This window comes from Pan paniscus, chromosome 19 (genome assembly GCF_029289425.2).
Source record: "Pan paniscus chromosome 19, NHGRI_mPanPan1-v2.0_pri, whole genome shotgun sequence".
In the NCBI taxonomy this organism is placed as follows: domain Eukaryota; kingdom Metazoa; phylum Chordata; class Mammalia; order Primates; family Hominidae; genus Pan; species Pan paniscus.
In genome coordinates this window covers 66,995,725-67,138,446 of record NC_073268.2, presented here as the reverse complement: position 1 = coordinate 67,138,446, position 142,722 = coordinate 66,995,725, and the positions used below count along the sequence as shown (strand labels likewise).

Here is a 142,722-nt window from a genome sequence, read left to right as displayed (position 1 = left end):
AGGTGGCCCCAAGCTCATGCCCAGCCCAGGCCCTGGGCCCTCCTAGGCCGGCCTCCTGTTCTACCTGGGCTTGTTAGGACCTGTCCCCAGGTGGGCCGGGCTGGGCCAGGAGAGGGGCGCCAGCCTCCCAGCTGTCCAGGTTAGGGGGTGCAGGGCTCAGAAGGGATGGGGGTGGAGCAGGCACCGTGGAACCTGCGAGGCTCCCAGGCCCCAGGGCCCCTGTCAGTGTCTACTGTCCCTCTATATTCGGCCACAGCGTTATTGCCATGTCCTCTCAGGGGACAGGCAGCCAGCCCGACCCATGATGTCTCCTCCAAGGGCCTGGACTATTTTGGAACCAGCCTTGGGGGTGCTGGGGGAGGCCGAGGTGGGGTTTAAGGGAACATTTCCTCGCGGCTCCCGGTCAGGGATGAGCAGAGGGTGTGTGGCGTGGGGAACTGGCCCCTAGGCCCTTCTCAGAATTCCCAGTACAGTTACGTGAATGTTCCTTCTGCTCAGGTTTCCTGGGGATGCCTAGGCTGGGGCCTCAGGGGCTGAGTCTGGGCAAGAACCCAGCCCCTCCTCCCCCTGGGAGAAGCTTCCAGCTGTTTAGATTCATCCCTCAATTAAAAAACATCGCCCCCCTGTGCCAGGTTTCACCCAGAGCCACGTACAAGCTAGCCCAGTGGGTCTCAGCCTTTCGGATTTCTCACATCACTAACATTTCAAAAAAATAAAAAAATTTAGGATCTGACGTCGTCACCAGTTTTGTTTTTGAGACAGAGCCTCGCTGTGTCACCCAGGCTGGAGTGCAGTGGTGCCATCTCAGCTCACTGCAACCCCCGCCTCCTAGGTTTAAGCGACTCCTGTGCCTCAGCTTCTCGAGTAGCTGGAATTACAGGCGTCCGCCACCACACCCAGCTAATTTCTGTATTTTTAGTAGAGATGGGGTTTCACCATGTTGGCCAGGCTGGTCTCAGACTACTGGCCTTAAGCGATCTGTCCACCTCGGCCTCCCAAAGTGCTGGGATTTCAGGCATGAGCCACCACACCAGCTAGTCACCAGTTTTTTTATTTTGCTGAGTTTGAGGTCATTAAAAGGAAATGTCAAAGGAAAGGTCCTTTTGCGCTCACACACACAGACACACACACACACACAGACAGAGACATACACACACACACAGACACACACACGATTGAAAATACAAAGCTCAGATAAAAGGACAGTCTTTTGGATTGAGTAAACCTAGCTTTAGTAAAACCTCACTATATTGTCCTTATTTTTCTCATTTTGCTGCTGGCAGATGAGAACATGGCGATGGCTGGCACTGGGCACCGGTTGAGGGACTTGTGCTCCAGGAACTGTTGGTCCTGCCACTCCTCCGCCTGGGCCCAGTGCCAAGGGCAGCCAGCTCTGCTCCGGGGAACCCCTCCCCAGCACGTATCTCCCAATCTCTCATGCACCGGTCACTGCCACTTTTGCTTCTATCTTCCTGTCCTCCATGCCCCTCCCCCAATATTTGCAGGAGGGGGAAGGTGGGGAGCAGGCTTCACACAGCTCCCAGACTAAAGATGGCACCGCTAGCCGATCGCTGCAGCCCAGAGTCCACCCATGGGGAAGTCACACGTCGCCCGCTCCTTGGAGGGGGTCTCTGCTGTGGAAGGTGCTGGTCTGGGCAGGGTCAAGAATTCCAGAGTGGCCACCGCTTCCTGGCCATGGGATCTGAGATGAGTCCCAGAACCTCCTTCCTTGAGCTTCAGCTTCTTGTTCTATAAAATGGGCATATTAACTCCTCATCACAGGGCTGGTGCAAGGATGGTGTGAGTGACAATGTTTGTGAAAGTCCTTGCTGAGCTATAAAGCTTAGGTAGGGGTAGTTATTATTACGATGGGAAACTAGTAAATGGCTGAAGAAAGAGCAGCCCAAAAGCTGACCTCAGCCTCTGGGTACGAAGACAGTGCTCACACCCACCCCCAGGTCTGTGATCTGGGGCCCCTCCAGCCCCACAGAGGAGCAACGCCAGCCTGACCCCGTGAGTCAGCAATGCCAGGGCTGGACCATGGCGTTCTGGAAGTCGGAACTAGGCCTAGTCTGTGTTGGAGACAGGGTCTGCTGTGTTTTTGGAGAGAGGGTCTGCTTCTGTTGACTTGTAGTGGCCCCACTATGTGGTTATTGCAGCCGACAGCCCCCCGAATTGTAGAGAAGTGTGCGAAGGGCCTCCCCAAGACGGAGCCCCTTTTGGATGGATGGAGGTTTGAGGATTCAAGGTGTTCGCGGAGGATCGGATTTTAAGGGCTGTCCCCGCCCCCGCTGTGTCACTGTGGGGCAGTGTGGGAAACGCGCCCACCCATGTTCCTAGTCCAGTTCACCATTCACTCTAGCTGTGTGGCTGCCTCTCCCAGCCTCAGTTTCCTCATCTGTCAAATAGGGACAAGAGGCCTTACCTTCCAGGGCTGTTGTTAGCTTATTGGGACCCCATGCAACAGTCCCTGGAGGGTTTTCAGTCCAAGGGAGCCCCCTGCAGACCCTCCAGGAGGTCCTCCCCACAAAGGGAATCCAGGGGTCCTGAGGAAGCATGAGCCTGGGCTGCCTCCCCACCCAGAGTGGATCCCCCACCCAGCCGGCCTCCAGCGCCCTGCCCCCTCTCCCCAGCTGCTCAGCAGTCTGGTCATGAAGTCATTGCCACCTTCCCCAGCCCGCACCCCCACCACCCCTGCCCCCATGCTGACATCCCATTTGGCAAAGAGGTTGGAAAAGCCGCTGACTCTTCCAGACCCTGAGTTCATTGACTGGTCAGGGCGCATCGGCCACAGGCTGACCATGTGGCCAGAGGGGGGTTTGCAGAGTGAGGGAGGGGCCCCTCCAGGCCTTCCTCCCCTGCCTCAAGCCTCCCCCTGACCACTAAGACACTCCTCCAATATCCGCCCACACCCCAACTATACATACCTGACCTACACACATGTGGCCCACCCCCTACACACTTGCTGCAGACACTCCTTACACCCCTCGTAAACACATGCCAAGCACACACTCCCCTGGGCAGCCACCTACCTACTGAGGCACACCCAGCACACCAGACTCCCACACATATGTGTATGTGCCACTCCCTCATACACTGGTGTGAGCTGTTGGGCACCACCAGCTACCCACGGCCACAGCTACTCTTGGTCCACCATGGCCCAGCCTCTTGGGCTACATCAGGCAGATGCACCCAGCCTGAGCCAGGCTCTGGTGGGAGGGTCTCTGGCCTGGGCGGGGGTCTCTAGATCAGAGGCACAGGTGGCCAGACTGGAAATGCCTCATCTCAGCCAACCCCTTCACTGCTCATTTGTGGAAACTGAGGCCCAGAGAAGGTAAGGAGTGGTCAGGGGCTGGTCACATCACACAGGCAAACTCCTCCCAAGCACCTCCAAGTGCCTGAGAGCGTGGCAGAAAGGCGGGCAGCCCAGGCTCCCTCCGCCCTCAATGCGCTCCTCAAACGTCCTGACTCAGTGGGTCCTCTTCCATGAGTTCTTCCAGGATGACGCCCAAGACTGGGTGAGCTTTTCACCCTCTGCCCTGGGTGCAAGGTCATTTGAAGCTAGGCAGGGGGCACACCCACTGTTGGGCCTCAGCCTTCACAGGCTCAGGATGTTAGTGTCTCACATAGCCTTGGCCTTGCTCAGCAAACACCCAGCGCAGGCTGCAGTCCCACAATGCACTACAAGCCTGGCCCTCCCACTCCCTGCCTCAGTCTCCCTCCCTAGGACTCACCCATCAGGGCCCTCAGCAACTGCCTAGACTGTGGCTCCATCATGGGACCCCAGGCTCCAGGGAAGGACTCTCTTTCCCTTGGACTGTCAGCTCCACAGGATAAGGATTTTTGCCTGGAAAGGTGCCTGGCACCTAGTAGGTGCCTTAAAAAAAAGCTGTTGAGGCTGGGCACGGTGGCTCATGCCTGTAATCCTAGCACTTTGGGAGGCCAAGGTGGATGGATCACAAGGTCAGGAGTTCGAGACCAGCCTGGCCAATATAGTGAAACCCCATCTCTACTAAAAATACAAAAATTAGCCAGGCGTGGTGGCGGGCACCTGTAGTCCCAGCTACTCGGGAGGCTGAGGCAGGAGAATTGCTTGAACCCAGGAGGCGGAGGTTGCAGTGAGCTGAGATCACACCACTGCACTCCAGTCTGGGCGACAGAGCAAGACTCCGACTCAAAAAAAAAAAAAAAAAAAGTTTTGAATGGTCCAGGCGTGCAGTGGCTAATGCCTGTAATCCCAACATTTTGGGAGGCCAAGGCAGGAGGATCGCTTGAGGCCAGAAGTTCGAGACCAGCTTGGGCAACATAGCAAGACCTCTACAAAAATGTTTACAATTAGCTGGGCATGGTGGCACATACCTGCAGTCCTAGCTACTCAGGCTGAGGCAGGAGGCTCACTTGAGCCTGGGAGTTTGAGGCTGCAGTGAGCTTTGATCCCACCGCTGCACTCCAGCCTGGGTTGACAGAGCAAGACCCTGTCTCAAAAATAAATACATAAAATAAAAATGTGTTGAATGAATGGGCCAATCTTGCGACCCCAGCCTCCTTTCATGAGGCTTCTCCAGACCAGAATCAAGAGTTCTGGGAGCCGTTGGGAAAAACCATCAGGCAGGAGCCGGGGTCTGCCGTGGATGGCTGTGGGACCCTGCCGCAGCCACCTTCCCCTATGGCCTTCAGCTGCCATTGAGCAACCACGGCCTGGCTGTTGGAGGATGCGGTTTGCAGCCTGTGATTCTGGGACCACCTGTGCAGGTGCTGCCCCAACCAGGGCTGGCTGGCCCCCACTGGCTTGGGAGAGGGCACCCCTTTGGGCAGACACGGGCTGGGGAGCCCTATATTGTAAATAAGGCGGTCACTCAGAATAGACCAGGACATTGGCAACTCGGGAAGCCATCAAACACGAGTAGCTCCTGCTCCCCCCTTCCCCCCCACCCGCACTCCACCGCCCGCCACTCACACGTGGCGGGGCCGCCGCCGGAGCGCAGGGAGGCTCCGGGTCAACATCCTGCTTCCTGCAGGGCCTCCCGCGGGGCGGGCGGGGGAGGGCGCACAGAGGGGTGTTTGTTCGCAGCGGGCGGCGGGGAGGAGATAGATGCTAATCGCTGCGGATCGCCCGCCCCAGCTTAAGGTCAGGAGGTAACGCGACCCGCGGTTATAAATAACCGCTCAGGGCGGCGGCCGAGGGCAGCGCGCTGGACCCGCGCCCCTCGCCAGCCGCCGGGCAGGCTTGATTACTGCCCTCCCCGGCCCGACCGCGGGCACCTGAACGCCGACAGCAGAGCACGGCGACCTCTGGGGCTAGCGCGCAAGGTCAGACCAGGTCCAGGGCTTCCCTGCCCTCTGCGGGGACCCTGGAGCACCGACAGCCCCACCTCCCCACCTCCAGCCCCACTCCCATCTCCCACCAGGGGCAAGAAGGTGGAGGGAGGCCAGCGGACACAACCCGAGGACCCAGGCGGCCTGCGCCTCCGCGCCAAGCCTGGGGGTGGCCGATGGCAAGGGAGGCCCGGAGTAACCCAGCCAGTGAGGGCCAGGCTGCAGCTAACACTGGTCCTGCTTCTGGGGCCGACACAGGCCTGGTCTGTGATGGTGGGACTTACCAGAGCTTAGTGGAAAGAAAATCCCCAGTCTCAGGCTGGGGAGGGACTCTGGTAGCACCCATGAGGGGACACGTGGTTGTGCCCCAGGGAGGCCAGCCACCTGCTCTCCACCTGTCCTTGGATAGAAAAGGGAGGTGGATTTAACCTGCTCCAGGAGACATGACTTTTATTTTTAAGACTTTTTAAAATTGAAGTTAAGCACACACACAGAACACTGCACAAATCAAAGTGTACAACTGAAAGAATTTGCACATGCTTTGCATACCTGTGCAACCAGCACCCAAATTAAAAAACAGCACCTCACTGGCACCCAGAAGCCCCTCGAGACCCCTTCCACCTACTGTTCCCGAGTCCAGCCTCTCTCCTGACTCAGCCCGCAGGCGCTCTGGCCTGCTTCTGAACTGTGTGTAGACGGAGCCATACAGTGGGTGCCGTTTTGCGTCTGGTTTCTTTTGCTGCATATTATGTTTGTGAGGTTTGTCAGTACTCTCACAGGCAGTCAGGGGCTGTTCGTCCCCATTGCTGGTGGCTTGCCATTGTGTGACTCTGTTAAAATGTATTCACCCATGTTACTGCTAATGGACATTTGGGGAGGTTCCAGTTCCTGGCTATGGTGAATAGTGCCACTATGAACATTCTAGTTCCTGTGTATTGTGAACATATGAATGCATTTCTGTTGGGTGAATACCTAGGGCAGGGATGACGGGGCCCGGTGTGTGTCTGCTCAGCTTTGGAAGATACAGGAATGTTACTTTTTAATCAACATTTCAGTAAGAATGATTTTTCAAGGTAAGTTTTTGTTTTCCATTCTATTTAAAAACAAAAAATGATAGTGGCTCATGCCTGTAATCCCAGCACTTTGGGAGGCCGAGGTGGGCAGATCACTTGAAGCCAGGAGTTCGAGACCAGCCTGGCCAACATGGTGAAACCCTCTCTCCACAAAAATACAAAAATTGGCCGGATATGGTGGGCACCTGTAATCCCAGCTACTTGGGAGGCCGAGGCACGAGAATCGCTTGAACCTGGGAGGTAGAGGTTGCAGTAAGCCAAGATCACGCCTTTGCTCTCCAGCCTGGGGGATAGAGCGAGGCTCTATATCAAAAAAAAAAAGAAAGAAAGAAAGAAAGAAAAATTAGCCAGGTGTGGTGATGCAATCTGTGGTCTCAGCTACTTTGAGGCTGAGGTGGGAGGATCACTTGAACCTGGGAGGTTGAGGTTGAAGTCAGCCATTGCACCACTGCACTCCTGCCTGGGTGACAAAGTTTGCCCCGTGTCTCAAAAAAAAAAAAAAAAAAAAAAAGATGGACATTATTTACAGCTACTGTTTAGAGTGACCCATTCAACCATTCAACAGATAAGAGCCTAAGAGCCTCTTCCCTGGCAGATCCTGGACAAGAGAGAGACCCAGTTTTCTAGAGCCTGGGTGACAAAGTTTGCCCTCTGTCTCAAAAAAAAAAAAAAAAAAAAAAAAGATGGACATTATTTACAGCTACTGTTTAGAGTGACCCATTCAACCATTCAACAGATAAGAGCCTAAGAGCCTCTTCCCTGGCAGATACTGGACAAGAGAGAGACCCAGTTCTTCTAGAGCCTGGGGACAAGTGGCGACAGCAGGGGCATCACTGAGGGAAGGACCAGGGAGTCTCAGCACACCCCGTGATCCTCATCAGCCACCCCTTACCCACCACAGCTGCTCCTCACCCACAAACATCCAAGCTGAGACCAGAGGACTTCCCACGCAAGTGGGACTCAGGGCAGAGGCTAAGGCCTCCGTCCAGGCAGGCTGCACACGGGAACTCGAAATGGGCAGTCTGGATGGCAGTAACACAATGAATCACAATCAAGTAAGAAGAGGGCTGAGAGAGGAGGAGCAGGTGCTGTGGGCACGAGGGGCTGGCGGCAGGTATGCGGCTGAGTCAGACAGGAGGCTCAGCAGGAGGAGCCCAGGAGGGAGCAGGAGCGTGGAGACAGGGCAGGGGCAGATGGCTCTGGACTCTGGACCTAATCCTGAGGGCCAATGAAGGGGGTTAAGCCTGGGAGTGAGCAGATCAGACGTGCTTTTTTAGCAAGATCATTCTGGATCTCTGTGGAAACTGCCTTGTGGTGATGAGAGCAAACCCTGAGACCACTGGGGTCCCTGAGCTGATAAGCACCAAGGCAGTGGGCCGGAGAGAGGAGAGATGTTTAAGAGGTGTCCTGGGTTGGGTGCGGTGGCTCACGCCTGTAATCCCAGCACTTTGGGAGGCCGAGGCAGGTGGAACATTTGAGGCCAGGAGTTCAAGACCAGCCTGGCCGATATGGCAAAACCTCATCTCTACTAAAATACAAAAATTAGCTGAGTGTGGTGGTGGGCACCTGTAATCCCAGCTACTTGGGAGTCTGAGGCATGAGAATCGCTTGAACCTGGGAGATGGAGGTTGCAGTGAGCCGAGATCATGCCATTGCACTCCAGCCTGGCAACAGACCAACACTCTATCTCAAAAATTAAAAAATAAAAATAAAAGAGGTGTCCCGGAAGGACCTGGGGCATAGCAGGCTCTGGGGAATGGGGGAAGAGGAGGCATCAGGAAGGTGTGAGGAATGGATTGGGGAAGACGTGGTAAAATTACAGATTTGGGAGAAAGGAGTCATTCGCTCGCAGAGGTTTTGGTGAATTTCCTTCCCATGTTCCCATGTTTCTTTTTTTTTTTTTTCTTTTTTAAGACAGAGTCTCACTCTGTCACTGAGGCTGGAGTGCAATGTCACGATCTCGGCTCACTGCAACCTCTGCCTCCCAGGTTCAAGTGATTCTCCTGCCTCGGCCTCCCGAGTAGCTGGGATTACAGGTGTACTTTACCACGCTTAGCTAATTTTTTGTATTTTAAGTACAGACAGGGTTTCACCATGTTGGCCAGGCTGGTCTTGAACTCCTGGCCTCAAGTGATCCGCCCACCTTGGCCTCCCAAAGTGCTAAGATTACAGGCGTGGGCCACTGCACCCGGTGTCCTTCCCATCTTTCGTGTGATAGGTTCCACTTTGGTCTCAGAACTTCTGAGAGCCAAATTGGTTGGGCCTGAGGAGGACAGCCAGGCCCAACCAATTTCCCTGAGCCAGCCCTAGGGAACTGTAGAAGGTGAGGCATGGCCATGCATTCATTCAAAGGTATCCATGGAGCCCACACCTGCTGGAGCTTGCTCCGGGTGCCGGGATGCGTTGGTGGACAAAACAAATGCCTGGTCCTCAGGGAGCTTCTACTCCAGTGGGGAAACGTTAATACTTATATAAGCCTGGCCAATATGGCAAAGCCCCGTCTCTACTAAAAATACAAAAATTAGCCGGGCGTGGTGGCACACACCTGTAGTCCCAGCTACTCAGGAGGCTGAGGCATGAGAATTGCTTGAACCTGGGAGGTGGAGGTTACAGTGAGCTAAGATCGCACCGCTGCGCTCTAGCCTGGGCAACAGAGGGAGACCTTATCTGAAAATATATGTGTGTGTGTGTGTGTGTGTGTGTGTGTATATATATATATGTATATATAAAGTGGTGTAAGTCTTAAGAAAAAGTAAGCTGGGGAAGGGAACAGTGGCAGTGGTGGGAGGGGTCTGTTTCAGACTGGGTGGGCAGGGCAGCCTCTCTGAAGAGTCTTCAGCGCTGACCTGAAAGAAGCAAAGGAGCAAGGCACCTGCTGGGCAGAGCAGGCCGGGCGGAGGGCACAGCAAGTGCAGAGGCCCTGTGGCAGCTGTGAGCCTGCTTGGGCTGCTGGAGGAGTGGCAAGGAGGCCACTGTTGGAGGACTGAAGGGAGGACTGCAGACCAGAGGGCAGACTCAGTGGCCCGAGAGGGGGCCTTTCACTCTAGGGAAGGGAGAGGGTTTCTGAAGCGATGGCCTCATCTGGGTTTTGTTTGAGAAGGGTCATTCTGGCTGCTCTGAGAACAGACTGTAGAGGACGGAAGTGGGAGGAGGCCCTTCCAGAGGCACAGGTCAGAGAGAGGGGTGGCCTCGACGAGGGTGGAGGTATCAGCGAGGGAAGAGGGGGAGCCCCCGGCATGGCTGGTGGACACAGCATGGGCTGGTGGACTAGATGTGGCATGTGAGAGACAGGTAGGTGGCAAGAAGGACCCCTGCTGTCAGCTGCCCCTTCACCAGGCTGTGGGACCAGGACACAGCCCAGGACACCAGCCTCTTTCTACCTCCCCTCACTTCTGGACTCTCCCCTCCTCCTCCCTCTCCTTCTCTTCTGTCCTGTCCCCTGCCTCTCCTCCCTCACCCCCTTCTCCCCCTCCTCCTCCTCTCCTGTCCATTCCTCCTGTTTCGGGAGTCCAGTGACCTGGTGCTGTCACTTCCCAAAGGTCAGAGAGGCTGCCCTCTGGATAGGGCCTTGTGCCTTTTTTCACTTAGCAGTTTTGATGACTGTGGCCAGGACCCAGAGGCTGGGAGCGGAAGAAAAAGTAGGTGTGGCCCCCAAGTTCTGGCCTGGGGAGCAGCTCAGATGGAGGGAAAGCCCAGTCCCCATCCTGGGGCCTCTCCACGCCCTGAGCCCTGGGTGCTTGTGGGGCACCCCCATGCAGAGCAAGGCGGGGGGTCCTTGGGAAGCTGACCAAGAGCCGCATGCAGCGTCTGCTCCACCTGCCGGGACTTGGGGCCAGGTTTTCTCAAAGCTGCCCCCCTCCCCACGTAGTTACAGGCTGGCTCCTTGGTCAAGATCCTGTGTTGGATTCAGCCTAAGCCCACAGGTGTAAATCCATTGCCTGGAGACACCTGTGTCGGGGAACAGGGCTGAGCTAGGAGCCTGTTCTCATGTTATCCCTCCAGCCCACCCTCTCCCCTGAACTCCAGACCTACACGGCCACAAACTCAGCGTCTCTGCTTGGATGGATGATGGGCATCTCAAACTTAATGTGTCCACCATGTGAGCTCCTCCAGTCTTCCCCCAGTGTGACTAATCCCAACTGCCTCCTTCCAGATGATCAGGCAAAACCTTAGCACCACCCCTCTCTCTCTCAACCAGCATCCAAGCTGTCAGAAAATGCTGTTGGCTCTGCCTTCAGAAACTGAGCCCCTCACCCAACCTCCATTGCTATCATCCAGTCTAAGCCAACATCCTCACTCATTAGATTCTTAAAATAGCATCGGCCCTTGCCCCTTCATGCTATCCCCAGCATGGTAGCCAAAGTGGTTTTATTAAAAAGTGAGTTGATAGTGTCACTTGTCTGCTTCCCCTGCAGTCTAAGGCAACGCCGAGGTCCTGTCGGGCGGCCCCTCTGTCATCTGCTCCTGCCCCACCTCTCCAACACCATCTCTTTCCATGGCCCATTTGCTCCAGCCTCACTGGCCTCTGTTCCTTGACTACGCAGTGCACATGTCGGCCTTGGGGCCTTTGCACCTGCTGCTCTGCTGGCTATTTTTTTGGTGGGAAGCAGGTGGCTTGGGCAGGCCTCTGGGGTACCCAGTATGTTGGAGGAGGGAAGGCTGTGGGGTGGCAGGGGAGGGAGCAAGGGATATCCCTTCTTCCTGAAGTCCCCTCCTTGAAGCTCCCCACAGTTTGTCCCTCACCTTCTTTACATCTTCATTCACGTGTTATCTTCTCAGAAGAGCCTTCACTAACCACCATGTTAAAAAGTAAAGATCAGGCTGGGCACAGTGGCTCACGCCTGTAATCCTGGCACTTTGGGAGACCGACCGAGGTGGGCGGATCACCTGAGGTCAGGAGTTCGAGACCAGCCTGGCCAACATGGCAAAACCGCATTTCTACTAAAAATACAAAAAAAAAACCCAAAAAATTAGCCAGGCATGTGGCGGGCGCCTATAATCCCAGCTACTCAGGAGGCTGAGGCAGGAGAATCGCTTGAACCCGGGAGGCCGAGGTTGCAGTGAGCTGAGATCGCACCGTTGGACTCCAGCCTGGGCAACAAGAGCAAAACTCTGTCTCAAAACAACAACAACAAAAAGATCACACCTAGTACCTTGGTTTCTAATACCATTCTTCAGTGAAAGGATCCGGGGCTCCTGGGAGAGATGGCTGATTCCAGGACTGGGACAGGAGCATCGTGTAGTGCCAGAGAGTAAGGAAGGGCTCAAAAAGAAAAGAACCACATTGGTGCTGGAGAGAGGGGTATCAAAGGGATGAGGGAGCCGACTGAAAGAGCTCCCAACAACCAAACGCTGCAACAATTGAGCAGTAAAATGAAGTAGTATTATAACCCGTGTAAAATAAATATCCATGAGTCCATTATAAATAAGTGCTTGGATTAATTAATAAATGGGGGAGAAGACACACACAAAAAAACCCACGCAGAAGAATTTCAAATAATTTATGTCGCTTTTTTTTTTTTTTTTTTTTTTTTGAGATGGGATCTCACTCTGTTGCCGGACTGGAGTGCAGTGGCACAATCTCAGCTCACTGCAACCTCCACCTCCTGGGTTCAAGCGATTCTCCTGCTTCAGTCTCCCAAGTAGCTGGGATTACAGGCGCCCACCACCACGCCCAGCTAATTTTTGTATTTTTGGTAGACACAAGGTTTCACCATGTTGGCCAGGAGGGTCTCCATCTCTTGACCTCAGGTGATCCGCTCGCCTCGACCTCCCAAAGTGCTGGGATTACAGGCATGAGCCACTGCACCAGGCCAATTTATGTCACTATTTCACCCTAAATGAGTTGGGGCTGAAAGCCTAAGTCCCAGGCCTTACGTGTGGCTGCACTTAGTGACTTCCTCCCAAAGAGTACAGTGTGGAACGGGAGAAGGGGGCTCATTCTGCGGTGCAGAAACCCAGCGGATACCCGTGATGAAGTTAGCATCTTTGTAACTCCAGTTGATAGGACCTCTGATAGGATACATGATGAAAACGGCACCTCGGCTTTGTGATCAGACGCGCAAAAACCCATAACCCCTGTCTAAACATGAGAACAACACGAAACAAATTCCAGTATAGCATTATCCTCCAAGACACCAAACCAGGACTTCTCAAAACTGTCAGGGTCATCAAAATATTTTCATCAAAATAAAAGTCCGAGACGTGGTCACAGCCAAGAGGAGCCTCAGGAGGCAAGACAATGACAATGACGTAGAATGTGAGATCCTGGATGGGATCCTGGAACAGAAAAAGGACATTAGGTAAACCCAGAAAATCTAAATAAACTATAGACTTTGGTAAATAATAGTGTATCAAGGCCTGGTGCAGTGGCTCATGTCTATAATCCCAGCACTCTGGGAGGCCAAGGCGAGAGGATTGCTTGAGCCCAGGAATTCTAGACCAGCCTGGGCAACTCCTATCTCTACAAAACCCTATCTCTACAAAAAATACAAAAATTAGCCAGGTGTGGTGGTGCATACCTGTGGTCCCAGCTACTCTGGAGGCTGAGGCAGGAGGATGGCTTGAGCCTAGAAGGTCGAGTCTGCAGCGAGCCGTTACCGCACCACCACATAGACAGAGCAAGACTCTGTCTCTAATAATAATAACAATAATAATAATGTATCAATATTGGTTCATTCATTGCAACAAATGTACCATACTAATGTAAATTGTCACTGATGAGAGAAACTGGGTGCAGGAGGAGGGAGGGTTTGGGGGTAACTATATTGTCTTCTTTTTTTTTTTTTTAACAGCTCTCCAAGAATTTATTTTATTTATTTATTTTTTTGTTGTGTCATCTTTTTTTTTTTTATTATACTTTAAGTTTTAGGGTACATGTGCACAATGTGCCGGTTAGTTACATATGTATACATGTGCCATGCTGGTGTGCTGCACCCATTAACTCGTCATTTAGCATTAGGTATTTCTCCTAATGCTATCCCTCCCCCCTCCCCCCACCCCACAACAGTCCCCAGAGTGTGATGTTCCCCTTCCTGTGTCCATGTGTTCTCATTGTTCAGTTCCCATCTGTGACATATTGTCTTCTTAATTTTTCTGTAAAACTGGAACTGAGCTTTAAAATTTGAATCTATTAAAAATTACAGCCCCCAACCCACAATTCCCAAACCCAAACCAGCCTTTTCCCATTGTACTTAACACCATTTATACTTAACACAATTTACACCATTTAACTTTTTTTTTTTTTGAGACAAGGTCTCACTCTGTCACCCAGGCTGGAGTGCAGTGGCTCGATCTCGGCTCACGGCAGCCTTTAACTCCCAGGATCGAGTAACTCTCTCACCTCAGCCCCCCAAGTAGCTGGGACTACAAGCATGAACCACCACACTTGGCTAATTTTTGTATTTTTAGCAGAAATGGCATTTCATTATGTTGCTCAAGCTGGTCTCCAACTCCTGGACTCAAGCAATCTCCCCAATCTCAAAGTGCTGGGATTACAGGTCTGAGCCACTGCGCCTGGCTAATTGACTATATATTGAACTCGTATATTTTGTTTATTGCCTGTTAACTCTCTAGAATATAAGCTGCTTAAAGGGTTTTGTCTCTTCACTACTATATGCCCAGCACCTAAAACAATCTGACCAATAGCAGGTACTCAGTAAATATTTGTTGAATGGTACATTTCTAAAGATAGTCACTGTTGGTTTTTCCAGTTTTTTCCCCCTGCTAAATATATTTATTACTGTTCTCAAATAAACACGATTATAATGTTTTGCTTATCTGCTCTTTTCACTTAATAGCACCTGATTATTTTTCCTTGTTATTGTTTTACCTCATTTTCTAGGCCATGCTGATGTTTGCGAGCCTAACAAATGGTTGTGATTCAAGAGGCGAAGGCTCTGGGCGCCTCTTGCTCCCTGCCGGCTCCACCACAGTGCCATGTGGACAGGGGATGGAGTCATGCCAAGGCCTGGCCAAGGCCACTCCCGCCCTCTGACATCAGACTGTGGGCACTAGATCCCGCTTGGTGGTGAACCGGGTGCGTCAGAACCCAGGGATTAAATAGCTTTCGAAATCCGTCAGCTTGTCCTTGACCAGCCAGAGGGCCAGGGCACGTGCCCAGACCTCCTGCCAGCTCAGGGATAGGGGAAAACACCATCCATGCACACATTCGAGGCAGCTGCAGAGAGCCGCCCACAGTGGGTCACAGCCCCGGCCCAAGACTGATGGTCCTGGCCCAAAGTGCTCTGGAGACCTGAGCTCCCGAGACGGGGGTTGGTTGGAGGCTGGGGGCTGTCAGAACCTCTCTCCAGGCACCCAGCTAGGGGCTGAGGAATCTGCTCTGCCAGCTGTTTTCCCGGTGGGAAGCAGGTGGCTTGCACAGGCCTTTGGGGGACCCCATATGTTGAGGTAGGAAATGCTGTGGTGTGGCGGGGGAGGGAGCAAGGGGTATCCTTCCTCTGCACCCAGGGGCCATCTGCTTTCAAATCCAGCCACTTGTCCTCCTTCCTGGTAGCAATATGGAGCCACCCAGACTCTGCTAGACATATGAGTGCTAAAGATAAAAATACTCAAAGGACATATGCCTTCTGTGAACTGCTTTACTCAACGTGCTTGGGAGTCCTTCAGCTTCCCTCTAAAACACAGTGTCACTCCCACCCCCACTGGCCCCACCTCCGCAAAGAGGCAGGGAAGCTGTTATGGCCTTAGACACGCTGTGCTTGTGAATGCGTAGTGTGTGGATGCAGGTGCGTGCTCTGAGCATGCGCCTGCACCTGTCTTCCGCATGCACACCCCAGTGCGTGTACGCGAGTGTTGATGTGTGGTGCGCTGAGTGCATGTCTGTGTGTGCTCCGGCTCATGTGTGTGGATATGTGTGCCTCCATCTGTGTTTCCATGTGTTTTGTATGGGTTTGCCTTGGCAGGTGGGTCTGTGTGGGCACACACCTGGGGGTGTGCATGGGTGTGTGCTTTGCTGTATGCGAGTGTGCCCATGAGGGGATATGTTCTTCCATGTGTGCTTGTGTGTGTTTCATGTGAGCACATGCTTGTATGTGAGCTTTTTGTATGTGTACCTCTGGGTATGTGCCTAGGTAGGTGCACATATGTGCATGAGCCCAGGTGTCAAACTCCGAGAAAAGAGATGAATGTTAGTCCCACACCTGCTCTGTTGACGGGCTTTCCCCACCCCCTACCCACCTGCATTCTACTGGCAGGACTGGTCTTTAAACAAATCTCTCACAGGTGAGGTGGCCTCCACTTTTCTCACACCTTCTTATATAGTCATGCACCTCATAACGTTTCAGTCAACTACAGACTGCAGCTAAAGCGGTGGGCCCATACGATTATTATTATTATTATTATTTTTGAAACAGAGTTTTGCTTGTGTCGCCCAGGCTGGAGTGCCCTGGCACAACCTCGGCTCACTGCAACCTCTGCCTCCTGGGTTCAAGCGATTCTCCTGCCTCAGCCTCCTGAGTAGCTGGGATTACAGGCACCCGCAACCATACCCAGCTAATTTTTTGTATTTTTAGTAGAGACAGGGTTTCACCATGTTATTCAGGCTGGTCTTGAACTCCTGACCTCAAGTGATCCACCTGCCTCAGCCTCCCAAAGTGCTGGGAGTATAGATAGGCATGAGCCACTGTGCCCAGCCCCACAAGATTATAATACTGTATTTTAACTCTACCTTTTCTATGTATAGATATGTTTAGATACACAAATACTTACTATTGTGCCACAACTGCCTACAGTATTCAGTACAGTAACAAGCTCTCTGAGTGTGTAGCCTGGGAGCAGTAGCCTGGGTGTGTGGTAGTCCATACTACCATCTGGGTTTGTGTAAGTGCACTCTATGATGTTCATACAATGACGAAATTGCCTGAGGACACATTTCTCAGGACATATCCCCCTTGTTGAGTGATGCAGGACAGTGCTTACTCATCCTCCTCTTTTTTTTTTTTTCCAAGATAGAGTCTTGCTGTGTCACCCAGGCTGGAGTGCAGTTGTGCAATCTTGGCTCACTGCAACCTCCGCCTCCCGGATTCAAGCGATTCTCCTGCCTCAGCCTCCTGAGTAGCTGGGATTACAGGCACCCACCACCACGTCCAGCTAATTTTTGTATTTTTAGTAGAGATGGGATTTCACCATATTGGCCATGCTGGTCTCGAACTTCTGACCTCGTGATCCACCCGCCTCAGCTTCCCAAAGTGCTGGGATTACAGGTGTGAGCCACTGCGCCAGGCCTCATCCTCCTCTTAAGTTTTCCCAAACTCTGTCTGCGATGGTCCTGCACCCTCAGTGCTTGTTTCCCACCTTCACTGGCTCAGTGTTTTTGGAGCCCTCTAGCCCTGTGAGATGCTCTGGAAGGAAAGGGCTCCTGAGTCTGTGGGTTTCTAGTAAAAGTTGCACTCATTACAACTTCATGGAGACTCATCATGTACCCAAGCATAGGAAAGGTCCTGAGAAGTCCTGAAGTAAAGAAACCTGCTTAAGTTAGTTCATCACAGGGGTTCCTGCAATTCTTGGCTATTAGAACCTGATTTGAAGGTGTAACGCCTTGTCAGAATCCGTGCTCCTCCGCGCGCACCCGGGGAAGTCTGTGGTGTGCTGTGGGAGATGGCTCCCTGTGTTCAAGCGGCCTCTTCTCTGCTTCTCCAGCAACTGTGCGGATATTTCCAAGTGTCTGGCTGATGAGGGCCACGCACATAGGCTGGGCCTATCTCAGGGATGGGGGGTACCTCGTGGCTTGAGAATCAATGCTGGCTCTCTGCATCTGGGGCCCACAGGGAGCCTGGCCTCGCCCAGAGAAGCCACGTCAAGGGGCACGTCTCCAGAATTGGCTAAGGTGAGGCCTCACACCCAGCCCCGCAGCCTCGGAGCCAGCCAGGGTCCATTGGCTCCTCCTCGCACTGGTCCCGGCCTGGCTGTCAGGGCAGAGGATGCCACCAGTCTCAAGACCCAGAGTGGCCGCAGGAACAAGGGAGACTCTGCCATTTGAGCCAATGCTCCAGGGACTAGAAGCCTGGGTTCTGACTCCAGGGCCCTTGCTCTGCCCTCAGCGTTTGCCCTCCCAGGCCCAGTACCCATGCCTCCCTCAGCCCTAAGACTTCCAGTGGCCTCCTGATGGTCAGAGGCCCTCAGAACACTGTGGTCAGGCATCCTGAAGCCCCAGCCTGGGGTCGGGGGTCGGGGGCAGAAGCCTTGCAGCCAGTCCCACTCCTGATCTGACCACTGCTTCCAGAGAATTACAGGGTCAGGAAGGCCCCTGCTATCCCGTCCCTCATACCATTAAAATCAGATACTTAAAATTATGCAAGAAATACATGAACAGCGTCTCTTCAGATGATTCAGACAATACAGAAGTGGGGTAAAAACACTGAAGTCTGTTTTGCTTCTCACCACCCCATGGATTTTTAAAAACTCAAGTTGAACCATATTCTGTATTTTTCTATTTTTCAATGACTTTATTTCTTAAAGAAATTTAACAATCTGATACATGTTAATACATCTTGAACTACCCTGTTTTTTTTTAAACTCATCTACACAATATTCCAGGGTGTTGATGTCTCCCTCATTTCTCTCTCTCTCTCTCTCTCTCTCTCTCTCTCGATCTTCCCTTTGCCACCCAGGCTGGAATGTAGTGGTGTGATCACAGCTCACTACAGCCTGGATTCAGCACACAGGAATCAGAGTCAGAATCAGAAAAAAAACAAGGAGGAAGCTGAGGTTCCAAGAGGTCACCCAGGAAGCTGCGACCAGAACGGTCCCCCGCCGTCTCTGGGCGCCCCAGGCCGGCCCTTGTTCGCTCGGCCCCTGCCTCCCGGCTCTGGGGCCTGTGCTCCCCGGGGCCATCCCGGGCCCTCCCGAGCTCCGGGCGGGTCCAGCCCCCACCTCCTGCGGCCCCCGCGGCTGCAGAGCTGCCCGCGCCTCGGAGGAACCAAAAAAAGCCGGCGCGTGGTGCACGCGCGAGCGGCGCTGGGCCCTGGCGCTGCCGTTTTTAGTGTGCCTGTAGCCCAGAATATAGACTTCATCACCCCCAGGAAACGCGGCCATAATATTTTTGGTTGCATAAGCAAACGAAATTAGAAACCTGGAACGCGTTCAAGACCTTTAGATGCGAGCGCTCGGCAGCGCGGGGGACCAGAGAGGAGACAGATGGGGATTAGGCGAGTTGAGCATCAGGACAATAATTTCCTCTTTTAATTTGGGTTTCATCGACAAGTAAAACAGCATTAGCCGCCCGGTTACGTAACCGGCGCCACAGCCGGCTCTGATAAGCGGCCGCAGCGAGCCAGGCGTGCCCTGCTGCCCCTGCACCTCCTGCCCGGACGGCGGAGGGAGGGCGGGCTGGGGCGGGCCTGCGGGCCTCACCAAGTCAGCCGCCGCGGGGCTGCTAAGCAGGGCTATTGTTAGCTCGGCTCGTCACAGCCGTTCTCAGAGAGCTCCAGTGACTTGGCTCAGGCCTCACAGCCCGCAATTTGCAGGCAGGAGGATTTGCACTCCTTGCTGGCTTGAAAGAACTTGCTTGAAAGAGGCTGTCTAGGACGCAGGAATGGAGTGTCCCCCAGCCCTGCAATTCCGTGGAGCGCTGAACACGGCCCTTTGCAAGATTGTATAAAATAACTAAAATTGGAAGTTACCAAAATATTTGACAATGTGGAGAATAGTCTCATAAACTTTGCAGCAACCATACCATCTCAAATTATAGAGCATCTTTTTTAAAAGGCTAGGAGCGGTGGCTCACGCCTGCAATCCCAGCACTTTGGGAGGCCAAGGCAGGCAGATCACCTGAGCTCAGGAGTTCGAGACCAGCCTGGCCAATATGGCGAAACCCGTCTCCACTAAAAAGACAAAAATCAGTCAGGCGTGGTGGCGAATGCCTGTAATCGCAGCTACTCTGGAGGCTGAGGCAGGAGAATCGCTTGAACCCGGAAGGCAGAGGTTGCAGTGAGCCGTGATTGTGCCACTTCACTCCAGCCTGGGGACAGAGTGAGACTCCATCTCAAAAAAAAAAAAAAAAAAAGAAAAGAAAAAGAAAAAGAAAAAAAAAAAGGCTGGGGGACGTGGTGGAAAGATGTCCTAGACATAGAATTACATGAAAAAGAGAAAGTTGCAGAAATATGAACAGTATGATTTTATTTGTAAAAACATAAAACGAACCACATATCCCCAGCAAAGCTTTCTCCTTCTGAGAAAGCTGCACGTTGCCGGACAGTAGGTGTATAAAAGGCTGCTGGGGCAATCACTGAACTATGGAGGCAGTCCCCTTCGGAGGGAGGCAGGGCGTAAAGGAAGGTCGTGGGGAATTTCACGTTTTACTCTGCATACTTCTGTAGTATTTGAGTTTCTCACACCACAGTGTACTGTGTGTGCTTGTGTCATTAAGATGCGAACTCCCAAAGACATGATGGCTGGGGGCAGCTTTGCAGCATGGAGCTGGCCTGGGCTTCCAGCTGCCTTTTCAGAAAGCAAGTAGGAATTATAGAGATGCCTAAAGTTAGAGCAGAAGGTGGGAGGTGGGGAGGATCTTAGAGAATATCTGGCCCAGCACTTCATTATCTGGGTAGGGAAACTGAAGCCTAGGACAGGAGAGGGACTTGTCTTAGCATCTCACACCAGCTGGCAGCAGGCACATGGAGGCAGAAGCTACAGGTTGCTAGCCTGTGTTCTTCTACCACCAGGCCACTCTGCCAACCCTCAAATGTGCTGGAGTCACGGTGGTGCAGGAGAAAGAGGCAGGAAGAAAAGAACTAAGTATTGGCCAGATGCAGTGGTTCACGTCTGTAATCGCAGCACTTTGGTAGGCCAAGGTGGGAGAATTGCTTGAGCCCAGGAGTTCCAGACCAGCCTAGGCAATATAATGAGAGCTCATCTTGAGCCCGGGAGGTGGAAGTTGCAGTGAGCCAAGAAGGCACCACTGCACTCCAGCCTGGGCAACAGAGTGAGACTCTGTCTTGAAAAAAAAAAAAAAAAAAAAAAGCAGAACTAGGTATTCATGGGGCAGGATAGGGATAGGTGGGAAGCAACTTGGCATCCATCTCTTCAACCATCCATGCAACAAACATGTGTTGAGGGTTCTGGTGGTTTTAAAGCATGTCTGCAAATTTTTTTAACACTCTTCCCATCGAAAGGCAGGGCTTCTGTCCCCTCTCCTCGAATCTGGGCTGACCTTAGCCACTCACTTGTAACACATAGAACGTAGTGGAAGCAATACTGCCTGACTTTCAAGGTTAGATTAGATAAGCCTATGCATCTTCCTTCTGGCTTTCTTGGGACGCTGGTTCCGGGGGAAGTCTGACTACCCTGAGATTGCCGTGCTCGAGAGGCCACATGTAACACCTCAGTGGAAAGCCTGGCCAACTCCCAGCCAATCGCCAGCATCCAGTGCAGCCATGGCAGAACCCAAGCCCATTTGCATGCACCCCCTTGAGACTTTGGATGATCCAGTCCATGGCAGAACCCAAATGAGAACTGCCTGGCTGAGACCTTTCCAAATTCTACACCCACAAAACCATGAGCAAAATTAAATAGTACTTTTAAGCCACTAAATTATGGGGTGATTTGTTACTGAGCAATAGTATCTGCAAAGGGAGTTACTCTGTGCCAGGCACTGTGCACAGAGGGGTAGAACAATGAATAAGCATGCAGAAGCCAGACACATAAGCAGATAATTATGAAATAATGTGGTAACTACAACGATGGAGTCAGGCATGGGTCAGACGGGAGCAGAGCTGAAGAGTCTGTAATCTAGGCTGGGTGCGGTCTGAAAAGTTTTCTTGGAGCAGGTGACATTGAACTGGCTTTGAATGGTGAGTAAGGGTTGGCCAAGTAAAGGGGTGAGCTGAGTAAAGAAAGACATTTCAGGCAGAAGGAGTAAGCCCTGGAGGTAAGACATAGAATGATACTGGTCAGGGGACTCTTTATGACATATGAGACAGAGAGCAGGAGATGAGGCTGAGCAGGTCGCAGGGCCCCCAGATTGTGAGAATCTTCAGAACAGGCCAACAGGTTGGACAGAAAGCAATTGGGAGGCTTGAAGGTGGGGGCACGAAATGGAGCCTCCTGGGAGCAGCATTGAGAGGATAGACAGGAGGGAGAGAGAAATGGGGATAGAGCAGTGAGGAGAGAGAATCGCAGGAAAAAGAGCTTGGAGATCCCCAGGCTAATGGAGCAGAAAAGTTTGGGAGGGACGATATCTGAGAAGAACATAGGAAATAAATAGTCAGGCCTGGGTGCCCATCTGGGGGTATTATGGGCAACTCTTGGGCTCCTCTTTTGGGTGACCAGGCTGGCAGTGGCACCATCAGCTTAGAGAGCCCTGGAGGAAAAGTGGGTATGAGAAAAGGAGGGTCTGGTTTGGCCTTTTACAACATCATGGCAGGCCCAGGTGGAGACATCAAGTAACCCATGGTATGTAGGAATCCATAGCTTTGGGGGAGCCTGGGGAGGAAGTATGGAAACAGTAGACACTCCTTAAAATGTGTTGAATGAATGAATGAGTGAGTGGATGGGTGGATGGATGTACACACTGACGTGGTTGTTGAATTCGTTAGGATAGATAAAGTGGGCCAGGGTTGTGGGACAGGCCCTGGGGCTGGCTCTACTGCTGAAATTGAGAGGTATTTGTAGGGGCCAAGTGTGATGACCAGGGTCTTAATGATTCATCGTCCAAGTTCCTGGAATGTGTCCCAACATGTAGGCCACAAGAAAGCACAAAGGAAAACACAGAAGTTCAGGGAATCAGATAGGTTCGGTTCCAAGAAACATTAATTTAGGGGCTACTGTGTGCCTGGCACTGAGCTTCACATATATTATTCAATTTAGTCCTTAGGCCACCCATTCATTGATCCAACAAATATTTTTTGAGCACTTACTATGTGCCAGGCACTGGACTAGATGCTGGGTATACACCGGTGGATAAAGCAAACACCATCCCTTCCCTCGAGGAGCTTAGGATCTAGTGGAGGTTATCATTCCCCTTTTACAAAAGCCCAGAGAGATTAAGTAACCTGCCCAAGGTCACACAGCTAGGGGAGATTATACGGTCTGACTCCATGTCCTGGATGCTTCAGGGCACCTGAGTGTGGCAGCTGGCAGAGGAAACTAGGGCAGGGGCAGAGGGTGACCTGATTGCAAGAGCTCAGGTCTGTAGGGAGTCTGAGAGCCATTCAGTGAACTTGGGCTGGGCCAGACCCCCATTTCAGGGAAGCTGGGCTCAATCATAGGAATTTAGGAGGGCAGTGGGATCCCTATTATCAAGACCCACATCTTGGGGCTGGGTGCGGTGGCTCACGCCTGTAATCCTAGCACTCTGGGAGGGCAAGGCTGGTGGATCACCTGAGGTCAGGAGTTCGAGACCAGCCTGGCCAACATGGTGAAACCCTGTCTCCACTAAAAATACAAAAATTAGCCAGGAATGGTGGTACACACCTGTAATCCCAGCTACTCGGGAGGCTGAGACAGGAGAATTGTATGAAACCAGGAGGTAGAGGTTGCAGTGAGATCGTGCCACTGTACTTCAGCATGGGCAACAGAGCCAGACTCTGTCTCAAAAAAAAAAAAAAAAAAAAAAGACACATCTTGGGGTTGGGGCTGAGATTTTGGGGCATAAACGAGGCCCCAGGCACAACTTGAGTGCCTCCTCTTAATGATGATGATTGTGACCCCTGAGCGTCTGCCACACACAGAGCTAAATGCTTTCCAGGCGCAGCTCATTTGATCCCCACAGCTACCCATTACTAGCCCATGCTACGTGTGAGATACTGAGACTCCAGAGGGGTTGGTAACCTGCCTGAGACCACACAGCCAGGAAGTGGCAGAGCCACAGGACTGGGCCACATCGACTCCAGAGTCCAGGGTTCAACCACTACCCACAGTGCCTCGCATCAGAGTTGGTATAAGAATTAGGCTTCACCTGCACACATGGGTGGGGGCGCAGAGTCCAGCTTTGAGGAGCTGGGGATGGCTGGGCCTGTGGTTAAACCGGATACGAGCCATGCCTCCTTCCCAGCCCACATCCTGGGGCCCAGCTGTCTCCCTCCCTAGGCTTCAGGGTCCCCCTCCTCCCAACTCTTAGTTATAAGACTTGGACTCTTTTCTCTCCAGCTCCTAGAATAGGAAGGACATGGGTGCTCAGCATGTCTTACCCTCAATCACTTTGCAGATGAGGAAACTGAGGCATAGAGAGATGGTGTTAGTTACCTAAAGTCACTCTGCAAATTAGCGACAGAGCTGGGGTGAGATTACAAGTCTCTTGGGTTTCAGTCTAACATCCCCCACCCCTTCTAGGCTAAGAGCAGGGCCTGAGGTCACCATCATCCTCAAAGCACGCACAGGGTCCTTTTCCCGTGTCTCCTGTCTTCCTTTGAAAGTACTGATCTGAGTTCCCGTTCCTAAAGCACCTGTCCATTCACACCCAACCACAAACAGGAAGACGGACAATCAATGGCGCCACGTAGCTCAAATCAGTGAGTCTCAGGCCAAGGAGGGTAACACACTAGGGGGTGATGGGGACTGTGGCAAGCTAGCAAGTGTGTGCCATCTGAGGGAGCACTGGCAACAGCCATGTGGTCCAGAAGCTTGGCCAGAGAAGCCAGAAATCTTACTAATCAGTTCACATGGTTTTCCCCACTAGCATTAGCAACCAGTTGACTTGGTATGAAAGATACAGGTGTGGAAGTACGGCTCGTATAGGACAGCTTCTCTCCATCCCTCAGAGACTCTCTGCCTGGCAGACCCTGATCTGGGAAGACTGAGGAGGTTGTCCCTGAAATCCAAGGAATCTCATAGGCTCAGGAAATGCTCATCACGTCTGCTGGCTTCTTTCGGTAAACCCAGTGGCCCTTAGACTGGGCAGCACACAAGAATCACCTGTGGAGCCATGGCATTCCTAACGCCAGGCTGCATCCAGGCCAGTGAAATCAGATCCTGGGGGTGTGAGCCAGGCACCAGTCTTTTTGAAAAAAAGCTCCTCAGGTGATCCGAAAGTGCACCAGTGGCATCAGCATCACTGGTAGCTTGTTAGAATTGCAAAATCTCAGACCCCACCTTAGACCTGCTGAATCAGAATCTCTGGGGGTGGGACCCAGCCAGCTGCAGTTTAACAAGCCCACCAGGTGATTCTGACTCAATACAATTTGAGGTGCACAATCTCAGACCGAGGCAGTGTGAGGTGAAGCTGGTGCCTACAGGAACATGGCACATCTGAAAATAACCAGCTTTACAAGAGATGGTCAATTTAAAGACACTTTTTGAAAAGAAAACCTTACTTTGATTAATTAATTACCAGGGGCCAGGGAACACTGCAAGTTGGGCTCTTCTCTCTTAATTCAGTTGGAAACGTCTCTCCCTCCGACTTCAGAATGGTGAAACATCCTCTCCTTTACAATCTGGAGACAGAAGCCCTCCTCACTCCTCCAATTCCACCGCACGAGGCTGGCACATAGCAGATGCTCATTAAGCATTAGTTTCTCTCCTTCCCAGTTCCCCTTGGAATTTCTAGAGCAGGGGCTTACACACATCCTCTTGCTGTTTTGATTTATATTAAAGTTAGTTCCAGTGCCCAAGTGCCTGGGGTGGCAGGTGGCCAGGTGGCCAGCTGGCCAGGGATTAGGAAATACTGAATTGTCTTTATTTTAAAACCTTGGCCAATGCCAGGGAATATAAAGGGAAGTGAATGAAGTGGGAAGCAAATCATATTGATGATTTTCTTACATCTCTACAAAATGATCTATCCTGTTTCCTTGATTATATGACACATAATTGATTTACAAAGACAGGGTTTTTTTTGGTGGAAAGAAAATGCATACATTTGCAGGCACATTGTGTGTATACATCAACTATGAGACACATTTGTACTCAGTGCAGTGGCTCATGCTGGTAATCCCAGCAATTTGGGAGGCCTGGGTTGGAGGATCGCTTGAATCCAGGAGTTAAGAGACCAGCTGGGCAACACAGTGAGACCCCCATCTCTCCCCAGCAAAAAAAGTTTTTTTAAATGCCAGACATGGTGGTGCGTGCCTGTAGTCCCAGCTACTTGGGAGGCTGAGTGGGAGGATCACTTCAACCCAGAAGGCTGAGGCTACAGTGAGCCATGATGGTGTCATTGCACTCCTGCCTGGGCAACAGAGTAAGACCCTATCTCAAAACAAACAAATGCACCTTTACAGTTTAGAAATTTGAAAACCGTGTATCTCAGAGGTGAGGAAAAGGATTTTCCTATGAACGATGATTGGAGGGTAGAATGTGAAAATACAATATAATGAGGTTCATGGGTTATGGATTATCTTTTGGTCTTTGAGGGTTCTTGTAATAGATATTAACATGAAGTTTACGTAATGATTAAAAAATACAGTTTACAAAGAGAAAGAAATTTCATTAGCCACAAGAGCCACAAAGTCTGCTGGGGGAGAATATCATAAGATACCTGTGGCCTTTAGGAGATCTGCTATAAAATGGTCCTAATTCTTAGGGCTTGAACTTAGTCCCTGTGCAACCTCGGGTAAGTCACTTGCTGAGCCTCAGTTTCTTCATTTGCAAAATGGAAATCATGATCATCTACCTGGCCTCGTTCCTGTTTGGTTAGAGAATCAAATGCAGGGATTATTGAAGGGAAGAACAGGTGGAAACCTTAATCTGCTTAGCCTGGGGAGAGGATGTTTCTGGGACTCCACCTGCCCCAGAATCCCAAACCCACAGCCTTGTAGCAGATGATCTCTGCAAACACAGGGCATAGCTGATGCCCTCTGCTTCCAGAGAGGCCTCTACCTTATTTTCTGGCAAAACCTCAATGCCCTGGACTGTTGCCAAAATCTCAGATCCACTGGTGCCTGAGGATGGATTCTGGGGAGCACAGCTGGTCAGTCAGCACAGGACACACAGATGCCTAGTGCGACCCGGACACAGCCAAAGGGCCTGAGCTTCCCACCACTGGGGTCTCTCTATTTGGAGGAAATCATTCCACAGAAAGGCCCTGATAAAAATGCAAAGGTGTTATTTTAGTAAGATCAATGCTAAAATTTAGAACAGAGATCGCAGCCCACAGATGGACTTCTTTTGGCCTTCACAGTTTTTAAATTTTTTATTCTTTTTAATGTTTGAGTTTCCCACAAAGCTATCATCCTTTTGGTTTCTGTGGCTGCAGCTTGGGCTCTGGTAGGACCGGACGTGGCACTTCCAACAGGGGCTGCCTGGGCCCCAGGGCACCGAGAGACCTTCGGGAGCCAGATATCAAGAGTGGTTCTGGCTGCCTCAGCCATGGACATCCTGCTGCAGCCTGTGTGGGGGAATTCAGGAGCAGAGAGTGCTTCCCACCCAGATCGTAAAGGAGAGGATATTTTACAACTCTGCAGTGTGGAGACGATTTCCAACCCCATAAGGGAGCACGGCCAGCTTGTGCATTTATCCACATGCCCAACAATGTTTACTGAGTGTTTCCTCCTCTGTGGCCTGTGGGCCAGTCATCACATTTAATTCCCCCAACAGCCTGTGCAAGAGGCATTATTGTTCCACATTGGGGTCCCTCTCCTTGAGACAACCAGCACCCCCATCTCTTCTCCTCTGCTTCCCAGCCTGGCTGAGCCAGGGAGGAGGTTATAAGGCCCATGGTGGATGTTACCCATTCATTGCCTTCTGGTCCTGTGGTTGTTATGGACTCTGGCTGGGGTCAGAGTCTCCAGGGGCCCCCTGGGCCCAGGCTCTCCACCCAGGCAGCCTCACCCAGCCTGCACAGGTGGGGCCAGGGAATTTATCGACTGATCTGGGTGTGCCCCTGTAGGGAGGAGAAGGCATGGACCAGCTGACCTCTGCCCCATCCTCCAGACCCAGAGGCTGTAGACAACGAGCTTTCCTTAAGAGGCTCTCAACAAATACTCAGGCTTGCCAGGGCTCCTCTGCTTATAAAAATTCCATCTTACAGCATAGAAAGTTTGGAAAGCACAGCAAATGTATATAAAAGTCACCTAAAAGGCCACCAGCTAGCGATGACCATTGTCAGCATTCAGGAGTATGCCTCCTCTTCATCCCAAAGTCAAACATGAACTATGACTAGCTTGTGACTAGGTTGTACTCTTCTACAATGGGGACACAGGGGTCACAGTTATTCCATTGTTTGTCTTTTATTAATTCTCCTCCATCCTTGGCTTGTTTGGGGACTTTTAAAAAAAAAACCGCTTCCTATTACATAGCACAGACTTCAGGAAATACTTGTTCAATGAAGGGACAGGCAGGGCCTGGTCATGATGGGACTGGAACCCTGGCTGGCTTTAGGTGTGCCCAGCACAAGCTGAACCCCAACACCATTCACCATCCAACCATTCCTGGCATCCCTGGCATGAGGTTAGCTCTCACCAGCTCTCAGTGGAGGTCACTAGTGTTTGTTGACCTTAGTAAGGGAGATTCACAGCTGGGCATGGTGCCTGTAACCCCAACACTTTGGGAGACCAAGGCAGGAGGATCACTCAAGCCTAAGGGTTGGAGACGAGCCTGGGAAACATAGGAAGACCCTCTCTCTACAAAAAAATTTACAAATTAGCTGGGCCTGGTGGTGGGCACTTGTGGTCCCAGCTGCTTGGGAGGCTGAGGTAGGAGGATCGCTTGAGCCCGGGAGGCTGAGGCTGCAGTGAGCTGTGATGGTGCCACAGCACTCCAGCCCAAGTGACTGAGCGGGACCCTGTCTCAAAAAAAATCAATCAATAAATAAATGAGAAATAAAGGAGATGCAGGTGGAGAGGGAGGGTCCCGGATCCTGGGGCTGTGGCATCAGGCAGAGTCTCAGCTTCAGAGTCAGCAGGCAAAATAGGGCCCCGGGGCTGAAGGGTAGGGTTCCTTCCCCTTGAGCCCTCAGAGAGGTTGTTAAGAAAGAGAGAGGCCGAGCGCAGTGGCTCACACCTGTAATCCCAGCACTTTGGGAGGCTGAGGCGGGCAGATCACCTGAGGTCAGGAATTTGAGACCAGCCTGGCCAACATGGTGAAACCCTGTCTGAACTAAAAATACAAAAACTATCTGAGTGTGGTTGTGCACACCTGCAACCCCAACTACTAGGGAGGCCGAGGCAGGAGAAGCACTTGAACCTGGGAGGCCGAGGTTGCAGTGAGCAGAGATTGTGCCACTGCACTCCAGGCTGGGCAACAGAGCAAGACTCCATCTCAAAAAAAAAGAAAAAGAAAGAAAGAGAGAGACAGTTCTTAAGGAATCAGGCTTCAGAGAAAGCAGAAGTGTGGAGGGTGGACACAGGAAGGCTGTCGGTTGTAAGAGGAGGCTCTGCAACATCGCCAGCAAACGTCACCGAATTTCTCTTCCTGGAAACTTCCAAGAAGGGGGCATCTCCGTGGACTGGGTCAGAGACCACCTATCCCTGGGCGAGGGGAGGAAGCAGAGGCTTCAGGAGCTCTTTCAGGGAGCACGGAGGCCAGGGCAGCCTGCAGGACAGAGGAGGGTGTGGCTGGAGGGCCGAGGTGGCTGGAGGACAGGAGAGACTTTGGCCAGGGCATTGGTTTTCCTTACTAGGCTGGGCAGGCTTTCTAAGCCTCTGCAGGCAGCCAGTTTGGGGAGGGGCCTGGGCTTGGAGATTCTCGCTTGGCTCAATCCCCTCTTAGATCCGGGAGCTCGTGGGAGGCTTCGGACAGAGCTGGCCCACTCTGCAAAGGTACTTTAGGATTCTTCCTGGAAAACCAGCAAGAGGAGGAAGTGAACACTGCCAGGCCACAGGCCCAGCTTGGATGGCGAGGAGGCTACAGCGTTAGAATCTGGACTCAGCCACATCTATGCCGAGTGACCGTGGGCAAGCAGAGATTTAACCTCTCTGAGTTTCAGCGTCTTCCTCTGGGAAATGAGGATTTTTTTAAAAAACCACACAAAAAATTTTCTTCTGTCCCCTTCTCCCACTCAAGGTTGCTGTGAGGATTATAATGCAAGAGAAAATAAGCAGAAGGGGGCTGGGTGCAGTGGCTCACGCCTGTAATCCCAGCACTTTGGGAGGCTGAAGCAGGCGGATCATTTAAGGTCAGGAGTTAGAGACCAGCCTGGCCAACATGGTGAAACCCTGTCTCTACTAAAAATACAAAAATTAGCCAGGCATGGTGGCACATACCTGTAGTCCCAGCTACTCGGGAGGCTGAGGCAGGAGAATTGCTTGAACCCGGGAGGCAGAGGTTGCAGTGAGCTGAGATCGCACTTCTGCACTCCAGCCTGGGGAACAGAGTGAGACTCTGTCTGAAAAAAAAAGAAAGAAAGAAAGAAAGAAAGAAAATAGGCAGAAGGGCCTGCCTGGCATAGCTAGGTGCTCAATAAATGTTATTCTTCCCTGAAGGTGTCCTCGGAATTGGTGGCATACCCAAATTGCCTTGGGGGTTTGTTTAAACTGCTGACTCCTCTCCACCCCGGCCCAGCAGGTCTGCCTTTTTCACAACACGCAGGCCCAGGTGATTCTTAGGCAGCAGGACCCCAAAATAGCACTAAAGACGCCAAAAGGCTGTTGCCAGATGGGGGTCCTAAGCAGGTGTGTGGGTAACCCCCTGCCCACCGACTCTCACGCCTTAGGCCACCAGCCTGCAGCCCCTCCCTCCCACAAGCACCGTGGGCCCTGTTGTGAGCTGCCAGTTGCAGTGTGGGTTTTTGTCTGCCTTCCCCACCCCATGCCAACCCGCCCAGCAGGCCCCACTGCCTTGGCAACGCATTGCAAAGTCCACACAAAGGGAAACTGCGCTGGGGAGGCTGGTCCTGCCCGACGCCCGGGGAAGGGTTTCCATGGCAATGCTGACATCACCAGGCTCTGGCGGCTGCAGAGTCAGGCCCTGAATGAAGGCGCCTGGCTGTTCACACCACAACGACATTGGAGGAGGGCGACCCAGGGCTCTGCACCGATGCCGGGGGGGCGGAGAGGGCCTGCCCCTGGGTTCGAAACCCAGCCCTACCCCTGACTGGCCAGGTGACTTTGAGCAAGACACAGGGTCTGTCTGAGTCTAAGTCTCTTCACCTATAAAAGAGAACTAATGATCTTTACCTTGCAGTGAGGAGGAAATGAAATCATGGCTACTGTGCAGGGATGGGTAAACTGTAAAGGCTGGGGAGCACCCTGAGCCCCGTGACTGCTGGGCCCCTGGGTGTGGGATCCAGAAGGAGAGGCTGGGATTCGGGGAGGAGAAGGCACAGTTATCCAACAACCTCCCCTGCGCCTCCTCTCACTGGGGAGGAGGAGAGGTATTTGGGGAGACGTGTTATTTGGGGAAGAGAGTCATGGGATGGGGAGACACTGGGGCTGGATGGTGGCTTGGATTTTCCGGTCTCACACCCTCAGCTCAAGGATGAGGATTCAGAGGCCCAGGAAGCAGCTGTGACACAAGCCCAAGCTCATATCCCTGCATTAGGATGGAGCCAGGGTGCAGGGGGTATGGGCAAGGGTCCCCTGTGCCCCAAGGGTGGGCCCTCTGGGTGGAGCCATCTCTGTTCTCAGTGGCAGTAACACTGACTCCTCTGCAGGAAATAAACAGTCAGAAGCACAAGGCAGGAGAGGGTGGGACCTTCTGAGATCAGTGAAGCTGTAGGTTGGAGTCCACCCACGGTGTGCTGGGCAGGAGGAGAGCCGGGCAGCGGGGAGCTCAGAAAGGCCTCGAAGGCTTCCTCTCTGCTGCTGTCCCTAGGAGGCTCTCTGAAGGCCCTGCCTTTTCCCAGCTTTGGCTAGGGGCCCCCACCCCACCCCACCCCACATGGTGAGGGTCTCCCTAGGCCTTAGCCACATGGCTTGGGGCAGTTCCAGGAGGAGGCCTCAGGTGTCCACAGAGCTTTCTGCCTAGCCAGCTCACCCCCACCACCAGCTTGTCCCCTCCCGTCTGTCCTCTGTCAGGATCTGGGACCTGCCGCAGGCTCTTTATCTCCAAGGGAATTGCTGGGGACTGTCCCCACTCGGTGTCCCAGCCAGGGTCTTACTGTGCCCTGGTGCCCCATTCTGCCAGACTTTGTCCAACTTCCACCCAGATGTCTGTGTCCCACCCTCCCTGGGCCCAAGTGACCCCTCTGGGCTCTTGGCTCCCTTTGCGGGAAGGTGGACCTCCCACCACAACAGCGGTCACTCGTCAGTCCAGAGGGAGGCTTCCATGAGGCTGAGACGGCCATTCTGACCTGAAGTGCCCCTCCCGCAGCAGGAAAGCTGCAGGCCGTCATTCTGTTTCCTCTCCCCGGGGAAGTCGCCCTCCTTCACCTCTGGGGCCAGGGAAGGGGACTGCTGCCTGGGAGGGGAGGGCAAGTGCTGTCCTCAAAGCTGCAGTCAGGTCACGGGGAAGAGAGGAAGCCATGGGGCTGCCATGTTAGGCAGTGAGGGCTTGCTGGCACTTGTGCGTGCCCGCCTGAGTCCCTGGCACCTATGCCCCTCTTGGCCACAGCCTCACTTGTGCTTACCCTGCTGAGGCCTCCGGCTCAGCTGGACTGCGACGTGCCATTGTTTGGCTTCGAACCGGTTCTGTAAGGGTGGCCCCAGTCCAGTGTCCTGGGGTGGCAGAGCCACCCATCGGGGTGCCCTGGAGAAGCCAGGCATCTGGAGCAGGAGGTCTGGAAGGCGGGGGGAGGAGGAATGTCCCTGCTGAGATAGAGGTCCAAGGACCCCCTTCAGGAGTCCACACTTTGTGCCCACACAAGGAGCACAAGGAGCCTCAGTGGCTTCTCGAAGCTGCCTGGCTCCATGAAAGGATGGTGGCTGGCCTTGGGGTCTGCGGGGATCAGCCACGTCCTTTCCCTTTGCCTCCAAGACAGAGGAATTGGGTTAAAGGTTGGAACCACCTGGGAGGACACTTCCCTACTCACCAGGTACTGGGCTTTCCGAGGCTGCATCCTCTGCCCCCTCCCCTCAGGGCTGTAGACCGCGGGTCCTAGGCCTAGCGTCCCTCCCTGAAAGTATTTGGGGACGAGCCCAGCTGGCTCGGCCACCTGCTCTGGCTGAATAATGGGCATGCTGGCCTAGGCCTTCAGACACCCTGGATGGGCGGTGGGGGACCCAATTCTTGACTCTGACTTGAGTGTGCTCAACCCAGCACTGATTTACATAACATGGTTTTGCATGAAAAACAAGCCAGCATGCAGTGTGGGGAGGGCCCCAGCTGTGGCCTGCTGTGGGCAGCTGTCCTTGGCCGGCCTCCCCTGTGGCCCTGGCTCCTGCCTTCCCCTGACCTCTGCAGATTCCTCAATAAAGAATCTCCCACCCCAGCACAGCATTGAGTGGCCTCGATGGGTGAGCACAGGGGCCAACCACGATGGCGAGGATGCCAGACTCCCTCCTGGGGAAATCCTGGGGTCTTCCATTCCTCTGAGGCTGAAATCACAGCACAGGGGCACAGGAAGCTGTGGCGGGGGGGACGGGGCGGGGTGGGGCGGAGCTGTTGAGCACCTACTGTGCACGAGGCCCTGCTCGAGCCTCTTTCATGCACATCGTGTCACTGCACCTTCACAAGACCTGCTGAGGAAGGTAGAGTCGTTTGGGGGTGCCAAGAAAGAAAGTGAGTCACTCTATGGGGCTTGGAGTGCCCTGGGTCTGTCTAATGGACACCTCACTTGCATTGCACGCCCTCTCTGCCTGGGAAGCATTGCCCACCCTGGGTGCCTGAGGGCTCACACACACTGTCTAGGAGTGGGTGAGCGAGGCTTCTTCCTCCCCGAGGTCTCCAAAAGCTGGAGAGAACTACCTCTGTCCACCCGGGATTGTGGGCTGCGGGTGGAGGTCTGCCAAACCAGGCCCAGAGGAAATAAAGAAAGGGCGGGTCGGAAGCCTCACTCTCGAAGCAGCTGTTAATTTCAAGAAAGGTCCTCCCAAATCCTTAGCCCCTGATCCATCTAACACTCAGCTCAGAAACATTATGTCCTGGGGTTCTTTCGCTGGAAACAGAGTCAGGCCTGGTATAAGCTTGGGAATCGCAGATAAGCCTGCATCTTGAGCTGGTGTCCAGAGGCCTGGTCTCCCTGGGCCTGACCAGCTGTGGAACTGGACAAGGCTCCTAATCTTGCTGACTCTGTTTCCTTGTCTGTAACTCTGTTTCCTTGTCTGTAACTAACACAGGGCAAGTAAAACCTGCTCTGCCTATTTTAGATGGTGGTTGTGGGAGCAGATGAGATCCTGTATGTCCAGCTCTAATCAGGCAGGCACTGAATAAAGGGAAGGGGTGATGTCTAAGGCCAGCAAGGACAGTCAACTCTCTTTGAAGAACCAGAGTTTCTTTCCATCCCCACCCCCAGCCTGCTCTGTCTCTTTGGCTCAGCCATATTGAGCCTAGTCTGAGTTAGGCCAGAAAGGCCAGTGACTCATAGTGACCTCACTCCTCTTTGTCTCAGTTGTTCCTCCTATAAAATGGGCACAGCTGCTCTTGGTTAAGAAATCTGCCAATGAAAGGCCCTCAATGGCTGTGTCACTCTGTTATTAACATCACCACTCCTCCTTGCTCTTACTCATCTGGCTAGGAAGACATGTGAAAGGGGAAGATTCTGGAATCTTATTAGAATAAAAATAAGGAAAATAAGTATTGCTTAGCCTGGGCAGCATAGCCAGACCCAGTCTCAAAAAAACAAAAAAACTAGCCAGGCGTGGCATGTGTCTGTAGTCCTAGTACTTCTAGTACTTGGGAGGCTGAGGCTGAGGCTGGAGGATCACCTGAGCCTGGGAGTTCAAGGTTATAGTGAGCCATAATCATGCCACTGTACTCCAGCCTGGGCAACAGGGTGAAACCTTGGGGGGGACAAAAAGGAAGAAAGAAAAGAAAAGAAAAAGAAAGAAAGAAAAAAGCCAGGCACAGTGGCTCATGCCTGTAATCCCAACACTTTGGGAGGCTGAGGCGGGTGGATCTCTTGAGGTCAGGAGTTTGAGACCAGCCTGGCCAACATGGTAAATCCCTGTTTCTACTAAAAATACAAAATTAGCTGGGTGTGGTGGTGGGCGCCTGTAATCCCAGCTACTCAAGAGGCTGAGGCAGGAGAATTGCTTGAACCTGGGAGGCAGAAGTTGTGGTGAGCCAGGATCGCGACACTGCACTCCAGCCTGGGTGACAGAGTGAGACTCTGTCTCAAAAGAGAGGAGAGGAGAGGAGAGGGGAGGGGAGGGGAGGGGAGGGAAGCATGGCTTGCAGTCCAATGCCCAGAGCTAGCTGGGCCTTACACGGCTTTTCCGGCCTAGCTGGTGGCCTGTGCCCTGTCACATTTCCACAAACAACTGAAGACAAGTTACCATTTAACCAGCCCATGGGACTTGGGGCCAAACTCTCTCCAAATGGCAAACCAGCAGGACCTGTTTGCTGGGGTGAAATAACCTCACTGGACTTGGTACATAGCTGCCCTCCCACAACCCTCCTCCTGCCATGCCCAGCCCAGAAGGGTGACCCTGGCAGGTCTCCTAAACTTTCTGAGCTTGGGGCCTCATCAGTGGATGTGGGGGAAACGGTGACTGGGAGGAACCAGCAATGGGGCCCAGGGGAGAACACACACATTCAGAGGGGTGAGCTGAGCCCCCCAAAACTCGACCAGAGGGGCCCAAGGCAATCCGCAGTGCATTGGAGAGTCAAGCTGCGATAGGAGAGGAAAGAGCAGTGAGTGATGGAGAGGAGGGGCCTCCCTCCACCCAGAGACCGCAGGCTGGGGGCATGGGAGCCAGAGAGGTGCAGATCCCTCCTCCTCCCTCGGCCCCTCACAGCCATCCCTGAGGCCAGGTTAACCATGAAAGGTCTCACCCGTCTCAGGCTCCTCTTGAACCAGGGTTGGGTCTCAATTCCCTGGGACCCCCACATACCTGATACCCCAAAGGTACAGTTGATACTTATTGAATAAATGCTCAGCTGCTGTCTGCTTCCTCAGAACTCCTGACCCTTGGTCAATTGAGCGCCTACATTCCTGAACTACCAGAGCAGGGAGATGGTCGGGCGGGGGGGGGAGGGGGGGGGGGTCTTAGGGATTACCAAGTGTGTTGTGGGGAGGGAAAGTTACATTTTACTTGACCGTTTAAAAATATTCTATGCCTGGCTGGATGCGGTGGCTCACTCCTCTAATCCCAGCACTTTGGGAGGCCGAGGTGGGCTGATCACAAGGTCAGGAGTTCGAGACCAGCCTGACCAACATGGTGAAACCTCATCTCTACTAAAAATATAAAAATCAGCCGGGCTTGGTGGCACGTGCCTGTAGTCCCAGCTACTTGGGTGGCCGAGGCAGAAGAATCACTCGAAGCTGGGAGGTGGAGGTTGCAGTGAGCCAAGATTGCGCCAGTGCACTCCAGCCTGGGAGACAGAGCGAGACTCCGTCTAAAATAAATAAATAAATAAATAAATAAATAAATAAATTCTATGCCTAAGGTGAGACCAGATTATATTTATTTGTCCTTCTTAAAGTTTCAAATTAAAGTTGTAAAATATTTCAAATATACAGAAAAGTACAGAGTAATATCTCAGCCACAAACCCACCACTAAATTTGGACACATGTTAATATTTCACTCTATTCTCTTTAGGTCTCTTTCAATCAAAAAATTAAATTTTGGCAATAGAACGGAAGTGACATCCCTAGCCCATCCTTCCTCCCTCATCAGAGGAGACCACTAACTTGAAACCAGCACATTTCCTATGCATGTTTTCATACTTTTACTATGTACACGGGCCCATAAGCAACCTACGGTGTCATTTGCAGGTTTAGAAAATTAGGTGTGAGGCCGGGACGGTGGCTCATGCCTGTAATCCCAGCACTTTGGGAGGCAGAGGCGGGTGGATCACCTGAGGTCAGGAGTTTGAGACCAGCCTGGCCAACATGGCAAAACCCTGTCTCTACTAAAACAAAAATTAGCCAGCATGATGGCAGGCGCCTGTAGTCCCAGCTATTCAGGAGGCTGAGGCAGGAGAATGGCTTGAACTGGGAGAGGGGCAGAGGTTGCAGTGAGCTGAGACTGCATTCCAGCCTGGGCGACACAGCGAGAGTCTGTCTCAAAAAAAAAAAAAAAGAAAGAAAAAGAAAAGAAAGAAAGAAAGAAAGAAAAAGAAAATTAGGTCTGAAAATGTGAGTTGCAGACTGATAGTGCCGGGTTTTCACCCTCTGTGCTCCAGGGCCTGGCCACTGAGTGATCTCCAGGCTGGGAGCTGGAGGCAGCAGCTCACAGTGCCTTGAGCAGCTCCACTCTCCTGTGATTTATACATGGGGGTTTCAGCATGAGATTGCCTTGGAAAAACAGGTTCCACAGTTTGAAAGTCACAAATCTAATGAAAATTCATCTGACAGAGAATGAGGCCAGTGCCCAGAGAGGGGAAGTAACTTGCTCCAGGTCACACAGCAGGCTGAGTGGCAGAGCCTTCTGATGCCCAGTCCAGGACTCTTGCCTTCCCCACTGTCCAATAAGGAAACATAAATGGGCACCCCGGCCCAAAGGATGATTTGCTCCTGGGTCAGGGAAAGGCAAAGGGGTCTGGACAGGGGCCTCTGAGGAGGCCTCTGACCTCCCCTGTGGGGAGTGGAGGGCACAAGGAAAGTGCCAGACCTGCACTCTCCAATATGGTAGCCATGGCCATGTGCCCATGGGCACACTGAGATGTGCCACAAGAGTAAACTACATACCAACCAGATCTTGAAAATTTAGTATGAAAAAAGAATATAAAAGATCTCTTTACTTTTTAAATGGTTTACGTGTTGAAATTATAATATTCTAGACATATTGGGTTAAGCAAAATATATTCAAAAAATTAATTTTACCTGTTTCCTTGTTTTAAATGTGGTTATTAGAAAATATTATATTCTGGCTGGGTGCAGTGGCTCATGCCTATAATCCCAGCACTTTGGGAGGCCGAGGCAGGTGGATCACCTGAGGTCAGGAGTTCGAGACCAGCCTGGCCAACATGGTGAAACTCCATCTCTACTAAAAATACAAAAATTAGCCAGGCATGGTGGTGCACGCCTGTAATCCCAGCTACTTGGGAGGCTGAGGCATGAGAATTGCTTGAACCCAGGAGGTAGAGGTTGCAGCAAGCAGTAAGCCGAGATCACGCCACTGCACTCCAGCCTGGGTGACAGAGCGAGACTCCATCTCAAAAAAAAAGAAAAAAGAAAATATTATATTCTATGTGTGGCTCGGGTTATATTTCTATTAGACCATGCTGCCCCAGATCTGATGCCCAGTGGCTGAGGCAAAGTAGCTAGACCACAGAGACAGGGACTAGAGGAGGACAGTACACAGGAGCCTTGAGCTGGAGGTGAGGGGTCTGTTTCCACAGGCCACATGTGGAGACTACATTTTGATCAGGAGCAGATAGAACAAATAAATGCCCTCCCCTTCCTACCTCCTAGGTCAGGGGCTTTTCTCTCTGGTCCTCCAAGATCCAAGCTTGCCCTTGTCTCTCTCCCAGAGAGCTAAGTGTGAATCAGAGCAGGCCCTCTCTGCTTGGTACTTGTACCTGCAGACCATCGGTCTGCACAGCCCTGGGGAAGGACAGTGCGGACACCCTTTCCCAGACAAGCTTTCCTTTTCTGCATGACAACAGGGGTTTCTGTTGCCCCCTTCCCTCCCCTTCCCTTCCGGTGGAGTTGAGCACTGCAGCTGGGCTCTTCCTGAGCCTCTACATCACTTGATCTCAGGGAAAGGGTCACCCTTGGGTTCAGTGTGGGTGCAGGGGCTCTCCCACAGTGCAGCAGACACATACTCCAGCTCCTGGGGATGACCGGGGGCCACGGAATGGCCCGAGCCTCAGGATACAATGATTCTGGTCTGGCATTGTGGGAGATGCCCAGCCAAATGCTGGGGAACCAACCCCTCCCCACCGAGCTTCTGCCTTCTCTTGTACCACTGACCCGGTCTGCGATTCCAGCCAATTATTCTGTCTTCTCCAGAGTTGGCAAAGTGTGACACTTCCCTATTAGAAATCTTCAGCGATTTCCCTGTGCAGCTGGGAGCTGTCCACAGGCAGCTTCTCCCTGTTAAGGTAGGGGTGAGGAGGAGGGGACAGGGGTCTGCACCACCTACCAGAAAATGAGAAAAACATCAGGTGCTTAAGTGCATATGACAGATAACAAACTTTTCTCCTCATGGAGGAAACAGAATCCAGGATATAACAACTTTAGAGTTTTCAATATATCGGGGCCAGGGGGAGGGGGAGGGAATAAAAACAGTATCTTCCGCTACCAGACATTAAAAAATTATATATGTCACAAAAGTAATACAAATGCACACAGTAAAATATTCGAATAAGACTTTTTTTTTTTGAGACAGAGTTTTGCTCTGTTGGCTAAGCTGGAGTGCAGTGGCATGATCTTGGCTCACTGCAACCTCCACCTTCTGGGTTCAAGTGATTCTCCTGGCTCAGCCTCCTGAGTAGCTGGGATTACAGGTGCTGCCACCATGACTGGCTAATTTTTGTATTTTTAGTAGAGACAGGGTTTCACCATTTTGGCCAGGCTGGTCTCGAACTCCTGGCCTCATGTGATGCACCTGTCTCGGCCTCCCAAAGTACAGGGATTACAGGCATGAGCCACAGCGCCCAGCCCAAGCCCAAGCCCAGCCCCCAAAGTCTTGAAAATATGGATACATAATTCATCTTTCATCACTGGCCTTAGCAAATCCAAAGGTGGAAGCTAATAGGAAGCTCTGAGCCCTTCCCTCCACCCTGGGTGCTTTGGGACTCCAGATAACTAAATTTCTAAAAAACAACTTACCCAGAAACGTGCCCTCTAATTTAGAAAAAGTTGCCAACAGAGGACTATGCTCCAGAAACCACAAACTATGAAGAATGAGCATAATACGTGTTGTGAGTTCACTGTTTTAATCAAATAAAACCTGCAACAAAGTTAATCTGACACATAGTTAATGAGATAATCATTGTTGCGCTTTGTGGGAATTAGACATTAATGGGAGGCAGTTTTTATAAATGATGGTAATTATATTGTTGCCTTTGCTCAGCCAAAATGTAAAAGTTTTTTCTTCTCGTTTTGTTACTTCCCTTGAATGTGCCATCCATGTACCATCTAGATGATGAAGTTTCCTGTGGGTTTCTGTGTCATTTCTTCACCATCGCAGCCCCACCCTGCCCCCACCCAGACCACAGGCAGACAACAAAATTTCTTGAGCACCTACCCTGTGTCACTATGCAAAGCACTTGGCTTGGAAGATCTCATTTAATCCTCACAAGAATCTCCAGAAATAGGTATTTTTAGCACATAGGTGACAAAAGAGAAAACTGAGGTTTAGGGTGGTCATGCTGCCCACGATGACAGACCCAGGCATGAGCCAACCCAGGCAGTCTGACTGCACCTCTGGAGCAGAACCACTGTGCTGGGCAGCCCCCTTGCCTTGACCCCAGCTGGCCTCTGTGCCCAGTCCCTGTGCTCCCCTCGCCCTCTGGGACGCCACGGGGCCAGGCAGTTGAGGGCAGCTAGGGTGTCAGACTTGCCCAGAGGGACGTGGGCTGCAGCAAGTGGAAAGAGAATCATAGCAGCACTGGCTTTGCAGCCACACAGACCAAAGTTCAAATCCCAGTAACTCACGCTCTGGCAGTGTGATCTTGAGTATCACGAACACCTCTGAGCCTCGGTGTCCTCATGGAATGGGGAGAAGAGTTGAGGTTCTCGTAGTGATCAGCGAGCTGATGTCTGTGCAGGCCTAGCACAGGGACTGGCACACAGGTGGGGGTGAGCCCCGAGACCCCAGACCCCTTCCCTGGAGGGCACAGGAGTGGTGGAAGGGACAGGAGGTTTTCCAGCCCCAGTATCCAGGAGCCTTGGCACAGGGACTCTGATCAGGGGAGGGAAAGCAGTGAGAGAGCATAGCTTCCCAGAGAGCTCTGAAGCGGTCGGGGGACCAAAGGGGAAAGAAAATCACAAGCTGTCTTTGGGACTACCTGTAGGGTGAGCCAGGTTTCATGAGCAAGGAAAACCTCCACTTCATTTCCAGTCTCTCCATAAAGCCTGATGTTCCTCCTTTTGTGTTCCTCTGGGTTATAACAGGGTTAAACCCTATATTCCAGCCCGCAGCACAGGAAGGGGTCAGCCAGCAGGAGGTAACCCCTGGTGGAAAGGGAACAGAGAAGCTGCAAACACTGTCCAAAACAAACTTCTGCCACCTTACCACGTTGCCCTGGGCCTGCCCTATTTGCCGTCACCAGCAGAGGACAAAGAAAGGTTATGTGCAAAGGTACTTTGTGTTCCTGCGGCAGGGGGCCAGCGGGGAACTCTCCTCACCTGGCTGTGCTAGGGATTCCAGGGCACGCTCTAAACCACAGAGGAGGGCGGCCTCTGAATGGGGCCACGACAAAACAGGCCTGGGTGAAGCTGCTATTCGTCTGCTATGAGACCTGGAGGGGACTCAGTCCTCCAGCCTTGGATCACAGGACTCCCCAAGGCTACAAGGGCCACAGGGGGTGTCAGAGTCCTGGGACCCTGACCAGCTTCCCAGCCAGCCTCCAGGAGCGCCGTCATCCCTGCTGCAGAGAGAACACAGAGATTAAGAGTTATAGGCTTGGCTGGGCCAGATGCTATGGCTCACACATGTAATCCCAGTACTTTGGGAGGCAGAAGCAGGCAGATCACCTGAGGTCAGGAGTTTGAGACCAGCCTGGCCAACATGGTGAAGCTCCATCTCTACTAAAATTATAAAAATTAGCCGGGCATGGTGGCACGTACCTGTAGTCCAGCTGCTTTGGAAGCTGAGGCAGGAGAATCGCTTGAACTCAGGAGGCGGAGGTTGAAGTGAACAGAGATCATGCCACTGCATTCCAGCCTGGGCAACACAGCAAGACTCCGTCTTTAAAACAAAAACAAAAACAAAAAAAAAAGAGTCACAGGCTTTAGAATCAGCCGCACTTGGGGTCAAGTTTCAACTCTGCCTCCTTCCGGCAGTGAGACCCAGGGCAAGCAATCAATTTCCTTTGAGCCTGAGTTTCCTCATCTGTGAAATGGGGCTAATCGTTGGGACTGTTTTGAAGACGCATGTCTTCTGACTCGTACACTGAGCACAGTGGCTGACTCAACTGTCAATGCCAGACATGCATAATGACAATATAAATGTAATGATAATTCCTTCCAGAAATACCTGTCGAGCACCTGTAACAGGCCAGGCACTGTGCAGGGTGCTCTTGAAGATATGAAGGTGAGTAAGACAAGTCCCACCCCGCCTGGAGGACATGCCCAAGAATGATTCTAACCAAACCTGAGAATGCTGAGTGATGGGAGGGAAGGCATGCAGAGGAGGTCAGCATAGGCATTCAGGGAAGCCTTCCTGGAGGAGGCAGCAATTGAGCTGGGCCTGGGCGGGTGGCTAGGACTGTGGATGTGGGGAGGAGAGGAAGGACATGCCTACATGAAGAAGGAAGTAGGGTGAAAGAGGTGTTTAAGTTTAGGGCACACAGAAGCTCCATGTGGCTGGAGTACAGTGCCCAGTGAGGACATGGGGGGTGGACAGCATGCCAGGTGGGACAGAGCATCACTGTCCCCCAAATACACCATCTCCCTCTGCCTTGCTGGGTGACCTTGAGCTGGATACTCTGTGTCTCTGAGTCTCATATTTCTCATTTGTGAAATTAAAGGTCTGGAGTGATCAGTGGTTCACCACCTTTCCCCCAAGAACTTTAGTTACTCCCTGTTTTTCTCCCCATTGTCTCGCATACATGCTGTGTCCTTGCATGAAGTCACTGAAGGTTTTGATCAAGGCTACGGATGATCAATCACAGGTGATGTGAAAAAGCCCCCTGGCTCCAGTTTGGTGATGGGTGGGAAGATGGGAGGCCCCCACCATGAGCCATGAGGGCCCTGGTGAGGACTGGGCTGAGGGAGGTGAAGGAGAAAACACCATTAGGAACTGGAGCTCTGGCCTAGAAGTCCTGACAGGGGCTGAGGGGAGTTAGGGGTCAGAAGGCAGAGCCTGGGTGATTGACGGTCAGATGTATAGGTTGGGGGTTCAGCCAGAGGGGCATCTCTCCCATCCCCAGAGGGAAAACAATGGGTTGGTTTAAACAAATTGAATTTGAGGCACCTCTAAGACATCATGGTAGACTGTCCAGTAGGGAATGGATCTTTTTTTCTTTTCTGAGACGGAGTCTCGCCCCAGGTTAGAGTGCAGTGGTGCAATCTCGGCTCACTGCAACCTCCGCCTCCCGGGTTCAAGTGATTCTCCTGCCTCAGCCTCCTGAGTAACTGGGACTACAGGCGCATGCCACCATGCCCAGCTAATTTTTTTGTATTTTGTTTTTGTTTTTTTAGTAGAGTTTTTTTTTTTTTTTTTTTTTTTTTTAGTAGAGACAGGGTTTCACCACGTTGGCCAGGATGGTCTTGATCTCTTGACCTCATGGTCCACCCGCCTCAGCCTCCCAAAGCGCAGGGATAACAGGCGTGAGCCACTGCACCCAGCCTTTTTTTTTTTTTTTTTTTTTTTTTTTTGAGACAGAGTCTCACTCTGTTGCCCAGGCTGGAGTGCAGTGGCGCAATCTTGGCTCACTGCAGCCTCTGCCTCCCAGGTTCCAGCGATTCTCCTGCCTCAGCCTCCCCAGTAGCTGGGATTACAGGTGCCTGCCACCATGCCTGGCTAATTTTTGTATTTTTAGTAGAGACGGGGTTTCACCATGTTGACCAGGCTGGTCTCAAACTCCTGGCCTCAGGTGATCCTCCTGCCTCAGCCTCCCAAAGTGCTGGGATTGCAGGTGTGAGCCACTGTGCCCCCCTGAACTCTTAACCAGTCTTTCTCATCCCTTGGAGAAATCCTAAAGTGCTCACAGAGGTGGTCCCTTCCCATTTCCACTGGCAGTAGCTCTGAATTCTGGTGTTCATTGTGGGCTGGGCGGGCAGAGGCAGAAGGGTTTGTGATGGGAGCAGGGTTTTCTGCCCTGGTCCTGCTGGCCCTTCTCTATTCTGTACTGGTCTTTGATGGGGGCCAGGCATTGGTAGGTGGGACTGATGATGGGCCTAATGATTGACTAGTGTATTCGCCAATGGAACACACGTGGGCCTCCTAACCCAGCAATACAAGGGGTCTGGAAGATCACCTGTTCCTGGCTCCCCACGCCCCACCCCAGATCAGAAAAGAGCAGGGAGAAAGAGACCTGTTGCTGTTTTTTATCTTTATAAAATTCTAAAAGAAAATAGAATATTTATCTGTGAGAAGGGTACACTGGCTTAACTAAAATGTCAAGTTTCATTGCTGGAATTATGAGGGACATGATAAATGTACATTTATTCAGTAATTACTAATTCAGGATTCTGTTTTGTATGAAACAAAACCAGGACATGCTGCTCAGAAGCTCTGATTAGTTTTGCTTCATACAAAATCAGCTCCTGGCCAGGCATGGTGGCTCATGCCTGTAATCCCAGCACTTTGGGAGGCCGAGGTAGGCAGATCACGAGGTCAGGAGTTTGAGACCAGCCTGGCCAACATGGGAAAACCCCATCTTTACTAAAAATACAAAAATTAGCCGGGCGTAGTGGCAGGTGCCTGTAATCCCAGCTACTTGGGAGGCTGGGGCAGGAGAATTGCTTGAACCTGGGAGGCAGAGGTGAGCCAAGATCGAGCCACTGCACTCCAGCCTGGGGGACAAGAGCGAGACTGTCTGGAAAAAAAAAAATCAGCTCCTGAATTAATAATTATTGGATGAGTGTTACTTGATAGCCCTACATTTTAAGAACAGAGAGACAGAGAGAGAGAAAGAGTTTGTGAGTGTGTGTGTGTGGCGGGGGAAGAGGTACAGAGCTGGGGTAATAAAAAGGTAAAATGCTCTCATTTTACCAATGAGAAAACAGAAGTGTAGGGGGTAAGTGACCAGCTCAAGGTCACACAATGAGGCAAGGTCACACAGCAGGGAGGGCCAGACCCCAGACCCCAAACCTGGGCCCTCCCTGGTGCTCTTTGCTGCTATGGTTTTTGGGGTGGAGTGTATGAGGGAAGCTGAAGAGTTAACAATGAATTCTGTACCTTCAGGCCATGGCCAACAGCTGCCTGGGAGATAAGGGGAGGCGACCCCTGGGAACAAACAGCCTGTGGATTGGAGAGATTGAGCAAGGCCGGAAAAACAGGTGCAGGTGGCAACAGGGAAGGGGGTGGGGCAGGAGACAGAGCCAGAGGGAGCAGAGGAGGTTCCAGGGCTCCTGGGACCCTGGAGGGTCCCTGTTGCCAGAAGGCACTGGCTGGGCCAGAGTCCAGGGTGAGCAGAATCAGGTCCCAGGCTCCACCCTCTGCAAGCTTCTCTATGACCCCACAGGGGGTTAACTGGGCCTTGAATTGCAGAACCAGAAGGGGCTGAAGGGAGCACCCAGGCCTCAGCTGGCTCTGGTCTGAGACTCAGGTCAGAGGCAGAGGCGATGGCCACACCTGGGAGGCTGGGTTGCCCTTGGACAAAGCAGCGGCCGCAGCTGTTTAGGTTCTGCCACCCTCTCCCCTCCTCTGTCCCCAAAGGCTATCCAGCCCCCGCAGCAGTCAGTCCTTGGGTTTCACAGGCCCTGCCCTGGAGAGCTTTTCTTCAGAACCAGCCCCATCAGAAATCCCTCCCCCAGAGAATCACTGGGAGCTTAGGCTGCTGCGGGGAAAAGGGCACTGGGCTGAGAGGTGAAAGTCCGAGGCTCAGACCCTGTCCTGTCACAGATGCCCTGACCCTCTCTAGGGGCTGTTAAAACCATCCCCATTCAGGGTAAAGGTCCCCGGTGACAGTCTGGGTTGGGGGAGCTGGGTGGGTGCCTGGGCGCTGCTCCCATCCCCCCACTCTGAGAGCTTGCTGTGTAGGCAGAGGCCCTGCCAGCCACTGGCTGCTGGGGCTGAGGCTGGGCTGGCTACGGGCTGGTCTCCTCCTCTTCCCCCAGCAGGGCTGTGGGGGCCTGCCCAGGCCCCCTGGTCCTGTGTTTGGGCAGCAAGCCAGCACCTGTGTGAGGGGTGGCCAGGCACCCTGCCCAGAGCTGAGGAGAAGCTGCCCCCTGGGGACTGGGCCCAGGCCTTCTTGTTCAGCCAGAAATTCCAGCCTTTTAAGGATCAAGAGCCAGAGAACGGCCTTTTCCAGGCTGCCAGCGAGCCGTTTTTCCAGCTTGGCAGTATCGCCAGCGCCTTGAGGGAGGCCTCTCTGTTTGCCCGCACCTCGTAGGCCAGGCTCTCGGGAAGGAATTATTTCTTAAGTCAACTTTGTTGAGGTCTAACTGACGCACAACAAAATGTGCCCATTTTAGGTGCACTGTTGTGTGTTTGCATACCTACCACAATAACCAAGGTAGAGAACATTTCTGTTACCCTGAAAGGTTCCCTGTGGCCCCTTCTGAGTCAGTCATGCCCCTTCCCTGGCCCCAGGCAAGCACCAATCTGCTTTCTGTCATGACAGATCAGATTTGCATGTTTCCTATATGTTACCATACAGTTTCTACTCTACTCTTACCTCTGACTTTTCCCCCTCAGCCTAATGATTTCAAGATTCGTTCATATTGTTGCGTCTATCATAGTTCTTTCCTTGTTATTGCAGAGTAATATATTCCATTATATGGATATGTTATAGTTTGTGTAGCCATTCACCTGTGTTTGGACATCTGGGTTGTTTCCAGTTGGCAGCTATTATGAATAAAGCAGTTATGAACATTTGTATATAAATCATCATGTGGATGCATGTGTTCATTTCTCTTGCATTAGTAACTAGAAGAGGGATTGCTGGGTCACGTGGTAAGTGTATGTTTCACTTTTAAAGAAACCACCCAACTGTTTCCTAAAGTGGTTGTACCATTTTACAATGTATGGGTAGGACAGGATTTTGAATGCAGCCCTTCCCTCCCTGTTCCATATCCTGGCCTTTTCTCTTCCCCAGGGACTGAGCAGGGTTTGTTTGTTTTTTTGGTGTTGTTGTTGTTGTTTGTTTTTTTCGTAAGTTTGTGTGGTGCTTTGGTTGTGGGGGTAGTTCTTTGCTTCACCAGAAAACATTCTCCTGCCCCCTCAAAGTCCCTGCTCATGGATGAGGTTAAAGTGGCTATGCCGAGTAGAGAAGGGCTTAAGGATCTATTTATATGTGAGTTTAAGCAGATACAGTGTTGGCTAAAATGCTATAATTATTTTCCTTTTGTTAGCTCTTCCCATCCTGTGAGAGTGTTTTTTTTTTGTTTTGTTTTTGTTTTTTTTTTTTTAGACGGAATCTCGCTCTGTGGCTTAGGCTGGAGTGCAGTGATGCGATCTCGGCTCACTGCAACCTCTGCCTCCCAGGTTCAAGCAATTCTCCTGTCTCAGCCTCCTGAGTGCCAGGTACATGCCACCACATCCGGTTAATTTTTGTATTTTTAGTAGAGACGGGGTTTCACCATATTGGTCAGGCTGGTCTCGAACTCCTCAGGTGATTGACACACCTCAGCCTCCCAAAGTGCTGGGGTTACAGACGTGAGCCACGCGCCTGGCCAAGGGTGTTTTTAAACAGAGCTACTGCCATGCTGGCAGCCTCATCCTATTCCCCAGCCTGCTGCTCCCCGACCCCCATCAAAACCATTTCTTCTAGAGGCCAAGGCAGCTGAGAGTTTCTTTTCCTGAGTCTTCACTTTTCATTAGCACAGGCTGATAACTGGGGTAGGCACTGGAGCTGGAGAACTTTGTATTTTTGCTGTCAGTGTCCTACCCCTGCTCTCACCTCCCTGTCTGACCCATTGTTCCACCTTGCCATCAGTCACCAGAGAGCTCTGGGCTTCCCTAACTCAAAGGATGCAGCTGCCCAGAAAGAAAGGATTAAGCTTTCTTTTTGTATTCAGACACATTGCTAATTGCCAAGAAAGTACAGGCAGAAGAAAGGATCTGCCCTTGGAGCAAGAGTTAAGGAAACCTAACAGCCTGGCACTGCACATCTGCTGAACTAGTCCTATTTCTACCCGTTTTAAAGTTTTTAGGGCTGGGCCAATAAATAACCTTTTTAGGATAAATTCAGATCTTCCCTGTAAGACTCTCGGGATATACTTTCTCTCACATTTCAAGATACCTAAGAAACCATTCTCCCCTGCTTGGGGAATACCACTACTCATGCCTGGAGCAGCTCACTTAGCTGGGTTCATCATGCTCCACCTTCTTCTTCTTTTTTTTTTTTTTTTTGAGACAGGGCCTCACTCTATCACCCAGGCTGGGGTGCAGTTGCAGCTGTGCTATCTCAGTGCACTGCAACCTCTGGCTCCCAGGTTCAAGTGATTCTCCTGGCTCAGCCTCCCAAGTAGCTGGGACTACAGGCATGCACCACCATACCCAGGTAATTTTTGTATTTTTAGTAGAGATGGGGTTTCACCATGTTGGCCAGGCTAGTCTCAAACTCCTGACCTCAAGTGATCCACCTGCCTCAGCCTCCCAAAGTGCTGGGATTACAAGGCATGAGCCACCACACCCGGCCATGTTCCACCTTCTTCAGAAGGCATTTGCTGGCAAGATCCCACCAGCCTCAGCATGTTTTAAACAGATGAAATTGCCCTGGACTATCAAAAGTTTGCCTGGGATGATAAGCCTGTGACATTGCCCCAGTCTGAGCTATCAAAACAATATTTAATCCTGGATTAAATATTGTTGTTACTGCTATTTATTTTATTCGAAGATTGAAAAATAGCTGTGAGGTGCTGAATTTGATACAGGCAGGAAGTCTTGTTAACTAACCCTTATTCCAAGTTGGCTTAAGCCAAACCTGTGCTGTCCAATATGGTAGCCACTAGCCAGATGTGGCTATTTGAATTTAAATTACTTAAGTTAAAATTCAATACAATGAGTTTAGTTCCTTCACTGCAATAGTCATATTTGAAATGCTCAATCGCCACATGTTGTTAGTGGCTACCATATTGGACATGGCAGATATGGGACATTTCCATCGCCACATAAAGTTTTATTGGAGAGTGTTGGTTTCAACACTTAGCCACATATACAGCAGCAGCTTTATCACATAGAACATTTAGAACCTTATCACCTAGAACATCTATATATGGGCCTTATCTGGGATAGACCTTAGAGAAAAAAAATTCAGAGATACGATCCCTGTCCAAAATGCATCTGCAAATCCAGAATGACACTGACACACAGGATTTAAGAGAGTAGAGGACCAATTTCAGACCAAGCAATGATGGACGTGTAAGGGCAAGAGAGAGACACAAATTCAAAGAGAAGGAAACTGCATGTGCAAAGGCAAGAGATGTGAGGGGCTGGCTGTTTGGGGTTGTCCTGGAGTGCTGTAACAAGGAGATATTTGTACTTTAGGATGGTTACTTTGGAGACAGTGAGAGGGCCATGGGAGACCAGGAGGACCAAGGAATAATCCAGAGGGAAACTGAGTTGTCCTTGAACTAAAGCCTGGGCAGTAGGGGTGGAGAGAAGCAGTCAGATCTGAGGGACCTTGGGTCCAGCCTGGATGGGGTAGGTGGGGAGGAGCATGCACTATACCTGGATGGTTCAAGGAAGAGCTGGGACATCTGGGATCAATTGAACGCTGTGGGCTCTAAATTAAAAAGGCTCCACCAGGAAATACCCCAAATGGCTGGTTTCTAGAAGATCAAGGTTGCCAACGCTGACTCCTTCCAAATCATGAAGTATGAGGTTCTGTGCGACTTCAGCCTTCCCTTTGAGTCAATGAGGCAACAAACCTATTGCTGGAAAATGGCGTCCTCCAGGGAGGGTGTCGTGGGGGGCCCCGGGCTCAGTATAGCACAGAATGCACAGCCCTTGGTTGTCCAAACTCTCCACTTGGCTTTTTGTATAACCCTAATTACACCCTCCAGGAAGAACAGTTGCTGATCAACCCAGTTGCAAATTAAAGTTAATAAAATGAAGACAGCAATGAATGGCTGCTGCCCAAGCTGCCAAGGGCTCCGATCAACCCCAAAAGGAGACTGCGGTGCTCCCAGGACTCCAGCCACCAGTGTCCTCATTCACATGCTTGCCGTGGAACCCCCACCTCCCCTCCCACCTCGCCTCCCTCCCCTCAGTGGCTCAGTCCACCTGTTGTCATCTCCCATCAGGGATCATCAGGCTTCAGGTTCTCCAGGTTCAGAAACTCATGCCATACCCAGTTGGTCCCCAACCCAGCCTTCTCCCGCCACTACTGCCTCCCCAAGCGGTCACATCAGTTGTCGGTGCCACTGTGTGAAATGAAGCTGCTGTGAGCAGAGCTGTAAGAATCCAAGGACAGGAAACAGGGCCTTCACCTCTTTACTCCTCTCCAACTCTCTTTTTTCTCTTTGCAGCTCCCTTTCTTGTTCATTTCCTGTTATCTTTTTCTCTACCCATCTCCCTCACCCTGTGGCTGACCTTGTCCACATGCCCTGAATGTCCTGAGAGGGGCCCTGAATTCCACGGGTGTCCCAGATGGTCGAGCAGCACTGGCTGCTTCGTTCAGAAGCACGGGCAGCTTCAACGCAGCCTCCAGATTCTGCTGACCCTGTCCATTCCTTTTTCTTTCTAAAGAGAGGAAACTGGAGAGGGAGAGTGGGGGACAATCCTCTCCTCACAGGCCCTGCTCTCTGTGTACTTGGCCCCTCGCTCTACCTCCCTCCGTCTCTTGCAGCAGAAACAATTACAGATAGTCAATCTTCATGCCTTGCAATCCACAGCACAGCCAGATGAACTGATGAGGGTTATCTGGGAGGATGGACAAGGATGTGATGACTGGGCCACTTCTCTGCAGCATGTAGAAACCAGTGCACTGGTTAGAGGGCTACTTCTGACCCTCTTTGCCAGCCCCTATAACCCGAGTACCATGCGCATACCAGCCATCAGAGAAAACAGCGAGTTCCCTGGGGTTTAGGGCAATCATCCCTGGATATTCTGGCTTGTTCTTGTCTCATATCTGCCCAGCTTTAAACTCTTGGTTCTTGGCTGAGCACGGTGGCTCATGCCTCTGATCCCAGCACTCTGGGAGGCGGAGCTGGGAGGATCGCTTGAGCCCAGGAGTTCAAGACCAGCCTGGGCAACGTAGGGAGACCCTGTCTCTACAAAAAAATTTAAAAACTAGCTGAGTGTGGTGGTGCACACCTGTAGTCCCAGCTACTTAGGAGGCTGAGGTGGGAAGATCACTTGAGCCTGGGCATTTGAGGCTGCAGTGAGCTGCGATTGTACCACTGCGCTTAAACCCGGGCAACAGGGTGAGACCCTGTCTCTAAAAAAATAAAAATAAATTAAAAATAAACTCTTGGCTCTGTTCCCCCCACAGCCTTGATTAGGGGTTTCTATCCAGTTCTACCAGCATTTGGCTCTTGGATTTCCCAGATGGGCACTGACGTGGCTCACCCACTGGGAGGCCCAGTTTCTGCCCTGCCTTCATAGAAGCTGTGCCCTGGCTCCAGTTCTGCCATCACCAAATGTCCACATCAGGCTCTTCCCCTGTGCCCTGGGGAAGCCAGAGTAGACCTCTTCAGTGAGGGGGTGGCAGAGTGACCAGAGGAACCAGTGCTGCCTCTAGGGCTGGCCATGCCAGCGAGGGCGAGATGTCAAGATGTCACCATCAGACTCTGACTCAAGGGGCGGCCCACACACTACTTTGCCTTGTAATCAGTGTGTTTACTTGTCTGCCTTGCCCATGAGGCTATGAGCTCTGTGAGAGCAGGTCTGTGTCTGAATCGCCGCTGTAGCCCCAGTACCTGAGGCAGGTTCCTGTGCTCTGACAAAGTGTCTGTTGAACAAATAGATGAACAAATGAGCCCTTCCTCCTTTATTCCCTGCCAAGGTTAATGTCCTCCCCATTCACACAGGCCCAGGTGAGAAGCTTTAGGGTCACTGAGTTTTATTGATTCTGCTTCTTAAAATACTTTGCCCACCAATTCCTTCCTTGGGGGACTACGTGTTTCTTAGCTAATTCTAACTGTCTTTTATTTATTTATTTATTTATTTTTGAGATAGGCTCTTGCTCTGTCACCCAGGCTGGAATTCACTGGTGTGATCATGGCTCACTGTAGCCTCGACCTCCCAGGCGCAAGCGATCCTCCCATCTCAGCCTCCTGAGTAGCTGGGACCACAGGCATGCACCACCATACCAGGTTAACTTTTTTTTTTAGAGATGGGGTCTCACTATGTTGCCCAGTCTGGTCTCAAATTCCTGGACCCCAGCGATCCTCCTGCCTTGGCCTTCCCAAGTGTTGGGATTACAGGTGTGAGCCTCCAACTGCCTTTTGATTGATTTTCTGGTTTCTTTTTTAAACTCTCACCTACCTGTCCATCTTCCCCATTGCTCATAAGTATAACACAAATGTAATCATGCTGCTCCTCTGTTTAAATATCTCCAGTAAGTCTTCCTTTCTCACCAACTAATGTACAGTTCCTTTAGCCCCTCCATGATTTGGCCCAACCTACTTTTCCAGCCTTCTTCCTGCTGCTTCCCCTGTGGACCCTGGGAGCCAATCACTCAGAAATTCTCACTGTTCTTCAAGCAAGTTATTCTTCTTCCACCTCCACGTTTTACATGTTTTATCCTCTTCGCAAAGGTTACTCTGTGCAACAAACCCCACCCTTGTCAGCCTACTGAACTCCTACTTATCCTTTAGGATCCAGCTAAAATGTCACCTCCTCTGATCCTCTGAAGTCATCAGCTAGCAGTCCAGCAGTCCAACTTTTTTTTTTTTTTTTTTTTTGAGATGGAGTCTCACTCTGTCACCCAGGCTGGAGTGCAGTGGTGCAATCTCAGCTCACTGCAACCTCTGCCTCCCAGGTTCAAGCGATTCTCCTGCCTCAGCCTCCTGAGTAGCTAGGACTACAGGTGTGTGCTACCATACCCAGCTAATTTTTTGTATTTTTATTAGAGATGGGGTTTCACCATGTTGGCCAGGCTGGTCTCGAATTCATGACCTCAAGAAATCTGCCCTCCTCAGCCTCCCAAAGTGCTGGGATTACAGGTGTGAGCCACCATACCCGGCCCAACATTTCTTTCTTATACCTCTTATCACCTTGTATGTGTCCCCAGCACCAAGTACCGAAGTTCCTTGTTCCATGTCTCTCTTGCATGAGCAATTAGGCTCCATGAGGGCGGGGCCTGTGTCATCTACCCTAAGCTGGCTGAGAGCCCTGTGCATGGAGGGAGAGGCAATATACTATAGGCTCCGTGGCCTTGGGCAAGTTACTTGCCTTCTCTGTCTCAGTTTGCTCATCTATAGACTGTCTTAACAATAGTTCCTGCCTGAGGGTTGTTGAGGATTAAATGAGTTACTATTCATAAAGCAGGTAGAGCAGTGCCTCTCACATACTAAGCCCTCAATAAACGTTAGCTACTGTTATTATCTGTGATTATTAACTCCTCTGTAAATGTTTTTGAGTGAATGAGAACTTTAAGTAGAACAAGGCACTTTTCTACACATAAAGAACATCCAGTATCAGAGTCCTTCTGTTAAGATCTTCAAGACATCAATGCACCCCATATACTACCTGGATGAGCAGTCCTTTGTTTGTGGGTAACAATCTACCACTTTTCCAAGTTATGCAGAAAATGTTCAGTTGAGGAAAGATGACTGGAGAAAGTTTATCATAGTTGAGATGAAGGAAGGGAAAAGATTTGGTCATAAGTCCCCTAGTTAACGTTTTTTTAAGAGACAGGTTCTTACTGTGTTGCCCAGCTGGGCACGAACTCCTGGGCTCAAGCAATCATCCCATCTCAGCCTCCTGAGTAGCTGCGATTATAGGAATGTGCCACCACACCCAGTACCCTTTGAGAAGGATGTGAACCCGTGATTATTCAGCTGCTGAATTATGAGGAACCAGGCGACTAAGGGGCCAGGTTTAGGGATATTGCTTTTGGAAACAAATTTCTGCATCCAAAAATATTTATTTATTTATTTATTTATTTATTTATTTATCTATTTATTTATTTTTGAGACAGAGTCTCACTCTGTCACCCAGGCTGGAGGGCAGTGGCTCAGTCTCAGCTCACTGCAGCCTCCCCGACTCAAGTGATCCTCCCACCTCAGTCCCCCAAGTAGCTGAGAATACAGGTCTGTGCCACCACACACGGCCAATTTTTGTATATTTTTGTAGAGGCGGGGGTCTCTCCATGCTGCTCAGGCTGATCTCGAACTCCTGAGCTCAAGGGATCCACCGGCCTCGGCCTCCCAGGGTGAGCCACTGTGCCTGGCCCCAGAAAACTTTAAAGACAATTGAATCCTAATCATTTTGGTTTAGAGAATGATCGTAATTTTGATTTTGGCTCAAATTCTGGTCCTATTATTTGCTATTTGTAAGATCCTGATATATCCCTGAGTCTGGCTAATCTATAACTTAAAATTACTCTCATCTCATGCGGCTGTTGTGAGGTTGAGATGGGATTAAATTAAGTAATTCACATGAGGTAATTTACATAATGTAAAGCATGAAGATCATAGGTGTGTACAAACTTGTTGTCCGAGTCAATTTTGAAATTTATTCTGTACCTGGATCTAATAAAAATGCTTACCTCTTAAGCAACAATAACATTGAGCAGCTATAGGTATAGTTTTTATTCCTTTATTCTAGTCAGTTAAAAAAAAATCCTCTTGAACTCAATATGCATTGTGGGCCAGATTTTTTGTGACTGGCTGAAGAAAAAAAAAGTGTTAAAAAATACAATCCCTAGTGGTGGCTCACGCCTGTAATCCTAGAACTTTGAGAGGCCGAGGCAGGTAAATTGCTTGAGCCCAGGAATTCAAGACCAGCCTGGGCAAGATGGTGAGACCCTGTCTCTACAAAAAATGCAAAAATTAGCTAGGGATGGTGGCTCACGCCTATAATCGCAGCACTTTGGGAGGCCAAGATGGGTGGATCGCTTGAGCCCATGAGTTTGAGGCCAGCCTGGGCAACATGACGAAATCCTGTCTCTACAAAAAATAAAAAAATTATCTGGGTGCGGTGGTGTGTGACTGTAATCCCAGCTACTTGGGAGGCTGAGGTAGGAGGATCACTTGAGCCCAGGAGGTTGAGGCTGCAGTGAGCCGTGATTGTGCCACTGCACTCCAGCCTGGGTGACAGAGCGAGACCCTGTCTAAAAAAAGAAAAAATACAATATCTGCCCTCAGGTAGCTCATAGTCTGGTGAGGGAGACAGATGACAGATTTTTAATGAGTCAAAGTCTAACAGTGGCCTGTTATGTCTCCACAGAGGAGACGCGCGTAAGTGACAGTAGACAAGATGGGGCGGGGTAGTTAGGGGAGATGATATTTGGACTAAGCCTTGAAGGAAGAGTAGGAATACTAGTCAGACAAGAAACGGGGAAGGAAAACTGACTCCAGGCAGCTGGAGCAGCCCGTACAACGATCCTTAGATGCAAAGAGTCATCCCATTCTAGGAAGAGCAAATTGTCTGATGAGGCTACAGCATGAACACCCCCAGTAAGGAGGCAAGCGAAGAAACTGGAAAGGCAAACAAGCCTCGCGTCCTGAAGAGACACAGGAGGCGGGTGGCCCGAGTCTGTCCCAAATCAGGACGCAAAGCCACGGAAGGTTGCAATCGGAGGAGTGATCCGATGTGTTAGCGTCTTGTTCTGCTCACTCTGGAGGCCACGTAGCTAGAAGGAGGCTATTCCAAAAATGCAGGCAAGACATTCTCATTTGGAGATGTGCAGAGGCCACAAGGAAGGTGATTCCACAATCTAGATCCACATGCAAGCTGGCAAATACATCTTATCCTGCAGTAGATGCTCACTAAGAAGTGACATTTGCCGGGTACCTATCTTACTGACTTTAGAAGAAAAAAACTAGTTGAAGTGGCATTTGCATACTTCCAGTACACCACAGGGGCACCTATCAGAAGTGTCCCAGCAAAGATGGGCACAGAGGTAAATTCTGGAATGAGGGGAGGTCCAAGAGATTATACCCTAAAAACGTGCTTTTGTTGTTGTTGTTGTTTGAAACCAGGTCTTGCTCTGTTACCCAGGCTGGAATGCAGTGGCGCCATTACAGCTCACTGCAGCCTTGACCTCCTAGGCTCAAGCAATCCTCCCACCTCAGCCTCCTGAGTAGCTGGGACCACAGGCGCACACCACCATGCCTGGCTTATTTTTTATTTTATTTTTTGAAGAGATGGAGTCTCATTTTGTTGCCCAGGCTGGTCTTGAAGTCCTGGGCTCAAGCAATCCTCCCACCTTGGCCTCCCAAAATTCTGGGATTACAGGCATGAGCCACCATGCCCCACCACAAAAATGTTAACAGAGATTATTTCTGAGTGGCAAGATTATAAGTGATTTCTTTTTTCTATAATAAACATGAATTATTTATATATAGTTTTAAAGAATAAGATAATTTCTTTTTAAAAAGGATCAACCCAAGACCTTTGGATTGAAGGGGAATTGGGAGAGCCAGGACAGGCACTAGGATGGACCATTCAGAGGTCTAGATCCAGCATGGAGTCAGTGAGGGTGAGAAGACTTCAGCGGAGAGGGAGATGGAAAGAACCAAATCTGCCAGCATGAGGGCTCAGGCAGGAGGGTAAGTCCCTCCATCTTAGGGGAAGCCAGCGCTAGGGAAGTGAATGTACCCATCAAAGCCAGGGATGACGCGCCAGCCAGGCATTTGGTAGAGGGATGGGGAGCGCGTGCTCAGCGCACAGACAGATTTTCAGTAGGTGGCTGAAAGACACGAGGGGAAAGATTGTGTAACTGAGTTGTGGGGAAGGAGAATAGTGGCCTATTGTTGGAGACCTGATAAACAAATTGAGAGCGTTCATCTTGCGGGTGTGGGCCTGAAATAAGTTCCAAGACAGCTTAATGATCCATCACAGGTTCTTTCCTAGGAGTGAGTCACCAGCACATTTTATTAACCCAGTTCACCCTTCGTTGCCCCAGCGCCTGCAACAAAGCAACCGAGATACCGCAGCTGAGCTGCTCCCATCATGAAGCCTCTGGCCTACACAATGGGGAAGATAAAACCAGCCAGCCTCATCAATCGTCCCTGGGCAGGCCAGTCTCCTCTTCAGTCTCATGTTCAGGGTTTGCATAATTAGGCGCCTGATGGAGGCGAATGTCTGCCCCACCGGAGGTCGTCATTGTGCAGCACTCTGTCGGGGAGCTGTGAGGTACACAGCAGCCCGGGCCTGCTCCGAACAGCAGCAGAGCCTGTGAGGAGGAGCCTGGCTTTTGCAGGAGCGCATTAATAAGGTTGGAAATCCGTGGCTTGGGAATCAGAGCCAATTGCAGTCATGTCAGAAATGGAAATAAGAAACTCCTGGGTGAAATGGAGGAGCCAGCAACCCTCTAACCGGAGGTTCTGAATTTCAATTTGGGGTCCACTCTGCAAAAGCTGAGGGCTATTGAGCAAATCCTTCAACCCCTCAGTGTCTTTGTTTCCCGGACTGCAAAATGGTGGTGACATACCAGTTCCCCTTATCTTAGAGACCAATCAGTTTACACTTTGAAGAGCTCACTGTGTGTTCAGGGCACTATTCTAAGGGTGTTACATGTGTATTAACTCTATAATCAGCAACAACCCTATACAAGGTAGGTGCTATTATTATTATTATTATTATTATTATTATTATTATTGTCCCTCGGTTAAAGATGAGATAACTAAGCTATAGGGAATTTAAGAAACTTGCCCAGGCCAGGCACGTTGGCTCATGCCTGTAATCCCAGCACGTTGGGAGGCCGAGCTGGGGAGATCACTTGAGCCCAGGAGTTTAAGACCAACCCTGGCAACATAGCAAGACCCCTATCCCTGGAAAAAAAAACAAAAAACAAAAAAAACTTAGCCAGGTGTGATTGTGCACGCCTGTAGTCCCACCTACTTGGGAGGCTGAGGTGGGAGGATCTCTTGAATCTGGGAGGTCAAGGCTGCAGTGAGCCATGATTGTGCCACTGCACTCCAGCCTGGGAGACAGAGCAAGACTCCGTCTCCAAAAAAAAAAAAAAAAAAAAAGGAAGAAAAAAGAGAAAGAAACTTGCCCAAAGTCACACACGATTGTGGAATCCAGGCTTCAGCTTCGGTAGCTGACCTCTAGAGTTCATGCTGCAAACCTTCAAACGCAGCATGCACTTCACCTCCTCCATCAGCAGTAAAATGCTTTACAAATAGAACTGGCTTTATTCTTTTCAACGGTTACTGACATTTCCAGAGTGTGGAATTAAGTGCCTTAGGCCCTGCTCACAGCATGTTTGTGGTTGCTAGGGTTATCCTGCAGGAAAGGTTGGGGGTGATGGTTGTGTCTACTGTGTACTGAGGGCCTAATGTCACTTCTTACAAAGCCATGCAAGATGAGGGAGCTGAGACCAGGAGAACTAAAGTGACACCCCACAGCCATGAAGCTCATAAACTGAACATCTGGGATTTGAATTTGAGACTCATCTGATTCCAAACTTTCCACGCAGGGCTTCTTAGACTGTAAGGAGAAGCTAGGTAACATGATAGTTAAGAGTTGGGCTCTAGAAACTGTGTTCGTAGCCCATTTCTGCCACTTCTTAGCTGTGTGACCTTGGGCAAATAACTTTGCCTCTCTGGGCTTTGGTTTGCTCATTTGTAAAATGGAGATGACAATAGTATCTACTCATAAGGTTACGATGAGGTGCATGTGGGTTAACACAAGGAAAGCATGGGTCAGTGGCACATGGTATGCTCTCAATGGTTATTAACGTAACAATGCCAGGCCTGGGGCAAGAGCGTAGTACTTGACTCAAGGTTTGCATTGCTTAGGGGAGGCACGAGACCCAGAAACCAGAAAGATTCACACACAGGTGGGGTATTTTTTCAGGGAAGACCTGACCAGGAGGCAAGCAGTAAAGGAAGAACTTCTGGGAGGGTGGAATGAGGCCCAGGAGACTCAGACGCAGATAAATGAGAAAGAGTCCAGTTGGGCCAGGGAGTTAGTGTCGGGGACCCAGAGTTAGGCAGCACCTAGTGCTCCTTCCTAGGGTTGTGCACAATGTTCAGAGGGTCGACAGTGTCGGTAGGGGCCCAACCAGGCAGTCAGTATAAGGGTCTGGAAAGGGTTTGGCAGCAAAGAGTACAGACATGGCCACTGGCTAAGAACTTTGAGGCAGGACTCTACTTTCTGGATAAACAAGGGCCAGGGAAGCAATTATGTGAGCTGATGGGGCTGGTATCAACTAGCTAATCTAATGAGCTAAGTATGTTTATTAGAGTAGGAGCTTGGTAACAGGTAAATCTTATTAGTCTTTGTAGACATCACTGCGCCAGGACTATGACCAGGAGAGTGAGGCACTCACCTTAGGCACAAAATTTAAGGGAGTGCCTAAAACACCCAATACTCTAGATAAATAATATTTTAATGCAATATTTTCAACATCCAAATTAGTGCAAAAAATCCATGAGAAGCAAAATATCAAACTTTTCAATGAAGACAGAACCTGTATTATTGATTTTTCCTTTTTCCTCAGGCTTCAGTAGGTTGAGCCAGGCACTGCAGACAACGCCTTAAATACACACCTTTTGGTGAGTCAGATAGTGGGCATTTTGGCTTTTATCTTATTTTTTTAGAGATGAGGTCTTGCTATTTGCACAGGCTGGAGTGCCGGGGCTGTTTACAGGCATAATCATTGTGCACTGCAGCCTTGGACTCCTGGGCGCGAGGGATTACCCTGCCTCAGTCTCCTGAGTAGCTGGGACAACAGGCATGGGCCAGCATGCCTGGCTTAATCGTGGGCTATTTATGTATTTATTTATTTATTGAGATGGAGTCTCACTCTGTCGCCTAGGCTAGAGTACAGTGGCTCAATCTCGGCTCACTGCAACCTCCGCCTCCCGGGTTCGAGGGATTCTTGAGCCTCAGCCACCTGAGTAGCTGGGATTATGGGCGCCAGCCACCATGCCTGGATAATTTTTGTATTTTTAGTAGAGATGGGTTTCTCCATGTTGGCCAGGCTGGTCTTGAACTTCTGGCCTCAAGTGATCTGCCTGCCTCAGCCTCCCAAAGTGTTGGGATTACAGGCATGAGCCACCGCACCTGGCCAATTATGAGCTTTTTAGATGTCAAGTCTCAGGCAGACCTTGGTGCCTTATTGGCAGGAAATTGAAAGCCTATAGGTACTAGATGGTAGAGGGTTTGACCAGTTCTGCCACAGTGGGTTCTTCTAAAGCCAGCTCCCAGGACAGGGGCCATTCTTTCCTTAGGAATGACCAAGACCATACTGGCTATTTCAACCGACTAGCGTTTTCTTCCTATTTATAATCAATAGCATCATTTTCAGCATCCTGGTTCTTCTTTTTTATGTAAAGTAAAATAAATAGCGTCCCTCAAATCACACTTTTTTAGAAATCACACCTTCTTTAAATCTCATACACCATCTATATGCAGGACTCAGAGATCATCCCCCTTAGTCCCAGGCAGCTTGACTGTCATTTGGATAAAGCTAGGAAAGAATGAAGGATGCAATTGGGTGTTAGTAGGTATGAGAGCTCTGAAGGAGAGGTGCCTGCAAAGTTCCAGGCAAAGTCAGCCTCCAGGTAGGCAGCCAGAGTCCAGGGAACACATATTTGCTGAAGGTTTGTAGAAGTCCATGGGTCAGATTCCCAGCAGCATTGGGAAAAGGGACATTTAGCAGCAGTGACAGAGAGAGTTCGAAATGGAGTTTCCTTCTACCTTAGCGGAGAAGCACTTTCATGAGCTTCCATTTAAGATAGCAGCTAATCTCATGATACGACCTGCAGAAACCTGTAGCAAGGGAGCCATTGGAACTGGTATTCAGTGGGACCTGTCAGAGCTCAGAGCTGGGAGGGCCAAATCCAGAAATCTGGCAGACAGTAAGTGGGCAAGAGGTCAAAACAGGGAAGGAGTTCATTAGCATATGCAAAGGCTTAGACTGAGCTTGGCTCAAAGTGCATGCCCTGTAAGTGCCATTGTGGTGGCTGATGGCAAGGATGATGGTGTTATTTTGGCAGCCAGGATCTGGGTTTCAGGGACAGGATTTCTTAGTTTCTTAGAGCAGAGGTGACCAGACTGGGATTTGATGCTTTATCAAAATTTTTTGGGCAGGATGCGGTGGCTCACACCTTTAATCCCAGCACTTTGGGAGGCCGAGGCAGGCAGATCACTTGAGGTCAGGATTTTGAAACCAGCCTGACCAACATGGAGAAACGCTGTCTCTACTAAAAATACAAAAATTAGCCAGGTGTGGTGGCGCACGCATGTAATCCCAGCTACTCAGGAGGCTGAGGTAGGAGAATTGCTTGAACCTGGGAGGCAGAAGTTGCAGTGAACGGAGATTGTGCTACTGCACTCCAGCCTGGGTGACAGAGTGAGACTCCGTCTCAAAAAGAAAAAAAGAAAAAAAAATTTCCTCAAATCTGGGAACCAATATTGTCAATTTTAAATTTAGCCAAGTGAGGCAATTCCTTTTTTTCTTGGAGACACCATCTCTGTCACCCAGGCTGGAGTACAATGGCACAATCTCAGCTCACTGCAACCTTTACCTCCCAGGTTCAAGCGATTCTCCTGCCTTAGCCTCACGAGTAGCTGGGATTACAGGTACGTGCCACCATGCCTGGCTAATTTTTGTGTTTTAGTAGAGATGGGGTATCAGTATGTTGGCCAGGCTGGTCTCGAACTCCTGACCTCAGGTGATCTACCCACCTTGGCTTCCCAAAAATACTAGGATTACAGGCGTGAGCCACTGCTCCCGACCTAGTGAGGCAATTCAAACAACCAAAAAAAGCCCTATCACCTCCCATCACCATGTCTTCATAAAAGAAAAGCCATCTTATCACCAAAAGTAAAACAGCCATCATATCAGAATTTAAACTAGAAACAAAAATTAACGTTATTAAAAGCTCACTTATGTTTTGTTGTTGTTGTTGTTGTTGTTTCCAGTTTGTAGCTGATGGACAAAAACTTTGTCATGGATCAGCGCTGATGGGTAGAGTTTAGGATGCATTCATGCCCAGGGCTCCTCTGCCCAGGCTTGGGGCTACCTTGTGGGGCTTGGTTGTGAGGACCATGGCCAAGGCTGGGTGGCCAGGGATGAAGTATCTGTCCTGGCCTGAGCACCTGTGCTGACCTAGCCCATCCACGCCATCACAGTGGGCACCTTTGCTGTCCTTCTGGGAATTCTCCCAGTCACTAGTGAGGGTGATAGCTTTCCCACTTCTGGCCCAACCTGCTCCCACTCCATTCCAGGGCCCCCTGGGTCGTCTCCCACTTACAGCCCTCCTCTCGCCTTTGGGATCTGACACCTGAACTCGCTTTCTGCAGTTTGCCCTTTGGCATTCTTCAAGGGCTTTGGCTGATCCTGCCTTCTGGCTGCTCCTGCTCCTCCTGCCTGATCCCCACCTCTGGACCCCAGCCTGGGCTGTCCTCAACTGTCTGGAAACTACTCAGAATGTTAGATCTTGAATCACCTCTTGCAGCCACCACAGTGTGGACTCAATCTTTTTTCCATTCATGTTCTCCTGTTCTGCAACTGGGCTGAAATGACTGCATGGCGATGAGGGAGAGAAGACTGAGTCTCAAGTGGGGACGCAATTTGTGGAAAACAATAGGCCCCAGGGCAAGGAGCAAAATGGGCAATTAGCCCAGGTCTGTGTTGAAGTCAGTCTCTTGGGCTTACCTGGAAGCTCTCTAAGGCAGGGATGTATTCGGATCATCTTTTCATTTTTTTATTTCCTTCCTCCTCCCAACTCTCCATGTTCACCCCTCCCCAAAAAAACTAGTAAAGCTCATTTGCAATATATTTGTTGCTTTGAATTTTTTTTATTATTTATTATTATTATTTTGAGACAGAGTCTCACTCTGTCACCCAGGCTGGAGTGCAGTGGCACGATCTCGGCTCACTGCAAGCTCCGCTCCCCCCTCCCCCACACCTCCCTCAAAGAGGCTTCAGTGTGACAAGGAAGAGGTCACACACACCCAGGGAGCTAGAAGTAACGCAGAAAATACAGACTGCTTCAAGAAAAGTACGAAGGCTGGGCTAAACTGGTTTCACTTCCAAGTGATTGGGTGATGGCCCCTATGGGTCAGCCTGGCCTGAAAAAGAAATCTCCCCATTGGGGCTCCAGCTTGTCCCATTCAGCCCTTAACACAGCTCTGAGCTGAGGGAGGAGTCAGCATCACCAGCACTTTTTGTTTTACAGGGTTTTTTCCCTTCAATTCTCCATTTGTCTTGGTCTGCAGGTGCTCTTCTCCCTGACCCTCCTTTCATATTCATCCTAAATGACAAGACCTTTCCTTAAAAACAAGCGTCTTCTCCTCCCATGGCAAGACAAGGCTGCCCTTTGTGTGTTGTTTTCATTAATTTGTTGACACTTGTTTTCAAGCTACATTTTATTGGACTTGTGCTTAATTTGCTGAAGCACAAAGGTTGTTTAAGCAGAAGGGCACAAGAAAGTGGAAAACTCCTGACCTCAAGTGATCCACCCACCTCGGCCTCCCAAAGTGCTGAGATTACAGGCGTGAGCCACCACGCCCGGTCACAGGTCTTCCTGCTTCTGTGATCACCTTCTCATAACCTTGAGACCACTGCACATTGATGAAGTTCAGTTAATCTACAATGACTGTAGCCATCTGAGTGACCCCAGGTGAGACCAATAGAACTGTCGAACTAGCCAACGCACAGCATTGTGAGAAACAATAAATCATTGTTTCAAGCCATTATGTTTTGTGGTGGTTTGTTACAAACACATAACTAAAACAACCTCAAAATCTGGCTAATATGTTAGGGCCTGCCTGGAAAGCTGGCTGCCCCCCTGCTCTTCCTCGGCCCATCGTGGGAACTCTTGGCTATAAACAAATCTTCCCGGAGTGGATAAGTGGTCAGGATTTAAGGCGGTATTCTTCCCAGGTGCTCGTGCAACTTCAAAAAAATAAAATTCTAAGAGTGGGATTCCAGGCCCTTAGCAAGGACATATTTATGGCCAGGGACCCTCCTGCCTGCTCTTCAGAAACCACATCTTGGCTTCTTCCTTCAATAGCTTCCAGCCACCTGTTAAAGATCTGCCTTTCCCAGATGAGAAGGCAGGTCTAATTCAGAGGAGATTGAGCTGATTGATAATGCAGAAGAAATTTCAAGGCGACTCTGAAGCACATCTAGGCTTCCTTGTAGCCAAACCAAACGAAATAATCTCAAACCCCAAAATATTCCAGGAAAAAAAATAAAATCAAGGATTGCAAAGATGACAAAATGTTGGGTCGGGCATTATAGATCATGCATTATATATAGCAGTTACCTACAGATAGTAAAAAGTCACACCTGTAATCCCAGCACTTTGGGAGGCCGAGGCGGGTAGATCAGTTGAGGTCAGGAGTTTGAGACCAGCCTGGCCAACGTGGTGAAACCCTTTCTCTACTAAAAATACAAAACTTAGCTGGGCATGGTGGCACGCGCCTGTAGTCCCAGCTACTGGGGAGGCTGAGGCAGGAGAATCACTTGAACCCAGAGGTGGAGGTTAGAGTGAGCCGAGATGGTGCCACTGCACTTCAGCCTGGGTGACAGAGTGAGACTCCATCTCAAAAAAAAAAAAAAAAAAAAAAAGCAGATGGATTCCAGTAGAAGTTGACCTCTTCTGAGGTCTTTACATTGTTCTGAAAGGGTCTGTTTGTGTCCATTTCCCTAACTAGACTGTAAGTCTCTTGAAAACAGGGATCATATCATAAAGTATTCATTGGCTGGGCAAGGTGCCTCACACCTATAATCCCAGTATTTGGGAGGCCAATATGGGAGGATCAGTTGAAGCCAGGTGTTCGAGACCAGCCTGGGCAACAAAGTGAGACTATTTTTTTAAAAAAGAAAAATTTTCATCTTTATGACTCTAGAGCCTAGCACATTAGCACAGGGCTTTGGACAGAGTTGGCACTCAATGAATGCTGTTGAGATAAAGCACAATTTAAGCCCAAAGAGCAGGGTGGGGAGCTTAGAAGTCAATAGGTCCTATGGTTTTGAAATTCTGAAAGATTTGAAATATCAGAGGAGGCAGGAGAGCAGGAGTCTAAGCCCATGGGAAGTGCTGGCCTAGCCTGGTGGGCTCTTGTCTCCCTCAGCCTCACCTCAGGCCAGGAGTTTGTGCCTTCACCTGGGACACTGGTGATGTCAAGGCAGCTGGGAATCCTGAGTGCAGTGCCACCCTGAGCTCCTGTGACCCAGCAACCTCTGCTCAGAGAGAAGAGCCTTTGCCTGGCTTTGGGCAAAATGGAACCTGTCTGTGCCTCAAACCTGGAGCTCTGAAGGCTGAGGACTTCCAACCCCTCAAGTGTACCAAGGCAAAGCAAACAGCTCAGAAGCAGCACAGGGAGGTGGCACACCCCCAGACACTTGTCAGCTGTGCCGTCAACTCGTCATTCTCACTGATGGGTGCCTGCTCCCTCAAATCCTCCCTCCAGCATCGACCTTTGAGGCTGGGGTCCTGGGTGCTTCAGGGGCTCCCAGACCCCTGCTGGGTGAGTGTGGTGGCCCTGAGCAGTGTGTCCCCCTTTTTCTACAACTCTAGCTCTGCCCTATACATCTGGGAACAGGGTCAAGAAAGGGGTCCGTTGAGTCAAATGGACCCAATAAGTCCTGGTCACGGCCTTTCCAACCAGAAGCACCTGCCTGGCCCCTGGAGACCTTGCTCCCTATCTCCAGGAGGAAGGAAAGCAGGGGAGAGGTGGAAAGAGGGAGGGGGTGGGGAAAGATTGCCTAACACACTTTCCCAGGTTCCCCCACTACCTACACAAGGTTCAGTCCTTATTTTGGTATGCAGAGCTCCTCCCAGGCTGAGCTCACCCACAGTCGCAGCCTTATCTCTGCCTCTCCCTACTCTGACCTGACAACCATGGGAGTCTGCCTCACACTTGTGTAGGGGCTGAGTCTGGAATGTCATTTTCCCTTCCCTGCCCATGAAGCAACACTCTCCCTTCAAGGCTTCTTTAGGCTCTGCCCTGCCTTCCCCACCTCCCAGGCAAAGACAGCTTCCCAAAACCCCACAGCAACTGTTGCCCCTACCACAGTCTGTCTGGTAATACAGCAGGATCACTCATTCATTCATTCACTCACTCATTCATTAAGTCCTGTATGAACCAGGCTCTGTGCTGGGGTCCCAGGATACTGCAATGAACAAAGTAGACACAGATCCTATCCCTTTCAACTGCATTGCTCAGCGGTGGAGACAGCTACTGAGTAAATAACTGCATAGGAACTATGGGAGCAAAAAGCTGAGGGTTTGCTGTAATAGGACTGGGGCAGCTTCCCCTGAAGAAGGGAAATAAAAGCCGAATGCTAAGCTCAGTAGGGATGAATGAGGTGAGAGGAGTAAGTGAGAGGATGCAGGCAGGACTAGCAGAAGGCCCTGAAGTGGGAGGGAACCCGGTGTATTTGAGGAAGTAAGAGAGGGTGGAGGAAGGTTGGGCAAGCTCTGGCCTGCTGCTGGGTAGGCAGGCAGGCAGCAGATCCTCGAGGGTCTGTAGACTGCAGTGAGGGCTTTGGTCCTCACCCTAAAAGTCATGGGAGACACTGATAGGTTTACCCCAGTGGGTGCAAGGTGACGGGAACATGACCGATTTGCTTTTTTTTTTTTTTTTTTTTTGAGAAGGAGTCTCGCTCTATTGCCTAGGCTGGAGTGCAGTGGCACCATCTTGGCTCACTGCAACATCTGCCTCCCGGGTTCAAGCAATTCTCGTGCCTCAGCCTCCTGAGTAGCTGGGACTACAGGCGTGCACCACCATACCTGGCTAATTTTTGTATTTTCAGTAGAGACAGGGTTTCACCATGTTGGCCAGGCTGGCCTCAAACTCCTAACCTCAAGTGATCCGCCCACCTCAGCCTCCCAAAGTGCTGGGATTACAGGCATGAGCCACCACGCCTGGACTGCATTTTTTTTTTTCTAATACAGAGTCTTCCTCTGTCTCCCAAGCTGGAGTGCAGTGGTGCGATCATAGCTCACTGCAGCCTCAAACCCCTGGGCTTAAGCGGTCCTCCTGCCTCAGCCTTCCAATTACCTGGAACTACAGGTGCACGCCACCACAGCTGGCTAATTTATATATATATATATATATATATATATATTTTTTTTTTTTTGTAGAGACAGGATCCTGCTATGTTGCCTAGGCTTGATTTGCATTTTTAAAAGATCCATCCCTTGTTTGTGGGGTAGAGAAGGTGTTAGCAATGAAGGCAGGAGTCAAGGCAGGGAAACCAGTAGGCGGCTGGTGTGGTGGTCCAGGGAGGAGGTGCTCATGGCCTGCAGGGTGGCAAAGGGACAAGATCAATAGGTAGGAGGTCAGGCGGATGGGTCCAGTGGCAGCTTGAAATTAGGGACAGAGTGAGCAAAAGGGGGTGTCTCAGAAGACTCCTGGGTTTCTGGCTTGGGAAGTGTCTGTCCCACTAGCCTGGGGCTTACTCAGCCTCCTATTCTCCTGCACCCAGTAGAGTAGTCCTGTGAGCGATGCTTATGGAATGGGAATCCAGACGCAGGGAAACAGGACAAAAGGGCTAACTCTCTATTAGGGAGTATGTTAGGATTGAATTAAAGCCATTTTAGCCAACCATTTACAGAGTTCTTATAATAAATAGGTATTTCAGAATGCACAAAAATCAGATCTCTGTTCACAGAAGAGGTCTAGTGAAAAAAACACAACAGATCTCTTCCAATGTGATAAATTAATGCTTTTGGAATGTAGGGCAGATAGGTGTGGTGTGTGCATTCTGTTCTCATTTTTGTGAGAGATAATAAAGGAAGCTTTTGGAAACAAACACTACATAAACAAAGAAGTGAGCCCCAAATATAAAGATGATATATGTATATATTCAAATTGTACAAAAAGTATGTATAATATATAAATATAATAAATTTTTAAAATTTATTATAAATTGTTAAAGTTTATTATAAATGTTAAAATGTATTTAATATTTTATTTTAGGCCAGGTATGGTGGCTCACACCTATAATCTCAGCACTTTGGGAGACCAAGATGGGAGGATTGCTCGAGCCCAAGAGTTCAAACCAGCCTGGGCAATATAGAAAAAAAAAAATTAGCCAGGCATGGAGGACTAGACATACCTCTAGTCCCAGTTACTCAGGAGGCTGAGACAGGAGGATCACTTGAGTCCAGGAGGCTGAGGCTGCAGTGAGCTGTGATCATGCCACTGCACTCCAGCCTGGGTGACAGAGTGAGACCTTGTCTCAAAAACAAAAAACAAAACAAAAAAAATTTCTTTTTAATTGCAAAGGTAACTGACCACTGTGGAAAATCCAAGCAACATATGAAGAGAGGAGTCAAAAGTGAAGTGTCCCTTCACTCACCCGCAGAGCTACACCTCGCTAAATGTAACTACTTTCTCCTATGCACCAAAACATGTTTTCTACTTTCTTTCTTTCTTTTTTTTTTTTTTTTTTTGAGACAGAGTCTCGCTCTGTCGCCCAGGCTGGAGTGCAGTGGTGCAATCTCAGCTCACTGCAAGCTTCCATTCCTGGGTTCACGCCATTCTCCCGCCTCAGCCTCTCGAGTAGCTGGGACTACAGGCACCCACCACCACACCTGGCTAATTTTGTTTTTGTATTTTTAGTAGAGACGGGGTTTCACCGTGTTAGCCAGGATGGTCTCAATCTCCTGACCTCGTGATCCGCCCGCCTCGGCCTCCCAAAGTGTTGGGATTACAGGCGTGAGCCACTGCGCCTGGCCTACTTTTTTTCTTTTTAGAGGCAGGGTCTTGCTCTGTCACCTAGGCTGGAGTACAGTGGTGCAATCATACTTCACTGTAACCTTGAATTCCTGGGCTCAGTAGATCCTTCTACCTCAGCCACCCAAGTAGCTGTGACTGCAAGTGCACGCCACCACCCCTGTTTTTTGTTTGCTTGTTTTTGTTCTTACAATCTATCTAACCAGATGGATTTAAAAAATGTATTTGTAGAGACACGGCTTCATTGTGTTGCCCAGGCTGGTCTCAAACTCCTGGCCTCAAGCAATTCTCCCTCTCATCCTCCCCAAGGGCTGGATTGCAGGTATGAGCCACTGCACTCAGCCTACTTTTAATAAAGGTGAGATTACTCTTTTTCTGTGGCTTTCTTATCTTCCAAGGATATCATATCATGTGGTTAAGCCATAGGCTCTGCAGCAAAATGGTTGAGGTTCAAATCTCAGCTCTGCCACTTACTGGCTGTGTGCTTTCATATGAGGCCCAGTGCATACCCCACTGTGCCTCAGTTCCCTCATCTATAAAATAGCATTAATTATGGTATCTTCTTCATAGGGTTTTTGTGAAGATTTAAATGTAAAGCAGGAAGAACAATAACTGGTACATAGTATCTTCTCCATCTATATGAATTCAACTCACCAACAGCCACAAAGTACAAGATACATCAAAATTATTCAACCATATTAGAAAATATTATTCTTCTAGGCCGAGTGCAGTGGCTCATGCCTGTAATCCCACCACTTTGGGAGGCTGGGGGAGGGGGGGTAGATCACCTGAAGTCAGGAGTTCGAGACCAGCCTGGCCAACATGATGAAATCCCGTCTCTACTAAAAATGCAAAAATTAGCCAGGCATGGTGGTACATGCCTGTAATCCCAGCTACTTGGGAGGCCGAGGCAGAAGAATTGCTTGAACCCAGGAGATGGAGGTTGCAGTGAGCTGAGATTGTGCCACTGCACTCCAGCTTGGGCAACAGAGCAAGACTCTGTCTCAAAAAAAAAATATATATATATTATAAAATATATATATTATATATATAATATATAATATATAATTTATATATAATATATAATATATAATTTATATATAATATATAATATATAATTTATATATAATATATAATATATAATTTATATATAATATATAATATATAATTTATATATAATATATAATATATAATTTATATATAATATATAATATATAATTTATATATAATATATAATATATAATTTATATATAATATATAATATATAATTTATATATATTTATATGTATAAATATATATATAAATTATATATATTCTTATATATAAATTATATATATAAATATATATAAATTATATATATTCTTATATATAAATTATATATATATTCTTATATATGAATATATATATTCCTATATATATATAGGAATATATATATTCCTATATATAGGAATATATATATTCTTATATATATATGAATATAGATATATATTTTTTCTTATTCTTATTATTTTGAGACAGGGTCTCGTTCTGTCACCCAGGCTGAGGGAAGTGGGGCAATCACAGATCACTGTAGCCTTGACCTCTCGGGCTCAAGTGATCCTCCCACCTCAGCCTCTTATGATGTATACCTCATATTTCCTTTTCTTGTCTTATTAAAATGGCTAGGTACTCCAGGCTTGTTTAATAATGGCAATGGTACCAACACTGTTTGTCTCAATACTGACTAATGGCAATGGTATCAACCCTGCTTGTCTCAATACTGACTTTAAGATGTTTCTAGGCCAGGCACGGTGGCTCACGCCTGTAATCCCAGCACTTTGGGAGGCAGAGGTGGGCAGATTACTTGAGGTCAGGAGTTCGAAACCAGCCTGGCCAACATGGTGAAACCCCATCTCTACTAAAATACAAAAATTAGCCAGCCATTTTGGCAGGCACCTGTAATCCCAGCTACTTGGGAGGCTGAGGCAACAGAATTGCCTGAACCTGTGAGGTGGAGGCTGCAGTGAGCTGAGATCATGCCACTGCACTCCAGCCTGGGCGATAGAGTGAGAATCTGTCTCAAAAAAAAAAAAAAAAGTTTCTAACACTTCCCCATTAGTACAACCTTTGCTGTAGGTTTCTGATGGATACTTTATCAAGTTAAAGACATGTCATTCTCTATTTCAAAACAAAAAAAGAGTTTTGTTTTTAATCATGAAAGAGTATTAGATTTCGTTAAATGCTTTTTTGGTTGCATCAGTTGAAAAGGTCATTCCTCCCTTTTGGTTTATTAATATAGTGAATTGCATTAACAGATATCCTAATGTTGAGCCATCCTTGCATTATACTTTTAATACACTCATCCAATTTGCTAATATTTCATTTAGGATTTTAAAATCTGTATTCATAAGCAAATTTAGGCTTTCGTTATTGATTGATTGGTTGATTGATTGAGACCGGGTCTCATTTTTTTACCCAGGCTGAAGCGCAATGGTGTGATCTTGGCTCACTGCAACCTTGACCTTCCAGGTTCAAGTGATCCTCCTGCCTCAGCTCCCCAAGTAGCTGGGACTACAGGTGCACACCACCACATCCAGCCAATTTTTGTATTTTTTTTTTCTAGAGACAGGGTTTTGCTATGTTGCCTAGGCTGGTCTCAAACTCCTGAGCTCAAGCCATGTGCCTGTCTCGGCCTCCCAAAGTGCTAGGATTATAGGCGTGAGCCACCGTGCCTGGTTTTATCTTCTGTTGTTGTTGCTCAAATCATTGTCCACTTTGGTATCCGTGTTATACCAACTCGTAGAGTGAGTTTATAAGAACTTCAAGACCTTCATGCTTCCCTAAGCTCTGAAAATTCAAATACAGGAATTTTTTTGGCAGAGCTTACCGTAAAACCACCTTGGCTTTGTGTCTTTTTTGGAGGTAGATCTTAAACCAGTTTTTTTCCATTGTTGGTGGTCTATTTAGGTTTGATACTATTTCTTAAATCAATTTAGATGATTTACATTTTCCTTAAGGATTGTAAATTTAATGTAGTTGTACATAGTATGCTCTTAATCATTTAATAAGCTCTGTTTGGTTTTTTTAGTTTTTAAAAATTTTTGTAAAGGCAGGGTCACACCATGTTGCCCAGGCTGGTCTCGAAATCCTGGGCCCAAGCGATCCTCCTGCCTTAACCTTCCAGTGTTGTGATCACACCATTGCACTCCAGCCTGGGCATAGGGTGAGACCCTGTCTGAAAAAAAAAATGCAAGTAAAGAGATGTTTTGCTATATTTGTTGTTAATTTCTAGCTTTAATGATCTATGAACAGTATAGGTCATAAGGTTTTTATTTGGGGGAATTTATGTAAATTTTCTTGGTTACGTATTACACAGGCAATTTTAAAACTAGTCCATGGGTTGTTGAAAAGCATGTCTATATGTGGAAAGTCCTATAAGAACACCGATATCTACCAAGTCAAGTTTATTAATTATGTTAGCCAAAACTTTAATTATTACTTAACTGATACATCAATTTTTTCTTCTCTGAGTTCTTTAGTTATTTCTTTCCCCTTGGTCTCTCCATTCTTAGTTTCTGGAATCCCTGTGTTGGTCAATATCGAATCTCTTGGAGCTAGTTTACATGTCATTTAACATTTTTTGATTTTAAACATATTGAGAATAGAAGGATAATGATTTGGCTTTAGAATCCAAATGCCACTGAGTATGTGAAATCAGCTGGCAATTGATTGTGTAAGTACCACTCAAATGATAACATTTAACAGGTTAATAAAACAGCACAAATTGGGGAAAACACATTGGGATGCAAATGATCAAATAGCAGAATGCTGAACTTTATAAAAAGTCAGTTCAGTCAAATATTTACTAAGCATTCTGTGGATGGTGTAGGCACAGGGCAGTAGAAGCTACTGGCCTGCTCTCATGACAATGCAGGCCTCTTGGAGAGACGGGACACACACCCATGCAATACAGTTATGCAACATGGCATAAATTCTTTGACCAGCGGGAGATGGGAACCAATGGATGAATTCTCCCCTTTCTTTTCTCACATAAAGGGATACAGTTTATAGGGCTTCTTGGAGGACTAATCCATGGAATCAAGCAATTTTACTTAACAGCAATTGGTTTAATAACGCAACCTGGAATAGGTTCTCCTCCTTTGCTGTTTTACTCTCTTCGCCCCTCTCTCCTGCTTCCTGGGATTTCACTCCCTCTTAAAGTGGTAGCAAACTGAGGTTAGGAGTTCGACACCAGCCTGGCCAACATGGTGAAACCCCGTCTCTTCTAAATATACAAAAATTAGCTGGGCGTGGTGGCAGGCACCTGTAATCCCAGCCACTAGGGAGGCTGAGGCAGGAGAATCCCTTGAACCTGGGAGGTGGAGGTTGCAGTAAGCTGAGATCATACCACTGCACTCCAGCCTGGTTGAGGACAGAGTAAGACTCCGTCTCAAAAAAAATTAAATAAAATAAGGCCAGGCACAGTGGCTCTCACCTGTAATCCCAGCACTTTGGGAGGCCAAGGCAGGTGGATCGCCTGAGATCAGGAGTTCAAGACCAGCCTGACCAACATGGCAAAACCCTATCTCTACTAAAAATACAAAATTAGCTGGGGTGGTGGCACGCGACTGTAATCCCAGCTACTCAGGAGGCTGAGGCAGGAGAATCGCTTGAACCCGGGAGGCGGAGGTTGCAGTGAGCTGAGATAGCATGATTGCACTCCAGCCTGGGCGACAGAGCGAAATAAATAAATAAATAAATAAATAAATAAATAAAAATAAAAAATAAAGTGGTAGCACAAAGCCCTTTGCCTTGGGCTCTGCTTATTTAGGAACCTATGCTAAGACAGCCTGTAGCTGAAAGTCCAGGTAAAGTTGATTCAGGGGCTGCTCAAAAGGCTGTTTCCAGGACTTGGTTTTTCTTGGTTTTACCTGGGTTAGCTGCATTCTCTGACAGGCTCTCTCCTTGTGGTACTAAGATGGCCCTGGGAGCCTCAACAATGAATACTTCCAGGTTCATATTTCATGGGAAAGAGTCCTTATCCCAAGACCTCAGACCGAAGTCCCAGAATTGAGTTATTGGCTCTGATCAGCCATCCCTAAACCCATCACAGTAGTTAGGAGAATGTGATGCTTTCGCTGGCTTTTGCCTTGTCAAGAGTCTCACTGGAAGCTCATGTGTGAAGGGTGGGAGAGGGATAGGTTCTCACACAAAAATCGCAACTGTTGCTGGAAGAAAGGGGAACTGATGTTGTCTAGGCTAACAACAAGGAAAGGTGGAAGTAATCAACCCTCCTGGTACCACAGTAGAATTTTCTACAGAAAGGTTTTAGTTTTTTCAGAAACCAAAAGTTTTTTTTACTTAATACCTTGCCACATAATCTTTTATTTTTTCTTTTCTTTTCTTTTCTTTTTTTTTTTTTTTGTGACAGAGTCTCGTTCTGTCACCCAGGCTGTAGTGCAGTGGCATGATCTCGGCTCTCTGCAACCTCCATCTCCTGGGTTCAAGCAATTCTCATGCCTCAGCCTCCCAAGTAGCTGGAACTACAGGCACGCACCACAACAGCTGGCTACTTTTTGTATTTTTAGTAGAGATGGGATTTTACCATCTTGGCCAGGCTGGTCTCAAACTCCTGGCCTCAAGTGATTCATCCACCTCAGCCTCCCAAAGTGTTGGGATGACAGGCGTGAGCCACCGCGCCCGGCCAAAACGTTTCCTTTTGTTCCCAAGTGGATAGAAGTATTGGTCTCCAGGTGGGGTCTGTATCTTCCTTAAAAGACAGTAAGTATTTCTTCTTCAGAACAACCAAACAATTGAAGAATATTCCACTGGGTGATAAAACTACGTCTAGCAATTGAACACACATTGGCAGGGCAATTCCTAAGTATCAAGTAATGTACTACGCTCTGGGGCATTTAGAGATAAATAAAATGTGCTCCAAACAGAATTCCAATAATGTCATTTCCCAACTGAAAAATCACCCAACATCTTCCCATCTGTCAAAGGCAAAATTCCTGATTTCCTAATACAAGACCCTTGGTAATCTGGCCTCTGCCTACCAACCAGCCTCCTCTCTAGATTCTCACCTCTGAACCATCCACAGCAGCCACTCTGAGCCACTTACCCTTCCTCAAATATTCTGTGTTCTTTCATTGGATTAAGCAGTGACCTAGCAAAGCCATCAGTCAATACTGATTGACTGCAAGGCACTATAAAGCTCGTGTAAAGGTACATGCTTTCTGCTCTTAAAAAGCTTGGAATCCAACAAAGGCTAGGACATAAACACACGGAAGGCTAAATAAACTAATAATTAAATAATAATATAAAACATCAAGCCATGGGATTCTGAGAGGTTTTTTGAAGGTGAAAAGGACTGAGTTGGCAACACTGTATCTGACAGAAGAGAGTGTTAATAATACTTGTTTGTAGTTTAAAAGCAATTTCACATGTATTTTTACTTGAGCTGAATCAAATGATACTTGAATTTCTCCCAGATGTAAGAAGCAAAGAAGGAAGAGAAGGAGGAGAGGAGGAGGAGAAAGTAGGGAAGGAGGGGAAGAGGGAGGGGGAGAGGAAGGAAGAAAATATTCACATTTATGGGGGGCTTGATGGTTCATAGAGCGTTTTCACAGGCGTCACCTCATTTGATTCTCACACAACTCTGAGGGTAATTATTGCTTCTAATTATTTATAAGATGAGGGCTGAGACTCAGAGCAGCCATACCCAACTAATACCAGGTGGCAAGACCCAAACACAAATTCTCTAATTTTGAATTCATAATTTTTCTTCTCTGCTCCACTGCAGCTGAGATAGGAAGTGGGGGCCATGTTAGGACATCCAATGTTAATACAATGGGCAAAGTCTTAAAAGTCAAAAGGAAATATTTGAAGTAGTTATTAGTAAACAGTGTGAAATGTGACAGAAAGGTCAAGAAGACAGAGGCCTAAGTAAAAATGATTAGAACTGTTTTTGTTTGTTTGTTTGTTTTTGAGAAAAGGTCTTGCTCTGTCACCCAGGCTGGAGTGCTATGGAATGATCACTTGCCGCTTGGAACTCCTGGGCTCAAGGGATACTCCCACCTCAAACTTCCTTAGTAGCTGGGACTACGGGTGCTTGCCACTATACCCTACTAATATTTTTATTTTTTTTGTAGAGACAGGGATCTCACTATGTTGCCCAGGCTGGTCTCAACCTCGTGGCCTCAAATGATCCTCTCTCCCATCTCAGCCTCCCAAAGTGCTAGGCTTATAGGTACCACTGTACCTGGCTTGCTTTTTTTTTTTTTTTTTTTAAGCATTTATGGATAACCCAGGAGTTAGTCAGGACCTTATAAAGTGAAACAGTAGATTGAAAAGCAAGGTTCTAGGCATCAAAATCACATGTTTAAAATGTTTGGGCAAGTTCTAGAGTGAGGTTTATGACCAGGATCCTCTTCAGCCACGTATCTGTACACAATATGCAAGATACTCATACAAATTGAAGCAAAACACAAAGACCTCTAAGAGAAACATGGAGAAAAGGCATAGATAAAAAATTTATAAAAACAGTAGTACAATGAGCTGACAAACATGTCAAACTCTATTCATCCTACATGTAATCAAAGAAATAAAAATTAAACAACAGATATCATTTTACCTACCAAATTAGCCAAGGATAGAAAAAAATTTTTTAGTAGGCAACGCTGGCTAAAAATGTAGTGATTTTGCAATGCGTATCCTCTGGGAAGGTAAAAAAGTACAATCTCTCTGGAAGGTGGATTGTCATTATGTTACCAGCCTTAAAAAATATTCCTTCTCTTCCACTCACTAAGTTTGCTTATAGAATCTAGCTCAGGGAAATAGAGAGGTAGCTAAAGATTTACATATAAAAATGCCTGTTAAATATGTTTGTTTTTAATACAGAAACATTTTCAACAACTTAGATGCCCAGCAATGGTTAAATAAATTATTCTAAATCCATAGAGTGGAATATAATATGCAGTCATTAAAAATGATGATTGTGACAAATGCCTAATGTCAGGAGAAAATAGGAAAAATGTAATGTTAAGTGAACTGCAGGATAGAAAATTGCGTGTGTGATAGAAACTCATTCAGAAAGAAATGGAGCAAGATGGTTAGCACTGCATGGGGAGATTAAAGATGATTGTTATTTTCTTCTTTATTTCTATGTGTTCCAAATTTGCTATAATGAGCATTTCCAGGTTTTATAATGAGAAAGAAGCCCTGATATTTTAGATTAGAGGAAAAATTTATTTTGGCTTTTTTGAAAATCAAGTTCAGGTTTCCTTAAAAGATGTAAAATTAGTGTTTTTGCTGGAAATACTTCAGCTGCAAGTCATGGAACACTTAATGTCGGTTAAAAAGTGGACCAGACCTAGGCAGTGACTAGCATTGGTGAGAACCCCTGTCCCTGTGATTAACTTGCGTTTTATTCATGGTTTATTCAGTAGGAGCTGCTGCAGCTCCTGCCATGAGATCCATGTTCAAGGCAGGAAGAAGAGAGAAGTGACCCAGTGGTAATTTTTAAAAATGGCCTCAAATTCTTTGACACTCCTCCATGAGAGGTGGTGGTTATGTCCCCTCCCCTTGAATCTGGCTGGTGGTTACTTTGACCATTAGGGTGTAATGGAAGTGGTGCATTGTGACTTATGAGACTGGGTCATAAAAGGCCATGCAGCTTCCATGGTGGCAGCTTCCATGGTGGCAGCTTCCATGGTGGCCAGGTATGGTAGCTCATGCCTGTAATCCCACTGCTTTGGGAGGCCAAGGCAGGAGGATTGTTTGAGGCCAGGAGTTTGAGACCAGCCTGGGCAACACAGCAAGACCCTATCTCTAGAAAAAACTTGAAAAAAATGGTTTTAATTTTTAAAAAGCTCACTCTCCAGAAACTGCTCTGCTTCCTCTCAACTGCCACGCTGTAAGAAGCCCAAACCACAGGGGAAATTCAGAGGCCATGTGGAAACGCTCCAAACAACAGTGCCAACTAAGCCCAGCCCTTGAGTCACTGCAGCCCAGGTGCTAGACATGTGCTTTGAAAAAGCCTCCAGGTCCATGCTGTCCAATTCAGAAGCTGCTGTCCACATGTGATTATTTAAATCTAAATTTCATTAAAACTAAATTAAAGTAAAAATTCAGTTCCTCAGTCACACTGGCCACATTTCAAGTGCTCAAGAGCCGCATGTGGCTATTATATTTGACAGCACGGATATGGCATATTCCCATCACTGGAGGAAGTTCTGTTAGACCTGCTTCAGATGATACTTGAGCATTTGAGCCTTTCCAGCTGAGGTTCCAGACACTATGGAGCAGTGATAAGCTATCCATCCCCTTGTGCCCTGTCTGAATTTTTTTTTTTTTTTAAGACGGAATCTCTCTCTGTCACCCAGGCTGGAGTGCAGTGATGCTATCTTGGCTCACTGCAACCTTTGCCTCCTGGGTTCAAGTCATTCTCCTGCCTCAGCTTCCTGAGTAGCTGGGATTACAGACACAAACCACTATGCCTGGCTAATTTTTTTGTATTTTTAGTAGAGAGGGGGTTTTGCCATGTTGGCCAGGCTGGTCTCGAACTCCTAACCTCAAGTGATCCACCCTCCTTGGCCTCCCAAAGTGCTGGGATTACAGGTGTGAGCCACCAGGCCAAGCCTGAATTTCTTACCTACAGGATCCAAGGGTATAATAAAATTGACCTTTTGTGCCACAGTAAATGCGTGTTTTGGATAGTTTTTCATGCAGCAATAGTAACTAGAACAAACCTCTCTGATAGGAAAAGCATAGCACCCTCAGAAACCATCCCAGCTGACTTCTGTTTACATCTTATCTGCAGAACAGTGTCACAGTGCCACCTCTACTGCAATGAAGCCTGGGAAAACATGCATTTAGCTCTTCTAGCCTCTTTAGTCAGGAAGAAAAGGGAATGAGGATGGGGCATGGGAAACGGGTGAGCTGGCAACAGTGTCTGCCACAATTGGTTATATATATAAAATCACATTCTATTTTAGTAAGCAGAGCTGCATAATAACATATGCAACCCATGCTTTAAATGTATTTAAAGTACTCTAATAACATTTGCTCTCAGAGTACTTTATATAAATGTTCTTTGTACTTAGAATGTCATGAACACCGTATCACTCCTAGAACCCGCACTATAATCTCTTTACTGAAATCAAAATCTTCCTCCTTGGCTAATGGAAAGAAATTGCAAAATTTGGTTTGGATTTTGTTCATCAAGATAATAGAAAGTGAGCAAATTATAAGAAACATTCTGCTATCAGACCACGTTGCTTTAGTAGGCTTGTTCAACATTATCTAGTTATCTTTTAATTACAAATGTCTGTGTGCCAGTGTCTTCTGGAGACTATATAGCCCTCCACTACAAACCCATGTGAAAAGCCACAGGAAACCACACTGAGGTTTCCTCAGACGTAACTGGATTGCCTTTTTTTGAGAAATGTTTAGAAGAGAACTGGTTTACTTGGTTTTCAATAACTCAATGACTAGAGCATGATTTAAAAAATTAATTTTAGGCCAGGCATAGTGGCTCACGCCTGTAACCCCTGCAGTTCAAGACCAGCCTGGCCAACATGGTGAAACCCTGTCTCTACAAAAATACAAAAATTAGCTGGGCATGATAGCAGGTGCCTGTAATCCCAGCTACTCGGGAGGCTGAGGTGGAAGAATCACTTGAACCCGGGAGGCTGCAGTGAGCTGCACTCCAGCCTGGGCGCAGAGCGAGACTCTGTCTCAAAAAAAATTAATAATAATAATTTAAAAATGTGTGTGCTATGATTTATGTTGCATGACCGTTTAAAAAGAAATAAATAAAAATCACGATAAGAACATTATGGGGTTTTTTTGTTGTTGTTAGTTTGAGACAAGGCCTCCCTCTGTTGCTCAGGCTGGAGTGCAGTGGCACGATCACTGCTCACTGCAGCCTCGACCTCCTGGTCTCAAGAGATCCTCCTGCCTTGGCCTTCCAAGTAGCTGGAACTACAGGTGTGCGCCACCACGCCCAGCTAATTTTTAAAAAATAAAAGAAAATAAAATAGAAACGGCCTCGCTATGCTGCATAGGCTGGTCTCCACCTCCTTGTCTCAAGAGATTCTCCCACCTCAGCCTTCCAAGTAGCTGAGACTACAGGTGTGCATCACCACTCCCGCCTTTTTTTTTTTTTTTTTTAAATAAAATAGAGATAGGGGTCTCACTGTGTTGCATAGGCTGATCTCGAACTTCTCGGCTCAAGGGATCCTCCCGCCTCAAGCCTCCTAAAATGCTGGCATTATGAGCATGTGAGCCACCTTGCCCTGCCTGTCTTATTTTCAAATAAAGGTAAAAGGTTGATTCCTTAGAAGTGAAATGAGTCGGCCGGGTGCGGTGGCTCATGCCGGTAATCCCAACACTTTGGGAGGCCGAGGTGGGCGGATCACGAGGTCAAGAGATAGAGACCATCCTGGCCAACATGGTGAAACCCCATCTCTACTAAAAATACAAAAGTTAGCTGGGAGTGGTGGCGCATGCCTGTAGTCCCAGCTACTTGGGAGGCTGAGGCAGGAGAATCACTTGAACCCGGAAGGCAGAGGTTGCAGTGAGCCGAGATTGTGCCACTGCACTCCAGCCTGGCGACAGAGTGAGACTCTGTCTTAAAAAAAAAAAAAAAAAAAAAAAGAAGTAAAATGAGTATTAATAATTATACACCATGTGATAGCTATTCTCCTGTAACCCTTTCTCAATTTACAAGGAAGCATATTAAGAATTAGAAAGCTTAGGATGTCTCTATCTCAGAAATCAAGGTGTTGCATGTGTGTGTCCTTGTGTGGATTAGGTAATAATTCAAGGCACTTTCAAGAACTGTATTTTATGAAGATATTGGAAGTTATTTTTTACCAAACGATTACCTTTATTGTAAGGGCCCACTGGGAATTGTGTAGAATGTAGGGATGTGAAAGGCAAAGGCTGTAGTTTCTAGTGACTGTTATTTGCTCAGAGAGAGGAATACCTCTTGATTGTGATACACTTGGAGCCTAATATCAAATTCTTTTTTCCTCCATAAGTCTAATTCCCTGCACAATTAGCAGTTAGCCCTCCACTCCCCTGCACAATTCCAAAGTAAATGTTAGATAATAATAAGCCATATGCAAAACTTGGATAAAGAACATTTTATACCTCGTGACTGGCAATGTTCAGAGATGTGAATCAGTTTTCCCTTTTATTTGCAATCCATATATATGTATTTTTTTTCTTTTTTGAAACGAAGTTTTGCTCCTGTTGCCTAGGCTGGAGTGCAATGGCGCGATCCCAGCTCACCGCAACCTCTGCCTCCCTGGTTCAAGTGATTCTCCTGCCTCAGCCTCCCGAGTAGCTGGGATTACAGGCATGCGCCACCATGCCAGGCTAATTTTGTATTTTTAGTAGAGACAGGGTTTCTCCACGTTGGTCAAGCTGATCTCGAGCTCCCGACCTCAGATTATCCGCCCACCTTGGCCTCCCAAAGTACTGGGATTACAGGCGAGAGCCACCACGCCCTGACTTGCAATCTGTCTTTGAAAAACAGCTGCAGTATGTATGTTAGGAACATTGAGTTTTAAGGGCGGAATATTTTATTTATTTATTTTTTTGAGAGAGAGTCTCGCTCTGTCAGCCAGCAGGAGTGCAGTGGCACGATCTCAGCGCACTGCAACCTCCATCTCCCAGGCTCAAGCAATTCTCCTGCCTCAGCCTCCCAAGTAGCTGGGATTACAGGCGTGTGCCACTACACCTGGCTAATTTTTGTATTTTCAGTAGAGACGGGGTTTCACCGTGTTGGCCAGGCTGGTCTCAAATTCCTGAGCTCAGGTAATCTGCCTGCCTCAGCCTCCCAAAGTGCTGGGATTACAGGCGTAAGCCACTGCTCCCAGCCAAGTGTGGAATTTTTTTTTAATTGAAGGAGACATTAGATATGATCTAATTCAACCCTTTTTATAGGTGAGAAAACTAAAAGTTTATAGAAACTGGTGTGAAACTCAGACCTCCCAGTACCCACCCTTCATTGCTTTTTCCAGTATGCCATGGGGCCTCCGTGTGTGGTTGTGTGGTGTGTGTGTGTGTGTTTATATTTGGTCAGACATCTTCTTACACTCCTAGGCCAAGCAGCAATAACTCATAAATTTTTGACATCTACATTTCTGACTTAAAAATGCTTTTAATGCTACTGATATTTAATCAGTACCTATCAGATGACTGCTGTCATATTTCAAATCTGGAATTACAGATTGAAGACATTCAGAAAAGAGAACTTGTCCCTTCTCTTTAGAGAATTATTGAAAAGTACAGATAAGTTTGACAAAATTACAATTCATCTATCCTTAGACATTTTAGTCTCAGCCATGCCTAATATGCCCCCCCAATATAAAATTACTAATCAAGACACATGGTCCCGCAGTTCTAGATGTTTCGTACAGTACCATTATTTGCCTAATGGTAAAAGAAGTTGTGCTTCTAGAACACGTGAAAAATGAAGTGTTTCTTTTGGTAAGGCATTCCAAGGATATCCTGTCTAGTTTCTTGAAATTTCTGTGCTTAATTAGAAAACTAAAAATAACTCACTTTTATTACAGATGGACTTGTCATTACAGAAAACCAAAAACAAACAAATAAAAAAAGAAAACTGAACAAATCATTTATATTTGACGTTTTGATGACATTTCAATGCAGAGGAAGGGACATTTTAATTTAAATGCTTTCACAGTTTTGCCATACTTTCACATTTCAATTCCACTCCTGTTTGCAACTAAAAAACCCAAACACTAAAAAAAAAAAAAAAAAAAAAAAATCACATTAATCAGAATTTAAGGAGTCACTTAGTAAAACTATGTTTTAGGAATCTGTACAATAAACATGAAATCAGTCACCTGACCACTCCCCACCCTCAGCCCATTCCACAAACCCATCTTCCCACCCCTTCTCCTACGCATTGAGCCTTCAGAAATACCCTTTCTCAGTGCGGTTCCTTCTAAAAACGAGAGGCGGGAGAGTCAGGGTGGAGAAGGAGGCTCCAACCAGATTTTGCGTCCACAAAGCCAAAAGCTTCTAGGCCTGACATGTACGGCGGGTTTGTGCCCGAGGAGCACAGCTGGTCTACACGGGCCCGCCCCGTAGACACCCTACTCCTCGGTGAGCTGCGGTTTAACTTCCTTATAGCAGGTTGAGAGTGCAGGCCCCAACGTTTGGAGGGGAAGGCGGCGCCCCAACTGGTGTTTTTCCAGGAAGTGCTCCAAGAATGGAGAGGAGAGGGGAAAGGGGAAAGGGGAAGGCCAGGCGATGGGCGTTTCATTCATTGCTTCTTTCTCCCCGTCCCCTCCTTCGCTCCCCCCAGACTTTCCCCTTTTCCCAGTCCGAGTTTGACGTCGGTCTCCTGGATACCAGGCAGCCAATCGCCTCGCTGCGAAGGGACCAGCGCAGCCAATCAGGCGTCGTTGCTACCTGTGAGTAATATTTTTAGCTGAGAAGGACGCTCGATTCCACTCCCGATGTAATTTCGTGTATTTCTCTGGGGCAGGTTGTGAAAAAGGCACTTACCCGCCCCCCACCACGAGTCCCTCTCTTACCCCACTCCCTAGGTACCCGCACATATTTCAGCCAAGAATGATCTTAAACGCGCTTTACAAGCAGTCACCGCGTTTATTCTGTGCACCTGCGATCCAGCAAGCCCTAGAAATGCACGCATGCGTGTGTGTGTAGACATGGACACAGATACATACGCAGTTTGGCCTCGTGTCGCCACACTCTGGGCACGGCGTGGGCTGGGACATTTGGAATAAACGGATCCGAGTCGCAGCCGGGGTCGCACCGGGAGGCCTGAGGCTGCGGAAGCAGTTAAACTGCCGGCGGGGCGGGAGCTGTGGCGGCCTCCCTTCCCCACCCCCAGCCCGGCTCCACGTCTTTGGGTTCTGCAGCTGCCACTCTCTGGGTGGCGGTTGGCCTAGGCCTTGGGGTGATTAATATTCAATTAATCGGGTGCACAAGTCCCGGTCACAGTTTGCCCTTTCTCTACCCCGCCCCTGGGGTGGGCTGGAGGCCGATTTGGTAGCTATTCCACGAGCAGGATCCTCCTTGGCCGCAGACCCCCGCGGAGAGGGCACTTTCTGGGTACTCTTGCCGCTCCTCCAGTCCCGGTTCTCCTGAGCCGCTTCGCCACCAGCTTCGTCCCCCTCCCCCTCTGCCCGGCGCTCTCCGCCTAAACCGGGCGTCAGCCGCCCTACCCCACCCCTTTCTCTCTCATTGGCACGTCTACCCCCACAGTCCCTTTCCAGACGTTCTCTTCATTCCGTCCCCAGTGCTCCGATCGTCGGTTCATTGGCCCTCCTGGAGCCCGGAGGGTGCGGCTTCCCCACCCCTGCGTCCACCGCGCGTCCGGACAGGGGCAGGCGGGACTTGGCCAATGGCGTCGGGGGGCAGGGCAGGGGCGGAGCCGGCCGGCGGGGGACCGGGGTGCGGGGCGGGGAGCGCGGGGAATGGCTGCGCCGCCGGAGCTGTGTGACGCGGGGCGGGCGCGCGCACCCCGACGGAGGGGATGGGGGCGGGGAGGAGGCCATAAAACGAGAGGCGGGGCGCGCGCCGCGGCAGAAGGAGCGAAGCTCTGGCCCGGCGTGGAGCGGGCGCACTACGGGGACGCTGGGCCGGGCACCGGGCTGTGTGGAGAAGTGAGCGCGCTCGTCTGACCCCCGTGCCCGCCACCCCGAGCCACCAACGGCGATCTCCCAAGGCCTGCCCGAGGCCTCTGTCCTCTGTCCTCAGCCCCGCAGCGGCGACGTCTTGCACTCGGCGAGCTCGCCGCTCCCGACCCTCCCGCGCCCCCGCCCTGCCGCGCTGCTCCCCGCCCAGCCGCGGGTCTGTGGTCCAAGCCGCCCCGAAGCAGCCCGTAAGTATCTCGGGGCGCCGGGCGGGGTCGGCGAGGAGACGGGAGCCCCGGGCCCAGGCGGCGGAGGAGGGGCTGCAGCGGCGTCGAGCCCTGGGCCCTCGGGAGCTCGGGGACGGCGGGGTCGCGGCCCTGGGCGCCGAGGGGGCAGCGCCAGGACCCCAGGGGAGCGGCTCCGAGGGGCCGCCGGCGCGTCGGGCTCGTCCTGGGCAGTTGACCGGGGACGGGCGGCCCGGGGCGAGCTGACGGGAATTGGGGGGTTGGGGTGCCCGGAGGAGCGACGAGCTCGCGGTGGAACGCTGGGGTTCGAGGGGCCGGTGGCCGCGAGGCTGAAAATGGTGCCGAGGAACCGGTGCTCCCCCAGGCTCTGGCCGGGTCCCAGGAGCCCGGGGCGGGGGCCACGGGGCGGGGAGCAGCGGGTCGGGTTACGGCGGGGGAGGGGAGCGGCTGACCCGGCGCCCCGACCTGCTCGGTGCTGGGTGCCCAGCCGGGAGAGGTTGCTCTTCCATTTCCCGGGCCTTCCTCCTCCTTCTCCGAGGAGGCTCGTACTCTCTTCCTCCTCCACCTCCACCTCCTCTTGCTGTTGCTGCTGCTGTAGCGCTTGGGCTCCGAGGGCTGTGAGCAGAAATCTAATGAGATCTAACTGGCTGTTTATGTAATTCTTCACACTCCTGCCTGTCTTAAGGCGTTGCTTTGTAACTACCTTCCACCGAGCCTGAATTTCGCTCGGCTGCACCTTCAAGCAATTGGGCTTAATCAGCTGCCTCTGCCGGCACTCAGGCTTTTGACTTGGAAAGTGTTTGTAGTTTGGGGGCAGCCAGAGATTCTTTTTCCCTTTGTCACCACGAATATGGAAAATAGAACAGACGAATTAAGACCAACTTGATTTTTAAACGTACTTTGAAATCAACTTCAGTGTGCAAATAGATCCCTTTCGCAAATATCTTCTGTTTGCCCTTGATCTTTTCTTATCCCCACCCAGTGCTGATCCAGCAAACGTTTAAAGGTCGACCTTACCATACTTGCCTCTCCGGCTCTTACCGTGAGAGGGAGGGAGGGAGAGAGGGACGGACGGAGGTTTTTAAAAATCAGACTAAAACTCAGAAACCCTGGCCTTAAAAAGAATAATCAATAGTTTTAATTTGTGTCTTTGCTTTTGTTATACTTGCTGCCGAATAGGTATTTTCAGATTTAGAAAAATACACATTGAAAACAAAAGGCCCAGAGAAGCTGGATTTTATTATATTGTATGCTCTTAGTATACTTAAGGCCGAAACTATATAGAATAATTTGGTTCATAATTATTTACTAGGATGAAATTCATTTAGTACTCAGTGTCTTTAATTTTAGCATCATGTACTATGGAAATTAAAATGATCTTCCTAACTTACCAAATTTTTAAATGTCAGTGACAGAGCAGATTTAAACAGTATATATCCAAAGTAAACTAAAACGTGGATTCACTTCTAAGTTGGTGAATAACAATAAAAATTACTACCTAAAAATGGCATCTATATATATGGGGGTGGCGGGAGGATGCTGAGTACAATAAATATTCTTGTGAGAACTGAGGAGAGAAGAATGCATGTTCTAGAGATTTTTCTTCTTAGAACTCTATTCAGAAACAGGTTTTTAAAAGCATTATTTCATTTGTAAATCTACATTTTCCTGTGTGATTTTAAACTTTAATAAACGATTTTCTATTTTATGTTTATTTTGTGCTAGTAACAGTTTTCAGGCTTTCTGTCCTAGTAGACATTTTCTTTTTCTTTTTATCCTTAGCAGACTAACACAGGATCTTAGACATTTTGAAAGGTGAAATTACTTTGGAGGGGGGAAGGTCACGGGACTTATATTACATTTATCTTATTTGGATATGTTTGCTTTTGTTTTAAGGAACAAGATCACTCAAGGTGAAGGATAATCTACTAATACCAGCACTTTGAATGAAAATTTGTTTCTCTGCCACAAACTGAACATCTTTTTTTTTTTTTTTTTTGGTGGGGGAGTTGAAACCTAATTTTGTGGCGTAGCAGCTATGCAGCTTGAAATCCAAGTAGCACTAAATTTTATTATTTCGTATTTGTACAATAAGCTTCCCAGGAGACGTGTCAACATTTTTGGTGAAGAACTTGAAAGACTTCTTAAGAAGAAATATGAAGGGCACTGGTATCCTGAAAAGCCATACAAAGGATCGGGGTTTAGATGTATACACATAGGGGAGAAAGTGGACCCAGTGATTGAACAAGCATCCAAAGAGAGTGGTTTGGACATTGATGATGTTCGTGGCAATCTGCCACAGGATCTTAGTGTTTGGATCGACCCATTTGAGGTTTCTTACCAAATTGGTGAAAAGGGACCAGTGAAGGTGCTTTACGTGGATGATAATAATGAAAATGGATGTGAGTTGGATAAGGAGATCAAAAACAGCTTTAACCCAGAGGCCCAGGTTTTTATGCCCATAAGTGACCCAGCCTCATCAGTGTCCAGCTCTCCATCGCCTCCTTTTGGTCACTCTGCTGCTGTAAGCCCTACCTTCATGCCCCGGTCCACTCAGCCTTTAACCTTTACCACTGCCACTTTTGCTGCCACCAAGTTCGGCTCTACCAAAATGAAGAATAGTGGCCGTAGCAACAAGGTTGCACGTACTTCTCCCATCAACCTCGGCTTGAATGTGAATGACCTCTTGAAGCAGAAAGCCATCTCTTCCTCAATGCACTCTCTGTATGGGCTTGGCTTGGGTAGCCAGCAGCAGCCACAGCAACAGCAGCAGCCAGCCCAGCCGCCACCGCCACCACCACCACCACAGCAGCAACAACAGCAGAAAACCTCTGCTCTTTCTCCTAATGCCAAGGAATTTATTTTTCCTAATATGCAGGGTCAAGGTAGTAGTACCAATGGAATGTTCCCAGGTGACAGCCCCCTTAACCTCAGTCCTCTCCAGTACAGTAATGCCTTTGATGTGTTTGCGGCCTATGGAGGCCTCAATGAGAAGTCTTTTGTAGATGGCTTGAATTTTAGCTTAAATAACATGCAGTATTCTAACCAGCAATTCCAGCCTGTTATGGCTAACTAAAAAAAAAGAAAATGTATCGTACAAGTTAAAATGCACGGGCCCAAGGGGGATTTTTTTTTTTCACCTCCTTGAGAATTTTTTTTTTTAAGCTTATAGTAAGGATACATTCAAGCTTGGTTAAAAAAATAATAATAAAACATGCATCATTTTTCATTTGCCAACCAAGCACAAAGTTATTTTATACTGACTGTATATTTTAAAGTATACTCTCAGATATGGCCTCTTACAGTATTTAAGATATAGCAAGGACATGGCTGATTTTTTTTTATAAAAATTGGCACTAATAAGTGGGTTTATTGGTCTTTTCTAATTGTATAATTTAATTTAGTACAAAGTTTGTAAAATATCAGAGGATATATATATATTGTTTCTACGACATGGTATTGCATTTATATCTTTTTACTACAGTGATCTGTGACAGCAGCAGCTTCATGTTGTATTTTTTTTACTGAAATTGTAAAATATCCATCTTAAAGACATCAACTATTCTAAAAATTGTGTACAGGATATTCCTTTAGTGGTGGAATTAAAATGTACGAATATTTGCTTTTTCAAAAAAATGTATTTTCTGTTAAAAGTTTAAAGATTTTTGCTATATATTATGGAAGAAAAATGTAATCGTAAATATTAATTTTGTACCTATATTGTGCAATACTTGAAAAAAACGGTATAAAAGTATTTTGAGTCAGTGTCTTACATGTTAAGAGGGACTGAAATAGTTTATATTAAGTTTGTATTAAAATTCTTTAAAATTAAAAATGCCTATTGTCTTTGTTTTTAAGTGTTTTCTGAAGACCGACCTCTGGAGTTATTATGTTGTAAATGCTAATGATGGAAAAAGGCCTGACTCATTGAGTCACGAAGGAATAATGGAAAGCAGTTGCTCTACTAATGCACCAGACCGTGATTTGCCACATAAAAAATGCTATCAAAACTATAGCCTGACCAGTGCTTGGGACAACTTTATTTTTTAACAGCCCTCTTCAGTCCACATTTGTCTACCCCATTATAGAGATGGTATGGTAAGGTTAGCTATACAGCAAGTTTCAAAATGTCATGCTGACATGGAGGAGTCAGGTGATAAAATGAAATTCCTTCGTGTAATCTGAGATGATTTATTTGAAATTTATATGGAGAGAGCATTGGATCAGTTTTCTGTTTTTGCTGAGGAAACTTGCTTGGACAAAACGGCTGACTGAACTTAGAAAAATTGACATCACTTTACTAATCTTTAAAGTTTAGCCATTGCATGTAGCTAGAGAACTTATGGTCAAAATCTATTCACGGCTGGACAGATTGTTAGATGTTAGCATTTTCATTTTCCCAGCAAAAACGCTTATGTATTTAATTTTTTGCAAGTGGGTACCCAACCTGCTGGTTTGAAGGATTTAGAGATATTGACAATGTATCAAATTGGAGTGGCTTGGTGAGGATGGAGTTTTTTAAAACTGAAGAGTTGGAGAGAAGAACACTAAATGAGTCATTTCACTAAATGTCAATTGATACAGTATTGACATAGTATTGGTGAGAAAGTTAACGTCCATTTGATACAGTGTTGACATAGTATTGGTGAGAAAGCTGTCTTAAAAAACTTTGTATGTACTTTTATAGTAAGAAACCAGCACTGCCTGGGTTACCAGTGAAATAAATTTGGTCTCATGAGCTTTTTGGACACCAGTCTACAAAAGCCTTTTGTCATTTACCCATGCAGTATAGAGCAATAAAAAGTTTTAAGGAAACAAGCACTGGAAATAACAGAGCTAAGCTGTTTGTCAGCTCCATGGTGAGGCTTTTGTTCTTTAGGGAACAGAATGAGGCTATGAAGAAGTATTGGAATAATGGGTGCAAGCAGCAGAGATCTGGTCTGCCAACACTTACCACTTACATGCTTTTGTGATCACGAAGTTTGAATAGCTGTAAGAACCATCAGGATAATGGCTTTAAGCACTAGTTTCTGCTACAGACTGATAAAGTTACATTTGGGAGAAAACTCTACTTACAAATGAAGGCTCAAGTGTAATGTGCTTTTTCTGAAAATCATAAGGCAGCTGGACAGAACATAATAGAATTTTTGTTTTTTTTTTGAGATGGAGTCTCTTGCTCTGTAACCCAGGCTGGAGTGCAGTGGCACCATCTTGGCTCACTGCAACCTCCACCTCCCAGGTTCAAGTGATTCTCCTGCCTCAACTTCCCGAGTAGCTGAGACTACAGGCGCCCGCCACCATGTTGGCTAATTTTTGTATTTTTAGTAGAGACAGGGTTTCACCATGTTGACCAGGCTGGTCTCAAACTCCTGACCTCAAGTGAGCTGCCTGCTTTGGCCTCCCAAAGTGCTCTGATTACAGGCGTGAGCCATTGCGCCTGGTCAACAATAGAATTTGAAACTGTCTGGAGCACTAATATATTCATTTTATTTTGAGACAAGGTCTCACTCTGTCACCCAGGCTGGAGTGCAATGGGGCCATCTTGGCTTACTGCAACCTCCACTAAAGCGATTCTCCTGTCTCACTCTCCTGAATAGCTGGGATTATAGGTGCGTGCCACCGTTCCCGGCTAATTTTTGTATTTTTTGTAGAGGCAGGGTTTCGCCACATTGCCTGGGCTGGTCTCAAACTCCTGAACTAAGGTGATCCGCCCGCATTGGTCTCCCAAAATGCTGAGATTACAGGCGTGAGCCACCACACCCAGCCAAGTACTAATATATTCAGATTTTAAATACTGAGGTTAACATAAGCCTGAATATCTGTTTCAGATCTTAAGGATATATGTATTGACAAAAATCTTAGGGAAATTTCATCTTGGTACATATGTTTGACACCAGAGAATGACTAACTCAAAATGTGATCTTGATTGGTTTTATTAAAACTTGAGCTTGGTGTCCTTGAGAACTTCATCTTTTTTTTTTTTTTTTTTTTTTAGACAGAGTCTCGCTCTGTTGCCAGGCTGGAGTGCAGTGGTGAAATCTTGGCTCCCTGCAACCTCCGCCTGTCGGGTTCAAGTGATTCTCCTGCCTCAGCCTCCCAAGTAGCTGGGACTACAGACGCGCGCCACCACGCCCAGCTAATTTTTATATTTTTAGTAGAGACGAGACGAGGTTGGCCAGAATGGTCTCGATCTCCTGATCTCATGATCCTCCCGCTTCGGCCTCCCAAAGTGCTGGGATTACAGGTGTGAGCCAACGCATCCAGCGAGGACTTCATAATTTTTTAAAAAATGAACAAAGGCCCTGTTTACATGCCCTTTTTGTTCATTAGGAATGGGAATTTTTTAAAAGGTGCTTTTGCCTAGCACATCTGAGAAAAGCTTACATCTTAGTTCCAAGTCATTTTCTCCCCAAGGTGCCATCACACTTTTGACTCTCTGTGGGGAGACCATTTCGGTTGACAATTTGATGAATTCGTTATTTTCATAGGCCTTTCCCATTTTTTTGACTCCTATAGCTACAGATACTGTAGCAGCCTCTGAATACCCTGAGTGTCCAAAATGTTGCCTTACAGATTTCATAGCTCATGGATGAGTAAGGAATATTATACCAAAAAATGGCTTTCTAAGTTTAGTATATTCGTTTTCTGCCCTGCCTTGTCGTTTCTGAAATCAGGTACATTGTGAAATGTCCTTTTCGCCTATAATAGATGGCAAATGTAAATATAGGCCTTCTTCAAAATGCCTCCTTAAAGATAACAATATATGCTGTGATTAGTTAACTTAGCTTTTGAAGGTGAAACTAAAGGTACTCTGAGTTTAAAATATTTTTCCAGGGCAGGTGCTGTGGCTCATACCTGTAATCCCAGCACTTTGGGAGGCCGAGGCAGGTGGATCACTTGAGGTCAGGAGTTTGAGACCAGCCTGGCCAACATGGCGAAACCCATCTCTACTAAAAACACAAAATTAGCCAGGTGTGATGGCATGCACCTGTAGTCCCAGCTACAGGCTGGGAGGGTGAGGCAGGAGAATCACATGAACCCAGAGGCGGAAGTTGCAGTGAGCCAAGATTGCGCCACTGCCTTCCAACCTGGGTGACAAGAGCGAAACTCAGTCTCAAAAAAATAAAATAAAATAATGTTTTTCCAATTGGGTGTAAATTTCATTCCCATATACATGTCTGGCATTTTAATCGAGAGACTTAACAAATCTTCAGGACTTATTATTTTAAAATAAGTCACTGTAACACAGAAAGAAATAAAGTATGTCTCATTGGACATACTTAAGCTAATGAAGTAAAATGCCGGTTGGTAGACCTTCCTTTATATCCTTTCCCTACACAAACAGAAAATGGCATAGGCATGGTACATCAGATACGTACCCTTGCTTGACTGGAAATGCATGCTTTTGTCAGATGCTGGGTAACAACTCTAGTGCAAGAATAGATACAAGAAAAACAGAAGACAAGTATGTAAAATGGTCACTGCTGAATAAAACCCATTGCATTGTTTAGTATACCAATCAGCTGATGCTTAATCAGTTTGGCCCAGGAGGTCATTTGAGATCAGAGTGCTTTAGTTTTTGTGGTATATTAGGAAGATTATATCTTGTAGTTTAAATGATTTAGGATCAATTATCTGTGGGCATACAATTGGAAAATTAGCACATTTTCCAATTGCATGCCCAGTTTGAAACCATTTTTGAGTGGCTTATGTAAACATGCAGTTGGAGCCATTTTTTAAAATCTTTTAAATCAGGAAATAAACATATAGCACTTACTATGTGTCAAGTGTAGTTCTAACCCAGTTTATAGACTGGGTCAGGGGGAGGGGGATGGGACTGAGGCACAGAAAGCTTCACTGACCCAAGATTGCATGGCCAATACATGGCAGACTAGCGATTCAAATGCAGGTAGTGGTTCCAGAGTTCACACTCTTAAGCACTATGCTTTGTTCCCTCAGATTAGTTGCTATTCTGATTTGAAGTCAGGGTAATAACACCATTTTCAATGTATTAGCTACGTAATTTGCAGAACCTTTACAAAAGTGTTAATGAGAGGGGTCTAGTGGAAGGCTATTAACCATGCTCAGAATATGCCATGATGATATTTTGAGTGAGACTTTATATTTCTATTGGTCATAAACTGAACTCATAGGCAATAAGGAAATGTTTTTAGAAATCATTGTTATATCATTGCTCTAGTTTTTTTTTTTTTTTTTTTTTTTTTTTGAGATGGAGTCTTGCTCTGTTGCCCAGGCTGGAGTGCAGTTGCACAATCTTGGCTTACTGCAACCTCCACCTCCCATGCAACCTCCACCTCCCAGGTTCAAGCGATTTTCCTGTCTCAGCCTCCTGAGTAGCTGGGATTACAGGTGCACACCACCACACCCAGCTAATTTTTGTATTTTTAGTAGAGACAGGGTTTCACTATGTTGGCCAGGCTGGTCTCGAACTCCTGACCTCAGGTCATCTGCCCGCCTCAGCCTCCCAAAGTGCTGGGATTACAGGGGTGAGCCACCACACCTAGCAATGCTCTAGTTTTTTTGGTTTTCATAATTCAGTCATATAAATTACATCTCTTTTCAGAACTACTGGATGATTCCCTGACTATATTTAGTGGTCAGTTACAAGTAAAGTTGTAACCGTTAACCTCCTGTTGCTATTTTCACAACCATTCCTTGTCTGTGCTTATGGATAAACACTCTAAAGAAAGGCCAAGGCCGGGCGCGGTGGCTCACGCCTGTAATCCCAGCACTTTGGGAGGCCGAGGTGGGCGGATCACGAGGTCAGGAGATCGAGACCATCCTGGCTAATGTGGTGAAACCCCGTCTCACTAAAAATGCAAAAAATTACCTGGGCATGGTGGCGGCCGCCTGTAGTCCCAGCTACTTGGGAGGCTGAGGCGGGAGAATGGAGTGAACCCGGGAGGCAGAGCTTGCAGTGAGCTGAGATGGCACCACTGCAGTCCAGCCTGGGCGACAGAGCAAGACTCCGTCTCAAAAATAAAATAAAATAAAATAAAATAAATAAAAGCCAAGTGACCTACCTTCAAACAATGTGTTTCTAGTACCTATGATTTGTTTTTAAATTACTTTGAAAAGCTAACTTAAGTATTTCTGTACATATAGATATTGCGATTAATGGTCTTTTACTTTTATTTCAAAACATTAAAAACTTTTTTTTTTTAATTATAGTTTTTAAAGTAGAGTTGGTGTCTCACCATGTTGCCCAGGCCGGTTTTGAACTCCCAGGCTCAAGTGATCCACCCACCTTGGCCTCCCAAAGTGCTGGAATTACAGGCATGACCAGCCTATTTTAAAACATTAAAGAAACAAATTGACTTCTCATTTCAAACTCGTTCTGAAAACCTTTCTTGAAAAAAAAAAATACAATTCGGTTTAAAATAAAAAGTCATATTTTAGAAGCATGAGCTATTGTGGACAAGCTTACATACCTTTGATTGTTGCTATTAGTTTTGAGTATGTTCGCACAGTAAAGAGAAAAGCCCATTTTAAAAATGGCTCAGGGACAGGCGCGGTGGCTCACGCCTGTAATCCCAGCACTTTGGGAGGCCAAGGCGGGCGGATCACGAGGTCAGGAGATCAAGACCATCCTGGCTAATACAGTGAAACCCCGTCTCTACTAAAAATACAAAAAATTAGCCGGGCGTGGTGGCGGGCGCTTGTAGTCCCAGCTACTCGGGAGGCTGAGGCAGGAGAATGGTGTGAACCCAGGAGGCAGAGCTTGCAGTGAGCCGAGATCGCACCATTGCACTCTAGCCTGGGCGACAGAGCAAGACTGCATCTCAAAAAAAAAAAAAAAAAAAAAAAAAAAAAAAAAGGCTCAGGAGAATTTCTGTAGTTTCTATGTGGATTAAATCCTGTTATACTAAATACTATTTACATTGTTGGGTTAGTTGGCATTTGATTGTAGCAAATATTGCTGACCCCTTAGTTGAGCTTTAGGTGGTTTAGATTGGGCTGAAAGTCTTATTAATGGAATTTGACTCGTAAGTATTAATAGTAAAACCTATATTAACCATTTCTCAGTATTTGAAGTTTTAAGATTTTATGCCTTAGAGGACTTGGTTTGTATATATAGTCTGTTAGTGAGAACTTTGAGATCATCTCACAATTAGGCAAACCTTAGATGAAAACATTTAATCAACAGGCAGTCCCTGTCTAGTTGTCTAGTGGCTAACTGAAACTACAGGTCTAAATTCCTTGCTGAATTGTATGAAGTCATTTGATTCAGATGGCTCAGTTTATTCATCTGCAAAATGAGTACAGTGATACCAATATGCTTCCCTGAGGAGCTATGAGAACTAATCATTTGCTATTAAGAGTTGTCAGTCAACTAATAGAACATGTGTCCATAGGGGCTCACAGTATTTAGAAGCCATAAAGTCCAGAATTCTAGCCATGTTCGCTGCCCTTTAAAATGAGGAAAGTAAATGAAGATTATAACTGCCTTATGTGAACATGTTGCTGTCAGTTATTTGCGTCAACAGAAAATTGAAATTCTACAGTAATATTCTAAAAGCTCATGTTTCATAAAATAAGTATAATTATTTTCATAAAAATAAGTATCACGGAGTTTGTATTTCTAGTTTTGAAGCACTGAAGGCAACTAGTGCATTCTTTTTCATACAGTTGGCAAGTTGATTAAAACTCAGTATACTAGTTGACATTTCCTTTTGGGAGCAGCCATAAGTGTTTGCTAAGTTAAAATGTCCTTGCTGTTGTGAAAAATATTGACATAGTTGTTCTTATTTAAACAATATTGCCTGAGGAATAGTAGTTAAAATGTAGCTTGGTGGTGGATATGTCACATGGATAATGGTGCTAACTTTATTTTAGTGCAGGTAGAAAAGAAGAGGAGGTTTGCTTTACCAAAGGGAAAAACATAGAGGACTTGGAAGGAAAAACACATTCCGTCTGGCATTATGAGTACTTACTTCACTGATAAAATATGACCAGTGTGCAGTACAGAGAACAGGTGTAAAATATTTTTAGACAAACTTTGGCATATACCGTAGGTCGCATCCCTTCTGCCTATACACTCTTCAAGTGTTTCAAAAATAATTGTGGAAAAACCACATTGACAAAATGAGCTAGACATTGATTTCATGTGGGGTTTGTTTTGTTTTGTTTTGTTTTTTGCACTGAATGTTAAACATAAACTTCCTTCCTGGCCATCAGGTTGCAGCTATTTTTAAACTCTGATTCTCCACATGCCCTTCTACAGCTTTTGAGGTCTTTTTTTCCTCTTTCTTAGTGCTAGTGAGAAAGCTGGAAAATTATGTTGCACACTCTTTTGGAGTGTGAAGACTGACTTAAAACAATTTTGTGCTTCCTTTAGGCCAGAAAGAAAGAGTGTCAAGAATGGACGTGGCATCAGTCTAGCTTGTTTTCTAGCAAATGGTGAGTATAAGTAGATGACTTCTGGATACTGATAGAAAGGAATGCTATCAGTATCATATCAGTATGATTTAAGAAATGGAATTACTGGCCGGGTGTGGTGGCTCATGCCTGTAATCCCAGCACTTTGGGAGGCTGAGGCAGGCGTATCATGAAGTCAGGAGTTTGAGACCAGCCTGACCAATAGGTGAAACCCCGTCTCTACTGAAAGTACAAAAATTAGCAGGGCATGGCAGCACGTGCCTGTAATCTCAGGTACTGGGGCGGATGAGGCAGGAGAATCACCAGAATCCAGGAGGCGGGTCGCAGTGAGCCGAGATCGCACCACTGCACTCCAGCCTGAGCGACAGAGGAAGACTCCATCTCAAAAAACAAAAAAAAAAAGAAAAAGAAAGAAATGGAATCATCATACCCTGCAAATATTGTACACTTTAGTACAGTATCCAGACACCTTGTGACACAGGTTCAGTAGTTCCCAGGCATAGGAACATCTTTTTCTGTTTTGCACTAAATGCAGGTATTCCTTTCAGATGGCTTTCCCTTGCCACCCCTCCACTAGCCATCAATGCATTTCTTTTTCCTTTTTTTTTTTTTTTTTTTTTGGAGGGGGGAACGGAGTCTCACTCTGTCACCCAGGCTGGAGTGCAGTGGCGCAATCTCGGTTCACTGCAACTTCCGCCTCCCGGGTTCCAGCAATTCTCCTGCCTCATCCTCCTGAGTAGCTGAGATTACAGGCATGTGCCACCACGCCCTGCTAATTTTTGTATTTTTAGTAGAGACGGGGTTTCACCATATTGGTTAAGCTGGTCTCGAACTCCTGACCTCGTGATCTGCCCGCCTTGGCCTCCCAAAGTGCTGGGATTACAGGCGTGAGCCACTGCGCTCGGCCCCATCGATGCATTTTTAGTAAGGATGATGGTTGAATTTTGTTTTGTTTTGTAATGACATTGCCTATTCTTTCTTCACTCTGATTATCCAGATCTGCCTACTGCCCTCAAATCTCTTTTCCCAAAAAGAACTCTCCTAGTTTTGCAAACTACCTGCCATTCTAAAGTTTTGTGGAGCCCTGGCGACTTACTTTATTCTAATTTCTTTTTATTTCCAGAAAACATGATAGGAATCTCTTAAACCATTTTAATGCAAGGTTTAAGATAGCTGCAATCTTTGCAGTCAACCTTTCTAGAAACTAAGGTGTCACCAGAGGCTCTTTAACTAAAGACTTTGAGAACAAACAGTTTTCACACAGCTATAAAGGATTTTTACCTGGGGAAATTCTTCTTTGTGAATCTTGAAAAAGGCTGGAAGAAAGGAAGGAAACTTTTTTTTGGTAACTTAGAAAGAAGATGCTTGTTTATTTTCTGAACCACTAAAGTTCAAAGAACTTTTTGGGTTCTGTGTAAAAGGAATAGAGAGATGGAGGTGAGAGCTTATCTCCCCAGGAGCATCTGCCTAAGGAGAAGGGTCTGGCAGCCGGCAAGGGACCAGGGTGTTATGTCTTCTATCTGCCTTTGCTTCCAGGGCCTGGGAAAGGTGGAAAGGACAGTAAAGGAGAGAGCTTATGCATACACTGCCTGACAACTTGCCCTGGAGATCAGTTTCCCCGGAAGGAGGCTTTGCAGAAGTTCTGACACCGCTGTTTCCCGAAGATTGTGCGCGTGTTTTTTTCCCAGATTTTCAAGGAGGATGGGGAACTGCTCCTATGTAAAGCACTGCCTATTTGAAGGATGATTTTTATACTATCACAAAGTCATACGGAATCCAGAGGGAATGACCAACCCCCAAAGCTCAGTAGTAATAATGGCAACCCTTATATGAATTTACTATGTGCTAGATACTGCCCCATTTAAATTCAGTTCAACTTCGTAACAACCCTCTGAAGGTTGTACTGTTTCTCCCATTTACAGATATATAAGTGGAGGCAGAGAGCTTGCAACAGTCACAGCCAGCGGAGCTAGGATTTGAACTGTGGGATTCTGTTTCCAAAGTCCATGATCCTTAACCATTACACTATCCTGCTCCCTTGGTTGACCTCAACCGGTCGATTTTATAAAAAGAGCCCCACTTGATTATTTAGAAGTCATCTAAGCTGCACTTTGTGCCCAGTCCCCCTCTCCTGCAAACCTCACTTGAGATTGTTTGCTCAGCAATCCCAAACTTATTTTACTATCAGCCTTTGCCAGGCACAATTAGGAAAGGGAAATCGGTTGCAAAAACACAATGGAGTAAGATATGAGTTTGAGGGCTACGTGCTAGCTTTACTTACTTACATTGCGACTGCTCTCTGGATGATTAGATTCGTTGAGAAGCAACTATAGGCACTTCACATACTGAAGTCTTGGGTCCTGAGCTTTACTAGTACTTGTGATAGCAAAAGGGTGATGTTGACTCAAGTGGCTGCCCTGGGCTCAGATTCCATTCTTGTCCCTAAATTCTTTCTCAAACAAGGTGAGATATGATTAAAAACAGCTCCTGTATTCATCCACTCAACACATTTATTAAGCATCTCCTGCGTTAGGAACTGGCAGTGATATATACAATCCTTCAGAACCTCTAAAGGAGCTTACATTCTAGCAAACGATAACACACACGCCCAAATAATCATAATACACAGGAAAATGTAGGGGTATGAACAAAAAAGGGAGAGACTGTGCCTATCTTAGGGATGCTAGATCTGGGAGGAGATATCCAGCTATGAAGAATGGGTACAATGTCCACTGGAAGCACCCGGGGAAGCCTGGGCTCCCTCAAATTCCCAGCTCCAGTGGAGGAACAGGCAGTTGAGAGGAAAACCTTGGTCCTGGTGTGTGTGTGTGTGTGTGTGTGTGTGTGTGTGTGTGTGTGTGTGTGTGTGTGTTCTTCATCAGATGTAGCCACAGTAGGAAGAATGTGTGCTGCTAACCCTTGGGGAAAAAGGCAGAGGAAATCAGAAATAGAAGCTCTGCTGCCAGCCCATCTCTCCTGGGAGAACCTGCCTTTGAATTTGAACATTTTAACTTATTTTTTCACTGTTTCAAGCTTTGTACAGAAACATTATGAAAGAGAAATAGTTTAAAACTTCTTTATTCATCAAACCCAGGAGTGAGATGGGGAGGACCAGTAAGAAGTCCAAGGAAAGAAGAGGTGGGACTGAGAGGGGCGTCAGGCTGTGTCAGAGGGATGTCGAATTCCTTCCTTTTAAGACAGTTTCAGTTTCATGCTTAATCTAGAAACTTCCTCAGGCTAGAAGCTCCCTCTAGGGGTCATCTCATTTGTTTTCCTACCTTTAGTGACAAAGCCTCTTTTGGTTTTGTGATGTCAGGGCTCACAGCAGGTACTACCCCTCCAGAAGTTGGTGTTGGTGGAAAGTGCGTGTTCATTGCACAAACTCAGACACCCCCAGGTCACTCCCAGTTGCCACTCCCATCGCCACACCCTACCCCTGGCCAAGGCAACAAGTCTGTGGAGCTCTGCAGTTTCCTTTTCCAGTTTGGCTTTTTGGGTGTTTGTAATATCTTCCGGTTTGAACATAAATCAAAGAATGAGGCTTTGAAGGGAAAGCTTTGTATAAATTTCAGCCAGAAATTAACATTCCCAAATAACTTTTCGCCTGGGTCACTTCCCCGGGCAATGCCCTTCCCCAGGCTTCCCTAAGTTCTCTTGGCGGCTGAGCACTCTGTCATCCACTGAAAATACCACCACAAGCTGGCCAAACTCCTTCATGTGACCTGGGACTGCTCAGAGAGCATCACTACTCTGTACAGAGCGTGGATCCTGCTTTGGCACAGAAGACACCAGCGTCTGATCCTTGTCTCACACTCACTTGACCAGCGGGGACACATGTTTAGGCCCCACAATTTCCCCTGCAGATGTAAGAATGCTCTAGAGTGGTGTAGGGGGCTTCATTCAGCCTCCAAATAACATTACTCCTCGTGATCCTCTATGAGAAAGAACGTGGGCTTTGGGGTCAGACTTTTTTTTTCCTTTTTTTTTTTTTTTCTGAGACAGAGTCTTGCTCTATCACCCAGGCCGGAGTGCAGTGGCGCAATATCGGCTCACTGCAACCTCCGCTTCCTGAGTTGAAGGGATTCTCCTACCTCAGCCTCCTGAGTAGCTGGGATTACAGGTGCCCAGCCCCACGCCCGGCTAATTTTTTTGTATTTTTAGTAGAGACGGGGTTTCACCATATTGGCCAGGCTGGTCTCAAACTTCAGATCTCAGGTGATCCGCTGCCTCGGCCTCCCAAAATGCTGGGATTACAGGTGTGAGCCACCACGCCTGGCCTGGGGTCAGACTTTGAATCAAATCTCAAACTCAACCTTAAATAGCAGTGCACTGTTAAAACGATTCCACCTCAGATTTCCTAACTATAAAAGGGTTCCAAATTCTACTTGTTAGGGTTGGTGTGATGAGCATGTAAGATAAATAAAGCATTCAGCATAATCCTCTTCCCTACATAGAATAACCTGCACTTTCTTTACTCTGTGGTGAGAGAGGGCTCAAATCCTCCACCTCTCCCTGCACGGCTTAGCCTCAAGGGCATGTGCTCAGCCTATTTAGGGGAGGTCAGCTGGCTATAAACGTGCCTTTTCATGAGAATCCTAGGAAGTAAAACTTCCTGGTATATTAGCAGGGAGAAGGGAGGACACAAAAATGAGACGAAACCAGACTTGACTGTTCTTGAATCTGTGGTGGAAAATATCACACATGCGGTTAAGTACGTGGCCTTTGGAGTCATATAGACATGCCTAGGTTTGGTTCCCTGCTTGGCCAGGGACTTTGGGAAAATTATTCAATCTCCCTGAACCTCAGTTTCATTATCTCTGAAATGGACAGGTTATTAAATGGAGGTGAAAAATATACACATCACAGGGTTGTAAATATTTAATGAGATAATGCATGTTGAACACATATTAAGTGCTGTAAGCTATTAGTAATGGAAATTATTAACCCTACCAAAAGGGCATCTAATTGGTAAAGGGTGCCCACCTTCTATGAGGTCTGGGACAGGGATGGGTTACCATCCGTGTAAGTCTCACTAAAGCTGTGTTCTAGTCATCCATAAACACCAGCTTCAGCACTTATTAGGGTCACAGGGTAAAATTGCTGGTTGTAATGATTGTGAGGATTGCTTTGAGTCTGTTATTGATCATACCAGGGTCCTAAGGCTGTTTCCCCTTTTATTCTGTTGCCCCTTGTGGTACATTGAGATGGAGAGTGGCACTTGAAATAAGGGGTCATTGAGAGCTTAGTTCTGTGCCCCGAGGTGTTGGAGCTGGGAATGAAGCGTTCAGAAATATTCTTAGGGCCTCCATGGAGGTCTCAGAGGTTCCTCATCTCTAACCAAATTACTACACTTTATCTTTTCTTCCTGGGCCTCCAACTGCACAACCCCGAGTGTGTGCGTATGTGTGTATGCATCTCCCCATCCCTCTTCTTTTTCCTCTCATTCCTGCCCTCCTGCTCTCCCCCTCTCTTCTCCAGCTACCCTCCTCCTGGACTCTTTCCTTGTCAGCAAAGGAGACTGCATCTGTTCTCACTTTGCTCTGGGAGAGGGGCCTGTTCTCCCCTCCTGGTTCTTGCTCCAATCATTGGCAGGGACGTGCAATAGCAGTTATCCCCAACAAGCTGAAGCAACGAGGCCCAGGACCAACTACCCTGGAGAGGCACTATGGCTACCGTTATTATTCTGTTGTATAGATGATAATACTAAGGCACAGAGAAGTTAACTACTCAAAGTCACAAAGCCAGTATTTGAACCTATGCTGTGCCATGACTGTGACCTTTTCTCACTGCCGGCCCACCCTGGATAGCAAGGAGATTTGGGGACCTTGAGGCCTAAAATATCTGGCCCCTTATTTACTTATCTATTTATTTATTGCTTAATATGTTGATTGTCTTTATCTGAAAAATCCTCATAGAAAATTGTTGTCTGGGGCCGGGCGTGGTGTTCCACGCCTGTAATTTCAGCACTTTGGGAGGCTAAGGCAGGCGGATCAACTGAGGCCAGGCATTCAAGACCAGTCTGGCCAACATGGTGAAACCCTGTCTCTACTAAAAATACAAAAATTAGCCTGGTGTGGTGGGGTTTGCCTGTAATCCCAGCTACTGGGGAGGCTGAGGCAGGAGAATTGCTTGAACCTGGGAGGTGGAGGTTGCCCTGAGCCAAGATCGCACCATTGAACTCTAGCCTGGGTGACAGAACAAGACTCTATCTCAAAAAAAAAAAAAGAAAGAAAGAAAGAAAATTGTTGTTTGGTTTAGCCCTCAGCAGTCTGCTCCTCTGCTCTTGTAAGAGAGGGCTCAGAGAAAACAAGCTTGCCTTCTTTTGAGCTACCCAATCTTTCTTCTGGGCAAAGGACATTTGGGGACGGTTCTATCTCCTCTTTTTAGCTTCTTTCTCGGGCTTCTTCTCATGGACTGGTGATATGGTTGGCATCTGTGTCCCCACCAAATTGCATGTCAAATTTTAATCCCCAGTGTTGGAGGAGAGGCCTGGTGGGAGATGACTGGATCATGGGGGTAGTTTCTTATGAATGGTTTAGCATCACCCCTCAGTGCTGTTCTCGTGATAGTGAGTGAGGAAGTCATTGGGAGCTCTGGATGTTTAAAAGTATGTAGCACTTCCCCCCTCTCTCTCTTCCTCCTGCTCTGGCCATGTAAGACGTGCCTGCTTCCCCTTTGCCTTCTGCCATGATTGTAAGTTTTCTGAGGCCTCCCCAGAAGCAGAAGCTGCTATGTTTCCTGCATAGCCTGCCAATTAAACCTCTTTTCTTCATAAATTGTCCAGTCTCGGGCATTTCTTTATAGCAGTGCAAGAACAGACTAACACAGCTAGATTCTCTTGTATAGCAGCATGAGCTTCCTTACACATCTCCTCCACCACGTCTGTAGTTACACTCTTCTTTATGTATTGAGATAACTCTTTCTTGTAAGCATCTTTATTTTCTTCCATTAGGTGATGCATCCAATCTGCAACATTCTGACCTATGATGTACTTCTGATGTACTTCTTCATTAAATTCCTTGCCTTCAGAATCATAAGCAGGGAATCATTTGGTACTGTGAGGGATAGACAAGCCTCCATCCACAGCTCCCTTCAGTGCCCCAAAAACTTTATTGCCAATAGTAGTTCTGGCAAAGCCGGCATCCAAATAGCAGGTGAAGGCACCGGGCTGACCATCAATGCTTTCCACATTATAATTCATCTCTGGTCACCTTCTCTTGGCCATCATAGATCTTGTCCATGCCGAACCTATTGAGAAGCCTGCAGGTCAGCACAGGCTGGTACAACATGCTGCAGCGTCATCTGTCAGGCCAACCTTCACATTGCATTTTGGCAGTTCATGTGCATAAGCTGTACAGACTATCATATCCCCTTCTATGTGAGCATAAGTAATCTGACAAATGATATCTCTATTAGTTACATGACTTTTCCTGTATTTGGGCATGTTATACTTGTTTTTATCCTATATCACCAAGGGTTTCCAAAGATAGTAATCAGTTTTACCCTCTTGTCATTTTCTAAATTTCACGTGTATCTCTTAAAGTAGGCCTTGTTCTTGACGTCTTTAACCACCCCCATCCTGCAGAACAGAGCCCCCTGGGCCCTCTTTTTAAACACTTACGCAGCACACTTATAGCAGCAATGACCACTAACAAAATAATTATTAGACTTTTAGTCAGCACTTCCATGCAAGAAACAAGATGACAGCTGCAGCATAGGTGTCTCTGAAAAGCTGCTGAATAACTGGCCTGGTGGCAGACTGATTCCTGGGAGGCAGCAGCTGTCTTGGGCACTGTGCTGTGCCATGGGAGGACTTGGCCTCTCATTCCCACTGTCTCCTTCCCATCAGCAGCACCTCTACCATATTCAGCTAAAAGTTTGGAGAACTCATCTTCACCTGCGTGTCATGACTGCTGGTGCTGCGTGTGTGTGCGCACTTATTTGTGTCCCTTTTTGGGAACTCTGGGGTATTGAGGGAGGCCATCAAGAACTTTATTTGCATGAAGATGTATAAACCTGGCCGAGCACGGTGGCTTATACCTCTAATCCCAGCACTTTGGGAGGCCGAGGCAGGTGGATCACTTAGGTCAGGAGTTCGAGACCAGCCTGGTCAAAATGGCGAAACCCCATCTCTACTAAAAATATGAAGATTAGCCGGGTGTGATGGTGGGCGCCTGTAATCCCAGCTACTTGGGAGGCTGAGACAGGAGAATCACTTGAACCCAGGAGGTAGAGGTTGCAGTGAGCCGAGATTGCACCATTGCACTCCAGCCTGGGTAAGAGAGTGAAACTCCATCTCAAAAAAACAAAAAAAAAAAAAAAAGAGAAAAGAAAAAAGATGTATAAGCCTTTCAGGAGAAAAGATGAGGGCATACTGAGGCTGAGATCAGGGTCATGAGACAATGGGAGTAAAGAGAATTTCGTGTCAATCCTTTGTAACAGGGGTGTGCAATAGAATTTCCTGTAATGTTGGAAATATTCTGTCTGTGTTGTCCAGTATGGCAGCTACCAGCCACATGAAACATGGCACTTGATCCATAACTAGCGTAACTGAGGAAATGAATTTTACGTTTTTATTTAATTTAAATTCATTTACATGAATTCAGTACTAACAGTATTGAAGGGTATGGCTTTATAAAATTTCTGTAAACCCTTGGTACTCCCAGAGGTCAAGGACCAGTTGGAAGTGGTGGTTATGGGTGTTTAGAAGGGGAACCGCCGTTTGGGGTCCTCAGCCTTTAACTGCGATGGTTAAAATACATATGTAATATCGTGATAAGGGTACAGGTACCAAATTCGGACAGACTTGGCTTTGAATCTTGGCTCTTTCATTTAATGACCCTATAGCCTTGGGTCCTTTAAACATTTAGAGTCTCCGATTCAGCATCTGTAAAATAGCACCTATGAGGGCCTCTTTTCCTCCATAAAGCCTATAGGGCTTGCCCCATTCATTCATTCATTCGACAAACACTTAATGAACATGGTCAGGCTTGTGTTTGGTGTATAGGTGAACAAAGCACAGTCTTTGCCCTCCTGAAGGTTGCAGCTTAGAGTGTGATCTGCCAAGTGGTGAAATAGTAAAATAATATGGTGCCTTCAGAGGGTTGGGAGGATTCAACCGGGCAGTCCACGTAAAGTGCCTGGCGCAGGGGTTAGCATTCTCATGTCCACCCCACTCCTGGCACTGTGCTTCTCCCCTGCCCAGGGTCCTTGAGAAAACCCTAGGCCCCTCCTCGCTTCCAGGCTACCCACACAGAAAGGAGATAAAGTCACCGTCGTCTGCTCTCACTTAGACTATGGACAGAATTGGATGCATCCCTCACATCAAAACAGAAAACAAGTTATCTGGATGGGTCCACCTCCTCCCGTCGGGTCTCTGGCAGTGTCCTCAAGGCCTGAAAAGGGCCGAAAGCACGCAAGTGCCCCCTTTGCCCCTGACAGACACCTGGGAAGAGGCCCCACCTCCAGGAGAGGCTAGTCTATGTTGGGCTGGGTTCTGCTTTCCCTCATCCGAGTGGGGTTGAGGGTGGCCAGAGTATTGCTGGAGACCTAGTGGAGTACCGTGTCCCGGGGTAATTTGGGACGGGACCGCAGGGACTCCAACGTGACCCTGAAATGGGTCAAGGGCCTCAGGAGCCTGGGAGGCAGGCAGCAGAGGGGTGAGGGGCTTGCCCACCTGCCCACCCTGCCCTCTCCCTCAGGAGATGTCAGCTGGAGGTTTACTCTTCCTTCCTCCTGACACAGCCTGAGTGAGGAGTGTCACCTGACCTCAGGGCACATTCCAGAATGAGGCCACAGCCAAGAATAGGGCCCAGGAACCCTGCCACCCATCCCGCCTGCATTAATCACAAATTCTCCAGAGTAGGAGGGAAGCTTCAGACTCTTCAGAGAGGTGGGAGGAAGAGGAGGAGGAGGAGGCAACAGGAGGTGGAGCTGGGAAAAAGAGGGAGGACCCCAGAGAGGCCCCTTCTAGGCTTGTGGTTGTTCAGTGCAGCAGCGCTGAGTGGCCCCTGGTCCCAGGACCCTCTGTTTCACCCAGCAAGCACCCCCATGAGCTCTGAGAGCTGGGCCCACAGCTTCCTGGAGGCCCTAGGCAATGATTCTGATCTGGATCAGCACAAACACAGAGGGAGAGGGACTCAGAAAGGAGTGCTCACACAGCCGGGGGACAGCAGAGGCTTCCCCAAGGAGCTGAGTCTTGAAGGATGAGTAGGCAGAAGGCTGATGAATCTAGGCCAGGACTGCTTGTGTGTGTGATAGAAATACTTGTCACAGGGTGAGGTTGTAAACAGCCCTGAGTGGTATGTGTGTGCTGATGGGAGGCAGTCTCTTTAGAGATATTTGGGGTCCTGATAGGACTCCACACTGCCCAGCCCAGAGCAGGGTGTGTGTGTGTTTGTGTGTGTGTGTTGCACACTAGGAGAAACAACATAACATGAGCATTAAGAGCTCTGGGCTGGGCGCAGTGGCTCATGCCTGTAATCCCAGCACTTTGAGATGCCGAGGCAGGCGGATCACCAGAGGTCAGGAGTTCGAAACCAGCCTGACCAACATGGCAAAACTCTGTCTTTACTAAAAATACAAAAATTAGCCAGGCATGGTGGCACACGCCTGTAATCCCAGCTACTCAGGGAGGCTGAGGCACGAGAATCGCTTGAACCCGGGAGGCGAAGGTTACAGTGAGCTGACATCATGCCACTGCACTCCAGCCTGGGTGACAGAGTGAGACTCCATCTCAAAAACAAAACAAAACAAAAACTCTGAAGTCAGACTGGCAGGATTCAAGTCTTGGCTCCGCCACTCATCCAATTTGGGGCAAGTTTCTTATCCCGTCTAGCCTTAGTTTTCCTACCTACAAAATAGCCTTCTGTCTCCTCCAGTTGCAGTGGAGCTTACAAGAGCTGGTACCTGGCACATAGGACGTGCGCACGCATGCTGCTGTTTTACAATAGGACAAGGGGACGGAGGGAGTTCCCCACGGCCTAAGGCAATCACCGATGCTGTGGACTTATTCTCCCCCTTCGCTAGTCAGGGTCCACCCCATCCCTGCTCTCCAGCCCCACTGTCCGGGGGTGACATCAGACTACGGAGCGGCTGGCTAGACAATGGAGCAGAGTGTCCTAGCAGGCTGGAGGTGCTGGGGGAGGCGGAGGGTGGAAAAAGCCAAGCTGCCCTGCCCCAGAGGCCCTGGGGGCTGATCTGGAGACAGGCCGCTCGGGAATAGTCCTCTGAAGAGGCAAACTGAGGGTCAGAACAGGAAGGAGAGAGCCAAGTGGGTGCAGGAAGGTGAGGAGTGAGTATCCAGGGCAGACAGGAGACAGGTGAGTCTAGCCTGGATAAAGGGGGCCTCAATTTCGTTATGTCCCAGGACCTAGGCTGGGGCCAAATCTCCTCGATTTGACTGAGCAAAGCAACCTCCCAAGACTGGCTGGCAACCAGGCCCTGGGAGCTCCATCCACCCTTTCCTGAGCTCCTGCTAGATGCCAGGCTTTGTATAAGGCCTAGGGTAACAGAAAGAAAGGACCCCGGCTTGGTTTCAAGGATAGAAAATGAATGCCAGGTAGTAGGTCAGAAGTTATAATAGGTTCGAAACCACCCATTCCCTAAGTGCCCATATTTTCTGAACCCCAAATCAGTCTACAGTGGGTGTTCACTTTGGATATACTCTGTGAGCAATAGAATAAAACATTTGAAACTGCAAAGCCCAAGACCCAGAAACGTGAGGGGAGGCCTTTCGGTTCTGGGGTCTATTCTGAGCCGAGAGCTGCCGAGGGTAGGAGGGGGCAGGGGGCAGCCACTCGGCGCCAGGTCCTCCTTCCTGGGCTTTCCAGTTGTACCCGGTTAATAGGGCCCAGCTCCCAAGCCTCTTGTAGAGTGATCTTACTACCCTCTGTTTTACAGATGAGGAAACAGAGACTCAGAGAGATTGCAGGTAAGCAGCAGAGCCCAGATTCAGACCTAGGCAAGTCTGACTTCACGGGCTGAGTTTTCTCGCTCTGCCAGTTGGAGCTGGAGTGTGACAGGGATCCCAGGTCTGGGGCTGTATGTGGGCAGTGGTCTGGTGAGAGGGAGCCCCACAATGGGATTTTCCTGAACCTCACACCTTCATCAGGGAAGCAGACGTGCGACTGGGGGCCCTGCTGTCCCGGCCCAGCCGCACGTTCAGGTCCCATATCTGTGCAAATGGGGTTGAAAAGGGAGGTGACAGGTGCTGGCATGTGGACAATTGCCCCCACAGCTTGCATGGTAATGTGCTAGAGCTCGAGCTGGAAGCAGGTGCACAGAATGTCCCTGGGCCTCTGAGGACAGGGTGAGACCATCCTCACCCTCCTTGGTTACCTGACCCGAGCAGGGTGGGGGCCCGTGGCTGCTGCTCACACCACTTTGGTGGCTAAGTTTTGTGCTCAGTGTTCTCCCAATGTCAACTTGAGAAACCCTGGATCCTCTGCCTCTGCTCTTCCTGCTCCCGACCTCCTCCTCGCGCCCTTATTGCAGATGAGATGGGCTGGGCCAGGCTAGGCTGGGCCTGGATTCTTCTTTTGGGTTGGGGCCTGGGAAAACACAGGCAACTGTGCAGGAAAGTGGTGTCTCTTGGGGACAAACAGGCTGTGGGGTGTGCCATGGCTGAACACGTCTCCATGCCTCGGGAGCTGCTGTGGGCCTTCCTGGGGCCAAAGGCACTGCTGTCCCCATTCTGGGAACCAAGCCCCACACCCTGACCTTACCTAGGGCTTTGACACAGTCTTCCTGGGACCAGGCCTCACCTAGAGGCCCCCTAGTGAGTCACAGCTGGCAGCTGTCCTTGCCTGCTCCGTTCCCATCTCCTCCACCTTCTCGCCTCTGAACTTGACACCATTGGTGGAAGGGTCTGGACACTGCACCTGACCAACTGTGCTGTCACGCTGGGGTGAGAGCAGGTTACAGATCAGAACACCTGGGCTGGGCCCCACCCCTTCCTGCCTTTGTGTTCTTGGCAAGTCACCTCACCTCTCTGACCTCAGCTTAACTCACGGAGCTGAGCTGAGCATCAGTTAAGGGGCCTTGGAGCTGCAAAAGGGGCCCACATATTACCAGCATCTCTCCATCCCCCAAAGATGCTCCCAGTGGCCAGACTTCCCTCTTGTAAGGTCACCAAAGCAAATGACACTACCCACCTCCCTCCCTCCCCCATCATAACCCAAACGAATCACACAAGAAGGGCCGTTGATACTATGAGCTTTTAATTGGTATCTTCCTCCTTATATTTGAGGAAGAAATGAGGACGCCCCACAAGGACCTTCTTCAGCTTGGAGGGGCAGGGACAGAATAGGGCAGAGGAGGGTAGTGGGGGCAGATGCAGAGCTGACAGTGGGGTTTCCCAATCCTCTCTCTAGCGGCCGGAGGGCCAGGATCACACAGGAAGTCTGGAAACACAAAAAAATCACCGACGAGCTGCCCCATCCTTTGCCCAGGTCTCACAAAGAGCCTCCTTCCAGGTTCCCGCGGGCTCCTGAGGCCGCCACCAGATGGGAGCATCGAGCAATGTTCCTTTTCCTTCTCCAGCCACCTCCCTCCTCTCTCAGTCCTTTACTACCCCCTTCCCTGCCTGCTTTTTCATCTTCCTTCATTTCTCCTGCTACCAAACAGATCCCGGGGCTTTTGTCTGATCTATGTCCAAGGAAGCCAGTGGCATATGAAAGCACACCATCCATCAGATAGAAACTCCAGACAGTTGTGAGTCCAGCGGAGGGGTGTGTCTGGGGGCCCTGGGATGAGGGTATCTGTGTTGGGGCTCTAAGAACTGGGCAGTGACTAACATCTCTCTGTGGTCCTGGCACCCAGTAAGCATTCAGAGAACGTCCACTGAGTTGAACTGAACTAGATCGACAAACCAATGCAGCCAAGGAGAAAAAATACGTATTCTGCTGGTGCCGTGGTGGCCTCAGAGGCAAGCCGACCACCACCCAAAGGCACCCGTTTCAGCAGCTTCCATTCAGGGCAAGTCATATGCTGGGCTGGACTCTGCCGCCAGCTTGCTATTGCCCATACCCCTAACTCCGAGTGGCCTCTGCTCACAGCAATCGAGGAGGCTGTGGGAAAGGTGTCCCATGAGTCCCTGGGCCCTCCTATCTCTCCCCACCTACCCCCTTTGCAAGCCAATCCATTCAACACTTCCTGTGACCAGCACACAGCGGCCATCTCTTAAACCCTTGCTGGGAGACTGGCTAGGGGAGGGTGACTGGGAGAGCCAGGGGTGTGGGGCCAGTGAGGGGAGGAGGAGAATATCTGAGCAAGCTGGTGGTCACGAGTAACTTCCATGTGTCCACTGACTTCTCCTTTTGTCCCCCTCAGCTAAAAAAGATATGAACCCCTTATTGAACCCAAAGAATAGATGCTGATCTGAGACCCTCTGTGGCTTTTTCTATGACACGTCGGTTGATGTTTCCCTGCTGTCCCAAGCCTGTCTAATCTGACCTCGCCCAGTTTGCTGAGAGGCATTGGGGTGGATAGGTGGAAGAAGGCCAGGGAGGGGGCAGGGAGGGGTGGGGGGCTTCAGTGCAAGCCAAGAAACTCCTTGAGGACGTCACAGGTCTTCTTGTGCATGACCTCACGAAGCTTCCTGACCCGGCGGGCACTCGATGCGCCCACAAAGCTATCGGGGCGCAGCATGGCCATGCCGCCGTCCACCTCCCCCATGATGATGAGCGGCATCTCGCTCACGGTCACGTTGGGGCAGGGGCATGCCCAGTCCATGTGAAGCAGAGTGACCTCCAATGGCTCCCGGCCCAGGAACTTGAGGCCCATTTTCTCATCCTTTAGAACCTCGTCCACAGTCACCAGGGCGCGGCCCGAGTCAGGCTCCTCAGTCAGCTCAGAGACTCGGCCCAGGATGACAAAGTCGCTGCGACAGAAGCTGGTAACGAGCTTCTGCCGAGGCTTGCAGGCCCGACAGCGCTGGTTCCCCCTGGGGAAGGGGCACGACTCCTCGCAGGCCTCACGGCTCTCAAAGTTGTTGCCATTGCCCTCGCAGCCACCATAGACAAAGGACTGGCACTGGCCCGTCTGGCTGTTGTAAGCCCAGCGAGGCGCGTAGGCTTTGCAGGGCCCCTGCAGGGCGGGCAGGCTGCACGCAGCCAGCGGCCCGCTCATGCAGGCCAGCATGCAGGCCTCATAGGTCTCAAAGTGGTTGAGGTTACGGTGGCAGTGGCCAAAGGTGAAGGTCAGGCAGTTGTTGGCCTGGGCATCGAAGTGCCAGCGGGTCTGCTCTTCGCCACAGTCCTCACTGTCTGGGGGCTTCAGGCACTCGGCCGCCGGGAAAGCCGTGCCATTGGGGCTGCTCTCTGAGGTGGCTGCAGCCTGATGACCCCTGACCACCGACAGCGGGAAATCGGCCCTCAGGACCCCGGCCACGTTCCGGGCCGTGCAGGTGTAGATCCCAGCATCCTGCAGCTGGGCGTTATAGATGACCAGCTGGGCAATGTTGGTGACCACCACGTTGCCACGCACATGGTTGGGCCGCATGACCACATTCTCCCGATCCTCCAACTGCTTCTCCCAGGTGATCTCAGGCCGGGGCCGGCCCACCACATCACAGAGGAAGCTCACTGTCTCACCCATGGTGACCGACTGGTGCACAGGGTTGTTGAGCAGCGCAGGGGCTGCCATGTCCAGCTCAGGGGTCTCTGGGGAGGCTGTGGTGGGGTGCATGGTGGTCTCAGGTGGTGGGGGGCTGGTGTTGGGCCAGGTGAAGTGATAGCGGCAGGTTACAACGGCCAGCGTGATGCCTTTGGAGCAGGCCTCGGCATCCATGTAGCAGCGGTTATAGTAGGTGAGGCCATCCGAGGCGCAGGTAAAGCTGGGCTCCTTCTCACAGCGGTCTTTGCACTTACACACGGGCTGGCCATCCCAGATGTCACACTCAGAGCCCTGCTGCAGACACATGAAGTGGTCACATGTGGCCTCCTTGGGCATGCCCACTGGGCCCTTCTTCCCTTTCACGTCCATGTAGCGGGCCGCCACGCAGCTCTTGGTCCCACATACGTTGGGGCAGCACTTCTCATAGGTCTCACACTCCTGAAAGAGCCAGAGAGAGTGGCCTGAACAGGGAGAAGGAGGAAAGGAGGGGCTCCCTATCCTACCCCATGGTTTGTGGGGAGGAGAACTAACATGTACTCACCATCTAGTGGGAGCAAAACACTTGAAAATAATAACGCATGCATACGTAGCATCTCCTACATGCTAGGCCCCTGTGTAAGAATTTTGACATCTGTGAGCTTGCTATGCTCATCACAAGCCAGAGGTGGGTATAGCCATTATCTCCACTCCACAGATGATGACTGAGGCACAGAGAGGCTAAGTAACTTTCCCAAGGTCACTCAGTTAGCAGGGTAGGAAGGGGTGGGCCAAAGACTCTAAGAGGAAAAGTTTTCCTACAACCATTTTACAGATGAGACTGCAGAGACTCAGAGAGGTGATGCCCAAGTTCACAGAGACGGGAAGTGGCAGAACAAGGCTCCAAGCTCCCAGTGGAAGGGATTGAGAAATGGAGTTTTTTCTCCTGCATCATATAGCACAAATGAGGTCTAGCTTGAACAAGTAGGCTTGCCTTTCATCTCTTTCCTATGGGAGTGAGGATGCCTTGCTGACTGGAAGAGATCGCATCAGAGGCTAAGAGGGGAATGCCCCTGGGACTTTATCCGAGGTGATCCACACCTCTCCTCCCCTCAAGGAGACCAGCACACACGGGGAACAGAGACTATGAGAGGGCCCAGATCGATCCACAGCCAACAGTCAGGGCAGGCGTGACGGGCCCCACACGCCAGGTCTCAGAGCCACAGGCTGTGCCAGGCCCAGGTGTCAGCTCCGTGTGGGACCTTTCACGGGAAAAGCAACAAGAAAAAAAGTCCCCTTGTGTGGCAAAGGTCAGCAAGGCCGTCAGCGAGGACTTGCCAGGCCGTAATCCCCTCTGATATTCTGTGGAGCCACGTAAAGCATTAGTTTAATTCCTCGAAATTAGCAACATGCTCCTGGAGCTGACACAAACAAGGATTTCACGTGGTGTTTTCGACAATAACACATCGTACCCACTCGGCAGGCAGGCAACGCTCCTAATCCTCCACCAGGTAGTAACTCTGTGAATTACTCCCCACTAGGGCTGGCCTCTTGTCATTCCAACTTTTATTTCAGCCTCTTTGACATTCCACATCAGCTAAGAGGGGGAAAATATCCCCCCACCCTGGCTGCATGGAGCCTGCCTGCTTGACTTGTTTACTGTTCTACCCCTTTCGGCTCAGAATGGGGACTTTGTTTTGCAGCCCTTGTTTGGCATAGTCTTCTAGGCCACACCAGGGGAGGCTTTGGGACAGGGATGGGCAGCTCTCAGAGCTGGGTCTAAGGGAGAGAGACCCCGCAGGGAATGGAGAGCAGGAGTGGGAGTGGGAGCAGGAGAACCTTCTCCTTGGCCTGAGCCTCATCCCATTCCCTAAGACATTCAGGACCTGGAGGTCCATGAAAGCCTGGGTCCTTGGGCACCAGAGGGAAGGTACTTCTGGCCACAGGGAACCTACAGGGGGTCCTTAGAACACTTCTGTGTAAGGGGGCCAGAATGTTCCCAAGGGCTGTCTGGATACCCAGCCCTCCACAGGTGCCTTCTCTCCAAGACATACAAAATCCACCAGAGTCTCACCATCCCCAAGCCCTACCTGGTTTATCAGGCCAACCTGTGCCTGCAAATGTAGCCAACTAATGGCGTGACCTTGGCCAGATGGGAGCAGTCACCACTCCTCCTGACTTCTTATCTTCCTTTCACTTGGCACCACCATTGCCCAAGGGGAGCGTCTGTCCTGGGAGGCCTAAGAATTGTCCCTGGGCACTGTGAGGTTGAGGCCACCCTCTCCAGGTCAGCCCTCTGCTCTCCTGTGGGTAACCAGGCATCTATGGGGGAAGCAGTGTCTCTCGTGTTCCCTGGGGATGCCCCAGCCTGGATCTGGAGCCTTGGGAGACTCCGTGCTGCCCTCAGAGCTGGCCAGACTGGGCAGGAAATAGCTCTGCCTGGAGCAGGTGTAGGTCCCACAGCCTGTTGCCCCAGAGGGGGTGGGCAGGAATGGCCCTCGGGAATGACTCGGGAGCTAGAAGAGAACTGGCCCTGCCCTGCAGCAGTGCCCTCTGATACAGAGCAGAAGGCAGGACCAAGGACGCTGGGAGGCTGAAACGTGGTCTCCTTCCTCCCAGGGACACCAGAGATCCATTCAGAGCTGCTCCTGCTTGGCCTGCCATCAGCCTGGTCTGCTCTCAGGCTCAGGGTCCAAACTCCTGAGGAGGTGGCCTGGAGTCCAATGCAATCAAAGCTTTGTTGTTAGACATGAGTTCCAAGCTCATCGTTCCCTCACTGGCCATGACACCTGTGCCCTCCCTGCCTGGCTCTGTGTCCACTCTCTCACCTGTGAATGAGCTGCTGATGCCCACCATGCTGACATGTCATGCCAACACACACGACGTGCCCGGCACGGTGCTGGCCACAGTAGCCCTCAGCACGCATGAAGGAGGAATCCTCGGGCTCCAGTCCCTGATGAACTGGGACATCGCTCCCACCTCTCCTTCCAGGCTTCGGTGTTAATAGACAGGATGGTGCCCTGTTTCTCTCCAGGTGAACGGGGCCTGTGTTCCTTCACCTTCCTAGGCCCTGCAGGGCACTCCTGCATGGTCCCCACCCTGTGGCTCCCACCCCCATCACTCACAGGCTCATATGGTCCATCTCTGGCTTCTGGACCCCACTCACCTGGTCCGCCTCACACTCCAGCTTCTGGATCCCACTCACCTGGTCCATCTCACACTGTGGCTTCTGGACCCCACTCACCTGGTCCACCTCGTACTCCCACTTCTAGATCCCACTCACCTGGTCCATCTCACACTGTGGCTTCTGGACCCCACTCACCTTGTCCATCTCACACTGTGGCTTCTGGACCCCACTCACCTGGTCCGCCTCACACACCGGCTTCTGGACCCCACTCACCTGGTCCGCCTCACACACCGGCTTCTGGACCCCACTCACCTGGTCAACCTCACACTCCCACTTCTAGATCCCACTCACCTGGTCCATCTCACATTGCGGCTTCTGGACCCCATTCACCTGGTCTGCCTCACACTGTGGCTTCTGGATCCCACTCACCTGATCCATCTCACACTCCTGCTTCTGGACACCACTCACCTGGTCCGCCTCACACTGTGGCTTCTGGACCCCACTCACCTTGTCCTCCTCACACTCCCGCACAGTCCCTACCCGACGGCTCCCACCCCCATCACTCACAGGCTCATGTGGTCCATCTCTGGTCTCTGGACCCCACTCACCTGGTCCGTCTCACACTCCCGCCTGCAGGTGCTCTGTGCGTCCACCCAGAGGTTGGGATTCATGTCGTTGGGGCAGATGCCGGCGTGGGAATAGCGGATGGGCGGCAGCGCCAGGCTTTGCGGGGGCACCCCGAGCAGTAGCAGCAGCAGCAGCAGCGCTGCCACCTGCTCCCAGCGAGACCAGAACCGGCGACACCTTGGGGCCCACATGGTGCAGGCTGGGGCGGCTAGAGACCTCCCCTGAAACGATGCCAGGGTCTGGGGCCCACCAGGGCCTTCTTCTCAGGGGCTGCAGACACCTGCCCTCCCCACCCCAGCAGGTTTCCTGCTCAGGCTGCTGCTCAGGCTGCTCTGCCGCTGCTGCCTCCACCAAGTCAGCACAGCCTGCCGGGCTGTGCGGCTTCAGATAAAAGAAAGGTCTTTAGAAGGAAGCTCCCTCTCCTGAGTGTGCAGGGAGAGGAGCCACAGCAGGGGCCCGCGCCCGGATTTATATCCTGGGCGCGCCACCCGAGTGGGAGCCAGCTAACCTGATGCCTGTCACAGGCAGGCTGCTGGCGCCTCTGTCCCGTGGCTGATCACAGACTTATTGCAGAAGGGGGAAAAAAAAAAAAAAGAAGCTGGAAGCAGTTTAGGCAGCGTATCTGGCACGGTGGGACACCTGCTTGTTTTTGACTCCAGGAGGCCTTTAACCCCTTCAAGGACCAGAAATGGCATGTGCTTTGCGGGGAGCTGGCTCCAGGACACGCAAGCTCACTCTGAAGGAGGGCTTGTTTCCCTTTCCCCCACCTCCTTGGGGCCGGGCCCCCTCCTCCCCTTTGGCCACCTCTAAAGAACACACAATCGCTTGTTACGAGGAGGGACCTGCAGCCACCGGGTTAGCATCGCCCGGCTTGATAGTACATTTGAGAGCAAATGACGTGGAAAAACAACAAGTTCACGGCCATTCCAGGGCGGGCCTGCGCCGCGCTGTGCCCTGTAAGCCGACTCCCACCCCGGCCCCGGCCCTTTGTGGGGGGTGTGCGCACGGACAGCTCTGTATCTCTGTGTCCAGGGCAGTTTGCGTCTTAAGTTCCAACTTCAGTTAATTTTCCCCAAATCATTCCAGAGACACATACCAGATATGCTCTGGCTCCGCCGGCGGCTGGGACGGATCACATTCCTCCCTCTTCCATCGACACACCGAGAAAACCTCCGCGGTCACAGTGTCTCAGGATTGTGCCGGAGTCCAGCTGCCCTCGCTGACGACCACAGTGGCTGCTCTTCAGTGAGTTCCTTCTGACTGCCAGCCTTGTCTGGCCTCCCCCACTTCCCAAAGGAGAAGGTCTGTGGTGGAAGAGGGCGAGCGACTTGTCCAAGGTCGCACACAGTGAGCAGTCCTGGTGGTACCAGCTGCCAGATGCACTGGGCTCTTCACACGTGTGGCTTCTCTGAACGCATCATCTCATTTAATCCTCACAACAAACTGCACCTCCATTTCAGATCGGAGGAAAGGACGCACAGAGAGGCTAAGCAACCTGCCCATGTCGCACAGCTACCCCACCACGGTACAGGAAACAGGGACACCAGCTTGCTGGGTGTGGGCAGGGGCCTTTTAAAATCACCCCTCCCCCATCCATCTGTCAGAACTGCTGTCAAGGCACAGCCCAAACTCTGGTTTTCACAGACTGGACAAGAAATTTTTGAAACATCAGGGGCTATATTTGTGGAGGGGCCGGGAAGAGAGCCAGAAGCTGCCAGGGGCTGGGGGCGATTCCTCCCCCATTTGGCAGCAAATGGCTTCTATCTAAAATGCCACAGAGCAGCCTGCAGTCTGAGTGTTTTCGAGTTGGTCACTCGATCCTGGGGGTAGGGGGCGGAGGCACATAGAGCCCCGAAAGAGAGGTACCTTTCCAAGGCCAAACCACAAGGGCCTTGAGGAGCTGCTGTGTCCCGGGGACAGTAGGTGGAGTGGCCCCCACATGCATCAGATACGGAAGGGATCCTGAAGGTAATCTCGCTTTACAGCTAAGGAAACTGAGGCCTGAGCCCAGGCCGCTCCTTCCCCACGTCCACTTTCCCCTTCAAGAACACAGCTCGCCATCTCACAGGACTGTAAAACGGCCACGGGACCCTCGCTTCCACCCCCAGACCCTTCCCCTTCCCAGCCGGGCGGGTGCTGCCTTCTCCCCGCCTGAGCTGGTTCCTTCCCGTTGTGCGGCCATTCTGCAGGATCTGTCTTTTCTGCTTATGTCAAATCGCTAATGAAGGGTGTCAGATCCTAATCCTCTAAATTATTGGAATAAACTTCCCTTCGAGGCCGGTCCCCGTAATGAAGCCAGACAGCGGGCGACGCCGGCTGCTTTGAATTCCCCGTAATTTCATCAGCCCGTGTTCCAGCTGCTCCGCGCGGGGGCCTTCACACAGCCCTTGGACAAACGCGGTTTGCGCAGCCTCCTTTGATAGCACAAAGGGACATGGACAGTGACACATTTATAAGCAGGACTTAGAAAAACTGTCACAGCCCCATTAGGCCAGGACAAGTATCCAAGGAGAGGAGGCCGATTTCTGGGCAGTCCCAAGAGACCATTAGAGGGTGTGGGAGAGATGAGAGGGGGTCGGAGGAGGGGAGGCACCCAGCAGAGGTGGGGGGGTGCTGAGGAGGGCAGGAGAGGGGCACACGGCAGGGCAGGGGAAGCTTGGCCATCCTACCCCCACTCCTGGGGCTGATGGAGAAAGCCCCCACACCCAACCTGGTCCTGTCTCAAGCCACGGACTTCTCCTTCCCAGGCCCCATTCCTGGACGTTCTACTCTGAGAACTCTCAAAGCAGCATCGGGAGAGAGGAGCCCAAGGCGCTCTGACTCTCCCTCCAGCCCTTCCAAGTCTCCCACCAAAACACAGCTCACAATAATAAATAACATCTGATCGGCCTGGAGCCCACACAGTGTTTTCACCTGCACGTCGCTGCTGACCCCACGGCAGCCCCAGGAGGGAGCTCCCTAGCGCGGGAGAGGAAACCGAGTCACAGAGAGGTTAGGCTGGGCCCTCCTCCTGCCCACCCCAGGCCTATGGCCTCCACACACCCCGTGCAAGCTTCCAGCCCCTCCAGAAAGCGACCCCCAGCCCATGCTGGCTGCCCCGCCCACTGGCTTGTTTATAAGCTGTTTGGGAGTGCTTTGAAGTCTTCTCCTCCCTCCCAGAGGCCCTTGGAACTGGCTCTGGATCTGCCTCCTTCTCTCTCTCCTCTTGGTGTGTCTGTCTGTCTGACTCTGTGTCCCTCACACTCTTCCCTGTGGGTGGTGTGGGCCCCACCCTCACCAAACCCACGGTACTGAAGGTGGGCCCAGTGGGAGCGGCTCAGTGGCACATGCCCACTGTCCACCGGGCCTCCTCCACTCAGGCCACTGGGAGCAGAGGCTGGGCTGGGTCTCCTGAGCAGAGGCCTGGCCTCGGGCGTGATCTGCCTTTTCCCCTTTCCCGAAGGACACCAGGCGCAGCTCTCCTGCTGCTCAGAATGAGAGGTCAGAGAGGGCTGGGCTCGGCCCCATCTTGGAAGGGCCCCTCCATCCCCCACCATTGTCACAGGGTGGAGAACCATGGATTCTTCACACTGCCAGGGTGGGTTCAAATCTGTTCTAGGAGCCGTGGGAGGAGGTCACCAGGTCACTCTCAGTGACCCTTGACCTCAGGTTCACCCTGACATTAACAACTCCTGAGCCGCTAGGGTCTTGATGGGACAGCACAGCTGACACCATTTCCCAAGTCAGCCAGCCCCCAGCAGCCGCGATGGGGAGGTACAGAGGTGCCACAAGAGTATCTTGGTTGCCACGTGGCTTATGCACACCACACACCCACACTCCTACCTCACACTGCACCTGCTCCCTCTATTTCTTTCCACAAAGGTTTTTTAGAGCACCTACTGTGTGCTAAGTTCTGGGCACATCGGAACCAATAACTGGCCAGGCATGGTGGCTCATGCCTGTAATCCTAACTCTTTGGGAGGCCAAGGTGAGCAGATCACCTGAGGTCAGGAGTTTGAGATCAGCTTGGCCAGCATGGTGAAACCCCGTCTCTACTAAAAATAAAAATAAAAGAAATAGCTGCACATGGTGGCGTGAGCCCGTAGTCCCTGCTACTTGGGAGACTGAGGCAGAAGAATTGCTTGAACCCAGGAAGCGGAGGCTGCAGCGAGCAAGATCACGCCACTGTACTCCAGCCTGAGTGGCAAAGCGAGACTCCGTCTCAAAAAAAAAAAAAAAAAGAAAATAACAACAGTCTTTGTCCACAGGGAGGGTACCGTCTAGTCTAGAAAGCCAGCATGCAGAGATAAGAATGGTGAATGCTGGTGGGGAGTCCTCTTAGAGAGGAGGGAGAGGCCTGGGGCTGGCTCTCGCACGACCATGACATTGGGTGGGGCCCAAGCCTGGGCAGAATCTCAAAGGAGGGAAGGCGTTTCCTACACCTCTCCTTGGAAAGGCCTGGCCCACACCACAGTCTCCTCGGCCAAGGCCCTCCCTCCGCGGGGCCCAGGCCTCCGGAAAGGGGAGGTGATAGGGACGTCAGCAGGTTTAGGAGATGGGGTGGGGGTGGGAGCTGCAGGTCTTGCAGGCGCTGCACAGGGTGGCCCCAGCAAAGTACACCCCAGCGACCCATTCTGGTCTACCCTGCTTGGGCCCCAGATCTGAGCCAGCCACATTTTCTCCCAAATGGATGGGGGGAAACCAGCCCCCCGGGAGCCCCTCCCGCTCTGATCTTGGTCATTTAAACATGTTTGGGGAGGAGGGGCAGGAATTGGGGTGCTGAGAAAGAAAGGAAGTCCTAGCTAGGGTGCTCAGACGGCAGCCCAGGTTGCCTTGGCTAAAGGCAGTGATTAGTCAGACCCAAGCCAGAGAATTCAATAAAGCCAGCGGCTCATTACCCAGCTGGGACCCCCTGCCCGCGCGGCCTCGGGCCTGGGTTGCATTACAGGACTGCGTGAACTCTCCCCTCTGAGTGAGGCTGCACCGGGCCTTGGAATAATTATGGGGCCTCAGCAGATGGTGGAGACGGATGGGGGAGGCCTTCAGCTGTGAGACACGTGACCCATCTGCATCTGTGTGGAACAGGACATGGGAGGGTCCTCACTGAGCAGAGAGGTAAAGCGAGGGCAGTCCTGAATCCAGATCTGAGAATTATGGGGTTGTCAGGGGTGGGGCATGGCCCAGTGTCCCGGGCCAGCTGGGCCTCCTTGGAGACCCTTGCCTGGGCCGGGGGGGTCTACAGGTGCAGTGAGCCCCTGGAATCTGGAGTCCTGGAGTCTGTGTGTCAGGAACCCAGAAGAGGAGGCACTTCTGGGACAGCACAATTCTGGGCTCCTTTGGCATTCAAATGTCTTCCTAGAAGATTTGGAGCCTGTCTCGGGCTCCTCACCCACTCGGGAAGCTACATGGTCTTGGTTTGAGCACTGTGCAAGGAGTCAGGAGCCCTGGGCTCTCTTCCTGCTTTGCCATCATCTCACTGTGGGACCCCCTCTATTTCCCCATGTGAGGCCCCTTCCAGCTGCCTCTTCTGTGATCCCGTGTCCTGACTCCTCCAGCTTTGCCTTGATGGAATCAGCTTCAAAAAGCCCTGTGGAGCTCTCAGCCAAGACAAACACCAGAGTGCAGAAGCCACAAGGCTGTGGGGCTGCGGGGCTGGGGCTGGCTCCACCACCCTGCTCTGCTGGGACACAGCGAGGGCGGGTTTCCACTCTTCCCAGGCCTGTAGGAATACCACAAACAGAGGCATGGCCTCTATCCCCCTCGGGTCTCCCCCACCCTAAAAGCTTCCACAGCTACTCTACTCTTCACACTCCGGAGCTCCTGCCTTCCTTCTTTCTCCCTTTGAATGACAGGGAAATGAGAAGGTGTGAGACTCTTGGGCCTCTCTGCTTCCCTGCCTGCTGCTGAGCAAAGAAGGACAAGATCTCTAAAGCTAAATGCACCCCTCACACTCATTCCAACAATACAAAATATCCAATGAAGGCTGGGTGCAGTGGCTCACACCTATAATCCCAGCACTTTGGGAGGCCAAGGCGGGCAGGTCACCAGAGGTCAGGAGTTCGAGACCAGCCTGGCCAACATGGTAAAACCCCGTCCCTACTAAAATTACAAAAATTAGCTGGGCGTGGTGGCGCGTGCCTGTAATCCCAGCTACTTGGGAGGCTGAGGCATGAGAATCACTTGAACCTGGGAGGAGAAGGTCGTGGTGAGCCGAGGTCACGCCACCATGCTCCAGCCTAGGTGACAGAGCGAGACCCTGACTCAAAAATAAAAATGAAAAATAAAAACAAAATGTCCAATGGCTGTGTGGGGGTGAGCTGGAGTAGGGATGAGAAACAGGTTTCTTTCTGACTGATCATGATTCCAAGACTTGTGGCTTAAAGACAGCTTCCCCACGCCTTCAAGAGCAGGCCAAAGCATTTTTCTGGACTGCCGTGACCTTCTGCCTCCATTTACTTCTCCGGTCTTACCATCTGTCCCTTTCACTCTCAAACTCTGGAGGCTGCCATATCGCGCTTTCGGACCTTTAAGAGCTCCACACAGTACTCCCCCTTCCACCTCACACAGACATTGTCCTCTGTCCTAAACACTCTCTCACCCCTGGCCTGCTCTGTCTTCTCCCAGCCCACTGCTTCCTGACCCATTTCAGAAACAACATCTTTCAGGAGGCCTTCCTGACTTTAAATGACAAAGCAAAACAAAACAAAAGCCACAACTGGGTTGTAAAATACGGGTAAAGTTTAAATGTTCAATGTAGTGGGTTGAGTGGTGCTCCCCCCAGCCCCCCACCCCTGCCAAATATATCCATGTTCTAACCCCCAGAGACAGTGACCGTGACCTTGGGAAAAGGGTCTTTGCAGATGAGATTTGGGAAAAGGGTCTTTGCAGATGAAATTAAGGATCTTGAGATGAGATCATGCTGGATTACCGAGGAGGGCCCTAAATCCAATGACGGGTATCCTTATAAAAGGCAGAGAGAGAATCGAGACACAGAAGACGGGAAAGTCATGTGCAGATAGAAGCAGAGATTAGAGCGATGCACCCACAAGCCCAGGAACACCTGAGCCCCCAGAAACTGGAAGAGGAAAAGGACTCTCCCCTAAAGCCTCTGGAGGGAGTGTGGCCCTGCCAACACTGTGGTTTCATACCTCCAGCCTCCAGAACTGTTAGATAATAAATGTGTGCTGTTTTAAGCCACCAAGTTCCTGGTCATTTGTTTAGCAGCCCCAGGAAATGAACACACCTGCCTAAAATTCTCCAATGGCCTCTCCTGGTCATAATTAAATGCCACAACTACCCTGAGCTGCCCCTTTTAGGTTCCTCCTAAAAATACTCAATGAATTGCCTCTCCAGAGTGTGTTCTCTTTTCTGAGAACTGTGCTTTTTTAAGCACTGAGTTGACAGACTCAGTGCTTTAAAAATCTAAAAAAAAAAGCTATGGTTGTTGTTGTTTTACTCTTTAACAGAAACCGAGAGTCAAGATGATCTCAAAGTAAAGACACTCCGTAGAATGTGGGTGGTCAGAACAGTTGAGAACTGAGCTCAGCTGCTGAGAGCTTTGATTCACCCCACAGGGCCAGAGGTGCTGGTGGCATGGGACAAACTTTTGGGAGGCAGGTACTGAGCGGGGGGCTGAGCTGAACAGAGCCCACCTCTAATCTGTAATCCTTAGGGAAGAAAACCCCTCTGTGACAGGGGCTTTCAAATGTTTTGACTGCAACACATAGTGAGGAATACTTTTTTTTTTTTTTTGAGATGGGGTCTCCGCTCTGTCACCCAGGCTGGAGCGATCTCTATTCACTGCAACCTCCACCTCCTGGACTCAAGCGATTCTCCCACCTCCGCCTCCCGAGTAGCTGGAACCACAGGTGCACACCACCATGAGCAGCTAATCTTTTGTATTTTTGGTAGAGATCAGGTTTTGCCATGTTGCCCAGGCTGGTCTCAAATGCCTGGGCTCAAGAGATCGCCTGCCTCAGACTCCCAAAGTGCTGAGATTACAGGTGTGAGCCACTGCACCTGGCCAGAAATACATTTTTTATTATGATTCAGTACACATATTCATGTAAATAACTGAAACAAAAGTTTCACAAAACCGTAGTTGCCCTTTCTATATGTGAGGCAATCCATCCACCAGGTGTGACTTTGCTAGGGCCATCCGTGCAGAGCCGGCAAGACCTGCGGCTCCCACCCCCACCCTGTCTCCTAAACCTCCTGCCTCCTCTCTCACCTCTACTTTCCAAAGGCCAGGGTCCCATGGAGGCAGGGGCCTTGGCCAAGGAGGCTGTGCTTGGGCCAGGCCATTCCAAGGAGAAGTATGGGAAACTCCTTCTTTCCTTTGCATGCAGATTCCAAAAGTCGAAGATCACTTGGGAAAGTTAGGAACAACCAAAGGCCAAGGGTTTGGGGGCTCCTATTGTCATCATCTAAAAAGCCAAGGTGTCAAGATACACAGTTAATATACAAATGTCAGTTGCTTTCCTTTATATCAGCAATGAACAATTGGAATTTGAAATTAAACAGAAACCATTTACATTAACGTAAAAAAATACTTAACGTGTACATCTTTTGAAAATACGTATAAAAGCTATGCGAGAAAAACTATACAACTGGTAAAAGAAACCAAAGAAAATCTAAACATGGAAAGACATGTTCCAGCTGGGTGCGGTGGCTCATGCCTATAATCCCAGCACTTTGGGAGGATGAGGTGGGTGGATCACCTGAGGTTAGGAGTTGGAGACCCACCTGGCCAACATGGCAAACCCTGTCTCTACTAAAAATACAAAAATTAGCCAGGTGTGGTGGCTCACACCTGTAATTCCAGCTACTTGGGAGGCTGAGGCAGGAGAATCACTTGAACCTTGGAGGCAGAGGCTGCAGTGAGCCAAGATTAAAAAAAAAAAAAGAAGAAAGACATGTTCCATGTTTATAGATCAGATTAGATTCAAAATTGTCAAGATGTCAGTTCTTCCCAACTAGATCTATAGATTCACTGCAACCCTGATCAAAATCCCAGGAAACTATTTTGTGACTTCAACAAAATTATTCTAAAGTTTATATGGAAAGGCAAAAAACCAGAACAGCTAACACAATCCTGAAGAAGGAAAATAAAGTTGGAAGACTGACATTACCCAACTTCAAGACTTACTATATATTAAGCTGCAGAAATAAAGGCAACATGGTATTGGTTAAAGAATAGACATATAGATAAATGAAACCGAATACAGAGCCCAGAAATAGACTCATACACATATAGTCAACAGGTCTTTGACAAAGGAGCAAAAGCAATCCATGGAGAAAGAACAGTCTTTTCAACAGACGGTGCTGGGCCAAGTGGACATCCATATGCAAAAAAAAAAAAAAAAAAAAAAAGTCTAGACATAATGGACCTTTACATCTTTCACAAAAATTAACTAAAAATGAATCAAGAGCTAATTGCAAAACACGAAACTATAACATTTCTGGAAGGTAACACAAAAGAAAATCTAGGTGACCTTCATTTTGGCAATGACTGTTTATTTATTTCTTTAGAGATGGAGTCTTGCTCTGTCACCCAGGCTGGAGTGCAGGGGCACGATCTCGGCTCACTGCAGCCTTCATCTCCCGGGTTCAAGCAATTCTCCTGCCTCAGCCTCCCGAGTAGCTGGGACTACAGGCAGCCCTCACCACTCCTGGCTAATTTTTATATTTTTAGCGGCGACAGGGTTTCATCATGTTGGCTAGGCTGGTCTCAAACTCCTGGCCTCAAGTTAACCACCCACCTCAGCCTCTCAAAGTGCTGGGATTACAGGTGTCAGCCACCGCGCTTGGTGGCAATGACTTTTTAGATACAATAACCAAAACATGATCAAGACAGAAAAAATTGATGTTACTTTTGCCCTGCAAAAGATATTATTAAGAGAATGAAAGCCTAGGCAACATGGCCAAATCCTGTCTCTACAAAAAATAAAAACATTACCCTGGCATGGTGGCACATGCCTGTAGTCCCAGCTACTTGGGAGGCTGAGGTGGGAGGATTGCTTGAGCACAGGAAGTTGAGGCTGCAGTGAGCTGTCATTGTGCCACTGCACTCCAGCTCAGATGACGGAGTAAGACCCCGTCTCAAAAAAGAAAAGAAAAAAAAAAAAGAAAAGACGAGCCACAAATTGGCAGAAAGTGTTTGAAAAACATGTATCTGATAAAGAACTTGTATCCAGAATATGTAAGAACTCTCAAAACTCAATAATAAGAAAATAAATAACCCAGTGAAAAATGGGCAGAATATTTTAACAGACACTTCACCAAAAAAGATATATGAATGGTAAATAATTATAATAAAAGATATTTAACATTGACCGGATGCCGTGGCTCATGACTGTAATTCTAGCACTTTGGGAGGCTGAGGCAGGCGGATCACTTGAGGTCAGGAGTTCGAGACCAGCCAATATGGCGAAACCCCATCTCTACTAAAAACACAAAAATTAGCCGGGTGTGGTGGCTCACACCTGTAATCCCAGCACTTTGGGAAGCTGAGGCAGGAGAATCACTTGAACCCGGAAGGCGGAAGCTGCAGTAAGCCAAGATTGTGCCACTGCACTCCAGCCTGGGTGACAGAGCAAGACTCTGTCTCAAAAAAAATAAAAAATAAAAATAAATAAAAGATGCTCAACATCATTAGTCATCAGGGAAATAAAAATTGAAAACACAATAAGAAATTATTACACACTAATTAGAATGGTTAAAATTTAAAAGTCTGGTCATACTAAGTGTTGGCAAAGATGTGGAAGAACTGAAACTCTCATACACTGTTCCTGGGAAAATGAGTGCATTTGGTACCATTGTAAATGGTACAATTACTTGGTAAATCAGTTTGCTTCTTAAAAAATTGGGAAGTTAAACACTTCTACCATTCCCCTCCTGGGTGTCTACACAAGAGAAATGAAAGGATGTGTTCACAGAAGGCCTGAACATGAATATTCACAGCAGCTTTATTTTTCATTGCCAGAAACTACAAACAACTTCAAAGGTGAATGTTTAAACACATTGCGGTGTATCCATACAATAGAATACTACTCAGCAATAAAAAGGAATAAGCTACTCATACATGCAATAATACAGATGAATCTCAAAATAATTATACTAAATGAAAGAAAACTAACCCAAAAGAGTATACTTTAAACATGTGCAGTATATTGTTTGTCAGCTGTACATCAGTAAATCTGGTTTTTATTTATTTGCTTGTTTGCTTGTTTGTTTTTTCTTTGAGACAGGATCTTGCTTTGTCACCCAGGCTGGTGTGCAGTAGTACAATTATGACTCACTGCAGCCTTGACTTCCCAGGCTCAAGAGATCTCCCAACTTCAGCCTCCTGAGTAGCTGAGACTACAGGTGCATGCCACCATGCCTGGCTAATTTTTAAAATTTTTTTGTAGAGATGGTCTCATTATGTTAACCAGGCTGGTCTTGAACTCCTGGGCGCAAGCTATCCTCCTATCTTGGTCTCACAAAGTGCTGGGATGACAGGCATGAGCCACCGCACCCAGGCAAATCTGTCTTTTAAAATGTCAAACTCTGACCTTATCTACAAGAGTCTGCCTTTTCTGACCCCATTCAGCCTCTTGGTCCTCATGCTCTCCCTCTCTGCTACCACTCTGCTCCAGCCTTATTGGCCTTCTCTCTCAAACATGCTGGCTGTGTTCTTACCTCAGGGTCTTTATTATTATTATTATTATTTTATTTTTTGAGATGGAGTCTCACTCTATCACCAGGCTAGAATGCAGTGGCACAATCTCGGCTCACTGCAACCTCCACTTCCTGGGTTCAAGCGATTCTCCTGCCTCAGCCTCCTGAGTAGCTGGGACTACAGGCGCGCGCCACCATACCCAACTAATTTTTGTATTTTTAATAGAGATGGGGTTTCACCATGTTGGCCAGGATGGTCTTGATCTCCTGATCTTGTGATCCACCCGCCTCGGCCTCCCAAAGTGCTGGGATTACAGGCATAAGCCACCACACCCGGCCACCTCAGGGTCTTTGTAATGTGTCCTTTCTGCCCAAAGAGCTCTTCCTATGGTGGTGTTTTCTATTCATTCGAAGACTTCCCTCACTTCCTTGTCCATTGTTACACACACACTCACGCCTAGATTTTTGCCACCCTCTCCCCAAGTCACATGACACTCCACCCTGTTTTATTTTCTTAAAAGCATTCACCATTACATCCATTGAGGTTCGGCTGCAAAAACAGTAATGGAACACCCACCCAAGGTATCTCACATGTCAAGGGGTCCAAGAATGGGCAGTACCAGGGCTGGCTCAGCAGCTCAACAACACTAGGGCTTCAGGTCAGCCTTCCTGGAATTCTCTTGACCTCCTCATGGTCACAAGATGGCTGCCATCACTGGAAGTGCTCACGTGACAACATTCAAAGGCAGGAAGAGAAGATGTGGCAGAGGCCATTTGTGCACTCCAACCATCCCATGTGCTCCCTACATTTCCCAGCCTTCCTTGCAGTTAGATTGAAGCCATGTAACTAGTTCTGGCCCATAAACTGTGAGTGGAAGCAATGTTGGTGGTTGGAAGCCCTTAGTAGGAGTTTGAGGTCTTCATGAGTTGCCTGATTCATGCTCCCATGCTGGTATTTGGTGATGCCTCCAAACTATTTACTCTCCACATGAACACCAGTTTTAAGGGTTATAAGATGTATGAGATAAAGATGGTGATAGGGGAAAGCCATTGCTTTGCCCAGGAATAGGTCAGACCACAAGGCATGCACTCAAGTTAGAATTCCGAGCCTTAAAGTAAGCAATTATGGATAAGCCCTGGGAGTGTTCCTATGGGAAGCTCTTCCAAATGCAGCCTGAGGCTCTCATCTCTGGTTCAACAGTGCCAAATTAGGCAGCCTGGTGGATTAAAGATGGCCACAAATTCTTTGCCACTCCCTCAGTAGAGAGATGGGCTTTCCTTCAACCTGGCTGGTCCTATTGACTTTGGCCAACAGAATGTAACAGAAGTATAACTTCCAAGTCAAGCTTTAAAAATCACGACTTCCACATTTGCCCCTCTTTGAAGGTTTCCTTTAGAAGCCAGCACTGTGTAAGAAGTCCAGCTACCCTAAGACCACCATGTCATGAGGAAGTCCCAGCTAGCCACTTAGACAGAAATACTTAGTGGATCCATGAAGGGGCACCAAGATACCAGACAAGTGAATGCATTTTCTTGGACCTTCCAGCCTAGCCCAGCTACCAGCTATATAGTTAAATGAATGATTCCTATAAGGTAGTTGAATGAATGATCCCTAACATTTTTGCCATTAAAAGTAATGGCAAAAACCACAATTACTTTTGCACCAACCTAACATCACATAGAGCAGAAGAACAGCCCAGCTGAACTCTGCCCAAACTTCGGATCCATAGGATCATGAGCAAATAAAATGTTTTATACACTAACTTTTGGGATAGTTTGTTACAGAGCAATATACAGGCTGGATGCAGTGGCTCATGCCTGCAATCCCAACACTTTGAGAGGTCAAGGCAGGAGGATCACTTGAGCCCAGAGTTTGAGACCAGCCTGGGCAACATAGTGAAACCCTTGTCTCTACAAAAAAAATAAAAATAAAAATAAAAAAAATTCTTTTAAATTTATTTAAAAACAAAAAATAAAATGTAGAGCAATATACAAATGGAATAGACATGAGGGAACTGTGGTGGAAACCAGTTTCAGCTGCTCAGCTTCACTGCTCATGACGAATCAGGAAGCAGAGACAAGAATCCTGCCAGAATTCTCTTTAGGATATAAGATAGAACATCTGGGGCTCTTCTCAAAGCCTGTACCCTTAGCAATGCTCATGACAGGGGTCTGGAGTGTGGGCTTAGAGGAAAGCACCATCAGTAGCCTCTAAGCAAACAGACCATGATTATGATCCAGACCATAATGTTGGCTGGAGTAGACTTGAAATATGTGGCCAGCTCAGATTCTAGGGGAACAGCATTAGAGGGTAAAATCCCTATTTCCCATTAAAGCAAGGTCAGGTAAGGGCTTCTAGAAGAAGTGACATCAATACTGAGACCTGAAGGATAAATCATAGTTAGCTGGACAAAGAGGGGACAGTATATGCAAAGGCTGTGAGATGGGAGGTGGCACAGAGCATTGGAGGAACTGGAAGACAGCCAGGGTGGCTGGAGAGGAGGGAGTCCACACAAGTCCAAGTGGGACTCAGAGGGTAGAATCTCTCACCCATGCCTACACCACCACCAGGAAGGAGGCTTTGATTTTTGCCTTCTATTTCAGAAAGGCTTGCTTTGCACTTTGAACTCTGTTTTGGGTTGATCTTGGGAGTGGCGATTTGAGGGAAACAACAAAACAGTATGTAGCTAAGTGAAGAGGTAGACCACAGAAAATATATATTAGTCACTGCTCTAGCTTGCAGCAAGCAGACTGAAAGTCTCACAGGAGGCTGGGCGTGGTGGCTCACACCTGTAATCCCAGCATTTTGGGAGGCCAAGGTGGGCGGATCATGAGGTCAGGAGTTTGAGACCAGCCTGGCCAATATGGTGAAATCCTGTCTCTACCAATATACAAAAATTAGCCAGGTGTGGTGGAGAGCACCTGTAGTCCCAGCTACTCAGGAGGCTGAGGCAGGAGAATCGCTTGAACTTGGGAGGCAGGAGTTGCAGTGAGCCGAGATCACGCCACTGCACTCCAGCCTGGGCGACAGAGTGAGACTCCGTCTCAAAAAAAAAAAAAAAAAAAAGTCTCACGGGAAAGGTTCCTTTGTCCCCCTCAGAGGGTGTGCGATGGGGGTGTGGCTCGCTTCTTCAGTGCCCTGCTGCTCAAACTTCTAGGGGAACATACAGATGGGCAGGCTGTGGGGCTCTGACCCCACGGCAGTGTCAAGGGGTGAATGTTTACAGCTGAAGCTCCGGTGAGCGTGTGTTACAGGGTGCTCTTTCAGTTTTGCCATCTGTAGGCAGCTTGGGTTAGTCAGCTCAATTAGACCCTCTACTTTGTCACTAGGACAGAGGGTTTTCTGTATCCCAGGGTTTCTTGCCTTGGTGTACCAGAAGAATCAGATCACACGTGGGCTTGGAGAATGAGTGCAAGGTTTTATTGAGTGGAAGTAGCTCTCAGCAGATGGGGGAGCCAGAAGGGAGATGGTTTTCCTCTGGAGTTGGGCCGCTTGGTGTCCCAGGCTCTCCTCCAACTGCCCCAGCCAAACTCTGCGTCCTTCTGCTGGTCAGTGGCCTGCTGGCATGCCGATGCCGGTGCCAGTGCGTTCCTCTTGACATCCAGCCGCCTGTGTGTCCCACCGCCAATATACTCCTCTAGATGTCCAGCCGCTTCTGTCTCTGCCGTGCTAGGGTCTCGGGTTTTTATAGGCACAGGATGGGGGTGTGGCAGGACAGGGTGGTCTTGGGAAATGCAACATTTGGGTGCAAAAGCAGGAGTGCCTGTCCTAAACTAGGTCCACGAGGGTGGAGCCCTAGCCAGGGAGCACAACCTTCCTCTACCCAACATTTCCCTTCCGCTGTTCCGTATCATTTAAAGGGACCACGCTCTTCCCTTCCCAGCGTTTCCATATCAAAAGCAGAAGAACCCATGACTGTCCGCATTTGGGCCAAGTGAGCATGAAATAGTTGAGGGATGGAAAGCTACTGCACATTTTGTGGTGGAATGATTGGGGGCACTGCTGGGTACAAAGGATGGGCAGAAAATGGGCCAGGCTCATTCATCGGGAGCCACCAGGAGGACTTTCTGCCAGTGAGGAGCCGGGGGGAAGGCGCTTCTCTCCCTAAGTCCAGCAGGCAGACACCATGGTAGATGGCAGGAGAGGTGCTTCCCAAAGTTTGGAGAGGCTCTGTTCCTAAGTCTGAGTCAGCAGAAGGGAAACAGGAGGGAATTGGAGGATAAAGAGGGGGCCCATGCAAGGGAGCCAGCCCCTTTGTGCCTGCAGGGCACAGGGCAGGTACAATCTGCCCACTGTGGCCTCAGGTACATGAGAATCAGAAAGGCAAAGACCCCACCACTGAGGGTAGAAGGTGTTACGGTGCTGGAGTGAGGGCTCAATGCCCGAGTATCCCTTTCCCTCTGGGGTTTCTCAGGGAGGGAGTCATCTTGGTGCCTGAGCCCTGCCCCCAATGCAGAGACCCTTAGTATGGTAGAACCTGATGAACCATGGGGCTTAGGCTTAGGCCAGGCTTCAACCTTCCAGCTTCCTTCCCCAAGGGTCCAGCCACAGGTGGAGAAGATGGGCCAGAAAGAAAGGGTGGCCAGCCCCTACACTCCCCCAGCTAACTCATCACTGGGACAGTGCCTCCAGGTCTGGCTGCCACGAGGGAGATGTGAAAGAAAGAGAGGACGTAGAGAGAGGCCTCTATCAAGGCCACGTGCCTCTGAAAATCCAGTCACCGCATCCATGAGTAAATTCTGAGTGATGGATGTTCTTGACCCCCACCAAGTAAAATGAGCCACCCTGCCCCCACCACACCCTCTCCACCTTCCACCCTGTTACAACTGAGGAGGTGTCCCTCCTATTTAAGGTCAATGCTGCCAACAATGTGTTGGATCCCAACACTTCCCTTTCTTTCCACCTCCTTAGGAACTTTATACCATCAATTACGCCTTCTGTCTCCCAAATACCTGCCACCTTTATACACATTCATGTCTCTCTTATCCTCAACAGATCATTACATCATTCCTTCCACCCCATATTCCCCCTCCATGAACAGCCCTGCCTCTTTCTACCTTCCAAGTCAGTCCGCATCCTGGCTCCATTTTCTCACTTCCCAAGTCCCTGAACTCATTCTCCTGAACTCTGTGATCCAGCCTCCCACACGTCACTTTGCTGACAAGCCTGCTGCTAAAGTCACCTGCTGCTAAAGTCACCTGCTGCTAGTGACTACCATGGCCCTAAATGACACAACCAGTCCTCGTTTTCTTGCCTTTCTGCAGCTTGTGACCTGTTGACCACATCCTCCTTCCTGACCACTCTCCCCCTACATCTGTGCTGTGACCTTTTTTCTCCTGGCTTTCTACCCACTTCCCTGGTAGCTTCTTCTTCATCTCCTTTACAGAAGCTTCCCCTTCCACCCAGACATTGCACCCTAGCCCCAAACAGTTAATATATTAGTTGCCAGAGTGGTTGCCATGTGTGGTAGATTTAAGAAGCTCCCAGGTGGCCAGGCGTGTAGTGACTCATGCCTGTAATCCCAGCACTTTGGGAGGCCAAGGTGGGTGGATCACTTGAGTTCAGGAGTTCGAGACCAGCCTGGCCAACATGGTGAAATGCCATCTCCACTAAAAATAACAAAAATTAGCCAGGTGTCATGGCACATGACTGTAATCCCAGCTACTCGGGAGGCTGAGGCAGGAGAATCGCTTGAACCCAAGAGGCAGAGGTTACAGTGAGCCGAGATCATGCCACTGCACTCCAGCCTGGGCGACAGAACAAGACTCCGTCTCAAAAAAAATAAATAAATAAAAATAAAAAATTTAAAAAAAAAACTCCCAGGTGATTTTTACGTGCAGCCAGGGTTTCGAGCCACTGCCTTCAAAGTTGTATCTGCAGCTCCTGGAACACCGAAAGACAACTCTGCTCCCCAGAAGGCATTCACCCAGATCCAGTGATTCCTTCTCCATTTGCATATGAGCCATTCCGGAGACTGACACAGAAGTTATGCAGGGCCTTCCCCTATCCGTAAATAATCTGAATACATCTTTCCATAGTGGACTAATTAGGGAAGTAGTTCTCTTTGAGACCTTAGTCATATATCTAGAAACAAACTTATATTTTTATCTCTTGAATCATGAATTTTAAAGAAAATCTAGAATGCTAAAATGCCTATGCCCAAATTATGATGTTTTGGTTCAGTTCTCTGCTTCCCTCCGCCCCCCACCAGAATTGTCACTGCTGTCTGCTTTCTGACTTCCTGTCCCCGGGGAATTTTCCTGCTCATCCTGCTAGTCTCCACTTAGAAATCACCTCTTCCTGGTGATTCCCCAAATTCGAGCCAGGCAAACCAGGCATCCACTTCTGTGATCCCACCCTGAGCTGATCGTAGCGTTTTGCTTTTCCTAGCATTCATCACATTGGAATGTATTGACACGCCTCCCCAGCCAGACCTCAAGGCAGGAACTGTGTCTTAATCACCACGGTATATCTGGTGCCTGGCATAGGGCGTTCTATAAAGTTCTATTAAACTAATGAATGAATGAATATTTTTCAGGTGTAAACATAGAATAAGCCATTTCTCTGTGGTTGGTTCACTTGAATGGATTGATTAAAAGGAGAGATGAGCCCGCAAGCAAGACGGTGCAGCGTAGAACGCAGAAGCCTGGTGTCTGCAGATCGTGAACTTGAAGGAGGGCCGTGTGGAGTCCCAAGCCTGGGCATGAGAATCACCTGGAGGCCTCATGGACTCTATCCTGGTCCCACTGGGATCATGTCCAGGAATTTGCCTTTTCACACGCTCCCTGGGTGGTTATGAGGCGGCCAGTACAGCACTAGCTGCATGCCAAAATTGGGGAGCCGTCCAGACTCCCCAAGGGCAAGTAATCCTCACTCGAATATGTGTGAAGTAAACCGAGGAAGAAGACACCACAGCGAGGTGGAAATTCACAAGCAGCCCAAGTAGGAGAAATTCACAAGCAGCCCTGGTAGGAGAAAGGCCCCTGGAACCCGACTTGTCTCAGCGCCCCCTGCTGGGAGGAGCCCCGCGTGGGCTCAACCCGTGTTGCTGACCGCGGCACCGTGGGGCACGGAGCCCTCACCCTCCCCTGACCGAGGAGGGGACCTCCTGTCTCCGCGGGGAGGTTTGAAGAAGCTGCCTGAGGCATAAAGAATGTGGGGCTGTAGGGCAGAAAGCTCGGACGCTGGATAATCTCACCCGTAATGACCCCGTGGCTGTCAGCCCTGCAGCACTCACCTCAAGCCTTCACCACGGTGTGGGAAACCACAGATGCGGTTGACAGATGATTCAGGGGCTGCAGCACCCCCAGCCACACCCCAAGGAGCTGGCATCGTTGTGCTCCTGGTGAATTTTTCCAGCCCCCAGCATATACCTGCCCTGCCATGGAGCCTCCACTCCCTTCCACCTCCTTCAAGAACAAATATAGAAATGTGGTCCATCCACACAATGGAATATTACTCAGCCTTATAAAAGAAGGAAGTTCTGATACACACTACAACGTGATGAGCCTTGAAGACATTATGCCACGTGAAAGAAGCCAGACACAGAAGCCCACATATTGATTCCATTTATGTGAAATGTCCAGAACAGGCAAATAGGTAGAGACAGAAAGCAGGTTAATGGTTGCCAGGCTGGGCGAAGCAGGGAATTGGGTAGGGAGGCCTGCTGATAGGTCACAAGTTTCCTTTTGGGATGGTGAAGATATTCTGGAACTAAATCGTGGTGATGGCCACACAATGTTGTGAATGGAGTAAACGCCACTGAACTGTACGACTTAAAATGACCACTTCAGGTAAATTTTACATTATGTGCATTTGACTGCAATTAAAAGAACAGATATGATTGCTCAGGCTTAGATGGTCCCCTGGCTCTAAGAGGACGCCCAGGGCTTGGGCACCAAAGGCCACCCAAAGGCAACTGTATAGAAGTTTAGCCCAGGGGCAGTCAGTTCCCCAAACCAGGTCAGCGGCCACAGCCCTCAGAAACAGGAAGTACCACTGTCCCTCCCAGCCACTAACCATCAACAAACCACGTTGAACACCCATTCCATGCTGCTTCAGAGACAAGGAAGAAGCGGGGAGGAACAGGTGTGGAAAGGGGAGGAGTGAAGATTCTATTTGGACAAAGCTAAATTCAAGATGTGAATTTTTGACTGAGCACAGTGGCTCATGCCTATAATCCCAGCAGCTTGGGAGGCTGAGGAGGGCAGATCACCAGAGGTCAGAAGTTGAAGACCAGCCTGGCCAACATGGTGAAACCCTATCTCTACTAAATATACAAAATTAGCCAGATGTGGTGATGGGCACCTGTAATCCCAGCTACTCGGAGGATAAGGCAGAAGAATTGCTTGAAGCCAGGAGGCAGAGTTTGCAGTGAGTTGAGATTGCACCATTGCACTCTAGCCTGGGCAACAAGAGTGAAACTCCGTCTCAAAAAAAAAAAAAGATACTAATTTTTTATTTTTTTTTATTTATTTTTGAGATAGGCTGCTCACTGCAGCCTCAGGTGAGACTCTGTCTCTACAAAAATATTAAAATATTAGCCAGGCCTGGTGATGTGCACCTGCTACTTGGGAGGCTAAGGTGGGAGAATCACTTGAACCCAAGAGGTTGAGCTGTGACCACGCCACTGCACTCCAGCCTGGGTGACAGAGCAAGACCCTGCCTCAAAACAAAAGAAAGATATTTACAGCCATGGCCTTGGCACTGTCAGCAGGTGGGTGAAGAAAAGGACCTGTCCCAAGGCCCAGGATACTGCTACATTTAGAGGTCTAGAGAAGGAGGAAACACAAGCAAAGGAGAGGAAATCCAGCAGCCGGTGAATAGGAGGAAAGCCAGGAGATGGTGGAATCACAGAAGGCAAGGAGACAAAGCACTTAGAGAAGGAGGAAGTGGCCATGCTTTGGTTAATGCTGCTAGGAAGTGGATAGAGGAGGGCAGAGTTGTGGACCCCGGGTTGGCAGAGGGGATCCAGGTGCAGTGCCAAAAGCTTATACAGTATTGGGAGATGGGCAGGCTCTCCTTATGAAAAATAATATAAACTTACAAGTAAAAGTGTGCGTTAAAGTTTTTAGAATATGAAAAAAATCACAAATTACACATTTTTAAAAACTGATAACACCCACCTCAGCAAATCTAGAAAATTCACATAATATTCTTATAATTAACTGCCTGACTATAATCCTTTCCTTCCTACATTTTGACTACCTACTCTTTGATTGCCTTTTCATATTATAATGATTTTGTAATATGAATTTTTATAGAAAAAAGAAAAATAATCAATTCTATTTTTCTTTTTATTATGAGAATTTAATACTTTTTTTCACCTTTGCAATTCATATTACTAATGCCGTGAAAATGTTTAGGGTTGTTTAGGATTTGTTGTCAAACTTGGGGCAACCTGTACCAAGCTTCTCTCAACAATGAGCCAATAGGGAGAAACAACTCAAGCGTCCATCAACGGATGAATGAATAAACAAAATGTGGTATATCCAGACAATGGAATATTATTTAGCCTTAAAAAGGAATGAAGTTCTGATATATACTACAACAGGGATGAAACCTTTTTAATTTTCTTTTCTTTTTTGTAGAGATGTGGTCTTGCAATGTTGCCCAGGCTGGTCTTGAACTCCCGGCCTCAAGTGATCCTCCCTCTCAGCCTCTCAAAGTGCAGGCATGAGTCACTACATCCAGCCAACATAGGTGAACCTTGAAAACATTATGCTAAGTGAAAGAAGTCAGACACAAAGGACAAAGACTGTAAGATTCCACTTATCTGAAGTATCTAGTGTAGGCAAGCTCACTGCAGCCTCGACTCACTAGGACTCAGGTAATCCTCCCACCTCAGCCTCCCAAATAGCTGGGACTACAGGCACGCACCACCACACCCAGCTAATTTTTCTATTTTTTTGTAGAGATGGGGTTTTGCCAGGTCGCCCATGCTGGTTTCAAACTCTGGGGCCCAAGCGAGTCACCCGCCTTGGCCTCCCAAGGTGCTGGGATTACAGGCATGAACCACTGCACTCAGCAGCAAATTCCTTATTGCAGGAAAATCTATGAATCCTCCTTTCTTCCTCCTCCCTATCCAAGAGGCCACCAGATCCTACTGGTGGTGCCTCTAAAATATCTGTTGCCTGTCTTCTCTCTGTCTTGCTTGTTACGAATTAGTTTATTATGCCATTGCCCTGTCTGGGATTGGCTCCCCTACTCATCCCTCTGCCCTCTGGCTCCAGCATCTCTGTCACCAGGAGTCATAGTCTTCCCCTGAGGACCAACCCCAGGGCCTCTTAGCTTCATCTTCCTTCTCCTCCTCCTCCCAGGGATCTGCTCCAAGATGATGGATGTGACCAGGCCTCTCTGTGGGAGCTGCCACCTCCTCCTGGCCATGTTGCCTTGTCTCTCTCCTCATGGTCACAACATGGCTGCAGCAGTTATTCTACCTATCTATCTATCTATCTATCTATCTATCTATCTATCTATTCTAATCTATCATCTATCTATCTATCTATCCATCATCTATCTAATCTATCATCTGTCTCTTATCTATCATCTATCTATCTAATCTGTCATCTATCTATACTTCATCTATCTAATCTATCATCTATCTATTATCTATCTATCTAATCTATCATCTGTCTATCCATCATCTATCTATCTAATCTATCACCTATCATCTATTATCTACCTATCTATTATCTGTCATCTATCTAATCTATCATCTATCTAATCTATGTATTTATCTAATCTATATATCTATGCATCTATGTATCTATGTATCTATCATCTACCTACCTATCTATCTATCATCTATCCATCCACTCATTCACCCATCTATAATGAATTTTACTCACATGAAGATAATAAATACTCAAGACTCATCACTTCCTAATTCTTCTACTACCTGGCTGGAACTAGAAAAGGAATGAGAGCGAGCATACCGTCAGCAGAAGGGATGCCTACACTAACAGACGTTAGTTAGCATCATTCAAAAGTCCTCTTGATCTGGTTCCTGCCTACTTCTCCAGCTCCGTGTCACACCCCTCGCCCTGAAGGCTTTCACAGCCTCCAGATCGCATGGTACTTTCACAACCTCCATTCTGAACTACCAGCCTTGGCCTCCCTTCCTGGTTTCTAAATTCCTATTTATTCTACTATCAATAGCCTTATTCCACCAGAGCCTGACACTCGGCCTTGTTTCTCTGAGAACTCTTTCTTGTTCCCCCACAATCCAGACTGTAGCTCTGGCTCCAAATGCCTTTATCTCCTGGAAAGGCACGAGTCTACAAGTGCACAGCCCCAACAGTACTGACCTCAACCCTACAAGCAGGATTTTGGTCCCTCAGAGAACCTATCAATGTCGCCTGGCTAGGAACAGGGGATCCAGTGAACTAAAAGAACGTTGCCAAGTTCACCCAACTCCAAGACAGCAGCAGGAAGGATCTCTCCTGGCCCCATTCCACAAGGGCTACCGTTCACCCAGATTAGCCTCTCTTGGTGTGAGCTGGAGTCCACAAAGTTGAGGTCTCTTTCTCTCTCTCTCTCTCCCTCTCTCTCTCTCTCCCCCAGTACTTAAGGCAGAAGTTCTCATGCTTTCGTGTGCTAGAGATTCCCTCAGTATCTTCCCAGATCCCTGACCCTGCCCAGGCAACCAGCAGACTCTCTGGAGCTTGAGATTCAGGCGCGTGTGTTGGGCAAGGGAGCAAGAAAGGGAAGATGACAGAGTTGGTGACTTATGCGGCTCAGAAAGAACCCAGGAATCTTTGTTGAGGTTGTCGCTAGGATAGTGGTGCAGATGTGGCTGGGGAAGGCCTGGCCAGCCCCTGTGGGACCGTCTCACTTGGTGCACAGGACACCTAGTGATGGTCATCAGTGCGCCAACGTGGAGAAATCTTCCCATGGGCGCATGGCATGGACCAGCCAGGACCTCTCAGAAGCCAAAAAAGGCCCAGCCCACTCCCCTTCTCTGAGGGTCCCAGTATATTTTTTAAAGTCAAGACATTTCAAAACAGAGTTTCTAAAATTATGGCATATTTTAAATGTCTTAGTTATTAGTGCTTTTGATGCATATACACACAAACAATGAAATATTTTCTCTGCCTAAAAGAAGTATAATAATATAGTTTTGAGTGATGCAAAATGTCAGAAGGTTTGCAGCAAAATTACATTTATTTTACATTTTCTTTCTTTCTTTCTTTTTTTTTTTTTGCGACAAGGTCTTGCTCTGTCACCCGGGCTAGAGTGCAGTGGTGTGATCATAGCTCACTGCAGCCTCCGCCTCCTAGGCTCAGGTGATTTTCCTGCCTCAGCCTCCCAAATAGCTGGGATTATGGTGCTTGCCATCAAGCCTGGCTAATTTTTGTATTTTTAGTAGAGACAGGGTTTCACCATGTCGGGCAGGCTGGTCTCAAACCTCTGACCTCAAGTAATCTGCCCACCTCGGTCTCCCAAAGTGCTGGGATTACAGGCATGAGCCACTGTGCCTGCCCTAATTTTACGTTTTTAATAAGACAGAATTTTATATTAATGATGGTTTCATGATAACTATATTAGTTTCCGGTAGCTGCTGTAACAAATTGCCAGAAACTCAGTGGCTTCAAACAACAGAAATTTACTTTCTCACAGTTCTGGAGGCCAGAGTCCGAAATCCATTTTCACTGGGCCAAGGCTCACAGGGAGAATCCGCCCCTGGCTCTTCCAGCTTCTATTGGCTCCCAGCACCCTGACCACCTCACTCCAGTTTCTCCCTCTGTGATTCATTGCCTCCTCCTCCTCCTCTTCTTCTTCGTGTTCTTTTCTTTTCTCTTTTTCTTTCTTTTTTTTTTTTTTTGAGTCAGTGAGTCAAGGTCTGATTCTATCACCCAGGCTGAAGTGCAGTGGTGCAACCTCTGGCTCCCAGGCTCAAGCTATCCTCCCACCTCAGGCTCCCAAGTAGCTGGGACTACAGGTTTGCACTACCATACCTGGCTAATTTTTGTAGAGACGGATGGGGTTTTGCCATGTTGCACAGGCTGGTCTTGAACTCTTGACCCAAGCTATGGAACCCACCCATTGTGCGGGTAACCGTCTCACACACATCTTCTCCCGAGTCTCCAAGCTGCAAGCTCCCATGTGTTTGTCTGAAGGAAGCTCATCTTTTTTCTTATTATTGTGGTGAAACACACATAATATAAATTTTACCATTTTAACCATTGTAGGTATGCAATTCAGTGGCATCAAGGACATTCACATTGTTGTGCAACCATCACCACTACCTAGTTCCAGAACTTTTTCATCATCCCCAAAGGAAATGCATTAGCCATCACTCCCATTCCCCCTCCCCACAGCCCCTGGCAACCGCAAATCTGCTTCCTGTCTCTGTGGATTTGCCTATCTAAATATTTCACATAAATGGAGTCATACAATATCGGCCTTTTTGTGTCTGGCTTCTTTCATTTAGCATGAGGTTTGCAGGGTTCATCTATACTGTGGTGGGTGTCAGTACTTCACTGCTTTACATGGGTGAATAATATTCTGTTGTTTGTTGGTTCTTTTTTTTTTTTTTTTTTTGAGATGGAGTCTCACCCTATCACTCAGGCTGGAGTGCAGTAGTTCGATCTCAGCTCACTGCAGCCTCCGCCTCCCGAGTTCAAGTGATTCTCCTGCCTCAGCCTCCCGAGTAGCTGGGATTACAATTGTGCACCACCATGCCTGGCTAATTTTTGTATTTTCAGTAGAGACAGGGTTTCACCATGTTGGCCAGGCTGGTCTCAAACTCCTGACCTCAAGTGATCCACCCACCTCGGCCTCCCAAAGTGCTGGGATTACAGGCATGAGCCACTGCGCCCAGCCTGTTGTTTGTAGGTTCTACATTGTGTTGATTCATTCATCAATTTTTGGATATTTGGATGGTTTTCTACTTTCGGCTGTTTCTGGCCAGAGCCCCACAGCGCCCCCTCTAGACCCTCCATACTCAACTCTGAGTGAGGCAGTCATGCAGCCAGCGGGCCTCCAAGCTTCTGTGCCAAGTCAAACAAGAGTTTGACCCTAATCCAACACAGAGAAAATTTGGCAACGCTAAGCCAAGTTCCTTGGTGAGGCGCACATTTGCCTCTTGATCTGCCGCATGCCCTCTTCAGGGAACACCCTTTCTTCCTGGGGGCAGCTTCTCCCCCTGTTCCAACCACGTGGCCCTAGTGGGGCTGCCATGCCATCCCGGAACCCTACCTGACGCAGGGTCTCTGCAGCTCAGCCTTTCCCACGTGCAGAGCTGCCAAGTGTGCAGCTGAAGTTTTTGGTTGATTCTAGCAAATTCCCCCTTTCTGTCCAAGCTGGCTCATGTTGGATTTTGTCACTTTCAAGCCAGAGTCCTCACGGGGGCAGCTCCATCTCCCACCACAAATCCCAGGTGCTCCCTGAAGTGGAGAAAATGGGGCATCCTGCCTGGGCCCAGACTAGCACCCCCCCCCCCACAATATAATAACTCTGTGGGGTCCCCAGGTGTTTCATTTAACTTTGAGCTTCCTGGATGAACAGCATGGAGCTCCAATATTCATAAAAACTGGACCTCTGGGGCACGCCCAGGCTTGTCGAGACCCTGGAGGTCAGAAAGTGCAAGAAAGTTCTCCAGGTGTTCCTTGGACAGTTTGCACCTGGTAACTGACCCTTGGCTTGTGGGATTCCCCCCACCCCATGTCATTCCCCCCACCCCATGTGGCTAATGAATGGATCCTGCAGGGAGTCACCATTCGCCTGGGTAACATCCTTGGGTGCCATCCAGTGGGGCCTGGAAAAAGTTGCTGGCTTAGGCAGCATCGCCTCCAAGCCAGCTGTTCCTAAGGACTGTGTTCCCACATGCAGAACACCTGGGCCCTCCTCTGTCCAGCCAGGACTTCTGCGTGTGTTGAACCGGCTATTGACACTTCCTAGGTAGATTCCCCAGTGTCTGTCTGACCAGCAACCCTCTTCACCTCCTCCTCAGAACATATTGTGGAATCAGAAAGTATAAGATTTCCCCTTGGGGATGAGTAGTACAGAATGAGTCCAGGTGTGGTGGCTCACACCTGTAATTCCAGCACTTTGGGAGGCTGAGGCAGGGGATCACTGGAGGTCAGGAGTTCGAGACCAGCCTGGCCAACATGGTGAAACCCTGTCTCTACTAAAAATACAAAAATTAGCTGGTCATGGTGGTGTGCGCCTGTAGTCCCAGCTACTCAGGAGGCTGAGGCAGAATTGCTTGAATCTGGGAGGTGGAGATTGCAGTGAGCCGAAATCACACCACTGCACTCTAGCCTGGACGACAGGGCAAAACTCTGTCCAGACTCTGTCTAAAAAATAAAAAAAAAAAAACTGTAGGGCACGGTGGCTCACGCCTGTAATCCCACCACTTTGGAAGGCCAAGGCGGGCAGATCACCTGAGGTCGGGAGTTCAAGACCAGCCTGGCCAACATGGAGAAACCCCATCTCTACTAAAAATACAGAATTAGCCAGGTGTGGTGGCGCATGCCCGTAATCCCAGCTACTCGGGAGGCCAAGGCAGGAGAATCGCTTGAATCTGGGAGGTGGAGGCGGAGGTTGCGGTGAGCTGAGATTGCGCCATCGCACTCCAGCATAGGCAACAAGAGTGAAACTCTGTCTCAAAAAAAAAATACAGAATGACAATTATGAAAATCAATTTTGTTTAATCTTTTCTAAAATGGAACAATGAACCAAGCAATTTCCTGGGCCCAAAAAAAGAAGCAGTATTGCGGTTATTAAAATAGTGTTTACTTTGTGCTGATGGGAAAAGATGTGAAATATTAATGACTCCACGGAGCCCCGATTATGTGACTCATTAGGCAAAGGCCCTATGTGCAATTAAAGTAGACTCTTCAGTGTCTGTCTTAAGTGACTTTGTGTTTTGTCCAGCCACTCCATACAAAAGGATGAGTGGCCAGGTGCAGAGGCTCATGCTTGTAATCCCAGCACTTTGGAAGGCCGAAGCAGGAGGATCGTGAGCCTAGGAGTTCGAGACCAGCCTGGGCAACATAGTGGGACCCTCATCTCCATTAAAAAAAACAAAAAAACAAAAACAAAAACAAAAAGAGAAAAAGATAATTTTTGTTGTTCTAATTTTTTTCTACAGAGCCTTTTTCATATAACTCTGTGCCTCAGGTTCCTCATCTGTACAATGGGATAATAGTACTTACTCCATAGGAATATTTTGAGGATTTATGACGTATAACTCACTTAAAATCTGTGCCTGATGCCGGGCGTGGTGGCTCACGCCTGTAACCCCAGCACTTTAGGAGGCCAGGGAAGGCGAATCACTTGAGGTCGGGAGTTCATGACCAGCCTGGCCAACATGGTGAAACCCTGTCTCTACTAAAAATGCAAAAAATTAGCTGCAAATCGCTTAAACCTGGGAGGCGGAGCTTGCAATGAGCTGAGATCTGCCACTGCACTCTAGCTTGGGCGACAGAGCGAGACTCCATCTCAAAAAAAAAAACAACAAAAAAAAACTGTGCCTGAAAAGTAGGAACAATAAAATACATGAGTCATTATCATCCCCATTATCATCATTATAAATCTCGAGGATGTAGAACACACTTTAGGTAATTGAGTGAAATGAAGCTTCGATAGCACAGGACGCAGTCATGGTTCAGGACCTGCACCCACTGTCAATCACTTCAGTTGCAAATACGCTCAG

General features: G+C 48.8%; 2 protein-coding genes and 1 long non-coding RNA gene across 6 annotated transcripts; 1 reads left to right on the top strand and 2 right to left on the bottom strand.

Annotated features, from left to right (window-relative positions):
* Positions 1-27,486: 27,486 nt before the first annotated feature.
* On the bottom strand, positions 27,487-82,652 carry LOC117976559 (uncharacterized). 3 transcript variants are annotated; one of them, XR_008621566.2, is made up of 6 exons: positions 82,517-82,652; positions 40,997-41,117; positions 40,556-40,797; positions 38,174-40,381; positions 31,783-35,651; positions 27,487-29,601 (listed from the first exon to the last, which is right to left on the bottom strand). It is a non-coding gene; the product is annotated as an uncharacterized LOC117976559 (long non-coding RNA). The 3 variants fall into 3 exon arrangements; XR_008621568.2 differs by lacking the exon at positions 82,517-82,652 and having other exon boundaries at positions 38,174-39,989; positions 40,216-40,381; positions 40,997-45,504; XR_010110688.1 differs by lacking the exon at positions 82,517-82,652 and having other exon boundaries at positions 40,997-45,504.
* Positions 82,653-83,318: 666 nt separating this feature from the next.
* TOB1 (transducer of ERBB2, 1) lies at positions 83,319-87,508 on the top strand. Its single transcript, XM_008970641.5, has 2 exons — positions 83,319-83,676; positions 85,570-87,508. The coding sequence occupies exon 2, from the start codon at positions 85,712-85,714 to the stop codon at positions 86,747-86,749; it is 1,038 nt and encodes a 345-aa protein (XP_008968889.1). The 5' UTR covers positions 83,319-83,676; positions 85,570-85,711; the 3' UTR covers positions 86,750-87,508.
* A 20,763-nt stretch (positions 87,509-108,271) lies between these two features.
* Positions 108,272-115,951, bottom strand: WFIKKN2 (WAP, follistatin/kazal, immunoglobulin, kunitz and netrin domain containing 2). 2 transcript variants are annotated; one of them, XM_003817433.5, is made up of 2 exons: positions 114,400-115,951; positions 108,272-111,126 (listed from the first exon to the last, which is right to left on the bottom strand). In XM_003817433.5, exons 1-2 carry the CDS (start codon positions 114,607-114,609, stop codon positions 109,606-109,608), a joined length of 1,731 nt encoding a protein of 576 aa, XP_003817481.2. In that variant the 5' UTR covers positions 114,610-115,951; the 3' UTR covers positions 108,272-109,605. The 2 variants fall into 2 exon arrangements, with proteins under 2 accessions (XP_003817481.2, XP_003817482.2); XM_003817434.5 differs by having other exon boundaries at positions 108,279-111,126; positions 115,515-115,950.
* Between the last annotated feature and the right edge of the window lie 26,771 nt (positions 115,952-142,722).

Coding starts and splice junctions, on each gene's coding strand:
- WFIKKN2 (XM_003817433.5), bottom strand. CDS start 114,609: ATGTGGGCCCCAAGGTGTCGCCGGTTCTGGTCTCGCTGGGAGCAGGTG. Junction 111,127..114,399: donor GGGAGTGTGAGACGGACCAG/GTGAGTGGGGTC, acceptor TGGCTCTTTCAG/GAGTGTGAGACCTATGAGAA.
- TOB1 (XM_008970641.5), top strand. CDS start 85,712: ATGCAGCTTGAAATCCAAGTAGCACTAAATTTTATTATTTCGTATTTG.